Source organism: Hyperolius riggenbachi, chromosome 2, assembly GCF_040937935.1.
Source record: "Hyperolius riggenbachi isolate aHypRig1 chromosome 2, aHypRig1.pri, whole genome shotgun sequence".
NCBI lineage: Eukaryota > Metazoa > Chordata > Amphibia > Anura > Hyperoliidae > Hyperolius > Hyperolius riggenbachi.
Genome location: NC_090647.1, coordinates 212,864,228 through 212,990,784, shown reverse-complemented (window position 1 = coordinate 212,990,784; position 126,557 = coordinate 212,864,228). Strand labels below are relative to the sequence as shown.

The window sequence follows — 126,557 nt, the reverse complement described above, 5'->3', positions numbered from 1 at the left end:
AAAGGTGAATTTTGATTGGCTGCTGTAGGCTCCACCCACTTTCCTGGATATTAGTCCCAGTCACCCAGTGGCAAACTGTGTCAAGTTTGAGAACCCTGTCAATAACAGAATGGCTGAAATCAATCTAAAAAATCTGATTGGCTGTTTGTGGCTCAACCCACTTTAATGAATTTGGATCCCAGTCACCCAATAACTGACTGTATCAGGTTTGAGACCTCTGCCATTAACAGTGTAAGAATGGTAGCAATGTAAATGTATATTCCCATTGAAAAATAAAGAAATCTGATTGGCTGGTTGTGGCTCTGCCCCCTTTCTGAATTTCAACCCTAATCACCCAGTGACCAAGTGTACCAGGTTTGAGGCATCTGCAATTAACAGTATAGGAATGGTAGCAGCTTAAATATTCCCTTTGAAAATCGAAAGGTGAATTTTTATTGGCTGTTGTAGGCTTCACCTACCTTCCAAATTCTTAATCTCATTCACCCAGTGACCAACTGTGCAAAGTTTGAGAACCTTGCCATTAACAGTGTAAGAATGGCTACAGTTTATATTTTCCTAGTATAATTTGTTTTTGGCTCCACCCACTTTTTGTAACCTGGACACACAGTCACTCAATGACCAAGTTTGTGAGTTTGTGAGCTTTCAGGTTCCTGGCATCAAAAATGTGTGAATGAAAGCAGTTTATTCACCAAGGAAATCTGATTGGCTGTTTGTGGCCCCGCCCCTTTAGTGAATTTGGACCCCAGTCACCCAAAGACCGACTGTAGCAAGTTTGAAGCCTCTGCCATTAACAGTGTAAGAATGGCAGCAGTTTAAATATTCCCCTTGAAAATCAATAGGTGAATTTTGATTGGCTGTTGTAGGCTCCACCCACTTTCTTGAATCTTAATCGCATTCACCCAGTGACCAACTGTGGCAAGTTTGAGAACCCTGCGATTAACAGTCTAAGAATGGCTGCAGTTTACATTTTCCCATTTAAAATGAATGGCTGAAATTGGATTGGCTGTTTTATGCTCCGCCCACTTTTCCTGGATTTGTAACCTCGGTCACCAAGTGACCAACTGTGCCAAGTGTGGGGACTCTGGATTGATTACTGTGAGAATGGCAGCCTTTTACATTTTTTCCATTGACTTGAATGGGTGAAATCTGATTGGCTGTTTATAGCTCCGCCCATATGTGCAGGGGGGCCGCGATACCCCCAGAACATATCATCCCAGGTAGTAAGGGATCAGTATACCAAGTTTCGTTCAAATCGGACAAGGCGTTTTCGTGTGTTCGCGGCACACACACACCACACACACACACACACACACACACACACACACACACACACGATTTTATATATATAGATGGGCTTGTAATTAGGGATGGACGCAAAACTGAAACAAATGCACCTTTATTTCCAAATAAAATATTGGCGCCAAACATTGTATTAGGGACATAATTTAAACGGTGTAATAACCGGGACAAATGGGCAAATAAATTTCATGGATTTTAATTACAGCAGTATGCATTATTTAAAAAGTATAATGGCCGAAAACTGAAAAATAATGATTTTTCCCCCACATTTTTCCGATTTACCCATTAAAACACATTTAGAATAAAATAATTTTAGGCATAATGTCCCACCTAAAGAAAGCCTAATTGGTGGCAAAAAAACCAAGATATAGTTCATTTCATTGCGATAAGTAATAATAAAGTTATAGACGAATGAATGGAAGGAGCGCTGAAAGGTGAAAATTACTCTGGTGCTCAAGGGGTAAAACCCCTCAGTGGTGAAGTGGTTAACCTCCTTGCCGGTTTTCCCGACCTGAGCTCGGGGTAGAAAAAACAAGCTATTAGCGGTGATCCCGAGCTCAGGTCGGGGTAGGCATTGCAGAGCTTTACCTTTAGTTGTGGAGTCCCGCGTGCGATCTCGCTGCGCAGCGGGACTCCAGCCTCTCTCCCGGCAGTGTGGGGTCTTTCCCTGGCCGCCGGAATCCCCCATGTCCCCGCTATTCTTCCGGGGACCCGGCAGCCAGTTGGAGCAGCGCAGCCGTGGTGGTGCCAGCAGAGCGGTGGTGGCAGCGTGACGTCATCGGGGGCGGGGCTAATATTGAAAACAAACTTCTCTATATTAGAGAAATATAGAGAAGTTCGTTTATATGTATATTAGCGCCATCTTGTGGGCAAAAAGAAAACTGCAGCACAGGAGACCAGGAAGGTACATTTTTTTTTTATTTTGCTGCAGATCTCCCTGCCAGAATGATTTTTTTCAGGTTTTAGGGTCTGAAAGAGTGGAAAAAAAATTGCACCGCTTTTAGACCCTAAAATCTGGAAAGAATCAGACCGCCAAGGAGGTTAAAGGTCCTTTCAGGTGATAAACTTTTAATTGTTTAGTGTCAGAAAAGGATAGTAAGATCCATGTAATTTTCCAACTTTGCAGAAAGCAAGTACCCATGATTTGGGGCAGAGACACACTGCAGAGCGCTTTTTGATCCATTTTCATTTTTAAATACACACTCCCATTGTCTTGCATTACAATTTTAGAAAAAAAAAATTAAAACGGATCGAAAAGCACTCTGCAGTGTGTCTCTGCCCACAGAGAGAACACAATCTACAACTCTGGACAGCATAGTGAGCTTTAGGTATGTAGAAAATGGAACTGATCAAGAAGCTTTGGCTCAAGTTGGCTGTAAAAGACACCTGAACTGAGCGGGATATGGAGGCCGCCATATTTATTTCCTTTTAAACAATAACAGTTGCCTGGCAGACCTGCTAATCTTTCTGGCATTAGTAGTGTCTGAATCAACACCTGAAACAAGCATACAACTAATCCATTCATTAAGAGCACCTTATCCGCATGCTTGCTCAGGATCTATGGCTTAAAGGAGTACTGTAAGCCCAAGACCAACCCCCCCCCCCCCCTTGCCACATGCGTCCTCGCAGGACGCTCCCAGTGATGTGAGCAGAAGCGAGGATGCGCGGTGGTCTGGGACGCGCAGGCACAGTAGCCTGCGACATAAAAGTCGCCAAACCCGGAACTGAGCTTGTCCCGGAGCAGGCACAGGACATGTGCGGGGGACCGGCTGAAGCCCCAGGTAAGTTCAACTCTTTTTCGGGGGAGCTTACAGTACTCCTTTAGTGTCAAATAGTTTTATTGACAAAGTCAAATTATTATCGTACAAAAAGCCAAGACAAGCCCCGTTGGGGCATATTTTGACAGCAAATAAAATAACAGTAACAAAAACAAACAGCTTAACAACGGTTGCAAAGTCAGTGTTCAGCAACAAGGGTAGAGCATTATGCGACAGTACAAGTGGCACAGTGCAAATTAACACAATCCATTATAGTATCAGGTGGCAGCGTATGAGTGTAAAGGGAATTTTAGACTGAGAGAGCAGAGGCTCAAAGGCCTGCTTCACCAAATGTATTAAGCCAAGGCTGCCAGGTTTTAGAGAAGATATCAAAAGTATCATTAGAAATGGCTATAAGTCTTTCAGAGATTAAAATGTCCGTAATAATAACTTTAGTTGCGTTGATGGATAAGGAGGGTTGTTTCCGTTGTCCAGGTATATGTAGCCTGGCAGCCTTGGCTACGTGTTGGGCCAATCTATGTTGCGGATATTTCCAGCCAAGAAGTTTATCTCCCAGTAACAGCATGATAGGATCAGGTGAAATTGATTTGTTTAATACCTGGTTTATGAGGGCAGTAATTTTCAGCCAGAAGGGCTTGACAACGGGACAGAACCAAACAATATGGGCATAATTTCCAGGGTGTCCACAAAGCCTGAAACAGAGGTCTGAATTTGTTGTGGACATAGCATGCAAGGTCAAAGGAGTTATATGAGCTCTGTGTAGAATCTTCAAATTAGATTCGATATGCGAATAATAGCTGGAACCTTTTGTTAGTGTCAGGCAATATTTAGACCACTTTTTTCAGACATGGACAGACTAAGATCCATTTCCCAGCGTAACATAGAAGGTATTTTTGTCATAGTCAGAGGTTGGGATAATCCTGAGTAAAGATAGGATATTAGGCCACCATCTAAGGGGGTCAGGTCGAACCATGTTTCAAAATCCGATCGGATCTTACTCAGAGGTACACACTTAGCCGCTCACTCCGCTCTTCCAATGAACTTCTCCCCCCCCCCCCCCTGCGCATCACCCAGTCCCATGCACGCCTCCAGGACTTCTCAAGAGCTGCTCCTACACTATGGAACTCCCTACCTCCACCCATTAGGGCAGCCCCCTCCTTCAACATCTTCAAGAAGGCCCTCAAAACTCACCTTTTCACTCTGGCCTACCACCCCTCACAAGTGCTCTAAACCCACAGCTGAACTCTGGTCCCCTACCTTTCATGTCCTTACCTCTCTCTCTAGATTGTAAGCCTTTGGGCAGGGTCCTCCTCCTTTTGTGTCCTACCTGATCATGCACCTCCATTACTGTGAACCCATGCTATGGATCTGAGTGAATCTAACTTGCCTAATCTCCATGCTCCCCTCCAGTGACCAAGCATTACCTTGTACTCATACTGTGGTGCATGATCTGGTCTTTCTTGTATTTAGGTATTGTCATTTTGCTGTATGTCACCCCTAAATATTGTCTGTAACCTAAACTAATGTCCAGCGCTGCGTAATATGTTGGCGATTTATCAATACAATAAATAAATAATAAATAAATAAATAAATAAATAGGACCTAGGCTTAGTCTGGGGCAATGCATTTTTCAAGGACTTAATATGGAAGAGTTGCAAGGCCAAGAAATATTCTGCAGCCGTAAGAGAAGTCAGATCTTTAAACTGCTCCCATGTAGGGATGGAGTCATTATAAAGAAAGTCCTTTATGTATAGGAGACCTTTCTCGTTACATCACTTGAAGGAATTAGAATGTTGGCCAGGAAGAAAGCCGGAATTCCCAAAAATCGGGCATAGCGGGGGAACGAGAGATTGTAATTGTTTAGTTATTTTTACTCTCTTCCACAGAGATATAGGGCCATATGCAATTCACTTTTTAATCTGAGTTTTCTCCTAGGTGATATTTTCACAACTTGTACAACAAAATACTTTTTAAACCACTAGCAGGCAAACAGATACTCAAAATAATCTTGGCAGTACATTTTCACTTACTTTCACTTGCTTTTTGGTACTTTTTCCATTCCAAAGTGTTAAAAAGTTATTTTAAACTGAAGATGAAAAATTATTTCCTAGGATAAAACTTATGAGAAAAAGTGAATTGCATATGGCCCCTAGAGTGAAAAGTGAGAGGTGGTAGGTTTTTAATTCGAGTAAGGGAGTATCCCTGAGACCAGACAAGTGAATGTAGAGAAAGGGGTGAAATTAGGTTGTTTTCGATCTGAAACCACAAAGGGGGTTACATTTTGCATGGATAGGAGCAAGCTGGGCTATTTGAGCTGGTCTATAATAGTTAAAAAGGTCAGGAACGCCCAATTCCCCCCCCCCCCCCCTGACCTGTTCCAAAACATGATGCGCCTGTTAATCCTGCTTTTCTTATTTTTCCAAATAAATTTGAAGATTAAATGTTGTATGGCCTTAAGAGAGTGTTTTTTGAGAGGGATGGGTAGGGAACGAAATAAGTACAAGATACGAGGTAGTAAGGTCATTCGTATAGCTTGAATACAACCGTACCAGGACAAGGCTGGTGTCTCCCAATTAACCAGGTCCTGTTTGAGTTTAGCTAGCATGGGTTTGTAGTTCAGGTTATAAAGATCAGATAGATTAGGGGGAATTTTCAGACCTAGGTAGGTAATGTATTTTGGCTGGAGAGTAATGCCCAATTTGGTAGCAAGATTGGTAGCTGCTGACTTGTCTACAGTATTCCTTTAAAGTATTAAAGGCAGAGGATCAGTATAACAGCCAGGCAATTTGCATTGTTTGAAAGGAAACGAGATGAATACAGTATACAGTCTCAGCCTCCACATCCCTTTCTCTTTAGGTGTGCTTTGCAATAACAATCACATCCACTGGATGGCACTAGATTCCAACTACATCCACTTAACATTCAAATTGAAAATTAAAAATGTATGTACTGTTAAGACAGGACAAGTGCTGTTTTATGTCCCTGGAGCTTTTTCTTCTCTCTCTCCAACCCCCCCCCCCCCCCCTTTCTTGCTTACAGATACCTTCCTCCTTTCTTTCCAAACACCAGTAGCAGGCTTCTGTGTATACATGACCCGGGCCGCACGCTTCCTCAATCGCCAGGCTAAGGAAGCGCAATTGAGGAGGCTCGCGCCCAGGGCTGCGCATGCACAGTAGCCTGCGACTGGTCCATTTAGCGAGCTTTCAGAGGGGCACAGTGGCACAACAGAGGGGAGGGGGGAAAACAGGGGACCTGTAAGGCTATGGGGGCTGAAAGAAGCCCCAGGTAAGTGAAACAGAACTTTTTCCTCGTCTCAGATACACTTTCAGCTGCAGGCATTTATCAAAAAGTTTTCATGAACTGTCTCCACCACTTTATCTGTATGCCGCATACTGGTTGGTTCTAGACTTTTTGCCGCCTGAAGCAATGCATTGTAAGGTACCTTAAACACCCCCCCCCCTTCCCCCCACTCCTGATGTGTGTGTGCAAAGCTGGACCAGAGAGGAGAAACACATCAGGCTCTGCATTGCAGGCACTGTGCTTACCTCCCTCTGCTTTCTCCAAGACAGCATCTCCTCCCTGCTGGCCTGCAGGGACGGATCTAGGGGGGGCGAGAGGGTATCTTGCCCAAGGCGCAGTTTGTTGAATTCTTAAAAAGGCGGAAAAATGAATGGCAGTTTAGGCGCCAAACCTGGCCTTTAGGCGCCAAAACCTGACCTTGCCCCAGGCGCAACTTGGTCTTGATCCGTCCCTGCTGGCCTGCAGCATCCCGGCTCTGATCCCCAGAATGCCGAACTTGTGCTGCACCAGCACCGCATCACTCACCCGCTCTCAGCAGATTAGTGATGCTCAAAACAGTTTTGCTGAAATCTATTGACAGTGAATTTGCAATGTAAGGTGGGAACTCCAGTCAGATAGGGATAGATCGACTTGGCATACTGGGCCATAATTGACCCATGTAGGAATAGAAAGCTGCCAAACAAACATAGGAGTGAGTCAAGTAGTTTCTGTCCGTCTCTTTCCTGGTTTATTTACACATGCAATATTAATAAAGAGAGTCTTTTGACATGACCACACTAGTCTAAGACTAGATACACTCTAGATTTTCATTGCTTGAACAATCGTTCAGGAAAAGCGGAATGATAGATCATGTGAATCGCACGATGAACGATCATTCCATGATCTATCTTTAAAGATACCCACAAGATGTGATGTGAACGACATGATGTATTGAAGGGCGATATGGTAAACAATCTGATTGCTAAACAATGCAAAATGTGTGGCAAGCACAGACACATCATTTAATAACTGTTCATAGCACACTGCTGACTATGAACGATTATCTGCCAATGTGATCCGTCATGACAGTCTTTCGAAACGCACAAGAATTATCGTAGATCGTTTATCTAAAACCATTCTTTGCTAATTTTACTAAGTCGCTCCCCACACAGCATCTCTGCCCGTAGGCTGCTTGACTGCCTTCTCAGCCACCACCAACAGGGTCCAGGACTTCAGGTGGACTCCTGAATTTTTAAGGCCTCTACCAACAGCGGCCGCTATAATAATTTTTCTGGTGCGTGTACATGCCTGCCTAATTTTTCTGGCTGCAACAACAAAACAAAAGGCATGTACATGTGCCAATTCCCCTTCGTGATCATTACTTTGCCGCGGTGAAGGGGCTTGTGTATCACAATGAAGCAATGACCGACGGCTATATGAGTGTCTCGAGGAAGGGGGGGGGCACACCCACGATAATAAGGTCATTGCTTCATTGTAGACAGACCAAATTTGATCAGCTGGACAGTCACTGTTCTGTCATTCAGCTACCTCAGCCTGGCGACCATATGGGCTGGAAAGCCACCATCACCTGCACTCTCGTCATGGTGTGCACCAGTCCAGCACGGCCGTTACAACACAAACAGCTGTTTGCGGTGTGTTACACAGTGAGTTTGGTGTGTCAGTGTGAAGCAGTACTCTAATTACACTCCCTGATCGATATATACACATGCAAGATGTTTTTTGCACTTTAGGCCTGCAACTTAGCATTCAATGGGCTTGATTCACAAAGCGGTGCTAACCTACTTAGCACGTCTAAAGTCTTTAGGCGCGCTAACCAGGGTGCTAAGTAGGTTAGCAAAAGATTTCTCAATCAGATCACGCGCTAACTTTGCGCGCGCAAAGTCTTATGCATGCTAAGTCCCATAGGCTTTAATAGGCACTTCGCGTGGAGCGCCCTGCGCTCTGTGCAGTATGCGCGTAAAGTTTTATGCGCATAAAGTTTTGACGTGCTAAGGGGGTTTTCACAGGCGTGCCAACAGTTAGCACCGCTTTGTGAATCAAGCCCAATGTGATTTCTGCCCTTAAAACGGTGCTTTGCGTCAAATCCAGAATTTTCCCCGGGACTTTTGGCGTCTATCCTACTCATCCATGCAAAAACTCAGATGTTAGACCCCTTGAAACATCTTTTCCATCTCTTTTCTGGCCAGCATAAGTGTTTCTAGTTTTCAAAGTTCGCCTCCCCATTGAAGTCTATTGCGGTTCACGAAAGTTCGTGCAAACCGAACTTTTGCGGAAGTTTGCGAACCCGGTTCGCAAACCTAAAATCAGAGGTTCGGGCCATCTCTACTCTTCCTACCTCCATAGAGCAGAAGAGGCTGCCGAGCAGAACGTCTGTATTTATTTATTTATTTATTGTATTTATAAAGCGCCAACATATTACGCAGCGCTGAACATTAATTTAGGTTACAGACAATATTTAGGGGTGACATACAGCAATATGACAATACAGGAATACAAGAAAACTAGATCACACACCATAGTATGAGTACCAGGTAATGCTTAGTCAGTCACTGGATGGAGCATGGAGATTACAACGATTGTTACCAGAACAATCTTTCCAGTGACTGTTGTGAAAGTTTGTCCATTCTACAATGAAACATATCCTGTATTTCAGTTTTAAAGTGAATTCAGGGTGGGAGTTATATAAAAGCAGCCATGTTTATTTCCTTTTAAGCAATACCAGTTGCCAGGCTATCCTGCTGATCCTCTGCCTACTTTAAGTCATAGACTCTGAACAAGCAGCAGCAGATCAGGTGTTTCTGACATTATTGTCAGATCTGACAAGATTGGCTGCATGCTTCTTTCTGGTGTTATTCAGACACTACTGCAGCCACATAGATCAGCAAGGCAGCCAGGCAACTGGTATTGTTTAAAAGGAAATAAATATGAAAGCCTCTATTTCACTCTCACCTCGGGTTCATTTTAAGCTTATCTCATTATTCTTGCAATAGTGAAAGGGTCATTTTAACTCATGGACTGTGCAGCACCTTGGCAATTCAGGGCACGCTCCCTGTCATGAAGTAATAGCAGGTTCTTGTTCTTGTCCAAAATGTCAAGGAACATTTTTATAAAGCATCTCTGAAAATAAAAACAGCATTGCCCGCCACACCTCAACACTTGTTTACTGTATTTTTCAGACTATAAGACACTCCTGACCATAAGACGCACCAAGGTTTAGAGAACAAAAACCAGGAGAAAAAAATATAAACTAAACCTGGTGCATCCATGGTGAAGGGGCATCCTGTGAAATATGCCCCCTTGTACCTCTTGTGTCTCCCTGTGTCTGTCCTCCTCTGTCCCCCTTGTGTCCACCTTTGTCCTCCATGTGTCCACCTCTGTCCTTCCTGCGTCCTCCTCTAAGCTCCTTTGTGTCCATGTGTCCTCCGTTTGTCCCCTCGTGTCCTCCTCTGCATGGGTACAGTACAGGGAGTCCCCAAAACTGCAGCGGGATGGAGGTTCATATTGGCAGGCGTTCACTAGTCAGGAACTTCCTGTATTTGGACTATAAGATATGGTGACTTTTCCCCAGTCTTATAAGTCTTATAGTCCAAAAAATACAGTAGATGTCGGCATATCTGCTCCACGACTTACCAGACCGTGCTTCACTCACTGCAATCACGTAACCCACTCCCGTCACCCACATCCTCCAAGTATGCAGTGGCGTAGCTTACAAACTATGGGCCCGATGCAAGTTATACATTGGGGCCCCCACAAGCACTCTACACATAACAATTAATACGGCGCACCTAAACCTGCAAAGGACAACAATAGTGTCAAAGGTGCAAGTAGGGGATGGGAAACAGTTTGTTAATGATTACTACTATTTAACGCATCTATAGAAGTGATTATTACCAACACAGGGCCAAAAGAGAGCCAGTATTGTGCTTGAGAGCAGGCCCCATCGGGGCCCCTCTGACCCAAGGGCCCCGATGTGGTCGCTACCTCTGCAACCCCTATTGCTACGCCACTGCAAGTATGTAAATATAGGCAGAGCTGGTGACATTATAGAAGTTGACCACCACAACTCAAAGACAGTAGTTGCTGGGATCAAAGTCGCTTTAATCAATATAAAAACATACTAAAGTTAACATAGAAGAACACCAGCTCCTAGCTTGTTTTTCAAGAGCCTTCAAGCAAGTCAGAAGACTTCCAGTGACTTAGAATACAATGATCAGAAGAAGCAGCAGTCTGAGTTGGGGTCCCAGAAAAGAACCCCCCAAACTACTAGCAACATTAAGAATAAAATTAAATATTATAACAACCCTGTGTTTTATTGAGTCCAGTTTACCCCATTATGGTAAATAGGTAAGGGACCTGCTGCAAGATCCCTTTTTCCTTTTTCATTGAGTAAAGGTAGCCATATATTAGACAACTTTGTGGCCCATCGACCATCTAATTTGATCATTATAATCGAAATTGGATGAAAATCGGAGCCACGAAGTGTGCGGCGGTAACAAAAGCGATATCAGGATGAGCTACAAATGCTAAGAAAATCCCCTATGTGTGGCATCACACGCCACGCCGGCAGTGTGTATGCAGCTATGCAAGAGAGGAGGATTCAGAAGAGGGGCGGACACCACAACACGGGACAGGTAATGTATAAATGCACACATTACATACATTTAAACATTCGGGCAATATCGGTGAGGCAGCAGGCTTGGCCGATTCCCAAGAGATTTCAGCATGCAATTGATCGGGAATAGGCCTGTTGTGTATGGGCAGCCAAGTAATTGAGGTGATTAGGTAATACCATCAACCTCATCATTGTATTTCTCCCTCCTCTTCCAACAATGGAGGAACATTAGCAGAAGAGTACTTTGCAAGGAAGGGGGTCGCCAACCTACTTTGCAAGACAGACCAGAACCGCTACCTGGGCCGAGAACCATCTATAGCATGAGCACACGGCTTTTGTTAGGAAAGATAATGGAATTGTTTACAGATTAAATGTACAATGACAATGGGGAAAAGCAAGAAATAAAATTGACATATAAATGTAAGAATGCTTACACAATACACACATGAAGTAATTGCATTTAGTTGTTTGATAGCTGTCCTTTAAATAGAGTGTGAAGCCATTTAATTTACCTCTTTTTATTGCCCAGTTATCTTAAGCATTAAGATCAAAGATGATTCCCCGGCAGAACGATGTCTTTATCCCCCCAAAATCCCGGGGCAAAATTCCATGACTTTCCAGGTCGTAGATTTTGCTACCTGGGGGAGGCAGAGCTGTGTGCAGTAGCTCTGCCTCCAGTCGCTTTAATCTCATTTAAAGAAGACTGAAAGGGGCAGGGAGAGGTGGAGATCGGCGGAGATTGACTGGAGCAGAGGAAGACCTTCTGGGCACAGCTCTGCAGAATTTTGCCCCGGGAATTTCAGGGGGATAAATACCTCGATCTGACGCGGGGATGCGGTGAATCAGCTTTAGGGTGCCCATACATAGTACAATTTTTCATTTTTTTTCGATTAGATAATTTAGTTCAATTATTAGGTTAGATCGAATATAAAGATTTTTACAGCGTGCCCGATCTGATTTTTCTCGAAAAAACGGGATAATCGTTCGAATTGCTTGATCGAAAACAATTTTTTTTTCAGCTTTCATTCATTTAGAATGAAATTTAGATCGAATAAATGGGATAATGGAATGTTTTTATTGTACCATGTATGTCCACCATTAATCTTAAAGAAAACCTGAACTGAAAATTAAAAGTCAAAATAAGCGTACACAAGTCATACTGACCTTCCAAGTAGTCTACTCCTCAGTGTCTTTCTCCTGTCTCACGTCTTGTTTGTTCACTGTGATCAAGGGAATTTTCCGTCCTCCATTTTGAAAATGGCCATTACCCATAACAGCTTTCTGGTCAGCACACAGTTAAACTGTAATATCGCCCACTTGAGCCATAGGGAAACATGGACATTACCTGGTACATCAGCTTTCCTCTCAGCTATAACTGACAGCAACTGATATTTTACTGAAAGCAACTGATATATTTCAGATCTGACAAAATATTGTCAGAACTGGAAGGGATTATTGTCAGAAGAAAATGGCGAGCTTCTGAGAGGAACTGATGACAAGGTAACTATGTAATGTTCATTTGAAGTTACCTCATGTGTTTATTTTAAATTTTTTTTTACTCAGTACAGGTTCTCTTTAATGCTTACGATAACTGATCAATAAAAAGAGGTAAATTAAATGGCTTCAGACTCTCTTCAACAGTAGAAAAAAAAAAAAGTTTTGATCCTTTACCTCCAAATATCTGTGAATGAGAGGGACCAGGAGCCCAATAGTGCAGTATCATTACACAAAGGGATGTAAGCACACATGTATAAGTATTATACTGACAAGGGTTGGTTACAAAACTTGCAACCGCCGTCTGAGCCTGCGGGAATATAACTGTCCCCGCTCAGTGTCCCAGGTCTGTTGGTGCAGATGCTGGTTGGTCGCTCTCCAGGATTAGTTGTGTGAGGACTAAAGGTCCTTGTAACTAAAAAAAACCCCTATGGTGTATGGACTATACTAAAAACACTGGTGGAGGCACCCTTGATGAAATTATACTACTAGATGTTGTATATACCAGAAGCTTAATTTCTTACTTTCTCAGAAGGACAAACCATTATTTAATGGAAAAAGTAATGTTTATTCATGCACGGTAGAAAACACATTTTGTGGATCTTGGCCCATTTCCTCAGATCAATACAAGTTCCTGTAGAGCTTTTAGTCACGAATGTAACTGCATGAAAAACCATTAAATAATGGGTTGTCCTTCTGAGAAGGTAAGAAATTATGCTTCTCACATACAGTATACAACATCTAGTAGTATCATATCATCAACGGCGCCTCTGCCATTGTTTTTTACTTCAACAGTAGCAACATTTTAGTTAGTTTGAGAAACATTTTTTTTTATTTTTTTATTGTCCCTAATGCATTTAATTTAGATGTTAAATCTTTGTAACCTGGGATTTTTTTTTCCAGGCCCTTTTCAAATGATCCAAATGCAGACTACCACATTTTAAGTAAGCTTCTTAATTATATTTGAAAAGAAGGTGCCTCTCCCATAACACTTGATGACGCAGACTGGAAAGCAATGTAAAATGGCAGGTGTGTCAGCAGTGAGTCATTTGCTGTGTAGAATTGTATAACTGATGTATTATATAATCTCTTTAGAAGACCTTTCTGTAAATAGCCAGATGGAGAGTATGTACAATGGAGATGAGCAAATGTGATAGTTTCCGCTTTGTCACCAGTTTCAATAAACTGCAATAGCTCTTGCTTCTGCACTTTAGGAAAGTAAAATACTTTTCAAGTCAATAGTAAAGTTAAAATGTATAGGAAATCTAAGCTGTCAACCCTATTTTCTAAGCTGTCAACCCTATTTTCCTTTTTAAAAATAATTCCAGTTTTCTTGCTCTCATGCTGAATTTTTGGCTGCATTAGGATTTGAGTGACACACCTGCAACAAGCATGCAGTCTGTAGAGTCAGAAAACCTGATCTATAAGCATAATTTATCGATGTCATTATTAAAGGCAGAGGGATCAGCACAAGATGCCAGACAAGTGGTATTTTTTAGCGCAATTTTAAACTTGAAATGTGTTTTTGCAGTGCGATGCCCCACCCCCGCTGCTTTGCACTGCAGCGCACACAAAATCACAAACATGTGGCCCTGCGTCAGAGTGTGATGACAGGGTCATATGTGTGGCGCTGCCCCAACCCCGCCAACCTGCATGCCCCTTGCCCAGTGACGTACTCCCTGCGGGACAGGAAGTATGTCACTGGGATTCCCAGGGATCCCCGTCGTATTCCGTCATTCTGCACATGCGTGCCGCAACACCGCCGCCAACCTTTTTAAAAGGTATGCGTTATTTATTGACTTACATTACTTATTGCGCATTTCCAGCACAACGCAATGTGTTACGTGTGCTAGGCCCCATTGCCCTACATTGCCATTGCATTATCATGTGGTAAAACAGGGTAACGCAATGCAGGTTTTCAATGCGAGTGTAAAAGGGGCCTGAAGGATGTCAGCTATATGCCCTCCATATTTCTCCAACTTCTGGTTAACATTTATTTCAGGGATCTACAAATGTGTTCAGACACCAGGTGGCACCCATCAACGCTGAGCAGGTACCACAGACCTGGAAATCCATACCCTTCATCCATATCCATACCGTATTTGCTAAATTCTTGGTCTGAATTACTGTGATGCAGCTGACAGCTGTTCTAAAAATCACACACTTACCAGTAAGGGCTGGGACCCACTAAAGCACTTTTTTGAGCGTTTAGGGATAGCTTTTAATCGCTAGCAATTTCCCTAAACGCTCTGCCAATGTAAATGAATGGGACAGATTTCACTAGAGCGATTACGATTATGCAAATCACAATCGCAGAACATGCAGCATTTTGGGAGCGTTTCCACTCTAATGTATTGTATAGGGGAAATATGGAAATTGCTCCCAAAATCGCTTGCAAAGTGCTACCACAATTTAATGGTATTTGTACGAATCTTCCAGGGCAGCTACAACTTGATTTGCTTGTCAGCCTATGGAAGAATTTAAATGATCCACTCACATCTCTTGAAGAGGAGTAGAACCAAAAACAAACAGAATGGAAAAAACAAGGCGCTGCTGCATCCTAAAAAACTGGATAAAAAGTGAATGAGGGGAATATAAGTGCTCTCCTGTAAGATCCATAGAAATAAGCTTTAAATGGTGACTGAAGACTGAGCCCTGTCGAAGAATAAAGTCTATGGCGAGTTTCCTTGACTCATCTTGCAACTTAAAGAGGAACCGAGCTAAAATAAAACAGCTTTGAATATATTGCACAAACAGCATTGTAAATAGAAATTACAACAACACCACCTACTTAAACCCCACCCCCTGTATCAAATTCAGGCTATCAACATACTGAAAACGCATACAAAAAAATGAAACAGCAAAAATGCAAATGCAAAACGCATGTGATTTTTCTGCGTTTGCGATTCTGGGATCCCCCTGAAGAGGTGCTCCCAGGGGCACCGGCGATCTCGGAACCTGGAACGTCGTAGCGGTTAGAGGGGAGGGGGCTTCATTTCCTAATAAGGTAATAGGAGAGATATAAAAACATTTAGGGGTGAAAATGGACTGTACTGTATATGTCCATTAGTTTTAACCTCACATGTTATCTAGTATCCACTTTCACTTTTAAATACTTGACACTCTTTGTGTGGTCCAGCAAAAAGGATACATATAAGATCTTCTGTTGTCTATAGTAATTTAAAGGGTTAAAGAACTGCAAACCTGCAATCTGCATTCATCAGTTTCCCAGAGCAGGCTGACCAGGAGACAGAATATTTGAATTTGCCAGGTAGGCTTCCCAGTTGAATGGACCATAGGGAATCCTAAGGGCAGTTTAACACTGTGTAAGTTAAACTCTAGGGCAGGCATGGGCAAACTTGGCCCTCCAGCTGTTAAGGAACTACAAGTTTCACAATGCAATTGCCTTTATGAGGCATGACTGTGGCTGTCAGACTAGTGCAATGCATTATGGGACTTGTAGTTCCGTAACAGCTGGAGGGCCAAGTTTGCCCATGCCTGCTCTAGGGCAATTATTCAGGGTTTGTAGAGGCCCTCACAATGTTTCCTTTGGGCTTGTGGTGGTCTAGCCAGGCCACTCGTCTTGTCTGTAGATAGTAGACCGGGTGCAGGTACTTGCTGACCTCCCAGTTGCAAAGTGATGTTTCATATCTATAGCCAGTAAGACTGTCTTAAAGCGGTATCGTCACCATAAAAATCAAATTTCAACAGCAACTGGTCTAAGTGTATTAAGTGATAAAGATGCTAATCCTGCATTCAAAACTTTCAAAACTTTTTCTGCTGTTATGATTTGGAGTTATCACATACTTAAGGAACACTGGCCCTTTAGTAGTCGTGCCAAAGAATTGCATGGTGGGGGTTCTTTTTATCTATAATCTATTCCTCCTCTTCCCTTTATTTCCCTGCCAGCTGCTTATCTGAAACCTAATCCCCTAATCACTTGTGTTTACAAGCAAGGCTGTGGCGACTCAGCGATTGGAGGAGACAAGAAAAAAAGTAAAGGGCAGAAATGACATCACGAGTTAGCCTTAACTGTGGGCAAAAGACATGGCCCCCACCAGGAACAGAATTCTCGTCATTTACTACATAACATTCACTGAAATCAAAACGTGGAAAGTATAATACATGTGTTATGTAAGTAGGTAAAGTATTTATCTACTTATATATGTGTTTTTCTTCCCTGGCATAGTATGGCTGATCCTACTGCATAGCTATAAAGTGTAATTTTATTTAAATAGGGATAAAATGATTTTTTCCCCTTCGTTCCATATTTATTTAAGTTCTAAGTCAATACAAAGTGCATACAATTATAATAGAGGATGCAATAGTCAGTACAAAAAGAACACTCAGAATGCATAATATCATATGCAATCCTAATGCTGGGAATACACGGCTCCATTTTGAGCCATTAAGATGGCTTGATAGATAATTTCCGACATGTCCAATCTCTGGCCCGATCGTTTCGCCGCTTGATTCCGAATTGAAGTGAATGGAAAAAGATAAGAAAAACGAGCGGAAGATAAGAGAATTGACTGCGGAATCAAGCTGCGGAACGATCGAGCGGGAGAATTGAGCGGCAAAATCAAGCATTGTATGCCCAGCATGAGACTAAGCATCTAAATTATACAACATCGATAGATCAGAATTTAGAGTAAATATGTTGAATCACATTTTATAAACATATTCAACATAAGAGAGGATAGAACATGAAAATGAAAAAGACTCCTAACTTGGGTCCAACTATCTAACATAGACTAGTTCCCATCCATTAACTAGGCCCTCACGGCTGGATAAGAGACTAGGGCCCATATGCAATTCACTTTTTTACCACTCCTAGGTGATATTTTCACAACTTGTCATAAAATGCCTTTTAAACCACTAGCAAACAAGCAAATACTCAAAATAATTTTGACAGTACTTTTTCACCTACTTTTTGATACTTTTTCCTTTGCAGAGTGCTAAAAAGTTATTTTATATTGAAGATGAAAAATTATCTCCTAGGAGAAAACTCAGGAGAAAAAGTGACTTGCGTATGGCCCCTGGTCCCTAGATCAACAAATTAAGGAGGGAAGTTTATGGTAATGCCATACATTTATGAACTAAGACAAGGAGGGTGAGAATACAGTATAATAATACAAAAAGACAAGTCTAAGGAATATCATCAATCAAGTCCAAAGGAGAAAAAGATTGTAATAGCAAACATAAACATCAACATCTCACCAAAAAAATGAGAGCTGGTCTAAGGAAAAGGAAGTCAGGGAGGGAAATTAGGGAAGTGAGGAGGGAAAAAATAAGATAAAGGCCAGCAATATGAAACGTCTGCACAATGGGATAAATAAATTCCATGTCCAGAATCTACACTGTCACTTTAACATTGTTAAATCTACTTCATGTTTATCATATTCTGATAAATTTAATAGTAAAAAGAGTGGCACTCATAAACTGCAGGGATATGGGTGCCCAAGCCTCAATGGACCTTCACACCTTTAGATCCAATCGAAAGCACAAAGAAGCATTGGAGGCTGGCACTTCCAAAAATAGAAAAAGCTCTTTTATTGAAGCATCAAAAAAATCAGTGGCTGTATAGCCACTGATTTTATTTGATGCTTCAATAAAAGAGCTTTATCATATTCTGATGTCATTGTCAGTCACATCAATTCATCAGTACCAGGCCTATAAGAATGTAACAACAATAACAATAATATTTTTATAGTGCTTTCTTGCTGGGGACTCATCAGTCCAAATGTGCTTGCTTATAGTTTATTGTCTAATAGACCCACAAACCTCATAGAATATGTATCTTGTATCATGAATCAATGCTGTGAAGTACAGAGTGTGTCTGTGTCAGAAATGGATTCAGATTACATGGGGCCCTAGGCAAGATAGCAGTTTTTGCCCACTGCTGATGGACATCTAGTTTTTTTCAATAAGTTGTGGTGGGGGCTAGTATCCACCAGGCCCCTAGACTCTCTCCATGCCCTAGGCAACTGCTTAGAATTGCCTTGTGGATGATCCAGCTCTAGTCTGTGTGTATATTTTTCCAACAAGCGGATCTGACTGTACCTACCATGGCTGTCAGAGTAACTGTGCTCTGCTAAAATATCTGCACAGGTTAGCACCACACTTTTGTGCCTTTAAACACGCATTCCAGTATTGGTTGATTCAACACCTGAGGATAGCTGGAATATTTTTTTTAGGTTAAAATTATTACCATATAAACCATATGTTGAGTAGTTTAAGGTAAAACTGCTTCATTTAATTTATAAGATGTATTTTTTTTATAATCTTTAGCGTGTGTGTTGTACAGCTTGTAACATAACTATTTTCCATTTGACTCTTTGCCTTGAAATAACACAATAGTATCCATTTCTCACATATCTGTTTTGTTCCATCGTCATTCATGATTCTTTCAGCACTTTCCCTCTTCTTTTATTAGCTTAAAAATGCCCCTTTCTTGAATGTTACCATTAAAGTGAAAGTAATAGCTGGTACATGATAATGTTACACTTTCTTTGTGAAGACTTTATGTTGAAAAAGACAGCTTGATACCTAGCTTCCTTTCCCGACTACATATTTCTCAATCAAATGTAGGCAAACAAAATATCACTATATCAAAACAGTAAAGGCCTGTGGATCCAAGCAAGTGGTATCAGCGAACGGCGCTCAGCACCAAGCGTTAGAACTAGGCACCGCCATAGCAGTACTGTGTGGGGCGTGTGAGGGAAATTACTTCTTCCTCCAAGTTGCTACAACATGGAGCGGTATAAGTATTTAACGCTGCCGGGGATTTGAGTGTTAACAGGGAGAGCCGCCATTCAGCTTACCAGTTGTGCCCAGGATACATATACGTACGCCTGTGGATGCAGAATAAAGCCTGTGGACACTGTAAAGTGCTAATGCATAGTGTCAAAATATTTCACACTGTAAGTGAGGAGATACTGAGCCCCAGATGATTCCTCACGTACTAAAAGCTGCAGGATAACACGTAATCATGTATATTTTTAAAAGGTGCCTGTTTAAAAGGGCGCAGAATACCGTTAATAGAATAAAGTAAATTTAGTAAATTTACTGATATTGTTGTCCATTCATATAGATTAGTAAAATATCTGTAATACTTACCGATATTTTGACCTAACCTCTCCCTACTCTCACACAGAGCCCTCCAATGGGCGTGCCTAACCCTTAACACCCCTCCACCCTCCCCCCCCCCCCGCCCCGTGGTGCCTAACCCTTGAAGAGACTCTGTAACAAAATTTTGAGCCTTATTTCTTCTATCCTATATGTTCCTATAGCTGTTCTAATGTGCTCTGTCTTACTGCAGCCTTTCCTATTTGCACAGTGGCTGTATTATCTCTGTTATATGATCTAATCTTCTCTCCTCTGTCGGCTCTGTCGGGCTGAGGCAGTCAGGCTGGAATGTGCTGTGCTGCTTGTGATTGAATAGAAGCTATACACACCCTCTCCAGGCCCCCTGCACACTCTGTATGACTCACACACTGAGCTACTCTCAGCCTATCACTTGCTATGTCTTTTGTTTGTAAACACTGCATAAAACTGGCAATTACAAGCCAGGATTGCAGCAGGGAGACACCGAAACATCACAGAGGGGCCCAGGAGAACATAATGAATAGAATGGTATACTTTTTATTGTAAGAATTTTACAGTACAGATTCTCTTTAAGTTTCTCCACTGGTGGTACCTACCCCTTAAATCCCCCGCTGGTTGGTGCCTAACCTTAACCTCCCAACCACTGGGCAGCTAACCTTAACCCCTCTCACCTAACCTTAAAATAACAGTGGGTGCTAAGGCTGCCTGCTACTTGTAGCTGCAATCCGCATAGCGGCCGGCCCTGGCACCGGCCATTACAGCAGGCACTTTTTTAAACAAGGCACAAATTGCGCCCTTTTTAACTGCTCTGCACTAAATATGAACTGTCAACTCAATTCCTCCTGATGTATTTGGCAGAGAGTATTGGTTCCTAAACATTTCTGAACTGCATATTATCCAAAGGAATATGCAACCCAAGAAGCATCCATATAAACAACATACTGTGAAGTAAAACCAGCCTAAAAGAATTTCCTAGCATAAACATAAATGCATGCCAGCCATAAACTACATGTAAATAGTAATACATCAGCCATGTTAATAGCACTCTAGGTATGCACATATGATATTCACAGTATATGTTGGTGAGGCCCGTCCAAAAAAAACACATAAATGGCAAAATCAAAAGCAACATTACAACAGGACAGAAAACAATGTGAGAATTCATATTATTAATGTCCTATGGGTGCAAAATATTTCATACATGGTTCTGGCATGCCTCCCTTTGTAGTATCAGACTATTGCAATTAACTCTTCCCCCTCCAGGGTCATAACCTGATAAAGCCCCATACCATGCAATTTATGCATGTGGTGTCTCATCAGTATGAAATGCATTGGCGTGGGCTTGGTCCTATGCACCACCTTGCCATTGTGAACAGCAATAGTGATACAGCAGTATTTTATGGACCCAAGAGCCTCTGGCTCCACTGCAGGAGTATTTAGCCTCGTGTTTTATTAACAGTTTTGCAATACAAGTGATAAATAACGTCATTAATTGACAGTGATCTCGCAGGAAGTAGCCTGGGTAACCATTAGGCTCAATACCACCTTACACAAATGCATGGTATAAATTCATCAACAATTCAAGCAAAAACTAGCAAATAAATCAGTATTAGTAGGTGCACTTCCTCACCTTATTACAGTTAATATTGTAAGGTTAAACAATACTTGGGTCTGATGTGTTTAAACAGGAAACGTAACAAAGGCACATATTTAGTTGCAACAATTATTATAGACTGAAATATATGTATGTGATGAATGTCAGTTTTCATGGCTATATTGCAAGTTAAAGGTTGTTGAACTGTGTCCCATTGAGTACAAACCTTTTTCAGGTGGTCATCAAATGGACTGAGTAAAAGGTAGAAATGATGACAGGACCATGGGAGAGATTGGGATTGACAACGGTGGAAGAGAAAGAGTGAGAGTGCCGAAGACACACTTTTGTAGTTTTCCCTATTCAGTCCCTTCTGATTAACATGTTATTTTGGTCTTATACCATACTGAGCGAAGGATCGATGTAGGTTGGTGGTGTATTAGGGGGAAGAATCATCTCAAATTTGGCCAATGAAACCTCTTAAAGGGAATCTGAATTGAAAATAAATTTATAATATAATGATTTGTATGTGTAGTACAGCTAGGAAATAGAACATTAGTAGCACAGATATGAATATCGTATTGTTTCCAGTACAGGAAGAGTTAAACTTCACTTGTTATCTATGCAAAAGAGCTTTTCTGAGCTCTCTGACTAATTTAGTCAGAGAGCCATGCTCTTTTCTGAAGCACTTATCTCAACCTGACTCTCACTGTTTCCTGTTTGTTAAAGGTTTTACTGCAGAGCTAATGACCTTTTGAACTTTCCTGCTCTGTTTCATAGCGTAAATAAAGAGTATAGTTTGTAAACTGCAAATATTAGAGAATGATGCAATGTTATTTAAAAAAAAAAAAGCTATATAACTGAAAATAAAAATGAGACACTTTTTTTTCGCTAGTAATGTTCTATGAATTACCCGTATTACACATACAATTCATTATATTATGACTTTCATTTCCTTAACGACCATGACAATTCAAAGCCTATTCTTCACCTATTGTAAACAAAGTTGCAATCATGGATAAAAGTATTGTCAAGTCCTCCCATAGGGTTGTTGTAACGATTGGTGTCAGCAACACAGATTTTTCTGATTATTGGTGATCTGCAGTATCACCAATAATACAGATGCTATACCTGATTATGTGATGATCTGCAGAATCACCAATAATACTAGTATAGCTAGACACCGGACACCCAATGTAGTATAGTGTTTTGTGCAACAGTAATTAGAGAGGTTATCTCCCGAGAAGCGGGAAATACAGACACTACTGCAGCCAAGGATTCCCTGAGAGGCAGGGAATCAGACTGTACTGCAGCCAGTGGACACCTGAGGGGCAGGGACCACTGATTGGAGAGATATGGTGAGGATTGGTCTGCAGCTAGAGATTCCTTGATGAGCAAGGAATCATACTGTACTGCAGCCAAGGATTCCCTGAGAGGCAGGGAATCAGACTGTACTACAGCCAGTGGACTTATAGAGGTAGAGATCCACTGGCTATGCTGCCTGATGGCCTCCAGAGGGGCTGGTGACCACAGGACTGAGATAGCAGCAAGTAACCACCTGAAGGGCAGGTGTCACAGGTGTACAGCAAGGCTGCTCACCCAAGAGCTAGGTGACAGCCAGAAAGGTCAGACAAGCCAGGTCGGCAACACACGGACAGACAAAGTACAGAAGCGGAAGACTGATTCGGTATCCAGGTACAGGCAATGTTGGCAACAGATAATCAGATGGGCAGAAGTACCGAATCAGAAGACAGGAGGGTAGTCAGGAAAGCCAAAGGTCATAACAGGTAACAAATAATGTGTCACAGTCCTAGACTTAGGTGTGAGGTCCTTGGTCTCAACACCTGGGAACTAGTCTAACAGATAGGCAGTGACAATATAGATCTCTTCTAGTCTTGGGTGTGAGGTCCTTGATCTCAACACCCTGGAACTAGTCTAACACATAAACAGTAGCAATGCAGTAATCTCCTAGTCTTAGGTGTGAGCTCCTTGGTCTCAACACCCGGGAACTAGTCTAACACATAAACAGTAGCAATGTAGTAATCTCCTAGTCTTAGGTGTGAGGTCCTTGGTCTCAAAACGGGAACTAGTCTAACACATAAACAGTAACAAGCAATAGTACTTTAAGCTATCAATGGAATCTGACTCAGTGTGAATTCCCAGCTCCGTCTGGTTCTAACACACTGTTATCAGGCCGACTGAGGTCTGAGCGCTAACACGTAACTGTTCGCAACAGCAGACAACTTGCAAGTGACAGGCAAGTCCTATATATACTAAAAGCGCTCCACAGCGCCGCCCCAGTCACTCAGCCAATCCAGAGCATAGCTGGAGTCAGCTGATCGGCCTGATCAGCTGACTCCCCTTCTAGCAGCATAAAGGTCCTGTCGCCTGGCGCGTGCGCGTGTAGCTCTCCATCTGTGTGAACTAGAAGGACCAGGCAAAGCAATATCACGCTGCTGCGCGGTAGCAGCCGCTGGCTGAGACGCGGAAATAGCCGCCATGCCGCTTGCCCATGCGGCGGTATCTCTGCTATTCATTACAGTTGTACGCACTCCTGGGTATCTCTTCCCTTGTCAGTGATAATGCTGTTGGTAGTGTGTGGAGAGCAGTACAGGCTACTTTCACTTGTAGTGCAGATCAGAGCAGGCCTACTTCCTGCAAAACTAAGGTGAGAGGAGAGTGCTAAGTCCTGCCTGCAGAGGTATTGGAGTCACTCGGATTACAGGTGCAAGTGGCTTATTATGATTGGCTGCATTTTGAAGATGGCTTCATGGTTGACCCAAGTGTAAGCACAAGGTTTTGCAGGACACGTGCGGCAAGTTTATAATGTAATACAAAATGTTTTATTTGTAGAAAACAGAGGTTGGAATTCATCTGTTTTTTGCAATTTATTGATAAGATGTGAAAGCATCTCCTGTGAAAAAAAACAGGAGAAAAGTTAATTGAATAGGGAGCCAAGTGTGCTTATCCAAAAGAGTTAAAGGGAAGGTTCAGGGACTAGCTAAAAAAAATAAAAATCCATTTCCACTTACCTGGGGCTTCCTCCAGCCCGTGGCAGGCAGGAGGTACCCTCGGCGCCGCTCCGCAGGCTCCCGGTGGTCTCCGGTGGCCGACCCGACCTGGCCAGGCCGGCGGCCAGGTCGGGCCTCTTCTGTGCTCCATGGTGCATTCCACGCCGGCACGCTGACGTCATCGGACGTCCTCCGGGTTGTACTGCGCAGGCTCAGAACTACTGAGCCTGCGCAGTACAGCCCGGAGGACGTCCGATGACGTCAGCGCGCCGGTGTGGAACGCACCATGGAGCGCAGAAGAGGCCCGACCTGGCCGCCGGCCTGGCCAGGTCGGGTCGGCCACCGGAGACCACCGGGAGCCTGTGGAGCGGCGCCGAGGGCACCTCCTGCCTGCCACGGGCTGGAGGAAGCCCCAGGTAAGTGGAAATGGATTTTTATTTTTTTTAGCTAGTCCCTGAACCTTCCCTTTAAGTAACCAGACAAACAGATCACATTTAGGCCCCTTTTACAATTACTGTGGTAAGTCGCGTCACGATACTCTCCCCCGCCGCAGAGGCCTTTAAAGCGGACTCAAACCAAACATTTTTTTAATTCAAAATATTTAGTTGCACCACTCTGACACATACAAATATAAATAAACACTCCTTCAAGCCTATGAGCATTTCAGTGCATGCTTTTCACCCTCCTCTTTGCATAACTAGGGTTATACAGGTGGCAGCCATTAGCAATTCCTCCATTGCTGGACACCTTCTACTCCACCAGTTTGCCGGATTCTGTCCCGGCAATATGAAAGGAAGGGAGGGGTTCCTACAATAAATGTAAAATATTTTATATTTGTCATCATGCAGCTGAAAAAAGGCTGCTATTTATTATTATAATTTAGAAAATAGATTTTATTTCTGAAATCTTGTATTTTTTTAATTTGGGTCCACTTTAAATTAGAAAGAGTTTCACTGACCTAGGGATTCTACCAGCCCCGCAGCCATCCTGTCCCGCCAGTCCTCCGTTCCCCCGCCGAAGCTTAGTTTCGGTTCTAACAACTGATCAGCCGGCAGTCCATTGCGCCTGCACAGCCCTGGCCACAAGCATCCTTATACGCATTCACGTTTGTTCACAGCGGCAGAAGCCTCATGCGCAGGCGCAGTACAAGATCTTCTTTTACTGCACCTGCGCAGAATGTTCTCGCTGATGTAATGCACCTTGCAGGGCCGTGCAGGCGCAGTGGACCATCGACTGATCAGTTGGCACAACTGAAACTAAGCCATGGTGGGGGAAAGGAGGATCGATGAGGACCAGCGTGGGGCAGGACGACTGTGGGGGGCTGGTAGAAGACCCAGGTAAGTGAAACACTTTTTGTTTGTGACAGTTTAGGTTCCCTTTAAAGTCAATGAGGCATGACACACTGCCTACCGTGCTATGGACGTGCTCTGGGTACTACAGAAGTAACGCACAAGCTGTAGTGCTTTACCACGTGACTTATGCAGTAATTCAAGACTGCTCTTAAAGTTGCATGTTAATTTTTTTCTTTTTGATCTTAAGCGGTGCGCGACTATAACGTGTGGTGTGACTTTACAGCTGCGGTGCGATTGTCCCAAATCACACCGCTTCTCAACAACTGCAAAAGGGGCCTCAGAGCAGTTTGCACAAATGAAAAGTACTTGAGCATTATTTATTTCTGCAAATGTGGGCTATTTAATGTGTGCAGGTTGGGAGGAATAAGCGCATAGAACCTTAAGAACTGTCCTTAGACTTTTAAAGGACACCCTTTCTACTTATTTAATTAAGGTACACAGGAATTGAGGAACAGAGAACTACACCTGAGGAATGTGGAACTTACTAAACTCGCTGAAAGATCAGTTCATTGCTTATTTACTTATGGCAAAATTATAAGGATACCTAAAATAATTATTTGAACTATTATTAGCTGTTTGATTGTGGATAATACGGGTCATTCACATTTCTGGGGACAAGTGGTACTGAAGACTGTATTAGATTTTTACGAGGACGTGCACTTTAATTGCACAATCCAAACAGCGCCCCCCGAAGACATTGCAATCACTCACTGGCTGCCTAATCCATTCCCAATGACACGAGACGCGAGAGTGACTCTGTATAGCTTTACCCCGCCCACTGAGCGCTGTACACGCCTCCTTCCCATTCTTGGATTGCCGAATAGCTCCGCCCCGTGGTTCTTGAGTGACAGCGCGCTCGGTGTGCACTGGAGGATAGTGGGATAGCGTAGCTGCTGCTGCTGAGTGGGATTAAAGTGCAGATCTCTGGAGGTGAAATGGCCAGCGAGGCTACTTTGTCCATGTGCGAGCGCCGATAACTCCACATCTCTGAGTCTCCATCTAGGTAAGATTACCTAACCAGTCGCAAAAGGGCTACAGATAGGAAGTTCTGGGATCAGGCAGTGTGAGAGGGGACAGGTGCAGGAGTTGCTCGACTACTTGACATGCCACTAGTTAGTCCTGCTGGGAGCTGGGGACTGGGTGTGGGGACTGGCTCATCATGATGTGACTTTTATTGTGTGAAGTGCACATTCAGTGGTAGAAGCCTGTCTCATCCTTTGATGTTTATTTTTGTGTGAAAGCCAACTTTGTGTGGTGTGACACTTTGCAGCTGCCTACTTATTACTTCTGGCCAAACACATACTTTTTTTGTAATTTGCAGATTTGCCCCCCTGCACACTACAAATCTGCTACTGGTGATCAATGTGACCCATCAATCAACCTTCATTTATCTTTGGTTGATTGGTTAATTTTTGGTAATTTAGTTAATATTGACTAAAACATGTTTTGGCCCATGACATCCCCTCCGTACTGCTACTATAGCCCCTGTCCATAGCTCTGGTGGGAGTTCAGGTGTGCATGCTCTGTCCATCCATGTGTGCTCTCCCCCAACACTGTGTGTAGCAGCTGCTGCCCAAAGTGTCCTGGGCAAGCGTGGATCTGAATGTTTCGAAATCACACATGCCTGGGAGGCTCTCAGGAGAGGACTAGTATGGTTGAGGTGAGCCAGCATGAAAGTCCATAGGGAACAGTCCTCCAATCACAGCAATGCCTTCAACTTTAAAGAGAACCTGTACTGAGTAAAATTATTTAAAATAAACACTCGAGGTAACTTCAAATGAACATTACATAGTTACCTTGCCATCAGTTCCTCTCAGAAGCTCACCATTTTCTTCTGACAATAATCCCTTCCAGTTCTGACAACATTTTGTCAGAACTGAAATATACCAGTTGCTGTCAGTTATATATCAGTTGCTGTCAGTTACAGCTGAGAGGAGAACTGATGTGTCCATGTTTCCCTATGGCTCAAGTGAGCGATGTTACAGTTTAACAGTGTGCTGACCAGGAAGCTGTTATGGGGTAATGGCTATTTTCAAAATGGAGGACAGAGAATTCCCTTGATCACAGTGGCCAAACAGGATGCAGGAGAGGAGAAAGAGATTGATGAGTAGACTACACATGAGGTAAGTATGATGTGTGTATGTTTATTTAGACTTTTATTTTCAGTTCAGGTTTTCTTTAAGCATTCTAATTGGCTGAATAGTGTGAACATATTATTACTACAGCCTATCTGGAACCCAATAGTTCAAAAGGGTTCTGTACACCCAATCACGGTAGCGGAATTTCCCTATGGACTTTGTTGCTGGCCCACCTCAACCATACAGCACCTTCAACTGCCCTGCACTGCCGTTCAGGAGCACAGAATAAATAGCGCATGCACCCTATGAACGGGGAAATGGAGGGGGGCTGGGCATAATCCCACAGTATCTGGAGACCTTATAGGTTATGCTGGTATGTATTATTTACACACACACTCTCTCTCTCACTCTCTCTCTCTCCTTTAGAAATTGGGCGGTACTTTAGTTTAGGTGAACCTGCAGGAAACCTCATAGGAAAATTCAGCTAACAAGTTTGGGTGAACAGCACCCTCTCAAACTTCTAGGTTTCTGATAGGTTGTAGTAAATTACGCCCACATTATTCGGCCAATCACAATGCTTCATGCTGTAGAAGGTGGTGCGATTGAAGAACTGTTCCCTGTGAGGTTTCCTTCCGGGGCCCTTAAATTAGTCTAGCGCCCAAAATTGGCCTTAAAGGATACCTGAACTGACATGTGACATGATGAGATAGACATGTGTATGTACAGTGCCTAGCACACAAATACCTATGCTGTGTTCCTTTTATTTCTTTCTCTGCCTGAAAGAGTTAAATATCAGGTATGTAAGTGGCTGTCTCAGTCCTGACTCAGACAGGAAGTAACTACAGTGTGACCCTCACTGATAAGAAATTCCCCTTTTTATCTCTTGCTCTCAGAAGCCATTTTCTGCTAGGAAAGTGTTTTATAGTTGGAATTTCTTATCAGTAAGGGTCACACTGTAGTCACTTCCTGCCTGAGTCAGGACTGAGTCAGACACTTACATACCTGATATTTAACTCTTTCAGGCAGAGAAAGAAAAAAAGGAACACAGCATAGTTATTTGTGTGCTAGGCACTGTACATACACTTCTATCTCATCATGTCACGTCAGTTCGAGTATCCTTTAAAGGGAACCTAAACTGAGTAAAATTATTTAAAATAAACACATGATGTAGCAGCAAATTAATATTACGTACTTACTTCACCGTCGGTTCCTCTCAGAAGCTCACCATTTTCTTCTTACAGTGATAACTTTCAGTTCTGACAATATTTTGTCAGAACTGAAATGTACCAGTTTCTGTCAGTTATATATCATCTGCTGTCAGTTACAACTGAATGTGCAAGGTAATGTCCATGTTTCCCTATGGCTCAAGTGGACGATATTACAGTTTTAACGTTGTGCTGACCAGGATGCAGTTATGGAGTAATGGCCATTTTCAAAATGGAGGATAGAGAATTCCATTGATCACAATAGCAGTGTTCTCCCTAGAATTTTTTTCCAGCCGGGTGGCATGAAAAGGTAGCCGGGTGGGGTGAGATGAAAATGCAGGGCAACTCTGCTTACAGCATAGGAGGAGGTGAAAAGGTGAGCCGATGGCAGCCGGGTGGTCACCAAATCTAGCCGGGTGGAGCACTCGGCTAAAAGAGCCTGGGGAGAACACTGCAATAGACAAACAGGACACAGGAGAGGAGAAAGAGATTGATGAGTAGACTACACAGGAGGTAAGTATGACGTATTTATCAGGGCTGTGGAGTCGGAGTCGGGGCAATTTTGGGTGCCTGAAGTCGGGAAAAAATGCTCCGACTCCTAATGAATTTGTAAATGTAATTAAAATAGAAAATATTATAAAATGTTCTATTTCTCAGATAATAGTCATTAAAAATAATGTATATATACACAGTAATAGCTGTGCTTAGTCCACAAAAATGAAATAAACCAATCAAACTACTTGTGCTGCTTTAATAAAGCAGTCCCCGTATTTAAGGTCAGATATACATATCTGATTGTGACCATATATGTGATGTGTACACAGGAATCTCTTATATATACTAAATAACATCTATGCTGTAAGAATAAAGCCTGATATGTAGCTGTGGTACTAATAGAGATGGTCAATGAGATGGAAATAATTCTGCGTTGATGCTGATTTATGCAAATGTATGCACTCCCTTTGCTCATGAAATCAAATAATTTGATATGTTGTTAAAATTTGGTTTGGTGACTACAAATTAAAGGGTACCTGAGACGGATGAAAAGTAAAGTTTTATACATACCTGGGGCTTCCTCCAGCCCCCTTCAGGCCAATCAGTCCCTCGCTGTCCTCCACCACCTGGATCTTCTGCTATGAGTCCTGGTAATTAAGCCAGTCAGCGCAGTCCAGCCACGTGCCGCTCCCACAGCCAGGAACGTTCTCACCTGCGCAATAGTGCTGCACAGGTGTAGTACGCTCCTGGCGGCGGAGTGTGTGCATGCACACTACACCTGACTGGCTCAAGTACCTGGACTCCTAGCAGAAGATCCAGGTGGTGGAGGAGGACAGCGAGGGACTGATTATCCTGAAGGCAGCTGGAAGAAGCCCCAGGTATGTATAAAACTTTAATTTCATCTGTCTCACGTTTAATTTGTTACACAGTAGTACTATACTCTACATATGCACTCCACACAGAGCTGCAGGGAATCCACTGAAAATGTTGTGCACATTGAACACAGAGGTGTTGTCTGTCGCCCATAAACCTGGTTCAGATTGTGCATGAAGAATGTGTAATAGAGGAAGAATCTCCTCATTCTCCTGCAGAGTACCTGCACATCATTCTTACATGTACCCACAGTTACATTGCCTAGGGCCTGATAGATGTTCTTTGTTCCGGTTTGTACCTTTTACAAGTACTCTTACCAAGGACTAGTTTTAGTCTAAAGGGAATCAATATAGTAGTCTACAAATCCTTCTCACTTCAGTTGTCTTGTAAAATTCCTAAGCGTTGGCAGTTAGAGACGAATTTCACGTTACATACTTTTAATCAACAAAATTGTAATATGCAAATTAGAGGAGTCAGAGTCGAGGAGTCGGTGGAATCCTAAACTGAGGAGTCGGTGGATTTTTGGACCGACTCCACAGCCCTGGTATTTGTTTATTTTGACTTTTAATTTTCAGTTCAGGTTCTCTTTAAAGGGAACCTAAACTGAGAAGGATATGGATTTTTCCTTTTAAAATATTACCAATTGCCTGACTCTCCTACTTATCCTGTGTCTCTAATACTTTCAGCCACAGCCCCTGAACAAGCATACATATCAGGTGCTCTGACTGAAGTCAGACTGGATTAGCTGCATGCTTGTTTCAGGTGTGTGATTCAGCCACCACTGCAGCCAAAGAGATAATCAGGACTGCCAGGCAACTCGTATTGTTTAAAAGGAAACATCCATATCCCTCTCAGTTTAGGTTCCCTTTAAGGTTCATTGACACACTAGATGGAACTCCACTAAGAATCGAGTGTGCGAATAGGTGTCGCCTGAGCTTATTTAAAGATCCAGAATTCTGCACCTTGTTCTTGTCATTCTGTTATAGCAGAGCAACAGGTCTGTACAGGACTTGATCCCCAAACTATCACATGAGGGAACAGGGTGACAATTGTTGCCTGTGTGCAGCTTTAGACTATGGTAGGGACATCAGACAATAACTACTAACAGGGATTAGATTTTGAGCTCCTCTGAAGAACACTGAAGCCTTATGCAGGGCATACACGGGTCGATCCGGCGGCCGATTAGCCGCCGGATTGACTCCCGCTCGTCCCCGCCGGGGATCGAGCGGGGAATCTATCCGGCAGGTCATCGGACCTGTTGGATATTATCAATCGAGCCATCAGTGGCTCTATTGATAAGCCTGCAGTCGAGCCGTGTATGCCAGGCATTATACATAGATGGCTCTTGGCCGAGGCAGTAGATCGGAGCCACCTCTGCTAAGAATCTAGCGTGCGTAAAGCAACCATGGAGCAATATGCTGGCCGATTATCTCAGCTAAGTGCAGGCCGAAGGCATATTCTTTTATTTACCCCACCCACTCCATTGTGCGCCATGCCTATCGGGCCTCCCCTTCATAGCAAAAGAACATGGCATTAGCCTGCTTGTTGTCCCCAAACTGTCACCCAATGGATTGAATCCTGATCTCCGCCGGGGACAGTCCTCCTACAAGGCATAACATGAATCATATGGGGTACACTGTGAAGTGCAGCAGAGAATTTTAACGCCATATAAATGGATCGTAATAATCATTTCTAGGAAATGTAATTTGGCATTATAATAAATATGAAGTGTTCATGTTTGCAGTCCACAAATATTGTAAAGCTGTTATATGAAAGATTAAAGGTTGCTATGTCATTGAAGCTAAGAAACTCATTTATAATTCTGAAGAATTTTCTTTAATTAATACGAAGGTGTTGTATCCTGCAGGTTTCTGGTCCTGTATATGCTTTTCCAATTTATATTAAGCACCAATGGAAACAGATAATCAGACTGCAAAGGACAGAGTACCCAGGTAATGGCAATTCTTTCTCAGTAACTGAATCTAGTGAGAGATGCTGGTGTGGTACTGCTGATGCATGTTGCTCTTTTGTACAGTGTTTCAGAGTACGTCAGCAGTGAACCTGAAAAGCTGCTATGCTTGCTCTCCACATGAGACTTCTGTGCTGCTTTCTTTGTTTGCTGCTTTTTCAGTTTTGTGCTTAGGCAGTGGCTAAAGATAAAGCAGGTTGTTTGTCGCTCAGCACATCCATAAGCAGGTAAATATGTACAGTATTTCCTGGTTTGCTTCTCAGCAGCAGCCTTGTCACACCCCTATATGGCTGTCATTGCACAACCTGTCATGTACCTGTGAGTACATTCACAGTGCACTTGTACTTTCACTATGTGAGGGCTGGGTTTTCAGACAGTGCAAGGAAAATATAAACAAAAGAGAATAACTTGCCCAATGCTACCAATCACATATTTTAGGTTTTTTTTTTTTTTTGCTTTTTTATTTTTTTTTTTTTTTTTTTTATTTTTTTTTTTTTAGCCAAAGATTCTGACTGGTTTCTCTGATTATGCTTAACAAATGTATGTAAGGTGTAAGCTACAATTCATTTCACAACCTCTTGGTCTCTCTGATCAACTGCTTCATTGTAGCTGTGGTATTCTATGCACCTGTGCTAGTCTATGCGATTTGAAGAGCAACATTGTATCCGGTTTGTTACTTAAAGGGGCACTACAGCGAAAAACTGTAACATTTAAAATATGTGCAAACATATACAAATAAGTACATTTTTTCCAGAGTAAAATGAGTCATCAATTACTTTTCTCGGTACTTATCCGTTAGCCGGGCGCATCCGGCAGGTGGCGCTGTTGTAGCGAATTTCGATGCGCTGGGTTGTATCTAATTCCATTCATACTTCAACGTAGTACTGTGTGAATGGAAGCGCCGCAGGTGGCGCTAATTACATTGATACGTTGATAACAATACAGTGTTAATGGCAAGGAATACATTGTATTTGAAGTGGCTGGCACTTTTACATGGAATTCAAATGAAGGCGGCGGCAATGTAACAGATGAAGCCGCCGCCTTCGTCTGTTCTTCTTCTTCTTCCCCTTTGCCCTCCTCTCGCTTCTACAATGCTGGCAGCCTGCGGGGACATGCGTCTCCCCCCAGAGTCGTTCGTCGCGGCAGGGAATCCTGCTTGTTTCCTTGCGACGAACGACTGTGGGGGGGACAGGCGTGCCCCCCCCCCCCAGCTGGCAGGGTTGTATAGTTGAGAGAGGGCAAAGGGGGAGAAGAAGAACAGACGAAGGCGGCGGCTTCATCTGTTACATTGCCGCCGCCTTCATTTGAATTCCATTAAGTGCCAGTGCCGGCCACTTCAAATACAATGTATTCCTTGCCATTAACACTGTATTGTTATCAACGTATCAATGTAATTAGCGCCACCTGCAGCGCTTCCATTCACACAGTACTACATTAACTAAGTATGAATGGAATTAGATACAACCCAGCGCATTGAAATTCGATACAACAGCGCCACCTGCCGGATGCGCCCGGCTAACGGATAAGTACCCTTTTCTCTTATGTTGCTGTCACTTAGGGCCCGTTCTCACCTGAGCAGGAATCGTGTGATTCCCGCTCACGGCAAACTGCTAGCGGTTCTGCAAAAAACGCTACACAATGTAGCGAGTGGCAGTGTTCTCACTGCCGCGGTTTCGGTTAGCGTTAACCGCTATCCGCGCTGCATGCATCGGTTTGCCGCCGACGAGCGTTCCGCGATTAGCAAAGTACGCTAATCGCAATCGCTCCAAAACCGCCGCAGTGACCAGTGATTTTTCTGCGCTAATCGCGGGAAAATCACTCCCGCAAAATGCGATTATAAGTGTGAATCTTCTACAGTAAGTAGAAGAAATCTGACAGACGTGACAGGTTTTGGACTAGTCCAACTCTTTATAGGGGATTCTCAGGGATATATTTCTTTTCAAAAGCACTTAGTGCAGGGGTCTCAAACTCAATTTACCTGGGGGCCGCAGGAGGCAAAGTCAGGATGAGGCTGGGCCGCATAAGGAATTTCACAATCGCTGCGCATCGCCGCCTCTGCCCGCCCCTCTCACTCTTCCTTCACAGAGAGGGGCGGGGAGAGGCGGCGATCCGTGCGGCGATTGACGTCAGGAGGGGCAGAGCTGAAGCTGAAAGCTCTGCCCCTTCCAGGAAATGCCGTCAGATTGCCCCCCAGGCGATTTGGGGGCTCTGCAGCCCTCGTTTAGCGGCGGGGGTGCGGCGGATTACTTGATAGCACTGAAGCGAACCTTTTGCCGGCGAGGGCCACAAAATATTGTATTGAAGGCCGCAAATAGCCCGCGGGCCGCGAGTTTGACACCCCTGACTTAGTGAATGGCAGTTGCTCTGTCCAAAAAACTGTGTAGGGAGCAGGAAGCTGGCCAGCATCGTTGTTTAAATCCTTTTTCAGGAATATCTTTATAAAGAATAAAAGCCTTGCTGAGAATCCCCTTTGGAGAGATGGACTAGTCCAAAACCTGTCACTTCTGTCAGATTTCTACTACCTACTGTAAGTGACAGCAACATAGGAGAAAACCAAAATTAACTTACCTGGTAATGCTGTTTTTAATAACCCTCCAGGACAGGTGCTACATATGAGATTTGGGCCCGCCCCCAACAGGAAACACAAAGAACTAGCTCTCTATAAGTTCCACCTCTAATCTCTACCAGCCAGTACGTCCCAATTAACTGTTCCGATAGAATACCTTACATATTACATAAATACATGCTTACAACTTACATAAACACATGTTTACAACATACCGTTATTTACATGAACGTATAAGTCTTAGGGTGGGTCACCTGTCCTAGAGGGTTATTAAAAACAGCATTACCAGGTAAGCTAATTTTGTTTTTTTCCAATAACCCTCCAGGACAGGTGCTACATATGAGATGATATGCAATGAACAACACTAACCTTAGGGAGGGATCACAGCTTGAAGAACTTTCCTTCCAAAAGTCTGTTCTTCCGCCGATAGTAGATCCAACCTGTAGTGCCTGATGAAGGTGTTCACCGTCTTCCAGGTTGCCGCCTTGCAGATGTCGGTTGCCGTAGCTCCAGCTCTGTAAGCCCAGGAAGTTGCAACTGACCTAGCTGAATGTGCTGTTATATCCTTTGGACATGGAACTCCCTTAAGTCTATATGCTTCATTAATGCAGATCTTGATCCATCTTGCTATAGATGCTTTGGACATGCCTTTCCCTTTTGTTGCTCCAGAAAAATTAATAAATAATGCTGTAGATTTCCTGAATTCCTTTGTTCTGTCCAGGTAATACAGTAAACATCTTCTGACGTCTAAGTTATGCCATCTTATCTCTCTGGGATCAGTGGCGTTTTTGCAAAAGGATGGCAATACAATCTCTTGCATCCTATTGGATATAGTAGCTACCTTTGGCAAGAATTCACTTGTCGTCTTCAGGACTACTCTATCATGAAAAACTACACAAAACGGTTCAACCGAACTCAGGGCTTCCAGTTCACTTATCCTCCTTGCTGAGGTCATAGCTACCAGGAAAATTGTTTTAATGGTCAACAACCGTAACGAAATACTGCTCAATGGTTCAAACTCCTCACTCATTAGAGCGTTTAAAACTAAGGTTAAGTCCCATCTAGGATATGAACGTTTTATTACTGGTCTGGATCGTTCAACTGACTTCAGAAATCTAATAACTAAAGGCTCTAAGGCTAACCGCCTATTAAGAAAAACTGAAAGGGCTGCAACTTGCACTTTTAATGTACTTAATGCCAGCTTCTTGTCAATTCCCTCTTGCAAGAATTCTAATACTGTCGCCAGTCTATTGGATCTCAGACCTACTTCTTTTTTCCAGTAACAAAAAGTCTTCCAATTTTTTAAGTAAATAGTTCTTGTAACCTTCTTTCTACTGTTTAGTATTGTTTTTGTCACTCTGTCAGATAAACCCCTTCTTTTTAGTATTTGCCCTTCAGAAACCACGCTGTCAGCTGAAGATTGGGAATCTGAGTCTACTCGCCTTCTTTTCTGAGTACATTGTGCCCGTCTCTCAACTGGATCGGTTTGTCCATCAACATTGATTTTAGTATTGGGAACCAGAGTCGTTTTGGCCAATTGGGCGCAATCAATATCAGATACATTGCTGTTGATCTTGGTTTCTGCAATACCATTGACAATAGAGGGATTGGAGGAAATGCATAAGCGATCTGAAAGTCCCATGTCTGGGCCAATGCATCTACTCCTAAAGCTCCTCTTGGGTCTAGCGAGAAGAACCGGGTGCAGTGCGTATTTTCCCAGTTGGCAAACAGATCTACTTGGGGATGTCCCCATTTCTGTGTCAATTCTCTGAATATTTTTGGATTTAGACTTAATTCCGAATTTGACAGTTTCTTTCTGCTCAATAGATCTGCCATGGTGTTTAGTGACCCCTTGAGATGCACTGCTGAGATTGACTGAAGATTCTGCTCTGCCCAGTCTAATATCTGCAGCACCAGCCCTAGAAGCTGTTCTGATCTCGTTCCTCCCTGTTTGTTCAAGTACATTACTACTGTAATGTTGTCCGAGCGGACTTGGAGATGATGGCCGTTTAATCTGTGTGTCGCTTGTATCAGTGCTTCCTTCACTGCTAGCAGTTCCCGGAAATTTGATGATTGCAACATTACTTCCTTTGACCAAGTGCCCTGTAAATAGATGCCTTCTATGTGGGCCCCCCAACCTGTAAGACTGCATCTGTCGTCAGAACCTTTGTTACTGGACACCTCCACAATCGACCCTGTGTAAGATTGGTTTCCTGAGTCCACCAATCTAAGGTCTGCTTTAACTCTATTGGTATGCAAAGAGTTTGGTCTAGAGCTGAATGAGCTCCCTTCCAGTTGTGTAGAAGCCATTGCTGAAGAGGTCTTATATGCTTCAGTGCCCAATACACTGAAGGTGCTGTGGAGGTTAAAAAACCGATCAGTCTCATTACCTGTCTTACTGTTGTAATAACTTCCTGACATTGCTGTATCATTTTCTGAAGTTTTATTATCTTGTCCTGAGGGAGATACAATCTTTGTGAAACGGAATCTATCCTGAACCCCAGAAACTGAATATCTTGTGTTGGGACTAGGTAAGACTTTTGATGATTCACTAACCACCCTGTTTGCTCCAACAGTCCTATCACCGTATCCTTGTGGCTCTCCAGACTCTGTATGCTGTCGGCTACCACCAACAAGTCGTCCAAATACGGAATTATTAGAATGCCCTTCAGATGTAGAGCTCCCACAATTTCTGCCATGACCTTTGTAAAAATTCTGGGTGCCGAAGAGATTCCGAATGGGAGACAGCAAAATTGAAAATGCTCCAGACCTAAACTCGTCTTTACACTGAAACGAAGGAAAACTTGAGATTCTTTTCTTATTGGGATATGCCAATAGGCATCTGTTAGATCGATATTGATCCTAAAACAATTTGGGGATAGAAGGTTCCTCATTGTGAAAACTGTCTCCATTCGGAATCGCTCGTACCTTATGTAAGGATTCAAGGGTTTGAGGTTTAGTATCAATCGATACTTCCCCGTGGGCTTTTTTACCAGAAACACTCTGGAATAAAATCCTTGTTCCTCCTGATCGGGAGGAACTGTGCAAACCACATCTCTTTCGAGCATATCTTTCACAATTTGTCGCATGGCTCTCCTTTCTTCTGGTACTTTTGGAGCCTGAGTGACAATAAATCGTTTGGGAGGAGGACTTGAAAACTGAATCTTGTATCCATTCTCTACTAGATCTAAAATAAATGTGTTTCTTGTTATTTCTTTCCAACCTAATAGGAATGCTTTTAACCTTCCTTCCACCTTGTTGGCGTCATGGCTTATCCTTATTTTCCGCTGCTCTAAAGAGCGGATTTTTCTTGGTAAATGCCTTATTACCCATCCAGGGCTTACGCCTCTGTTGTTCTCTGCCCTGTGTCTGATTCCTCCGAAAAAACGATCTCTTTTTCGGCTGAAATTTCCTCTTTTTAGGAAATGTAGTCTTTTTGCTGGCTGTACGCTCCAATACTTCTTGGAGTTGAGGGCCAAACAATACATTTCCTTGGAAGGGAAGGCTACAAGCCCTAGCCTTCGAAGCTTGACTACCCTCCCATGTTTTTAACCATAAATTCCGACGTGCATTGTTTATCAATGCTGTAGACTTAGCTGTGACCCTTAAAGATTCCGAGGCTGCATCTATGACATAGTCATTGCCTCCTTCCACAACCTCAATTGCTTCTAAAATATCTTTTTTAGGGGCATCCTGCTCTACCAACTTCTTTATTCTCTCTAACCATACTGACATGGTGCGAGACACACAAGTTGTCGCCGCAGCTGGTTTAAAGTTAGTCGCAGAAGCTGACCAAGCCTTTTTAAGAGAGAATTCAATTCTCTTATAACCTGGGTCTTTTAATCGACCTAAATCCTCAAAGACTAACTCATTATCCTTCTTGACTAAAAGCTGCATCCAGCTTGGGACATGATTCCCATAACCTAGCATCCTCTTCTGAGAAAGGAAAACGCCCTTTGAATCCCTTTGAAATAAACAATTTCTTATCGGGTTCCTTCCACTGTAATGTGATTAAATTTTTCATTGAATTGTGGACCGGGAAACAAAGTTGCTCAGAGGGCTCCATACCCATATACAACTTATCATGTAAAGATTTCTCAGAGATCTTCTTCTGGGGTATATCAAGGGTTGAGTAAATTGCCTTCAGCAATTCCTCCGTCTCTTCAGAAGCAAACTTAAACCTAGAAGACTTAAATGCATCCTCAGTGTCTTCATGTTCTGACAATTCTTCAGAAGATTTAGATTCTGGTTCACCAGTGTCATGGTGACTATCCTGCTCTTCCTCTGAAGAATAAATTATCCTAGGAGATTTACTCGTAGCCTTCTTGGGTTTAACTGAGCGTACTGACTGTTGATCCTGTGCTGAGGTAGTCGGTAGACTCTCTCTAAATGCCTTAAAGGACTTGCGAGGCCAAAATCCGGCCCCCAAATGTAAAAAAAGTTATCTACCTGTATGACTTTCTAAGGCACGGAGGACGCCGTCCGCGCCCTCCGTGCCGTTCCGCCGGGTCCCCGCCTCTCAATACGACCCCGAATGGCTCCCGACCCCACGGCCAGGGTTGGGCTCTGCTGCCTGTATAAAGATGGCCGCCGACCCTGGCCGCGGCTGCGCACTCCGCATGGCCGCTACTGCGGCTGCGCAGCACTAGGGCCAACCCCCCGATCCACGCAACAGGCTGTTTCCTGTAGCGTGGATCGGGGGGTTGGCCCTAGTGCTGCGCAGCCGCAGTAGCGGCCATGCGGAGTGCGCAGCCGCGGCCAGGGTCGGCGGCCATCTTTATACAGGCAGCAGAGCCCGACCCTGGCCGTGGGGTCGGGAGCCATTCGGGGTCGTATTGAGAGGCGGGGACCCGGCGGAACGGCACGGAGGGCGCGGACGGCGTCCTCCGTGCCTTAGAAAGTCATACAGGTAGATAACTTTTTTTACATTTGGGGGCCGGATTTTGGCCTCGGAAGTCCTTTAAAGGTTTCCACCATCTCTTGCCGCATGGTGAACATGAAGTCTTTACATGAGGCTGTATTATCCTCATTAATGATACTAGATATACATTTCTGACATGATGCTTTTGGCCAGTGTTGTTGTAAAGGTTTATTACACAGAATGCAACTCCTGGGCCTATCAGAGTTATCAGACTCCATAGCATCCTAGAAAAACATACAAATAACATAATCAATATGTTTATCTTTTCCGAAAACAATCAGCCTAGCTTATTCTCATGATCAGGCCATAATATAATGTTAATCATCATATATATCATATAGGCAAATTCTATGCTTAGCCTGTATTATAATATTAATCATACTATATATCATATGTGGATTTCATGAACCTGCTACAGTATGATTTTAATCATCACATATACTATATAAGTAAATCAGGTCCAGTATAGTATTAACCACCATATATATCCCATATCAGCAGATTTTATGATCAATTTACCGTATAACATTAACCATATATATCCGTAAACTTTCTATGAACAGCGGAGTGCCATGTATAAGTGAATCACATAACCAAGCTGCCTTATAACATTACTCATAATGTATCCTTAAAAGCAGACCCCTATGACAATATGTGGCTTAACCCACAAGCTGTTCTTATAATAGATCGACAGGGATGGAACCCCACATATAGATATACCATGCAGACCTCCACTGATCAGACTGCGGCATGTACAACATCAGACCTCGCAGATCAGACGGGCGTCTTGTCCTCCGACACTGCCTACTTACCTGATCTGCTGTCTTCTGTTTCGCGTCCATCTCCTCCAACACTCCAGCCGCGTGTGAGGATGGACGCCGCGGCTTTTAGACAGACGCGTGATCCGGAAGCGGAAGTGACGTCACCGGACGTGACGTTTCCGTAAGGGCGGAAGTGCAAGGCTGACAGCCGGCTTGCCCATGCTCCGTTTGGACACCCTGCTCAGCACACTCCCGCCTAGCAGCTACCTTTCTGCCTCCGCCAGGTTCAGCCACCTTCCGACACGCGGATAGCCTCCGCCAAGACTGCCTCCAAAGCCGCCTTCAGCCTCCACCAAGCGGACGCTGGATACCAAGTAGCCACCACATCCACCAGGACAGGGCTACATCATAGTAGTTCTCATGGCCTCAGCACTGCCTGGCTGCTGACCACAACTCGCTAAGAGAGCTAGGTGTTCCCCGGAACAGGAAACACAAAGAACTGGCAGGTAGAGATTAGAGGTGGAACTTATAGAGAGCTAGTTCTTTGTGCTTCCTGTTGGGGGCGGGCCCAAATCTCATATGTAGCACCTGTCCTGGAGGGTTATTGGAAAAAAGTAATTTTATGGCTCATTTTACTCTGGGAAAAAATGTACTTCTTATTTGTATATGTTTGCACATATTTTAAATTTTACAGTTTTTTTGCTGTAGTGCCCCCTTTAAGCCTTGTACATATGCTTGATGGTTCATGGCCAAAGGGGCTGGTCAGGCCATCTCTGCCAAGAATCTAGCATGTGAACAGTGGCCCCCAATGTGTTGGCAAGAGGTCTGAGCTGGTAGATGATTTCAGGTGAGCACAGGCTTAGCCTATTCTACTTATCCCACCAGCTCTATGCTGTGCTGTTGGCCCCTCCCTCTTCATAGCAGCAGAAAGCACTGCTGACCTTTAGGTTAGCAACACATCTGTACAGAACTTGGCCCCAAATGTCACCTGAGGGGCCGAGTCCTAATACTTGCGAGTGACAGTAATTGTGCATATACAGTATAATCTCGATAGAGTAAAACTTCAGGTACGTCCAGGTCCCAGCCGATCACCACTATAGGTATATGGGCATAACACCTGGTATACTAAACCCAATAGAACTTGTGTTAAAGTAAACCTTTTTTTTTTTTTTTTTTTTTGTCCCTGCTGTATTCTGTATCCGTCTATAGTGAAAAGTGGGCGGGCGCATGCGTCACACGTCAGTAAAGGGGCCCATACACCTAACGATTTTCCTGCCGATATACAGCTGATTCGGTCACTGTGATTGAATCTGCTGTGAAATCGTTGCACAAACGCTGACAGAACAATTTCTGTACGAAATCAATCGTTCCCGTCGATCCATCCGTGCGGAAGATTTTGCTTGATCACCGGCGGGTCGGGAGTGTGTCAATAGCAGCGTTCGAATGCCCGACGACCGACGCTAGCTGTAATACATTACCTGTTCCGTCGGCGCATGTCCCTGCTCTCTCCGCTTTCTTCTTCCCCGCGCTGGGCTCCGAGTCCGGCTGGCTTCACTTAACTTACTGTTCCGGCAGGAAGTTTAAACAGTAGAGCGCCCTCTACTGTTCCCCGGACAGGAAGTTCAGTGAAGCCAGCCGGACTCGGAGCCCAGCGCGGAGAAGAAGACAGTGAAGACAGGGGGACTCGCGCCGGCGGAGCAGGCAATGTATAGCTGGCGGGGGGGCAGGGGTTGGGGGCGGCAGCGGCAGCTTCACATATGGTGAATCGATTTCATGCTGAAATCGATTCACAATCTGTTTGCAGTAAAGGCAGCCATACGATCCCTCTCTGATCAGATTCGATCAGAGAGTGATCTATCTGTTGGTCGATCTAATGGCAAATCGACCAGTGTATGGCTACCTTAAAGAGGAACTCCAGTGAAAATAATGTAATAAAAAAAGTGCTTCATTTTTACCATAATTATGTATAAATGATTTAGGCAGTGTTTGCTCATTGTAAAATCTTTCCTCTCCCAGATTCACATTCTGACATGTATTACATGGTGACATTTTTTACTGTGGGCAGGTTATGTAGTTGTTCCTAGCTGTTCTGGCCTTGCAGACAGCTCTAAACAGCCATTTCCTGTCTGTGAACATTGTTACATTGTGGCAGTTTGCCCAGAGTACCGTAAGGTACCAGAGCCTCTTGTGGGAGGGGTTTCAGCACAAAATCAGTCATACAGCGCCCCCTAATGGTCTGTTTGTGAAAATCATTATACTTCTCATGTAAAAGGGGGTATCAGCTACTGATTGGGATAAAGTTAAATTCTTGGTCGGAGTTTCTCTTTAAGAGACTCCTAACCCGAGGGCGGGCAGGCTGTCAGCCACTTGTAGCCTGCTCGCGATCTGCACAATACTCTGGCCCTGCGTGGATTCCTGAAGGAATTGCCTAACTTCTGTGACTTGCTTGCGCATGACTGCAACCCTACTGTATCATCCAGCAGAGGAGCACACTATAAGTACTATACCTGCATTATCTGGTGAGACCTATGCTTACTGTGCAAGCTGTTGCGTGATTATTGCCTGCAAATTGAGCACTGTGCATTCTAATCTAATTTGGACACCCTGTGCTTGCTTGCTGAAGCATTAAAAAGAAAAAATGACTCCCAATTATTGATTAAATTAAGATACAGTGCTATAGTATTCTTTATGTACTTGAGTATGATTTCTGATGTAGTAGACTTCTGATACAGTAAACTACTTTGCCCGGTCTCTTGGAGTCTATTATAAAGGGATTCAACTGTAAATGTACTGTTACAGTTTAAACACAGTTACAGTATTAAAGAGGAACTCCAGTGAAAATAATGTAATAAAAAAGTGCTTCATTTTTTACAATAATTATGTATAAATTATTTAGTCAGTGTTTGCCCATTGTAAAATCTTTTAAATCCCTGATTTACATTCTGATATTTATTACATGGTGACATTTTTACTGTTGGCAGGTGATGTAGCTGCTGCATGCTTTTTTAGCAGTTGAAAACAGCTGTAAACAGCCATTTCCCACAATGCAACAAGGTTCACAGACAGGAAACTGCCAGGAGTACCACGGTCCTCAGGGTTTCTTGTGGGAGGGGTTTCACCACAATATCAGTCATACAGAGCCCCCTGATCTGTTTGTGAAAAGGAATAGATTTCTCATGTAAAAGGGGAAATCGGCTACTGATTGGGATAAAGTTCAATTCTTGGTTGGAGTTTCTCTTTAAAGGACCACAATCGCAAAAAAGTAGGCAGTTAAAATCTGACAGAAAAGACAGGTTTTGGGCCAGTCCATCTCCTCATGGGTCATTCTCAGGGTTTTGTTTGGTTTCAACAGCATTTCCTGAACAGCAGTTGCAAAGTCTACTGACAAAATAATGTGCATGTGATTAAGGGGCTGGCTGGTATCTTACTATTTGGCAGTTAAACTGCTGTTCAGAAAATTCTGTAAAACACAAAGAAAACCCTGAGAATCCCCCCATGAAGAGATGTATCTGTCGGTTCTGTCAGATTTTAACTGCCTACTTTTTTTCACGATAGTGGTCCTTTAAGAAACTGTCATTTTATCACAAGGTAAATGAGTGCAATATTTGTGCGCTTGATAGCAGCATTTGTTCTGTGTCACATTTATTGTGCAATAAAAAAAAAAAAACAGAAGTTGGCAAATGTTTTCTAAACACATATGGTGTGTGTGCAGCAGTTACCTGCTTCTATCATTTGTTTCTGCATTGTACTTGCAGCTGGCCAAATGCTGGGGCTGAAGCAGCATTTGTGATGTGGTACGCCGGAGCTGTGCTTTGTCTGTTTTGCTTTGATGCAGACCCAGAAATGAGTTGCTCTGAGCTTCGTTATAGTGTTCTGCTTACTCCAGTTGTAGATGTATAACCAGTATGTAACTCAGCATCTAGTCAAGCAAACCAATCAAAATGACAGCAAGGAAAATGGCATAATAGTCTTTACTCTTATTTAATCTTTGTCTGTAGACTCGTAAAAATGTTCTTTATTAAAGCATTCATCTTTCATGCCGGAAATGCAGAGCACATAACTGCCAACAATTGCATGGCGGACTACAAGGATAAGGGTTGGTTCACACTGGGGGCGATTGCACTTCGTTTGCCAGCGATAATTTGACATTTTGCTGCGGTACACTATGTAGCCAATTCCGTGTTCTGCATACACATTTTAAAGCAAACCTGTGATGCTGTGTCGGGATCTTCTGGAAGTTTGGGTGGATTACATGAAAACAATTCATCAAAATCCTAAATACGCTTGATAGTAATTGCAAAATTTGACACAAAATTTTCTATAAGTGAAATTAGCACATTACTATATTCACTAAAACAGAAAGAGGCAGAGGTGACATAGTGGGGGCAGGGGTGGTACAAAGGGGGACGCTGAAGGCAGAGGTGACACAGAGGGGGGGGGGACAATGGAGGCACAGAGGAGGTATGAGAACACAGATGACAGTGTTCCGGCATAAAGTGGACCTGAACTCTTGCTCAGGACAGAAGGTTAGCGTAGAGAAATGAACCCTGTATGCATTTAGAGAGTTTAGCCTTTTTAATTCCTCCTCATTTGTGTCTAATCACACGTTGTAATTTGATCCCTCCCCTGTGTTACATGACTGCCTATGGCAGATAAGCCCATTTGAAAGCACAGGCTGTAAACAATATGTCTGCTTCCATGAATCAGGAAGTAGACACTGTGCAAATTTATTTTAGGGTTTGTATCAGCTCAGCTGTAACAAATACATGTTTTTTGCATAAAGGGTATTATGATGTTGTGTATCTTTTAGAGCAGAGAGGAGTTCTGAGTTCAGGTCCACTTTAAGAATGGATTCAGGTTGAGAACGAACCTACAGTCCCTATCCCTTTGTTAGCTGGGGACTACCTTTGCATCCTTGGAAGTGTGGTGAGGGTGTGAATGAAGGTGAGGCAGGGGCGTGTCTTAAAGATGTCCGCGTTTCTTGTCTCAAAGTTATGAGGTATGAAGGTATCACCTTAGTAACCCTTAGGGCCTGTACACACTGCTGCGCTTTTAAAATCGCATGCGATTTTTAAATCGCAAGCCTTCATGAGAATAGGAAAAGCGCATCGCACCAGTGTGTGCAGGTCTCCACGATTTTCATTATTTTTCAAAAGACCTTGCGATTAAAAAGCGCATACGATTTGAAAAGCGCAGCGCAAGCGCAGCAGTGTGTACAGGCCCTAAGTCTGCCAGACATTTTTCAAAAAAAACTACACACCAGTGCTGGTTTGTTTATTAATTGTGATTATTAAATGTCTAAACACGTCTTGCCCAAATCTTCATGTACCAAAGTCCTCATTAGTCAGTAGGTGCAAATAATTTATTGAGAATTATGATACAGACTTATGCTAATTATAGTGCAAATCTAAAATATAAATGGACTAATCAAAACTTGTAGTGGAAGATTTTGATTGGTCCATTTTCAAGCTGCATAGCTGTGCAGTAACCTTTACATAAAGGGAACCCGAGGTGAGAGGGATATGGAGGCCGTCATTTATTTCCTTGTAACAATGCCAGTTGCCTCGCAGTCCTGTTAGTCTTCTGGCATATGTAGGGTGACTCAAAACCCTGGCACAAGCATATGGCTAATCCAGTAAAACCTGAGTCAGCCGAGTCCGAGCACCTGATCTGCTGCATGCTTGTTCAGGGTCTATCGCTAAAAGTGTAAGGGCTCTTTCACATTAGACAACGCGTGCAGGAGCCGTTCTCCTGCACGCGTTGTCTGCCTGCGGCGTGTCATCGGGTATCTGCGGTGCGACACAATCAGCGGCGGTAGCTGGTAATTAAACCCGGCGGAAAACGCCGTCTCGCGGGTGCGTTGGACGAAATACTGCGCCCAGGTGCGTCGGAACCGCAACGCATCGAAACGCAGCGTCGGGTGTGAAAGGTAAAATGAAAGTCTATGGACTTTCATTTTACATTGGTTAACGCAAACGTTAGCCATTTGCGTTAACGCACAAAATCTGCCCTAATGTGAAAGAGCCCTTAGAGACACAGGGTCAGGAGGACTGCCAGGTAACTGGTATTGCTTAAAAGGAAATAAATATGGTAGCCTCCATATACCCCTTATCTCGGGTTCCCTTTAATTCTGCAGCACAGGAATATGGGGAAACGTAACCGCCTAAGTAGTTTTGTATTAAAATGCCTTTAGCCGTCTGTGGCATATGGATGCGGGAACACAAACTCCTATAGATGTCTGCTGCAGTTAGGGGCCTTTTAGAGCTCGTTTACAGTAGGGGCGTTTTTCAAGCGCAGGCGATCTTTAAAATTGCCCACAAAAGCTTGTTCAATGAATCTCTATGGGAAGGTTCATATCAGCGCAGTTCGTGTGCTGTGCGTTGAGCAAAGCGGTGCCTGTACCATTTTATTTTTTATTTTATTTTTTTTGTGGCGTTTTTGCTATAATGGAAGGTATAGGAAGAGCGCTAAACGCTCACAAAACCGCTTCATGCAGCGATTGCATTTGCGTTTTTTAGAATAAATACATTCTTTTCCGGGTCAAAGAGTTCACTTCCTGACTTGCATCAGGGAGTGAATTACAAAACCGCTCTGCAAAAGCGCTTTAACCAGATACGCAGCGCGCAGTGGAGCGCCAGGAGGGGGGGAGAGGGTAAGACGCACCAAAATGTTTGCATTTTCGATTTTAGGTGTGAATGAGGCTTTACACTACATCAGTTTCTGGCAGTTATAACTGAAAAAACTGATGTGCAAGGTAATATCCATGTTTCTCTATGGCTCAGTTCATGTCATGTGTTTTTACTGAAAGTTTCTTTCACAATGCATTGCTATGGAATGGTAAAACGCAACATGTTTTTCAGCGTATAGTGTTAGGCTGTATTCCCACTTGAGCTGAGAACTGACCTTGTTTTGTCTGTTCTCCACTCATTGCTAAACTGACAGTAAACGGATCCTATTTTATAATAAGAGTCGGTCCCATTTGTCATGCAACGGATCCGTGAATTGCAATCTGCGAAAAATCAATGGGCTGTCCACAGTGTCCCCGTTGCGTTACACAGTAACGCTTCACGTCAAGACAACGTACTGCATGCAGTACTTTATACGCGGCTAAGCCGCGTTAGACTGTTTGCACATGCTCAGTACGGTGTTTTTTTTATTTTAGGGGCGGAGAGGAGGCAGGGAGAGAACTTGGCATTCACTGCACTTGCAGTGTTTACTCTTTGGAGCGGCCGCTGATTGGCTGGCGGAACCACGTGATGCGGAGAGCTCCGCTCACGTGTTCTCCGCAGCGCCTCCGACAGAGCAGGCGCACCAAGAGCTGCTTGTAATGCGGCTCTTGGTAGCGTCCTCCTCCAACACCACCAGGCGTTGCGTTAGGGGCACGTTATGTGCCCTATAACGTCCCCTAAACGCAACGTCCTGGTGTCTAAGTAGCCTAAATGTTGTTCTTAAGTGTGTTAACTGCACTATTACCCTTGCCATGTGTACCATAAATAATTTTGGGCGTGACTTCGGTCGCACTAGTCGAATACATTTTGATTCTTACCATTTGTGTGCTATCTGGGACAAAAACTTAGAACTTTTATTACTACTAATAAGAAGTGAATAAGAACAAGTTTATTAGTATAAATAATAATAATAATTTATTATTATTATTATTATTATTATTATTATTATTATTATTATTATTATTATTATTATGAAGAAGAAGAAGAATACGTTTAAGAAGTTTTACTGATTTTTGCAACTTTTTTAGGATTGATTTTTATGGATTTGAGAGGCCTGAAGAATTTGATTACACATCCTATGAAGACTTTCATTCCAGATACCTGGTAGTACTCACCCGGAGGGCTATAAAATGGTCAAAACTCATGCAAAAGTCCACAGCGGTGGAGAAAAGCCTTAAAGGTATGTAGTCATTTTTATTTATTAACTATACAAATAAGGTGTGCAAAAGTTTATGAAGTATAAACGGACACCAATAACTCTAAAATAAAAGGTATACGCATATATATGATGTAAATTTGTTTCAGAATAAAATGCAATGTAAATGACTTTGGGTTTTATGGCATGAAGCTGCATCTAAACTATTGTTCCTACTCGAAGCAGGTTACCGTAAGTTGCACCATTAGCGTAATTGGCAATACTCGCACTTTGAGCGTTGATATGGTAACTGTTACCTGCGACCACGACATTCGCGCAATCGGCGTTAAACGCATCCAAATGAATTCCTCTCAAGGACAGATGGCGTCAACCGTCCATCTGAACCAGCTCTTAGTAATGTTTAGTCACAAGTCTGTTCAAACAAGCTTGTATCTGATGCTGCAGGTAGCACAGTTGAGTTAATCAAATGCCCATTTTACACTTGTGGGTGAATTCTGCCTTGTTACCCTTTTTTAACGCAAGGGGCCACAAAAGCAATGCAAGTCTACGGAGCCTTGCTCACTATCTATGGTGCGCCTGAAGTATGCGATCTGATGCAAGGGCTGCAGGGTGTTGCTGCAGACACTGCACTGAACGCACTGAGCCTGCTGTAATGGAAGTCTATGGGCGCCGCACGTCATGTATGCGATGGAGTTCAGTGATGCACATGCACAGACCGACGGGAATCCCAGTGACATACTTCATGCCCAGAAGGGACTACTTCACTGAACAGGGAGCATATTGCCCTGTCACCACATTCTGCGACTCGGTCATTTGACATTTTTTGCGATGTAATGCGGCAGGACCATGGCAACGCAAAAAATAAGTGTAACACGGGCCTTTAATATTTTGCGGTTTAGAAGTAATCATTTTTAAAGTCATAACAATGTGTGCAGATAATTAGTTATCACTGAACTGAATGCATAGATTTTATACAGTAGAAAATTGATGCGTAAATTTCCGAGCTACACTTTTTCTAAAATGGCTTATTGGTTTCCTGGGAAAATAAGAGCTCTGCAGACATTCTTACAGAAGCAGAAGATAAGCAGGGGTTAGAAATACCTTACCCTTCTTGCTGTTTTTGTTCCAGTAAAGAGATATATTAGGAAAGGCATTCCTAATGAACATCGCTGTCAGGTATGGATGATAGTAAGTGGAGCGCAGGCTCAGATGGAGAGGAATCCCGGATACTTCCACAGTGCATTAGCAGAGGGAAAGAAGAATGCAAAGCTTGTGGATCTTGTTGTCACAGGTAAGACCAGGATGGTGCACCGCCTCTTTCCTGCTTTTCTGTTGCTTTCACATGGCAACCACATATGGCATTTTTTTAGTTTGATTGTTTTACTTACTGAAAGGGACTGGCAGTGTTACATTTAGTTGTTATAAACTATCCTAGATCTATTCTAATGAAACAAAGGTTGCTAAAATTCTTCTAAAAATACCCATTTCGGTGATCTGCTTGAGGAGTTTCAATTGTTTCAAAATGTTTCAATTCAGTAATCTGCCAGAGGAGTTGGCAGATTGACACACTGATTACATTCTGTGAAAAAATATTGAATCTATTAGGTTGAATCATTGAGTCTATCGAGTCCAACCATTTGTGCCTCACTGTACCCTAAAGGTGGCCATACACTGGTCGATGTGCCATTAGATCGACCAGCTGACAGATCCCTATCTGATCGAATCTGATCAGAGAGGGATCGTATGGCTGCCTTTACTGCAAACAGATTGTGAATCGATTTCAGCCTGAAACCGATCACAATCTGTTCAGCTGCTCCTGCCGCCTGTCCCCCCCCCCCCCCCCCCCCCCCGTATACATTACCTGAGGCTGGCTCCCGGGCGTCTTCTCCGCACTGCACCGCACCGCTGTTCTTGCTCCATCCCGGCGCTTCCTGTGTTACTCCGTGACCAGGAAGTTCAAATAGAGCGCCCTCTATTTCAACTTCCTGGTCACCGGAGTGACACAGGAAGTATAAGCGTACACTGGGACATGCGGAAATGCGGTGCAGCGAGGAGAAGAGGACCCCGGAGCCAGCTTCAGGTAATGTATACATGCTCGGATCGGGCCCGAATCGTACGCCGCAAGCGACGCGCTCCTACCGCCGGGCGATCGAGGGTAATTTCCCGCACGGCGCGATCGACGGACCGATCCGATTTCGGGAGGAAATCTGATCGGCGGGTGCGTTTAGCGCAAGCGATTGGCAGCAGATTCGATCCCAGGATCGGATCTGCTGTCGAAACGGCCGTGAATCGAGCCAGTGTATGGCCTGCTTTACCTAGAGTAAAGCTACGTACACACGCTAGATTAACTGGCTTGAGCGAGAATCTAGTGTGAACCTAAAGGTGGCCATACACTGGTCGATGTGCCATTAGATCGACCAGCTGACAGATCCCTATCTGATCGAATCTGATCAGAGAGGGATCGTATGGCTGCCTTTACTGCAAACAGATTGTGAATCGATTTCAGCCTGAAACCGATTCACCATCTGCTGAGCTGCTCCTGCCGCCTGTCCCCCCCCCCCCCCCCCCCGTATACATTACCTGATGCTGGCTCCGGGTCCTCTTCTCCGCATTGCACGGCTCTGTTCCGGCTCCATTACGGCGCTTCCTGTGTTACTCCGTGACCAGGAAGTTCAAATAGAGCGCCCTCTATTTGAACTTCCTGGTCACTGCAGTGACACAGGAAGCGCCGGGACGGATGGAGCCGGAACAGAGCCGTGCAATGCAGAGAAGACGCCCGGGAGCCAGCCTCAGGTAATGTATACTTGATCGGATCGGCCGCCGCTAGCGACGCGCACTTTACCCGCGGGCGATCGAAGGTAATTTCCCGCACGGCGCGATCGACGGACCGATCAGATTTTGGGAGGAAATCGGATCGGCGGCTGCGTTTACCGCGAACGATTGGCAGCAGATTCGATCCCAGAATCGAATCAGCTGTCGAAACGGCCGGGAATCGAGCCAGTGTATGGCCTGCTTTAGTGTGTGTGTGTCCGTCCGTCCGTCCGTCCGTCCGTCCCTCCGTCCCTTGCCTCAACCTAAAGATCCAGCATGGTGCAGCTTTACCAATATCTGACACTCGAGTGATGCCCCTCCCCCAGCATCACATCTGAGCAGCGTAACAACGTCCTGTGGTAAGATATTTCACATGTTAACCTCCCTGAGGTTATGATTATTTACGGATTTTAGTGTCTGAAAGCGGTGCAATTTCTTTCACATGGTTTTAGACCCTAAAAATCCTACTGCTAGATAGATCTGGAACAGCCCTGCACATTTCACACCTTCCATGGATCCAGCTCGGGGTTACCACTCTTAGCTGCAGATTTCTGTCCCGAGCAGGACTCAGGATTACCGCTAAGGAGGTTAAACACTTTAAATGCGAAGAACCCCTTTCTAACAGGTGGTAAAATCTTATTTTCCCTTTACTTTCCAATGATCAGTGGAAGAATCCAATCATCGGGCAATCTCATTATTTTTATTTGATCGTTAGTTAATAGGGAGTGAATGTTGTATTGAGTTTCAGCTTTTAAGGTACCAATTAACGGTACAATATTTTCATCAGATTTTTCAAGTATATATTTCTGATCGAATTGTACATAAAACAGCGCAGTATTTGGTAAAAATCGATGTGGAGCGATTCTTTGGTTGATTAGAACTGAAAATTCTGTCGATCCGCAAATTGGATTTTACGATCGTATCTGAAAATGGAAAATGCCCTAATTGACCTGTTTGTGGGAACAATGGAGCATTACCTTTCGATTACTTTGGGTTGTAAAAAGTGCATAGAAAGATCACATCTGATGAAAAAATGATACCGTTAATGAGCACCTGTCGACAAAATAATCAATCGGATCTTAAGTGGTAACTTCTCCCCCCCCCCCGAATTGTGAATTGCTGTTCTATAATGCTGCAGTCTAGCAGGAGGAGCGGTAAGGATACAAGGCCCGTGGGGGGGGGGGGATATGGAGGCTGCCATATTTATTTTCTTTTAAGCAATACCAGTTACCTGGCTGCCTTGCTAATACTCTACCTCTAATACTTTTAGCCATAAACCCTAAACAAGCATGCAGCAGATCAGGTTTAGCTTAGCTGAGCTGCATGCTTGTTTCTGGTGTGATTCAGAAACTACTGCATCCTAATAGGCCAGCGGGACTGCCAGGCAACTGGTATTGTATAAAAGGAAATAAATATGGCAGCCTGCATTAACTTCTCACTACAGTTGTCCTTTAAAGCGTGGTGCGTGCAAATGTAGAGGCGCATGAAAAGAGTTGAGTATAAAGCTGTTATGGGAGCCCGCCTAAGAGAATTTCACAGAGTCTGTATAACCTTCAAGTAGTAAATCCTCACTTCTTCATTTGTTCCTATAGATCTCAACAGAACATTTCCCGACAATGTGAAGTTTAAAAAAGATGCAAGTCCATCTTTACAGGCGACGCTACACAATGTTTTAGTGGCCTATGGCTATCATAATAAAAGTGTTGGATATTGCCAGGTAGGTCTGACTTCATTGTTTGTTTATTTTGTGTTGCCATGTGTTCCATGATACAGCAGACATACAGGTTTGTCATTCTGTACATTTTGTAGTGATGTATATCGCTTTATGCTATCAATCATCTGGTTGTTATGGCTGCAGTTTTATGATAGAAACTAGCATTCCGCTGAGTATGCCCACTATACACTGCTCTGGAAACCATCGCCTAAGGGTTGCAATAAAAATCACCAGCAAATACAAATAAAGGGGATCTCTGGGTTGCTCCCAGAGCAGAGAGGGATAGAGGTGAAGAGCGGTACAGAGAGGTGTGGAGAGGGCAGTGGTGACGAGTGGAATGGAGGGGACACAGAGAAATACAGAGGTGAAGAGCGGTACAGAGAGGTGTGGAGAGGACAGTAGTGACGAGTGGCATGGAGGGGACACGGAGAGATGCAGAGGGGTAGAGGTGAAGATCGATACAGAGGGATGCAGAGAGGACAGTGGTGATGAGTGGCATAGAGAGGACACAGATGCAGAGGGGTAAAAGTGAAGATCGATACAGAGGGATGCAGAGAGGAGAGTGGTGATGAGTGGCATGGAGGGGACACGGAGAGATGCAGTGGGGATAGAGGTGAAGATCGATACAGAAAGGTGAAGAGAAGACAGTGCGGAGTGGCATGGAGGGGACACGGAGAGATGCAGTGGGGATAGAGGTGAAGATCGATACAGAAAGGTGAAGAGAAGACAGTGCGGAGTGGCATGGAGGGGACACGGAGAGATGCAGTGGGGATAGAGGTGAAGATCGATACAGAAAGGTGAAGAGAGGACAGTGCAGAGTGGCATGGTGGGGACACGGAGAGATGCAGAGGGGGACAGAGGTGAAGATCGATACAGAGAGGTGCGGAGAGGACAGTGGTGATGAGTGGCATGGAGGGGAGGGGACATAGACAGATGTGGAGGGGGACAGACTCTGCTCTGCCCTCACTCGCTACAATATATTGCAAGTCGGATCTTGCCCACTTTGGAAATTAGCCAGCCAAGTCAGGTAATGGCCAGGCGTTGGGTTCTGGCCTTACATATACTCTATAATATGGTATATAAATACCATGGTACATAATGTAGTTCATAGACTCATTTGGATCAGGATGAAAGTACTGAACAAGAGCTACGAGACTGTCCTAATAATTGAATCGCTGAATATTTTAGTACTTCCTTCTATTCTCCATATAGTCCGTGTGTTGGGCAGCTTCCCCCTTTCTACTGCAGGTACTATTCATCATCGCTGGCAGCCAAGGTTAATACAATGAGAAGCCAGTGTTGGTCAGGCGTGTGCACAATGACAAAACCAACACTGATAAGCAAGGCACGTGTCTCTTGCCATTTACCTAAAGCCAGCCTTGCACTATTAACATCGACGTACACTGTTATATTTTTAAAGCCTCTTCATTCAGGGCTTTGCTAAGAGGGATACTTGGTTTTGTGCATTGAATTGCTCTGTAATTGGGGCACATGTAATGGCTTTTGTATAACCCTAGTGCCACCTCGTCTCTATAAAACCACCTGATGTGCTCAAATGTAATACCTATGGCACTATTGTTTTTTACTAGCAATAATAATACTTCACAAGGGAAAAATGTAATTTACTTACCCACTTGCTGTAAAACCCTAAATATATCTGACATCCCACCCCTCCCACACAAAGATACCAGTGGTGGTAATGCAAGGTAGAACACCATGGAAGCAATCAGCGGTCGATATTCAATGTCACTGTGATCTGCTATGACACATCGTGTAAAGCCTGGTACACGCATCCAATTTTGATTGGCCAATCTTACCACATCCATGCAGTATGAGAGCTCACAGACATAATATGTTTATAGTATTCAAAGTTGGCTCTCCTACTACATGGAGGCGAAAAAAGTGGTCAGTGATTGGCCAATCAAAATTGGAATGTGTGTATGCACCTTAAACACATTTGATTCAATAAAAGCATCAAACTGAAAATCAATTAAAATGTGGGCCTCAGTCAATCTATTTCAATCAAATTAACGATTGAATCTTGAGCAGGAAAGGTAATTTGTTTTTATTGACTGGGTTGATTAAATGCAAGTGTTTTTTTTTTTTTTTTTTTTTTTTTCTTTTGTTTTTTTTCTTTTTGATGGCCACATAACTTTGTACTGCAGCAATCCTTTAAAAGCTAGTAGTAGATACATTTCCATTGATATTTGAACACATTTCTGCTGAAATCAGATTGAAATCCCCCCCCCCCCCCTTTTTTTTCTTCATAGCAGAGCCTTGAAAACCATTCCATTTATGCGTTTTTAATGTGTGTTGCTTTGAGTGAAGTAAGTGTTGATGTAAGGCTGTACCACAACGCAACATTTTTATTAACGCGACTTTAACGTCGCACTGTGAACAGCCCATAGGATTAGCATTGCAGTACGGTAAGCTGCGTTTATAAAGGTGCATACACACATCAGACTATAGTCTTTGGAAAATGAAAGATCACAGACCAATCTTACCACCCTTCATGTAGTATGAGAGCCATACTCTACACAGTCTTTTCTATGGAGCTGAACTCCACATCAGAAAAAACTCTTTGCAAGATGCTGCACACACGGATGCTGTACAGACACAAAAGATCAGTATCTGCAAAAGATCTGTCCCTGCCAAAAATCCATTCCTGCAAATTGCAATGATAGTCTATGAGATCTGCAGATCATCATACACACATGATTTAACTGACATTCATCTGCAGATCAAGCAATCATCTGCAGAGCTGAAAATCCATCCTGGTGGATCTGATCTGCAGATGAATGTCAGTTAAATCATGTGTGTATGGTGATCTGCAGATCTCATAGATTATCATTGCAATTTGCAGGAATGGATTTTTGGCAGGAACAGATCTTTTGCAGATACTGATCTTTTGTGTCTGTACAGTATATGTGTGTGCAGCATCTTGCAAAGAGTTTTTTCTGATGTGGAGTTCAGCTCCATTGAAAAGACTGTGTAGAGTATGGCTCTCATACTACATGAAGGGTGGTAAGATTGGTCTGTGATCTTTCATTTTCCAAAGACTATAGTCTGATGTGTGTATGCACCTTAAGACTTTATGACATGAGGCCATAACGTCCCACTGTGAATGCGACCTTACTTAATGTTCTGTGTATATGACTTAGAAACCAGCCTGTAGCTTTTAGGCCAGTCCAGGACTCTGGCTGAGTGACTAGAGGCTGTGAGGCCTCTGAATGTTCTGCTTCCCCTGCCTGGGAACTGGGCAACGCTCTGTCTCTATGGCTGCAGCTGTAAAGTTGCCAAGTGTTCCTAGCTTGCATTCTTTTCTACACCAGGAGCCAGAGCGTGCAGAGTATCCCAAAGAAGTCTCCTGAAAAGGAAAGCAGCTTGTAATGTGAATGCCATTAGATTTTATTGCACTTCTATAATATAGCCTAGGTACAAGATCGGTAAAAGGGTGTTTAATGAACTGCAAATTCTATAACTTCAACTCAAGAAGGAAGACTTTGTTTGGGACACTTTCCCCAGATTTCTAATGCTGCAGAATGGCATTGATGATGACCAGAGTCTAGCACAGTATCGGCCTGGCAAGCATTGCTGCTACGTTTATTTATGAAGTACTTGGGTACATTTCAGTGATGTTTAGAATTGTGCAGTGACACAGTAACAAGGTGCTCCTTTTTATAAGTCAGCCAAATGAATTGGAAGAATTTTTTAGTTTCCAAGATCATTTGTCTGTCTGCTTCCTTTCCTCTGCCAAATGCAAGAGGTGATTTATTTTTTCTTTTGCACCCATTTATGAAGTTCAGATACCACTTAATAAATTAGGCAGCACGTGATATGTGACCAGCTTTTGAAAACCTGTCAGAGCTGATGCTACGCGAGTGTCCACATTGTAGTGGCACACAGAGGACTTTGCTGTGTGCAATAAAGACTCCTTACAGCTGCCGTTTCTGTCTGTCTCTGTAGGACTGGGGGTGTGAATGTAAGTTATCATTATATTAAAATTTATATAGTGCTGACATCTTCTGCAGCATTTTAGAGAGTATATACTTGTGTCACTAACTGTCCTCAGAGGGGCTCACAGTCTAATCCTTACCATAGTCCTATGTCCATCTTAGTTAAGGGCCAATTTAGGGGGACGTACTTTAAGTTATCTGTATATTCTTGGGATATGGGAGGAAGCTAACATAGACACAGGGAGAACATATAGACTCCATGCAGATAGTGTCCTGGCTCGGATGCGAATCGGGAACATATCACTGCATGGCGAGAGTGCTGTATACAATCTATTTACAGAGGGACCCCCCCTCCCCAACCCAAAATTAGAAAATGGCATTCTATAAAACTGAAGTGGGACAGCTTACCTGACTTGTTAAATAAAAGTTATAAAACAAGGTCCAGCTGTGTTGGATCGCTAAGCAAGTAATGTATGCGCACTTTTTTCCTTGCAATGCAGGAGGATGCTTGCTGCTCGTCTTCCCATCTCCTTTCTCCACTGAACCGCACGCACTGCTCGGCTGTCGCTGAATAGAAAGTCTATACAGCACCCATAGCCCAAAAATGGCACCCTAATGTTAAAGCAATGATTGTTGGGGCATTACTTATTTCACTTGTGTTCGAGGCTTAAGGTTAATATTGCCAGGTCTTGACCTTTATACTGTGCAAATAGCCATTGCCAGCCAGCTTTGATGTGCTTTTAAAGAGAATCTGTACTCTAAAATTCTTACAATAAAAAGCATACCATTCTATACATTATGTTCTCCTGGGCCCCTCTTTGCTGTTTCTGCCGCTCCCTGCTGCAATCCTGGCTTGTAATTGCCAGTTTTAGGCAGTGTTTACAAACAAGACATGGCTACTAAAAGCTTGTGGTAGGCTGAGAGAAGCTCAGTCTGTGACTCGTACAGAGCCTGGAGGGGGTGTGGAGAGGGTGTGTATAGCTTCTACCTATCACAGCAGAGCAGCACATTCCTGCCTGAGCCGAGAAAACTGACAAAAGAAAGATTAGATTATATAACAGAGATTATACAGCCACTGTGCAACTAGGAAATGCTGCAGTAAGACAGACCACATTAGAACAGGTATAGGAACTTATAGGATAGAAGAAATAAGGCTGAACATTTTGTTACAGAGTCTCTTTAAGGTGCTCCTTAATGGTACATTCCCCCAAACCATGGATTGTCTGATTCAATCGTTGTGATTGATCGTTTGGGCTACCAACAGATAGGAACATTTAATAATCTGAGCAGACTAAAAAAATCATTTGGAACAATCAATGTAATGATTGATCGTTGGGCAGATTGTACCATTAATGAGCACTTTTAGATGTGATCGGCAGGAAACGGTCTGACAGGCAGTTCATTATCTGCTTATTGAAAATCAGTTGAATTGCTGAATGCGCTACTCCATATGAACCAGATTTGCATGCGCAGAAAATCGTACATTGCACCACTTGCGATACACCTTACTTATTCTGTATAGAAGGTTCACACTTCTCTGCTGCTTAATGCACACAAGTATGTTTGGCCGGTCACGGTTTAGACAGAGTAAATATACTTAGGCTACGTTCAAACAGATTTTGTTAAACAGGCATATAATGTTTCTGTAGGACTGCTTTAAAGCCTGTTTGGACACTTGAGCACCGGCGTTCCCCCACGCTTGGCTGCTGTGCACATGTTTTGTTTTGACTTATTTATTTATTTACGGTATACAGCTTTTGCCATGTTTACTTTACTTCCCTGCCTTGCTGCGCTCTTGTGTCTACTGCTGCATTGCCACAGATCGGGATTTCACAGGCAGCGGGTTTTTAATGTGTGGCATTAATGCCAGGGAAGCACAGTGTGAACTTCCCACTAGTGTTATCAGTCTTTGGTTATCACATTCAGTCAGAGTCTCTTAAATAATGAAATGAAGGATAATTGTGCTTGTTGGCAGTAACATTTCACTTCTTCCACCAGGTAGTGTCCTTAGGACACAGTACTCCTCTTCCCCTTGTAACCTGAGTGACATAAACAAGAGTACTACAGATAGTTCACACATAGGGCCCTTCCACACTGATTCCGTTGCGTTGCATCACAGTATCACTGTGTTGCAACACAATGCAGTAATATCCCTATGGGGCGTTCCACTTAGGCCCCGTTCACACTGCACGCGTTTCCAGGCGCGTTTTGGAAACGCGTGCAGGTGGACGACACGCAGGACATCAGACATTGCATAGAGTGCACTGTCTGATGTTCACACTGCATGCGTTCTGGACCTGTGCGGTCCGGGAACGCATGCTGCACGCATTTTTTGCCAAAACGCGTGGCTGTCCCATTCACTTTTCAGTGATGGGATCAGCCACGCAACGCATAGAAACGCGGATGGCGTGCGTTCGCATGCGTTGCGTTCTGCACGCATGGCCATCCGCGTTTGTGATGTGAACGGGGCCTTAGAGTGCGGTGGGTTCCAACACAGTAACACGGTATGCGGTGCATTAACTGAGTAACCTGTGCATTTACAGTGGCAGTGAGGCATGTATTACTTTTATTGTACTGTATGCCTCACTGTATGGCTTTAACGGGCAGTGCGTCTTTTCTATGTGAAGTGGCACTTGCACAGCATACATGATAAGAGATATATTGCAGGAAAAGCCAGGCAATATACAGCAGTACCATGACACATTTAGAGGTAGTACCGGTAATATTGCTGTGCTCTGTCTCTACATGGAATTACTGCTAGTTAGTGCTTCAGGCCCAATATGACTTGTCAGACTTTCTACACCATGTGTCTGATCATAGGTGATTCCGCAGATCTGCCCTGAATCTTTTAAAAGTTGCCTATGTGGTGGTAAAAGTGTTCCCCCTCCCCAATTCACACTAGAACTCACTGGGTGGTTGCTGAGAGGTTAGTACATCAGCATTGGGTGATTGCAATCACATACAGGAGCCCACAGTTTTCTTTTGTTCTTTAAAGAACCAGGTTATCCTAGATTTATTAAAAAATAAATAAATAAAAAAAAAAGCCTTGCTGTGATTGCTTCATGCAGCTGTAGTAACACGACCATCAATTACCACGCCTCTTTGCAACCCTCAATTGCCTTAATGTGTTAAATCTTTTATATTCAGAACTAACTTCAGCACAGAAGCAAAAAAATACTGTTCATGCTGCTATACCTGTCAGCAGTGCAAGGACACCAGAAAACGCTGATCTTAAAGAGAACCTGAACTGAAAATAAAAAGTCAAAATAAACATACACAGGTCATACTTACCTCCCATGTAGTCTGCTCATCAATCTTTCTCCTCTCCTGTGTCCTGTTTGTCCACTGTGATTGATGGAATTCTCTGTCCTCCATTTTGAAAATGGCCATTACCCCATAACGGCTTCCTGGTCAGCATACTGTTAAACTGTTATATACCCACTTGAGCCATAGGGAGACATGGACATTACCTTGCACATTCAGTTGTAACTGACTGCAGCTGATATATAACTGACAGCAACTCCGGACTCCGCACTCTCCTTCACTCCCCACATCCAAAACCTCACAAAGTCCTGCAACTTCCACCATCGTAACATCTGTAAGATTCGCCCTTTCCTGACCTCTGCCACCACCAAACTCCTCATCTATGCCCTCATAATTTCCCTCCTTGACTACTGCAATGCCCTGCTGTCTGGTCTCCCTATGACCCGAACAGCCCCACTGCAGTCCATCATGAATGCGGCAGCCAGAATTATCCACTGCTCCCATCGCTCCACCACGGCGGATCCCCTCCTTGAATCCCTCCACTGGCTTCCTATCCAGTCCAGAATCAGATTCAAGATACTGTGTCTGACCTAAAAATCTGTCCATAAAACCTGTCCAACCTACATTTCCGATCTTACTCAGAGGTACACACCTAGCCGCTCACTCCGCTCTTCCAATGAACTTCACCTAGCCGCCCACCGCATCACCCAGTCCCATGCACACCTCCAGGACTTCTCAAGAGCTGCTCCAACACTATGGAACTCCCTACCTACACCCATTAGGGCAGCCCCCGCCTTCAACAGCTTCAAGAAAGCCCTCTAAGCTCACCTTTTCACTCTGGCCTACTACCCCTCACAAGTGCTCTAAACCCACAGCTGAACTCTGGTCCCCTACCTTCCGTGTCTTTACCTCTCCCTCTAGATTGTAAGCCTTTGGGCAGGGTCCTCCTCCTTTCGTGTCCTACCTGATCATGCACCTCCATTACTGCAAACCCATGCTATGCATCTGAGGGAACCTAACTTGCCTAATCTCCATGCTCCCCTCCAGTGACTAACCATTACTTTGTACTCCTACTGTGCTGCATGATCTGGTCTTTCTTGTATTCAGGTATTGTCATTTTGCTGTATGTCCCTCCTAAATATTGTATGTATCCCTATTTATTGTCCAGCGCTGCGTAATATGTTGGCGCTTTATAAATGCAATAAATAATAATAATAATAACTGGTATATTTCAGTTCTGACAAAATCTTGTCAGAACTGGAAGGGATCACTGTAAGAAGAAAATGGTGAGCTTCTGAGAGGAACTGATGGTGAGGTAAGTATGTAATATTCATTTGCAGCTACATCATGTGTTTTGTTATGTTTTTTTTTTTGTAAACAATTTTACTCCGTTCAGGTTCCCTTTAAGGCTGTTGCACATAAACAGCTGTCCACTAACTGCCAGTGAGCCGCTGCTATTTCCTGGACGCTTGTAGAAGAAATGCTCTCGTTCAGTTACATTATTTTGCAACCCAATGACTCTTGGGCAGCTAAATGGTTTAAAGGAATGCTCTCGTTCAGTTACATTATTTTGCAACCCAATGACCCTTGGGCAGCTATTCTGGGGTGCACCTACCTAATCTAACCTATATTGGGGGGCACCTACCTAATCTAACCTATACTGGGGGGCAGCTACCTAATCTAACCTATACGGGGGGGCAGCTACCTAATCTAACCTATACTGGGGGGAACCTACCTATCTAACCTATACTGGGGGGCACCTACCTATCTAACCTATACTGGGGGGCACCTACCTATCTAACCTATACTGGGGGGCAGCTACCTATCTAACCTATACTGGGGGGCAGCTACCTATCTAACCTATACTGGGGGCACCTACCTAACCTATACGGGGGGCAGCTACCTATCTTACCTGGGGGGCAGCTACCTAATCTAACCTATACTGAGGGGGCACCTACCTATCTAACCTATACTGGGGGCACCTTCCTAACCTATACTGGGGGGCACCTTCCTATCTAACCTATAGTGGGAGCATTAACTTATCTAACCTGTATTGGGGGCACCTACCTACCTAGCTAGTCTATACAGGTGACAACTATATTGGCTACCTATATTGGAGGCACTTACCTAACTAACCTATACTGGGGGCATCTACCTATCTAACCTATGCGGGGGGCAACTATTCTGGCTACCTATATTAGAGGCACCCATCTAGCTAACCTGTACTGGGGGCACCTGCCTATCTAACCTATACTGTGGGCAATTATACTGGCTACCTATACCGGGGGCACCTACCTGGCTAACCCATACCGGAGGCAACTATACTGGCTCACCTATGCCTGGCTACCTATACTGGGGGGACCTATAGCTGGCTACCTATACTGGGGTACCTATTCTGGGGGAATCTATACTGAATGCAACTAGACCTGGCTAACCTACACTGCGGGCACCCATACCTTGCTTCGGGGGGGGGGGGGAGGGGCGCAATTTTTACACCCTCGCCCTGGGTGCATTTTAGCCTAGAAACTGCACTGGCAGCTAAATGGTTTAAAGAAATACGATCGATTCACATATTTTTTTCAATTGACACAGGAATTGTTTGGGAAGTGCTGCTAAGTACTGGTGTATACATTTTAGTAGCAACTTCTTTGTTTACTGTTATCAAAATACATTCAAACTTTACTGATGCCAAAACTGAGCCATGAGGAGAGGGGAAATTCCCCTCACACTTGATCAGTTAACTCTATGTGTAGCTCTGTGTGTGACAGAGAGAGACAGGACACAGGAGCTGCAGCTGTTGGGAGCTCTGTTTCTGACTGACGTGTCTGAAGAGAGCAGGGGAAATGTAACTAATTCTCACAGCTTTTTCATACTGTTTTTGCTTTCAGAGTTTGATATGTTTGATATTTGCTTTCTGTAGTCTGATATTCAACTCTGGCTGTGCATTGAAGCAGACACCCCTTCTGCAATTGATTTGTCCCAATATAGCTAAATCCTACCCTCAATAAATTACAGCTTTTGCCTCTGATATTTAACATGAAAAGTAGGAAAATGTTTACACAGCTACTTAGACATTATTTGCACACTGTCATTTTAGAACACTTGGGTATCGATAGTATTCCTTTAACACACAGTTTGTTTAAAAGTGCCTTTAGTGTTTATCATGGTATGTTTCCTAATACTGTATATTAAGGAATGCCTAAATGACCAGTTATGTAGGGCTTGCCAGCATTGGGGTTGGTACAGTTTTTCTTGCACATTTTTGTATGGAATGGAGCAGAGGGCTTGTTAGCTGCTGCACTAGGTCCTTGGAATTAGGATTAAAGTGAATGGGAGTGTTTCCGCAGTAGCGGCCCTATCTTTATAAAACATCAGTTTTTCCAGGCCGTTTGCCATTATCAGCTGAATTCTTGAAATCCAAATGCAGGGATGAATTACTAATTATATCCTGTTTTTCCATGCCCGTTTTACTAGAACTGAAAGTTCAACTGTCAATTTTAAAGCAAACCTATGAGGTTTGCAACCTAACATTTTGGATCCCTCTCTAGAGGCTTTCCCGTTGTCCCTGAGAAGACCTAATATTGCGGCCACATTGCACCTGCATGGTAGCACAGACCTGCTCGGGTTTTGGTGGTAAAAACAGAGGCAATTTGGGTCCATGCTACTGCGCAGGTGCAGATGGCTCGCACATGTGCAGTATGACAGACCTGATCAGGTTTGTTTGTTTTCCGCTGAAGCCTGAAAGCCTTGTTTTCCCTGGAACCCTTCGTGCTACTGAGGTGGTCATTCAGGGGACACAGAGCTTGAACAGCCCAGTGGAGGAGGACGGGGGGGGGGGGGGGGGGGGGAGCCTCTGGAGGACCCAGAGGCTTCCCAGTGGCAAGGGGAGTACTCATTCGGTGCATTTGTCACCCTACAGGTAACCTTTAACAAATGTGTTACAATTTACAGGATACTGTACTGCATTTAGAAAAAGTGTGAGATGAGGGTAATGTGATTTTCTCAATTAGCAGAAAGCAAGTCCGTTCATTCTGTACCTCTGACCTGAAAGCTTAGATGAGGTTAGTAAAATATTTACGTATGTAGAGATGGCAGAGAGGAGATTGAGCAAAATAAGCTTCAGCATGAAGATAGAAGTTAAGGGACAACTGAAGAGAGAAGAATATGGAGGCTGCTGTATTTCCTTTTTAACAATACCAGTTGCCTGGCAGCCCTGCTGATCTAATTGGCCGCAGTAGTGTCTGAATCACACCAGACACAAGCATTCCGGTAATATTGTCAGATCTGACAATGTCAGAAACACCTGATATGCTGCATGCTTGTTAAGGGTCTATGGCTAAATGTATTAGAGGCAGAGAATCAGCAGAACAGCCAGGCAACTGGTATTGCTTAAAATAAATAAATATGGCAGCCTCCATATCACTCACTTCAGTTGTCCTTTAAAGTACAAGTACATGGATGTGAAAGAGCTCTTCTAGAGGATAAGGCCACTTGAAACTTGGGAAAAACATTGAAGGTAGATGAAGATTGAACACACTATGCATGTAAATATCCTTATGTATCAATATATTTGTATTACTTCTGTTGTATAATGCACAAATGGCAGCTTTGATGTTATTATTTGCCTGCCATGCCCAATTGATGCCAATAAAATCTTATGATGGGGAAAAAAAATATTTAATATAGATGTTCTGCTCTCATCTGGTGACAGGGTATGAATTTTATCACGGGATACCTCATTCTGGTTACTAAAGATGAAGAGAAGGCCTTCTGGTTGTTAGATGCTCTTGTTGGACGTATCTTACCCGGTAAGTCAAATGATTCTCGCAAGTCATTCTTCAGGGTGGCTACACAGGAGCGTTCCTGAAGGATTCTTACAAATAATGTATACTGGTAAGTCTAATCTGGATTGTATTCTATGTGGTGTCTCCTGTAGTGAACATTTTATGACTCTCTCATCATAGTCAAAATAAAACCTGTTCTTATAACCTTCAGCAGTCAGTCAGATTCTGTCCTGCAAAATTGGTGTTCCTTTTCATAAATGTGGAGGCCAATAGAAGTTGCTGATGTTAACATAATATTGCAGATCTCATCTTTATGCAACAACATGCTACACTATGTCCCAACCTTGCGAGTTAATACAGTATATCTTGTTCTTCTTGTTTGTGTTAAGAGCCTTATTTATTATGTTTCATCCAGTAAATAGGATGATTAACAGGTTCACTCGTCTATGAGCCAGTCATGGCTCTCAAAGGCAGCAGTTAAGGTGAGCTAATGATCCCTGCATAAGGCAAATACTTATACCACTGAACTGAGAGTGATCTGGACATATTTCTTGGCTGCTGTGCAGATTTCATGGCTGCTGTGCTGAGCCTCTGTCTCGAATACCCCATAGCCATAGACCCTGAACAAGCATGCAGATCAGGGGCTCTGACTGAAATCTGACTGGATTAGTATGTGCTTTGTTCAGGTGTGTGATTCAGACTCCATTGATGCCAGAATGATCAGCAGGACTGCCAAGCAACTGGAAATAAATATGGCAGCCTCTATATCCCTCTCAGTTCAGGTGTCCTTTAAAGCTAAACTCAAAGCTTAAAAGGGGAATGTAGTTGTATAACCTAAATTGCTTTACTGTATAGCAGGGGAGCTAAACAGAATGACAAATGGGAAACTCTTATTATTTATCCATTTTAACTGTGACCTAAAAGCCAACATGACCCAAGGCAAGGCAACCTTGATACGATCAAACAAGGTATTTCATATTCTTTTCTGCCTGTCATGACAGAGGAGGGAGCTGGAGCATGTAGCCAACCCTGCCCATCTCCCATTACCATCTCCACCAGGGAGAGTTAAAACTGCTGGACACAGGCTGGCATAGAGTCCCAGCTAGGGATGATCAATGAGATGCAAATTATTCTGAAATTATGCAAATTTTTATACAAATGTATGCAGTTTGAAAACCTAGGTTTAAATTAATTGGTCCATTTTCAAGCTGCATAGATTTGCATAGCAATTTGCATCAACTTGGGATAATTTTCATATCGGTGATCATCCCTAGTCCCAGCCAGTATCCATATTACCTTAAGGATCTAGGCTTTTCATCCTTGGACTATTCACAACTTTGTATCTTCTGTTTGGACTTACCATTGCAAAGGGCATGGTAATTTGATACACAACTCGGACATTATACTATATTATTTTCACTTTTATTCCTTTTATTTTTGATGTATCAATCAGTTCCATTTCTGCATTTAGTTTTTTATGCATTATTTTCCTTAAAATAAACAATTAAAAATCGTTTGTCTAAGTGCTTGTTCTAAAAGCTCTGCAAAGTTGATGGTGATATGAGGAGAGGTATGGACAACACACAAAGGTATGTGAATCCAGCATGAACATACCTCTGTGTTTTCCTTGGGTAGCTTTGCCTCAGGTCGGGTGTGCTTTAAGCTGTACTTCTCACTTCCACCCCCATATCCACTGTACTGTGTAGCAGCAGGCATTAAAATTGACCAAACATTCTAAACGCCTGGCTGACCTATGCTCTATGGACCCCAGTCAGCCAGGCCAAGGTTCTGGACATGACACCTCCTATAAGGCTCTACAGAGCAGAGTGTCATTGGATGCAGTGCCGATCTTCTCCTGCACTGGACATGGGTTGGCGAATATCAGTCATGTGACCATGTGACCTGGGTTTAACCATTCTCTTGTTCTGTGATTACTTTTCAATGTTGGGTTCATAGCACTAGATGGCTAGTGGAAAGGACACCCTAGAAATAAATAGTAAAATTAAGGTATATATGGAAATATGCTAATGCACAGCTCTTGTGAAAATTCTCATTGTCTTGTTTCTTCCCTGACTTCAGTATTTTCTAAACACTTGGAACAAGTATACAGCTTTCCCCGACTTCAGTAAATGCATAATTCCAGGTCATTAACCTATACAGCATTTAATGCAGTGACCGTACGCAACTAGTTTTTTCAGAAGGTTGTCAGCAATGCCTTCCTATACACGGTCAGTAAAGGTTCCTGTTAAATAACTGGATATGCTAGCTCATGGCTGGCTACATTCTTCTATGAACATATTGTACCATCTGTCACCTTGTACCTCATATTTTGTTATTGAAGCAGTGATTGCATTACACTGTCCCATTGTGCAAGTGACTGCCTTAAGGCTGAAATCTCTCAATTTGAGCCAGCATGCTCTGTAAAGACACGTACGTGTGTGTGTCTCTGTGTGTGTCTCTGTGTGTGTCTCTGTGTGTGTCTCTGTGTGTGTGTCTCTGTGTGTGTGTGTGTGTCTCTGTGTGTGTGTGTGTGTGTCTCTGTGTGTGTGTGTGTCTCTGTGTGTGTGTGTGTGTCTATTTGTGTGTGCGTCTCTGTCAGTGAGGCCTGGTGCACACCAGAGGAGTTTTTCTGAGCGTTTTGAGTTTTTAAATCTGCTGCTAATGTTATCCTATGTGTCTGTGCACACTGGAGCAATGAGGTTTTGTAAAAAAAACCCACAGCATTACATTGGGAAGAGCTTTTAGAGGTTTCAAAAGCTCTTCACAATGTAATGCTATGGGTTTTTTTTACAAAACCTCATTGTTCCAGTGTGCACAGACACATAGGATAACATTAGCAGCAGATTTAAAAACTCAAAACGCTCAGAAAAACTCCTCTGGTGTGCACCAGGCCTAATGCTGGGAATACACGGTTCGTTTTTGCCTTCGTTTAAACCTTCGTTTCGATTGTGCCTTTTGTCCTTTTCGATCCCGAAATAATCAGTCATACGGTTAATATCACCACCCACGGTTTAGTTTTTTTTTCCGATTCTGATGGTTTCGTTTTTCCAATGATCGAAGGCTGCAAAGAAACGAAACGAAAATCCCTTTTTACAGGGACGGACTAGCATAAACGAATGTATAATCGATCTGAACAGCCATCAAGCCTACCAATGGCTCGATTAGATGGATAAAGAGAGATAATATCAAACATGTTCGATCACTAGTCGTTCGTTTTTGGGGTCTATTAATCGAAACTATAATGAGATTATGACTATTTTCACATACGTTTTCAACACTCGATTCGTTTACCGAACGAATCGAAGGTTTAAACGAAGGCAAAAACGAACCGTGTATTCCCAGCATAAGTCTCTCACAATCGCTCACTGATTCACAACCGCAATGCATGAAAAGAATGGGGAAATGGGTTCTGTGTAAAGGCTGAGTCCTCAAGTGGTCAAAGTGGATCTGAGAAACTTTTTTACTCATTGCATAATTGTGTTGCTTTCATATAGTTTATAGGGCATTCCTCAAGCCAAATACTTTTTTGTTTTAATACTCTAATTTCCTATAAACTAAACAAGCATCGCCCACGGCTTTTCAGAGTGCCTTGGCATTTTCGGACAGTAGCAAGGGCTTATGGGAGCTCAGTCTGGGCCGGAGGAGGGGGGAGGCGTTACTAGCCAGAGATTTCAGAGGCAGAGGGGAGGAGGGGGAATTTAGGTTTTCACAGGCTGAGGGCTGGCGATGCAGATCAGCTTGCCTGTGTGTAATGTTTACAAACAGAACATGTCTGCTGTGGTATCACAGGAAGAAATAATCATATTCTGTTGAAGCTGTTTGCAGCTAGATTTGCTGCGTAAACTATCTAAACTTTATATAAGATATATATGTGTGTGTGTATGTATATGTATGTGTATGTGTATATATATATATATATATATATATATATATATATATATATATATATATATATATATATATATATATATATATATATATATATATATATATATATATATATATATATATATATATATATATATATATATATATATATATATATGTATGTGTATATGTATATATGTGTATATATATATATATATATATATATATATATATATATATATATATATATATATATATATATATATATATATATGTATGTTACTTGTTAGATTTTCATCTCGGATCTGCTTTAAGGACCTTAATGACTGAAATATACGCCCTGTTTTGATGGCTACCTGGCTGCCAGGGTGTAGAGTTCAATCCACAGACGCCACGCATTCTCAACGCTCAACGCATGCTCCCGACGATCTCCCCACCGCAGCTCACTCACTTTGCCTTCTTTATAATGGCAGAGCCCTGCAAACAGGTCAGGAGTCTATTTCATTGGCTCCTGACCCTGTCTATCAACGTAAGTGGCTCCCATTGGCTTACATTGATGGACAGGGTCAGGAGCCAATGAAAGCGGCTCCTGACCAGCTCACAGGAACTCTGCTGTCATAGAGACAGCAGAGCGGGTGGCCCAGGTTCCCGACATGCTGCGGTGATGGCAATTGCGGTAGGTATGTTTGGCGATTCGCCGTTATTCATCACTATTCCGCCGTTTCTTGTACCATCAGTCTCTGGTCCTTAATGGAGCAGAGACTGCTGGTACTTAAGTGGTTAATCTCTGTTCTGTAATAGATTCAGTTTCATTGACCATCATTACCAGAAAGCAATCTGCTAATTTTAGCTTGCATGCAGTTTAATGCAAATTTTGTGCAGCTTGGGCTGATTCCCTTCCTGCCATTCCCTGCCAGTGTCTCTTTAACATCTTTGCAATCTTCACAGATTGTGATCGGTTTCATGCTGAGATCGAATTACAATCGGTTTGCAGTACAGGCAGCCATACGATCCCTCTCTGATCAGATTCGATCAGAGAGGGATGTATCTGTTGGTCGATCTGATGGCAAATCGACCAGTGTATGGCCCACCTTAAGAGTGGTAGTCCTTTAAAGAACAAGCGACACCCATGCTAACCTAGTAATAAAAAACACATATATAAGTAGATAAATACTACTTCTACTTAAATAACAGATGTATTGTGCTATCCACGTAATGATTCCTGTGAATTTTATAAAGGAAAAGCAGAACATCCTATTGCAGGCAGTGGCCATTTTGCCAAGCTAATGCTGACATCATATCCTACCTGACTCTTGTTTTCCCCCCTCCCTTCTCTTGTTCATTGTGTATTCATTAGCTGCCCTCCTCCCAGAGTCTTTTTTTTTTTTATTTACACATCCAATCACTGAGTCACCTCAGCCTTGCTTGTAAACACAAGTGATCAGCTAGGCAGGGAAATAAATGGAAGAGGAGGAATATATTATAGATAAAAAGAACTCCCAGCATGCAAAATAACTCCCAGCATTCAACTTTTTGGCACTAGGGCCAGTGCTCCTAAAGTATGTGATAACTCCAAACCATAACAGCAGAAAAAGGTTTGAATGAAGGATTAGCATCTTTATCACTTAATACACTCAGACCAGTTGCTGTTGAAATTTGATTTTTATGGTGACAATACCGCTTTAAGGGGTTGAATAATTGTATCAATGAAGAAATCACAAAAAAAAAAAACATTTAATATTGTATTACAAAAACAATTGATGTCATTTTAGTTGCATTTGGTTCTTTAAAAAGTCCTTGTAAGATTTCATTCTGAACACAATTACAAATGTACACTAAATTCCCTAAAACCCTTTACAGCATTGGGGGTTGAATAATTTTGAACACAACTGTACTTTCCATGCGTTCTTCCAACAAGCTGAAGTCTTGGATGAAGTCCAGCAGACATCCAAGGTTTTTCTTCAAATGGTTGTGCATATTTGTTGTATGGGTGAGGCTGTGTAGCAGGACGTGCCGATCATCTGCCTGAGTCCCCTGGTCACAGTGCAGATACAGTATGTACTCCTGGAGCTCATATGGTTGTCACCCAGAATTGATTTCCAGGCTATGGGGACTCATTCTGTAGAAAGTGAAGACTTGCCTTTTTTTTTTTTTTTTTTTCTTTTCCCCTTTTTTCCTGACTTCTGCAGTGCACATGGGTTTTCTTGATCTTCATTATGCAGCAGAGCTTTATGGTGAGATGAGATCGGGCTGCTCTCCTGTTTTCTCTCTTTCCCCCATGAGCTGTGCACAGTGATGCACATGTTCAGTAAAACCTAGCAGTGAATAAGTGCCTAATGTTTGCCACCATCTCAGTGAGCAGAGAAGCTGTGTAACAGAACCCGAGAGGCAGAAAACTGCTCCCTGGCTAATTAAAAAGTTTGACATCATTGTTAACTATTTAAACATAGCCTTAAGGTGACCATACACTGGTCGATGTGCCATTAGATCGACCAGCTGACAGATCCCTATCTAAACGAATCTGATCAGAGAGGGATCGTATGGCCACCTTTACTGCAAACAGATTGTGAATCGATTTCAGCCTGAAACCGATTCACCATCTGCTGAGCTGTTCTGCCGCCTGTCTCCCAACCCCCGTATACATTACCTGAGGCTGGCTCCCGGGCGTCTTCTCCGCGCTTCACCGCACCGCTGTTCTTGCTCCATCCCGGCGCTTCCTGTGTTAATCCGTGACCAGGAAGTTCAAATAGAGCGCCCTCTATTTCAACTTCCTGGTCACCGGAGTGACACAGGAAGTATAGCGTACACTGGGACATGCGGAAATGCGGTGCAGCGAGGAGAAGAGGACCCCGGAGCCAGCTTCAGGTAATGTATACATGCGTCGCATCGGGCCCGAATCGTACGCCGCAAGCGACGCGCTCCTACCGCCGGGCGATCGAGGGTAATTTCCCGCACGGCGCGATCGACGGACCGATCCGATTTCGGGAGGAAATCGGATCGGCGGGTGCGTTTAGCGCAAGCGATTGGCAGCAGATTCGATCACAGGATCGAATCTGCTGTCGAAACGGACGGGAATCGGCCCAGTGTATGGGGGCCTTTAGTTTTCCTGAGAGCGTCTAGACTGTGTGCTTGTGGCTTTGTGTCCTGAATACCAGCAAAATGACTGGAGCAGAATCTCTGATTAGCAGCCAGCTTATGTCACTACAGCTGTGAAATTCCTTGGCCTGTGATTGATGGGCAATACCCAGCTGCACAGATGGAGCTAGTAGCAGATTGGAAATTCGCCTTCAGTCACTGCCGATATTTAGAAATCCGCAAATGCCAAGTGCCCTAGTGGTGAGTACAGCTACAGGTTTACACAGAAAACAGGCCCTTCACTACCCTGGGTACCATTATTATTATTATTTAGTATTTATATAGCGTCAACATATTACGCAGCGCTGTACAGTGTATATATATATTTAGATCTCGTCACTAACTGTCCCTCAAAGGAGCTCACAATCTAATCCCTACCTTTGCCATATGTCTATATTATGTAGTGTAAGTACTGTAGTCTAGGGCCAATTTTAGGGGGAGCCAATTAACTTATCCGTATGTTTTTGGAGTGTGGGAGGAAACTGGAGTGCCCGGAGGAAACCCACGCAGACACGGAGAGAACATACAAACTCTTTGCAGATAGTGCCCTGGCTGGGATTCGAACCAGGGACCCAGCGCTGCAAGGCGAGAGCGCTAACCACTACGCCACCGTGCTGCTACCATGCATCTACTGCAATTTTTAGTCCTTGTTGCTATTTACATTGTCCAATTAAATGTGCAGTACCTGCGTAGTAAAATTTAACAGTTAAATGAAAATTACAAATAAAACTTTGCTATCTTCAGAATAATGTATAACTACATATTGTGTTATGATTTCCAGGAGAAAAATGGCCTGCGTTGAAAATGGAAATCTATAACGAAATAACCTTACCTGCTGTGAAAACTGATTCTGAAACTTGCATCACACTGTATTAATGATATCTCCAAATTAAATATAGACCTCACCATTTATAAAAAATGCCAAATGGCTAGCATGTTCCAGGCCAATGCCCTTTCTCCAGTGAAATACCATCCTTGTTCCTGTGCTCATATATGGGCGGGAGCACGGCCGCGGCTTCATATTCGGCAAGCTCGTGGGACATGGTCACAGGGTCCCAGCACTGGAATGGTGGGGTGTAGAAGGATGGGGGAAGCTTCTCTCTACTAAGGTAGGTACCCTTTGCAAAAAATAAAAATTCTCACAGCTACACTTTAAAAAAAAAAAGTAGTAATTATGATTTTATATAGCCAATAATATACCTTTAGTGCCCTTTCACACTACGGTGTTTTCATTGCATTACCCTTTTTTACCTTAGGGTAACGCTAAAGCAATGAAAACCTATAGGACATTTCATACCTGGTGCGATGTGGCGGAAGCGTTGCATTTGACGCGAAAGCAACAGCGCGTTAGCGTTCAATATCTGCTGAGACATGCGGCAACTGGAAGTCATGTAAGTCAATCGCGACGCACATATTTTAAAAATGTTTGCGGTGCGTATGTACAGAGTATTTTTTTTCAGTACACTTTAGTGCAATTTTTATGTCGGCCGCAGGAAGTGAGCACTAGAGAAGCCTCACTTATTGTTTGCCTTGCAGCCAATAGTGAGATTACCGCACATTGCCGACCGATCTATTACATCATTGAGTTTTGCATGGCTGTGGAGAATCTTTGAGGCCAGTTGCACACCTATTTGCAGTGCAAGAAATGAGCCTTCATATGACCCTGCTTCACGTCGCTGAACAGGGTCATATGCATAGGCCCGGCCCCTGGTTAGTGACGTACTCCCTGCTGGGAGGGAAGTACCTCAATGAGATTCCCGTCGGTCCGCGCATGTGCACCACATTGCACCATGCTCCCAGTTGTGCTCACTTGCTGTGTTGCCCATTGACTTGCAATAATACAAAATCCGTGTGTTAGGCACAGATCATGCGGAAAGGCGCTGAAGCCTTGCAGTTTGGATGTTTCCAGGACACCGTGACGCATCACATGAACCTTGCAACGTCAGGAAAGTGTACAGAGTAGCGACGCAGTGTGCACAGGGCCTCAAAGGAACAGTTTAGTTAATGCATATTTTTTCCCATTTGCAATCTTTGACATTTGTATTTGTGATATTAAATTCTCTCTCTACTTGTGTATTAATGTGAGAAGGGTGGGGTTATTAATAAGAGGTGATGAATATGCTCTTCCTCCTGCCTTTTAACATCATTAGTGAGAATGGTAACATGTTGAATTATAAAACAATTGTTAGGAGGACTACACAACTTGCCTATGGACTTTCAGTTTACCTAGAAAATTGCAAACTATTGACTTTCCGTCAAATCAGAAATCAGCTCTAGTGTGATAGAGCCCTCAATAAAAAGCCAAAAAATGAAATTACACAGAGGTGGACTTGAAATTATTAAGGTTATATAGTGTGTACATGTAAGTATAATCAGTGGTTTTGCTGTAGACTAACTATGCTGCTCATCTCCTTTCAGCGTTGGTGTACACTTACCGGTACTTTAATGTTTAATTGATTAGGTGAGGCCAAGTAAAGGGCAAGGCAGTGTGGCGCATGCAAATGTTTTATAAATAGGTGTAGCATGTTCATATTTTTTCTCATTGTGAATGGTTGTTAGAGGTTACAGCAGTAAGGTAGAGGACATTTAGGGCCGATTCACAGTAGAAATCGCTAAACGCAATCTTAAATGCTGAATGATTTTCTGAAGTTCTCCAGCATTTTTCCTAGAGATTTTCTAGCAATTTTTCACTGTACAGAATGCGTTTTTTCGGGGATTAGCGTTATGCAATTTCTAGTTCAACAAGCTGTGTCTGTCTTCCATAAACATGAAATGACATCTGCACAGGAAAAAGAGGTGTTTTGTAGGTAAACTGCAAGGTTTGATGGGTAAAATCGCTGGAAAAACTCTGTTGCTTGTGAACAGGCCAGCGCTTCCAGAGCGATTTGCCAGCGCTCCTATACTTAACATTGAAATGCTAATCGCTCAGAAAATGCTGCAGGTAACGCGTTTCAGCAAATCGCTTAGATGAGAACACTTCCATACACTCTTCATTGTACAAGCGTATTTTTCAGCGATGCTGACGTGTGAATGGGCCCTTTGTGTTCAGCTTAAACAGATCTTCAGTGATTCACACATGGGACTTTTTGAGAATGTTCTTCTGTCCTTGAACCTGCTATAGTTAGAACAACTTGGTCATCTTATCAAACTATTTGGTGTTGGAACAACAACACTTAAATTGTGCTGTAATTCTCAAGGCTTATTTAGAAATGTTGTGCAATCTTTAGCAAGGCATGTTTAGAACAAAGTTGAAAATACATTTCTTTGCATCCTGTTTAGATTTCGGGGAAATGCAAAGGGCTGTGTACACTACTACACGGGATTTGCTGCATTTTGTGATCGGTCTCCGATTTGTATATAAAGTGCAAGGACGGAAAAATACAGAGTGCCTATCATACAAAGACCTGCCAATATGAATAGCCCGCCATTCCAGTTGTGGTGACTTTGCCTCCCGGTGCACGCCCCCCTCCTGTCCCCAATCCCCCCTCCCCTCGAAACTCAGTCTATAATGCAGTAAAATAATTGGCAATGATCATGTAGGCCTTGTACACACATACAAGGTATGTGACCTGTCAGATCCTGATCGCTTCAGTGGCATGGCTGGGCTGAGGCTGACATAAACATTGTTGTCCTGCAGGCTAATGACGTGTTAAGAGATATATATATATATATATATATAGATAGATAGATAGAGAGATAGATAGATAGATAGATAGATAGATAGATAGATAGATAGATAGATAGATAGATAGATAGATAGATAGATAGATAGATAGATAGATAGATAGATAGATAGATAGATAGAGAGAGAGAGATATATATATATATATATATAGATATATATATAGATATATATATATGCCGCTTTGGCTGAGTTGTGTGTACAGGGCTTTAGATTACTCCAGCTTGTTTACTCCCAAATGAATTTGGACTAGACTGGGGATAGATGGCTTGTGAGTTCTCTGTGAGACAATATGTGGCATTAATCGCTCACTTCACGAGTACAGGAATTTGGCTTTGGCTGGTGGTCAACTTAGAATAATGTATTCAGTATGTAATGAGAGGTGTTTATACAGCAAGAGAGTTCATTATACTGAAAGGTTGGTCTTACTTTGACTGTTAGAAATGAAAACATCACTTTGCCCATTACTCTGCAGCTAGCTGTGATTTTCTAAACTCCTGCAATGTTTGTGTTTGGCATGCTTCCAGCCACGATGATGGTACACTATTAAGGTACTGGAGCTCCCAGAATACCCATAATATTTCCAATATTTCCAGTTTGTACAGAGATTAAAAAAGAAACTCTGTTTGATCTAAAAATGTTAAACCTTTATACACTATGTAGTAAATGGGATGTTTGTGAGACCTGTGTGGTTCCAAAGTTATTCAGCCATGCCCTCCACTATGTCATACCAGCTCATGCAGCAATGCATAGGCCAGGGTGTGATCATGTTAGACAAGTGCCACCAGCATGATCTGTGATGTGAACTCAAATTTGCTGTCTGGATACAATGTCCTCATAGCCAGTCTCTGCTCTAGTTAGGAACATTTTCATCAGAAGCATTGATGCAAAGAAAGCAGAGGAAGCCATGTAATTGGAGGTGGCTATAGCCTGAGTCTGAAGTGACCCCCATATCCAGTCACACTACAACAGCCTATATGATGCCTGGGCCTGTATCTGGCAAATCAGCCACTGCCTTGCTGCTGATCATTTTTCAGGCCACCTTGAAGCAGGCATCCTGGTATTGAACTGAAGGGCATAATGCCTGATTAATTGTGGATTTATTTGGGAGCATTAAATGCAGTATATGAACCTCACCCCAAACACCCTGATAGGCTTATTGCCTTTCTGTAAGTAGATCGGTAGGCATTCGATTGTAACCCCCACTGAGATACAATTGATGGGGAGTGTAAAGAGTTACACTTAAGCTATGTTCGCATTATAAATCGCAAGTGCTGAGCACTTTTGTGCGTGATTTTTTTTTCAAGCGATTCCCGGCGTTTTCTGGGCGTTGAGCGATTTTGTGTAAGCGCTTTTTGTTTTTTCACTTCCTGATGTCAATCAGGAAGTGAACTCTTTCACCTGGAAATGAATAAATACAATGCATTTATTCATAAAAGCGCTAGGTAAATCGCTATACTAAGCGCTTTTTCAAGAGCTTCGCGATTTTCCCTATACCTTCCATTGAACCGAAGCACTCACAAAATGGTACAGGCAGCGCTTTTGGCAAACTGCTCATATGTGAACACTCTCATAGGGAATCATTGCAAAAGCACTTTTAGGGAATTTTCTAAAATCGCCAGCGCTTAAAAAAAAAAATGCAAAGGTTCATAGTGTGAACAAGCCCTTAAAGTGTCAGTGCTCTATAATGTGTAAACCTTTAATGCCATGCAGACTTGCCGAAGCTGGATGGTGCGATGTGGTTGTAGCGCTGTGAAGCAGAGAGATTATAGCATGCTAGCGGACAGCCGAGGTGAGAAGCTATAGTAATGTTCTACTCTTGACCCTTAGGTGCTTGTCATCAACAAGAAGGGAGTGAACACCAGGAACAGAGGCATTTAAAGATTAGCATTGTATTTCTGGCTACTACTGATCTGGAGCTTGCAATAAGTAGATTACAAGTATTAGTATTGCTGTACTGGAGGCCTTATTCTTGGCAGCACGTTTTCAAGCCACTTGTAACACAGAGCAAGGTCGCATGTTAAGCGCATCCCTGCAAAAGCCGGTTTTATTGCAGCCTGTTGTTGCAGAGATCATATCACTTGCTAATGGGAGTTTTGTTCAAAACTCTATTATCATGAATGGTTCCATTTGAGGTTTAACCACTTCCCTACCACAGATTCCCCCCCCCCCCCCGTTAAAATCAGAGCAACCCTCACATTTCACGCTCTTCCCATTCATTCACCTAGAACTTTATTACTACTTATCACACTTAAATGATCTATATCTTGGTTTGTTTGTTTTTCACCAGAAATTAGGCTTTTAGAGTTTTTTTTTTTTAAGTAATGATATTCTCTATGCAGTTTTTAGGGGGAAAAATACACCATTTCTTCATTTCCATCCCACTATTTCCTCCCACATCCCAAAAACATAGATAAGTTAATTTTCTTCCCTCTAAAATCAGCCCTAAACTATAATAGACCTATAACTGTGTCAGCGCTATATAAATACTACCTTGGGAAATGGGGACACAAAATACATTTCAGTGTAATTTGCCTTCAGAAACTACAGAAGGTATTTGCAATAATTCAGCTTTAAGTGTGCAACTGTGGTTACCCACAATGCACCGCTACTGAAAATGAAAATTATCTCTTTATGCCCCTGAAGTCAGGCTTACATCCACAACTGCTGGTGTTTAGCAAGCCTAAAGCTAGATACACATTATGTAAGTAGCACATTACGTGTTTAAAGTGAACCAGAGAGAAAACATATTAAAAGATTTATACATACCTGGGGCTTCCTCCAGCCCCATCCGCACAGACCGCTCCCATGTCGCTGTCCTCAGTTTTCTCTATCTTCTTTACTGGGTCCCGTAACTTCGGCCAGTCTGCGCAAGCGCAGTGCGCTCTGTCCAGCGGAGAATAGTACTGCGTAGGTGCAATACTATTCTCCGCTGGACAGAGCACACTGCGCTTGCGCAGACTGGCCAAAGTTACGGGACCCAGTACAGCAGATAGAAAACTGAGGACGACGGCATGGGAGCGGTCTGTGCGGATGGGGCTGGAGGAAGCCCCAGGTATGTATAAATCTTTTAATATGTTTTCTCTCTGGTTCACTTTAACCACTTAAGGACCACAGGCTTAAACCTCCCTAGTAACCAGGCCATTTTTCACTAATTGGTCCACTGCAGCTTTAAAGCCTCGCTGCAGGGCCATACAGCTCAAGTGATTCCACCCCCCCTTTCTGCCCACCAACAGAGCTTTCTGTTGGTGGGCGAGGATCGCTCCCAGGATGTTTATTATTATTATTATTATTATTAATAATTATTTATTTTATTTTTTTTTATATTTCCTGTTTTTAATAATAAATATTACTATTTATTTTTTCCCTACCCTCCCAGTGATCGGCTGTCATAGGCTTCAATTTTCTGACAGATTTACTGTCAGGTTGACTGACTATTTCTAACAGGTCCGATTTGATTTCTGATCGATTTGGTTTAGAAGTGAATGGAAAATCGATCAGAAATCAGATTGGATCTGTTGGAAATAGTCGATCTGGCAGTAAATATATCAGAAAATTGTATGGTGTGTACATAGCATACCTAAGGAAGGTAATGCATATTTTGCCTGCTCTTCAGTTTATTTAATTAAAAAGATGCATTGTTATAAGTAACCTGCATCTACAAGCCAGATGTGTTTACTGTAATTAAAACGCATAAGGAATAAAGATGAGATGCATTAACAATCTATGTTCCATATCTGGAATTTGATTGGTCCAATTCCAAGCTGTTTACAGTTTATATTAAATCTGCATGCAAACCAGAATTATTTGCATCTCATAGACACTGGCTAATTAAGACATGTGTTTCAGTTAATTCAATTAAAATTTCATTTTTGCTGATGCCTCACTGAATAAACTTGGCAATGTGCATTCCCCTTTACTTATAACCTGTAATAAACAATGCATTCCGGAACCATGTCAGTATATTAGTAATCAGTGCATATTGACCGCTATGTCCTAGCTGACTTGACTATATGCAGAAGATTCCAGTGAACATGCACTTGCCTAATGTGGACTGAGCAAAATGTCCTGCTTACTGGTAACAAATAATGAACCATCTGGCAGCAGGCATTGTAAGCTAGTTAGGTAAGATTAGCTACCGAGTCTATTAGCCTTCGGGGTTTTAGCTGTTGTCGGAAATAATAGTTCATGGTTGTGATCTTGTCCTTGCACACCTGTAAATAAACAACAAGGTCAGCCATACCTCTGCTAATAATAATAAATCTTAAACTAGTTTGCTACGTTATCTCTGGTGTATTTTTTGCCCAACAGCACAAAACCTTTGTCCTGAACGTTGGAGGAAATGTAATGCGCTGGTCACATTCTGCTTTATCTATGCTGTGCTGTCATAAGACAATGGTGACAGGATGAAGGCTTTCCCTGCACATCTTCTAATCTGATTTGGTTTACTAGAAGATAAAAATGAAATGCCTAAGGTCCGGTGAGGACGCTGGAAATACTCTTTGAACCCTGACATGCTGCATATGGTTTTATTATCAAATGTATAAAAAAAGGGACAATAGTAGTTTATGTACAAATGTCCGCAGTACGCTATAGTATTATTTAAGTGACCCTGAACAGAGTAAATAATCAGTGGGTTATTTCCTGTCATCTTTCAAGGGAATGCAAAGTGTGTTACCTGTGGCAATGCTGCCTGTTTTGTATTGCGCACCCATACGCATGTACCAGTGTCATGTATGAAGGGATATAGAGCTATGGAATCTCCTAATGGATCAGTTAGCAGAATGTTTCTCCTGAAGCTTTTCTTCAAAACCACCCCTCCTGTCTCATTGTTCAGCATAAATGCCCCTACTCTCCATATACAGTGGAGGAAATAATTATTTGACCCCTCACTGATTTTGTAAGTTTGTCCAATGACAAAGAAATGAAAAGTCTCAGAACAGTATCATTTCAATGGTAGGTTTATTTTAACAGTGGCAGATAGCACATCAAAAGGAAAATCGAAAAAATTACCTTAAATAAAAGATAGCAACTGATTTGCATTTCATTGAGTGAAATAAGTTTTTGAACCCTCTAACAAAAGACTTAATACTTAGTGGAAAAACCCTTGTTTGCCAGCACAGAGGTCAAACGTTTCTTGTAATTGATGACCAAGTTTGCACACATTTTAGGAGGAATGTTGGTCCACTCCTCTTTGCACATCATCTCTAAATCCCTAAGTTTTCGAGGCTGTCTCTGTGCAACTCTGAGCTTGAGCTCCCTCCATAGGTTTTCTATTGGATTAAGGTCCGGAGACTGACTAGGCCACTCCATGACCTTAATGTGCTTCTTCTTGAGCCACTCCTTTGTTGCCTTTGCTGTATGTTTTGGGTCATTGTCGTGCTGGAACACCCATCCACGACCCATTTTCAGTTTCCTGGCAGAGGGAAGCAGGATTTCACGATACATGGCTCCGTCCATTTTCCCGTTAATGCGATTAAGTTGTCCTGTGCCCTTAGCAGAAAAACACCCCCAAAGCAAAGCAAAATGTTTCCACCCCCATGCTTGACGGTGGTGACGGTGTTTTGGGGGTCATAGGCAGCATTTTTCTTCCTCCAAACACAGCGAGTTGAGTTAATGCCAAAGAGCTCTATTTTGGTCTCATCAGACCACAGCACCTTCTCCCAGTCACTCACAGAATCATTCAGGTGTTCATTGGCACACTTCAGACGGGCCTGCACATGTGCCTTCTTGAGCAGGGGGACCTTGCGAGTCCTGCAGGATTTTAATCCATTGCGGTTTAATGTGTTTCCAATGGTTTTCTTGGTGACTGTGGTCCCTGCTAATTTGAGGTCATTCACTAACTCCTCCCGTGTAGTTCTAGGATGCTTTTTCACCTTTCTCAGAACCATTGACACCCCACGAGGTGAGATCTTGCGTGGAGCCCCAGAGCGAGGTTGATTGATGGTCATTTTGTGCTCCTTCCATTTTTGAACAATCGCACCAACAGTTGTCACCTTCTCTCCCCGCTTCTTGCTAATGGTTTTGTAGCCCATTCCAGCCTTGTGCAGGTCTACAATTTTGTCTCTGACATCCTTGGACAGCTCTTTGGTCTTTCCCATGTTGGAGAGTTTGGAGTCTGCTTGATTGATTGATTCTGTGGACAGGTGTCTTTTATACAGGTGACTAGTTAAGACAGGTGTCCTTAATGAGGGTGACTGACTAAGTAGAAGTGTCTAACCACTCTGTGGGAGCCAGAACTCTTAATGGTTGGTAGGGGTTCAAAAACGTATTTCACTCAATGAAATGCAAATCAGTTGCTATCTTTTATTTAAGGTTATTTTTTCGATTTTTCCTTTTTATGTGCTATCTGCCACTGTTAAAATAAACCTACCATTGAAATGATACTGTTCTAAAAACTTTTCATTTCTTTGTCATTGGACAAACTTACAAAATCAGTGAGGGGTCAAATAATTATTTCCTCCACTGTATAGTAGAAGAAAGCATTTGTAATTTACCGTAACTTATTTCTCTTTTTTTTTTTTTTCTTTTCTCCAGTTAGACTACGCTGGCAGGTTTTATGTTTGGTTTCAGTATTACTTTGAAGCCAGACTCCTGTTTGGGGATGGTCAATGAGATCAGCTTGGGATGGTCAATAAGATCAGCTGATGCAGAATTATGCAAATCTCTTCTGTGTTGGTTCATTTTCAAGCTGCATCTGTTCCTCCAGCACTCTACAGATGTCCCCCCACCTCTTGGATCACTTCTCCAGAGCAGCCCCTACTTTATGGAACTCCTTCATTCCCCACTCAGGCCAGCCCCCACCTTCAAGTCATTCAAGCAGGTTTTAAAGTTCCATTTGTCCACCAATGCTTAGCTGCCATCTTCATATCTCCAGCCCTAACTGTTTTACAGCACTGCGTAATATGTAAGCACTTTATAAATGAAGTTAAAGTGGATCCGAGATGAACTTTTACACATTGCATAATTGTGGTTCTTTCCTATAGTTTATAGGGCATTCCTCAAGCCAAATACTTTTTTGTTTTAATACTCTAATTCCCTATAAAGTAAATAAGCCCCACCCACAGTTTTCAGAGAGCCTTGGCAGTAGCAAGCGCTCATGGGAGCTCAGTCTAAGCAGGAGGAGGGGGAGGTATTACTAGCCAGAAATTTCAGAGGCAGAGGGGAGGAGGAAGCAGGAATTAGGTTTTGTTCAGTCTGAGTGCTGATGGTGCAGATAAGCCTGCCTCTGTGTAATGTTTACAAACAACATGGCTGCCCTCATTGTATCAATAATCGTATTCTATTAAAGCCGTATGCAGACAGATTTGCTTTTTAAACCATCTAAACTGTACATAAGATATATAGACAAGTTACTTGTTATAGTTAGTTTTTCATCTCGGATCCGCTTTAACTTTGAATTATTTGCATTGGATTGACCATTTACTCCTGGCACACAGCTACACATACAGTTGGTATACAGTATGGGTAAAATGTCTTGCCTGACAAAAGATTTGGATGTGCTGTGATAAACATTAATTCCTATTAAATCTTTCCCACAACAGACTATTACAGCCCAGCAATGACTGGTCTTAAGGTAGATCAAGAGGTATTGGGAGACCTTGTAAAAATGAAGATTCCAGCGGTAGCGGAGTTGATGGAAAAACACGGGGTGATGTGGACACTTGTGGTCTCGCGTTGGTTTATTTGCTTGTTCATAGACATCCTCCCGGTAGAGGTAAGTCCACCTGCATAGAGCATTGCTATTTGAGTATGTGAAAGTTGAAATGCTCTACTAAAACCAGCAATCCGTATCTACTAGAGTGGACATTTCCATAACTGGAGATAAAACAATAGAGTTTTAGATGTGCTGCTCCTCAGATATTGCTTCTCAAAAACATAAAACATTATACTTCATTCACAGTAAGGCAGAATAGAGCATTGAGTGAAAACAGCATTGTGATCTACAGGGCCATGGAGTTGGTACAAAATTCATCCAAGTACTCAGTTTATGAAACCACCAACTCCAGGTACCCAAAATTGCTCCGCCTCCTCGACTCTTACTCCACCGTGCTTGCAGAGCTATGAAATGTGTACAAAAACCATCCGACCTAAACTCCTCAGTTTATGAAACAACCAACTCCAGGTATAATAAAAATAGCCCCGACTCCTGGACTTCAACTCCACAGCCCTCGTGATTTAACAGATGGGGGGCAGCAGCTGTTACTGGCTTGGGACATATACACGGAAGGTACCTATCATAAATCACAGTGCCAGGATAGGGATGCCTTGCAAGTTCCTTTTTGCTCTGAGAATGGCTAAAAACATTGGTTTAGTAGATTGATTACTTTAAAGTTTCAGTAAATTCAAGTCATTCTCCCTAAACTGCATACTATACACCAAAAAAAGGTACAAAATCTAGCTGTGGAGTCATTTGCACTCATTTCATAATACAATGTGCCAATGTCTGCTAAAGCTATCCATGAAACTAGAGATTATTTGTATTTTAGTAATAATGCAGAAGTTTTCTTCATTGTTAATTAGCATTTATATAGCTCAAGCATATTCTGCAGCACTTCAGAGTCCAGGTTTCTATTACATACACTATAAGTGTACAATTGAGCACAGCTAATGCATTTAATAATTGTAAGAGCCCAACTTGGTTAATATGTACTACTTGGGTAATCATCAGCCAGTTCTAAGGATATCAGTGCTTTATTTTAGTGTGGAAAGTCCATGAGGCATGGATGACTGTCATATGGTTACCTTTGGAACTACAGGGAAAAAAAAGTTGATCGTTTGAGGCCATATTTTCATTGTTTTCAGATAAAAGTTCAGCACGCTAGTTAGATTGTAAAGAGTATGAATTTTGTATTAACCCTTACAAACACCTCATTCTCATGTGATGATTTATTAATATTTGGATGTTACTGTATTTTTTATGTAGCAATTGTTCAGCTTTGTATTTAACAAGAGATGGGCAGGGTCTGCTAATGGCAGCCTCCTGTAACAAATGTACACCTTTCTTCAGGAATGTACAGTGGCTTTCTGAGGAAACTTTGCATCTCAGTCCTAGGTGTCTATGGGTGCATACATGCATCCAATTTGGATTGGCCAGTTTTACCACCTCCATGTAGTATGAGGGGAAATAAATTGTAGATACTATGAACAGATTGTACCACTTCCATATAGTAGAAGAGCGTACCTACAAAACTGGCCAGTCATTCGCATTACCATTTGAAGGAGGTCTAACATTTAGGTTTGAGCTAGACAGTGTTACCAAGGTCAGCAGAAAAGGATTGCAAATTCCCACTGAAAGGGGAGGAACAAAAGTTTTGTTCAGAAGAAGGTTGGGAAAGAGCCGAGTAGAAGCTCTGAATTTCAGAAGTGCTTCCCCAAAAGCAGAGGCCGGGGAGGCTTTGTCACATACAATTATTTTTCAGCTGGAATGGTAGAGCATTCATCCTGATATTTTTGTGTTACATATTATTATAACAGAAGACTACCCAGGTTAAAATGCACTATAAATGATCTTTCTCCTAAGTTGCTATCACTTGTAGTGGGTAGTAAAAATCTGGAAGATCTGATGGGTTTTTGACTTCTCTATCTATTCATGGGGGATTCTTGGGGCTTTCATTATTTTCAAATACACTTTCAGAATGGCAGTTGCTCTGTTTACCTGCCAGAATAGTGTGCAAATCAGCAGGGAGTGCTTTTGTAAAGAATAAATGCTGAGAATCCACCATGAAGAGATGGACTAGTCCATAACCTGTCAGCTCTGTCATATTTATACTGCCCACTGTAAGCGACAGCAACATAGGAGAAAAGTCATTTGTAGTGCGTTTTTACTCTGGGGGAAGTGTGCTTCATCTAAGTATGTGCATTTTCAATAATTTGCAATAGAGATACTTTGAACAGCTTATTTTGAACAGTATAATGAATAATCTTTGTCCTTGTACTTTACAGACTGTGTTACGAATATGGGACTGTTTGTTCTATGAGGAATCAAAAATCATTTTTCGTGTTGCCTTAACATTAATAAAACAATACCAAGCTTTCATATTGGAAGCTTCAAATTTCCCAGATGTGTGTGACAAGTTCAAGGCGATAACAAAAGGACAGTTTGTGACTGAATGTCACCTCTTCATGCAGGTACTGGTATATTTCCATCGCTGCTCTAAGCTTTAGGGCAGAACTCTTTTCAGGGCCAGTGCACACCAAAAAGCGCTAGCGTAATCACAAACGCTCAGCACTTTTTGAAGTGATGTTTCTTGGCATGTGCCTAGTGATTTGTTGAGCGTTTTGGTGTAGCTGTTTTTTTTTTTTGGTTACAGTAGAGCTAGAACTGAACAGCTTCTGTAACAAACGCTTGGAAAATCGCTCCGTTTTAGAGCTTTTCAGAGCGATTTTCCACTTTCCTATACTTAACATTGAGGCTGAATTGAAAAGCGCAGACCCGCGTTTGGAAGAAAATCACATTGCTCTGGGGTGATCCATCCCAGTCAAATACATTAGCCAAATGCTTTTCAATGCGCTGGCGTTTTTAAAAACACTCAGAAGCGCTCTTGGGTGTGCAGCCTTAAGGCCTCTTTCACAGTGCGGCGTTAAAAACAACATTTAACGCAGAATAACTCACTGCAATGAAAAATCAATGCCCTATTCACAGTGCACACGTTGCGTTGGTGACTTACGCTGCGCATTAAGTGAAAGTACTGCATGCAGTGTGTTATACACGTTATTAGCTGCATTGGACTGTTTGCACATGCTCAGTAATGACTTGGAAACATACATTTCATTGCCTGTATGCAACTGTAACGGGGCATTAAGTTGCGTTGCGACTTTTTGGGGCATTGCTTTTTAATTTGCATTGTGACTGTAACGTTGCATCAAACCGCCACGTCCTACTGTGAAAGAGGCTTGAGGCCTCTTGCACACTGCAAGCAAATCAGATTCAGATTTTTAATCTGTTTTTACATCCGATTCCGATTCAGATTTTTAATCTTAACTGCATGCTGCGTTTTTTGATCCGTTTTTCTGTTGAATGTATTCAAGGAAAATCGGAAACGGAATCGGAATCAGAAACGGAATCGGAATCTGAATCGGAAAACGGATTTGCAGTGTGCAGGGAGCCTAAGTCAGGTTTTTTTTTTTTGGGGGGGGGGGGGGGGAAGTTACCACATGCTTATACACCGTTTAATATTTTGTGTGGCTTTGGATCAAAAAGTGTTCTGTGTAGCTTACCAGTCAGATCAAACCCCATCGTTTTTTTTTGTTTTTTTTATTGACCAACATGATCTCTAGTGATCACCCCTACTGAGCTCTGATAGTAGATAAGCACTATACAAAGGTTAGCATTTAATTATTTTTCAGTTGGAGGTACTGATGACATGTAGTCTATGGAAAGGGAAAGAAATGTAGTATCTGGAAGCATTACACTATGGAGTATCTAAAAACATCTGGCCATATAAATGAAATACAGTTGATTGTTGATGAAGCATCACCAGAGAACAGCAGAGGCAGGAAGACTGTCACCTGAAGATATCCCAAATAATACCTGGATTTCTCTGGTGTCACCATTCACAGGAAGGGCAAGGAGCTAAGCTCTCTACAGTCTAATTGTACAATGTTTGTAGGCAGGCCCTGAGAGTTAGTTCACACTGGGAGCGCAGAGCACCAGTTGCAATCCTAATTTGCATTTGCGATTTACAATTCCCATTGAATAGAACGAGAATCCAACACAATTGCCCCCAAAATGCTGCATTCAGACTGTTTGCAATTTATGCAAATCACAAACGCTGCAGTGAGAATGATCCTATAGGGATTAGTCACAACACTTTGCTGATTGCCGGACGATCAAAAAAAGCGTGTGAATCAGCCCTTACAATATGCTCATGTGGCAAAACTAAATCGTTTATTCATGTTATACTAGGGCTGTGAACACTAACACTACATACTTATGGGTACATTTGCACACACTGTAATATGTATAGCCAGCTTACAGAGGGACCTTACTGGAAAATAATAATGGGGGGGGGGGGGGGATTGGTGGCCTCAATTCACTAAGCATTACAGGTAATGCAGAAAACAGCTGATTTTATCAGTCACCTTCCCAAATCGTAATTCACTAAACCTATTGCCACACTGAATAGTAAAATTACCGATTAGTGAGGTAAATTACAGATTTGTGCGGTAAATTATTAAGATTAAAGCATTAGACAAAAATCAAGCAGAAGTGTTCGATATTCTTCTCCAGCTCTTACCAGCTGATAACTCACTCTCTCCATGCTCTCTCTGTGCGGTGGATTTGACAGGCAACAGGGAGAGCTAGGCAGCCAATAAAGAAATCCACACAGCCCTGCTCCTTAAAGGGGAACTGAAGAGAGAGGTATATGGAGGCTGCCATGTTTATTTCCTTTTAAGCAATACCATTTGCCTGGCTGTCCTGCTGATCCTCTGCCTATAATACTATTAGCCATAGCCCCCGAACAAGCATGCAGCAGATCAGGCGTTTCTGTCATTAATGTCAGATCTGACAAGACTAGCTGCATGCTTGTTTCTGGTGTTATTCAGATACTACTGCAGAGAAATAGACCAGCAGGGCTGCCAGGCAACTGGTATTGCTTAACCGCTTGCCAACCGCGTCACGCCGATGTGTGTGGCCGCGGCGGCAGCCCCAGGACCAGCTAACGCCGAATGGCATAAAGTCCTCGGGGCTCGCAGTGCAGGAGATCGTGCGCACGCTGCACGCGCATCTCCTGTTAGTGGGCGGAGCTCCACCTTCAGTCTCCGAGCGGCCGTTGCCGCTCGGGAGACTGTTAGACGGCGGAATCGCCGTTTAATTACATTGTACAGCGCTGCGATCAGCAGCAGCGCTGTACTAGGGACAGCCGTGCGACACGGCTGTCCCCATGGGACACTAGAGAGCGATCGGCTCTAATAGGCAGAAGCCTATGACAGCCGATCGCCATTATTGGCTGGCTGTGGGGTTGGTGGGAGGGAGGAAAAAGAAAGCGAAAAAAATTCACATTTATTTTTTCTAAAAACCACAATGTTTACAACAAACACGTGGGGGGGGGGGGGGCGTCGATCAGACCCCACCAACAGAAAGCTCTGTTGGTGGGGAGAAAAGGGGGGAGAAATCACTGGTGTGCGGTGTTGTGCGGCCCTGCAGTTTGGCCTTAAAGCTGCAGTGGCCTTTTTTGACCAAAATAGCCTGGTCTTTGGGGGGGGGGGGGGGGGGTAAAGCCCATGGTCCTCAAGAGGTTAAAAGGAAATAAACATGGCAGCCTCCATATACCTCTCTCTTCAGTTCCCCTTTAAGCTGATTTGATCTGACATGGTGGAAGGTGGGTCTATTCTGTAGCAGAGCAGGGGAAAATGACATTTTGAGGCTTTTCTGCATCCCTTTAGATGTGAAAATCTGTATACTATTATAGATAAGAACTTCCCTTGGTGGCTGCAGCAGATCTGATGCTGGGGATACACGGGTCGACCGGCGGCTCGATTAGCCGCCGGATCGACCCCCGCCGCGTCCCCGCGGATCGATTGCCGCTCGCCCCCGCCGGCGCTTCCTTATCATCGCTCGATTCCCTGCCATTGTCCGCGGGTGGGAGTTGAGCGGCTTGATCGGGCCAGCTGAATATTATCAGCTGGCCGATACACGGTACAGAAACGTACCGCGTATCCCCAGCATTCGATACACAGTACAGAAACGCACCGTGTATCCCCAGCATAAAGTGGTGGCTGGATAGTGTATGGGTTCAGCCTCTGACACAGGAGCTGGGTTCGATTCTCAGCTCTGCCTGTTCAGTAAGCCAGCACCTATTCAGTAGGAGACCTTGGGCAAGTCTTCCTAACACTGCTACTGCCTATAGAGAGCGCTCTAGTGGCTGCAGATCTGGTGCTTTGAGTCTGCCAGGAGAAAGGCGCAATATAAATGTTCTGTGTTTGTTTATTTGTTTGTAAAGGGATGTGGGGGATGCACTGGACAGAAAACCCCCGACTCATACACACAGCTCCCTGCCTCACCGCTGACCTGCTCCCAGATGGTAAGTGACACTTACCTAGCAGGGCTTAGTGAAGTGGAGACAGCAAACATTGATTCCGGCGATACCTTCAATTACTAACTGTACATGGTTTATTGCAAGCTTTCGAAACGTTAAATTTCTTCTTCAGGCATTATAGAGATCTGTATCAGAACAGTACAATACAGTTCAGATCCAGTTCTGTATAATGCTTGAAGAAACTTAAGGTTTCGAAAGCTTGCAATAAACCATGTACAGTTAGGCATTGAAGAGACACTGAAGCCAGTTTAAAAACAGCTTTTTACCTTTTATTTATGTAAGGCATGTTTGCCCCTGCTAAAACGCCGCTATCCCGCGGCAGAACGAGGGGTCTTTACCCCCCAAATCCCCTAGGGCACACTGCAGGGAGCGCTTCCGTGAGAGGCAGAGCTTTCAGCTGCAGCTCTGCCTCTCCACGCATCTATCAGCTTGTATCTCCGCCTGCCCCTCTGTCTTGTTTCACTGAGAGGGGCAGGGGGGAGAGGCGGAGATCCGTGGCTGATTGACGCGCATGGAGGCAGAGCTGCAGCCGAAAGCTCTGCCTCCATGAGCAGCAAAATCCAAGACCAAGAAAGTAGTGGATTTTGCAGGGGGGATTTGGGGGGGTAAAGACCCCTCGTTCTGCCGTGGGATAGCAGCGGTTTAGCAGTTTTTTTTAGCAGGGTTTTAGCAGCGGTTTAGCAGTAACATGCCTCACATAAATAAAAGGTAAAAAGCCGTTTTTAAACTGGCTTCAGTGTTTCTTTAAAGGTATCACTGGAATCAACGTTTGTTGGTTTGATGTCTGCATTTCTGCTCCTCGACTGACACTGGACCACACTTCACTTGCTTGAACTGAAGCCATAGCTCCCAACTTTTGGGGGGACAGTCCCTCTTAGGGAACCCTGTCCCTCTTTCTTCCTCATATGTCCCCCTTTCAGGACTGATGTACAGAACTGTGAAAATATATGTATTTTATTTACTGAAAAATGTGTTTAACCGCCCAACATTGATCAGCGGCCGCAAGGTGGCTCCCCCAGGGTCGCGTAGATTGGTGTCAAGTCCTGGGGTGTGTTTTTTGCAGGGGATTGCGCATGCATCCCCGCTTGAGTAACAGAGCTGAGCTCCATTAAGTCTGCCGGCGGTGATCGTTGCCGGCAGACTGTTTGATGGCGAAACCGTCGTTTGTTTTACAGTGCTGTGATCTCCTGCAGCGCTGTTTGGGGACAGCTCTGGCACTGAGCAGTCCCCTCTATTGGCTCCAAAGAGGATCGCCTCTCGTAGGCTGATTCCTATGAAGCCGATAACACTGATTGGCGGGGAAAAGAGACAATTTTAGTAACCATTTATTCCACCTGGACGTGATGCTCACGTCCAGGCAGCTGCTGCGCCCTCCCACGCACGGGCACATGGTGCCCCCTTTAGCCCAGAGATCAATGAATGGGAATATAATTCCCATTCATTGATCTAAGTCCCCGCTAGAAAGACAGACTGCTTCTTTTCGGAAGCTGCCTTCTTTCTGGGAAAAAAAACCGGTTTCCCGTCCTAGTACATCCTGGAAGCAAGATCTCGCTTCCAGAATTAAAAAAGAGAAAATGCTCACCGTGGCCAAATAGTAATACTACATCTACAAACACTTTTTAAAGAAATAAACCCATATTACATTTAAAATTAACGGTTTGCCTCCCACACCAAAAATTACCCAAATAAAATGTTTAATGGAAAAAAAATTACAATTAAAAAAACAAAACAAATAGTTACCTAAGGGTCTGAACGTTTTATGCTTGTGAAGAGGGAATATTGCAAACATTTTTTCAAATTATAAGCTTGTAAATAGCGATGGATGCAAATCTGAAAAAATGCACCTTTATTTTTCAAATAAAATATTGGCGCCATACATTGTGATATGGACATAATTTAAATGATGTAATAATTCCATTATTTTCTTAATATACCTGTTAAAATGCATTTATAAAAAATAATTCTTAGCAAAATGTACCACCCAAAGAAAGCCTAATTGGTGCCGGAAAAAAAATATAGATCAATTAATTGTGATAGTTATTGGCGAATGTATGGGAGGTGAAAATTGTTCTGATGCATAAGGTGAAAAATACCCGCGGGCTAAAATGGTTAAAAAAAAAAAAAGCATTTATATTAATAAAAAAAAGTTTCAGCAGCAATCAGATGATGCCAACAGAAAGCTCTCTATTAACTATAGTAAATAGCTTGGCGGTTTTCTCCAGGGAGAGAGAAGAGGTGGGGCCAGGCGCCGGAAGTTGGGTAATGAAGGGACTTCGGGACGGCATCGCGGGAAAAGGCTTTTTGGGTAAATATAACTTTTTCTTTCTTCTTACAGGCTGTCAGATTTTTGTATTTTAGCATGGAGGTCCTCTTTAAGGGCTCAGACACACTATAGGGCTAGTTCACACTGGGCAATTTGCTAGCGCTTTGTTGATCAACGGAAATCAGCAAAAAGCCGTTTCTTCACTGTATAGGAAAGCAATTTAGGAGTGATTCTATAACATTGAAATGCAATTGCTCCAAAAATGCTACATGCACCATCAGAAAATTGCTAATCACTGGTGATTGCTACAGTGTGAACACTACCATTGACTTGCATTAGCAGCAGCATTTTGCTGATCGCCAGTGATCAGCAAATTGCTGAAAAAGTGCCCAGTGTGAACTAGCCCTAAGTGCTTTTCTGAGTGCTTTTTGGCCTCCAGAGCTTTGAGAACTTTTTAAAAAATGCTCCCATTGACTTGCAGTAAAATTGTGGCATTTTATTGCGACTGTGATTTTCCCACGATTTTAATGGAAGTCAATGGGAGCGTTTTTTACAAAGCTCTTAGAAAGTTCAGAAAAGAGCTTCTAGTGCGGCTGAGCCCTGACTGAGAGGGATATGGATGTTTGGCAGTCCTGCTGATCACGTTGGCTGCAATCAGGGGCGTTGCTAGCCCCAAAGATCAGTGGCATGTCAGAGCTGTGGAGTTGTGAGGCCTCTATGGGAGCATGCTGGGATCTGTAGTGCCTCAATGGCGTGCAGGCTGGGAGCTGTGATGCATCAATGGGGGCATGTTCGGTGCTGTGCTGCCATGGTGGGTGCTGTGGTTATTCTATTGGGACATGCTGGGAGTTGTGGTGCCTCAATGGAAGGCCTGTGGGATCATGGGAGGGGGTTTACTAGAAGCTCAGGGAATGCTAGAGGGGTACTGCCAGATAACCTGGCAGCAGGCCTGCCCGCCCGCCCAGCAGAAAGCCAGTACTGCAAGCACAGAAGCCAGGTAACACTGCCTATTTATTGCATTAATGTAGAGGGGGCTTTATCCAACATTTTGCTGGGCAGGCCTACTTAGGCCACTGTTGAAGAGAAACCGTAACCAAGAATGGAACTTCAGCCCAATCAGTAGCTGATACTCCCTTTCCCATGAGAAATATTTTCCTTTTTACAAACTGATCATCAGGGGGCTCTGTATGGCCGATATTGTGGTGAAACCTCTTTTTTGCTGGAGTGCCCAAAAGTGCCCCGGATCTCTTAGGATCCTAGCAACCCCCCTGGCTGCAGTAGTGGCTGAATGACACACCTGAAACAAGCATGCAGCTAATCCAGTCTGACTTCAGTCAGAGCACTTGATCTGCACACTTGTTCAGGGGCTGTGGCTGAAAGCATTAGAGACACAGGATCAGCTGGAGAGTCAGGCAACGGGCATTATTTTAAAAGGAAAAATCCATATCCTCATTTAATCTATTCAGGAACATAAAAGGTAATACTTTTTTTCTCTTTCACATGTTGTAAAACATAAATCCACATTGTTTGTGTAGTAATTAAAAATGGTTAATAAGATAGTAATGGTTTTGAGCTGATACAAATTTGATAATCTTATGCAGCTTGGACTGGCTCTTCTCTGTATAATAATGCTATCTGTATAACATCTTTCATCCATTTTCTATGTGCTGCAATAATCCTTAAAATACAGAATGTAATGCAACATGAGGTAAAAATCTTAGTGAATGGATATGAAGTGTTTAGGTAACTTCCTGAACTATTACCATTTGAGTGAACATATTAGCAAATACCGTCTGCGGTTATTTACCTCACTTTAAAGGGCAACGGAAGTAAGGGGGTTGTGGAGGCTGCCATATTTATTTCCTTTTAAAGGGGAACTGAAGTAAGAGCTATACGGAGGCTGCCATATTTGTTTCCGTTTAATCAATACCAGTTGCCTGGCAGCCCTGCTGGTCTATTTCTCTGCAGTAGTATCTGAATAACACCAGAAACAAGCATGCAGCTAGTCTTGTCAGATCTGACTTTAAAGTCTGAAACACCTGATCTGCTGCATGCTTGTTCAGGGGCTATGGCTAATAGTATTAGAGGCAGAGGATCAGCAGGACAACCAGGCAACTGGTATGGCTTAAAAGGAAATAAACATGGCATCCTCCATATACCTCTCTCTTCAGTTCCCCTTTAAACAATGCACATTACCTGGTTGTCCTGCTGATCTGTTTGGCTGCTGTAGGGTTTGAAAAATGCCAGAAACAATCATGCAGCTAATGTTGTCAGATCTGACTGTCAGGAACACCTGATCTGCTGCATGCTTGTTCAGGGTCAATGGCTAAAAGTATTAGAGGCAGAGGATCAGCAGGACAGCTAGGCAACTGGTATTGCTTAAAAGGAAATAAATATGGCAGCCTGCATATAACTCCTTTCAGTTGCTTTTTAAATTTTTACCGATCTGGTCTTAATGAATTCACGGCCCAGGCATTGGTAATTTGGTAGCAGCTGGGATGTAGCCAAACTCTGTAGTAGCGGTAGAACTGTGGGGGGAAATGGCAGTTTGGTTGTTTAGCCAAAGTTAATGGATACCCAAAGTGACATGATGCATTGGCGTAGCTAATAAGCTGTGGGCCCCGATGTAAGTTTTACAATGCCCCCCCCCCCCCACTCTATACATAACCATTGATACGGCGCACCAAAATCTGCCAAGGACAACCACAGTGTCAGAGGAGCAAGAAGGGGATGGGGAACAGTTTGTTAGTGATCACTACTATTCAAAGTATCTATAGAAGTGATTACGAGCACAGGTACAATAAAGAGCTAACACTGTAGTTGAGGGAGGGCCCTTCGTGGCCCCGCTGCGGTGGCTACCTCTGCACCCCCTATTGCTACGCCCTTGACATGATAGACATATGTATGTACAGTGCCTAGCACACAATTAACTATGCTGTGTTCCTTTTTTCTTTCTCTGCCTGAAAGAGTTAAATATGAGGTATGTAAATGGCTGACTCCGTCCTGACTCAGACAGGAAGTGACTACAGTGTGACCCTCACTGATAAGAAATTCCAACTATAAAACACTTTCCTAGCAGAAAGTGGCTTCTGAGAGCAAGAAAGAGGTAAACAGGGAAATTTCTTATCAGTGAGGGTCACACTGTAGTCACTTCCTGTCTGAGTCAGGATGGAGTCAGCCACTTACATACCTGATATTTAACTACAAGTAGAGAAAGAAAAAAAATAACAGACTAGTTATTTGTGTGCTAGGCACTGTCCATACACATGTCTATCTCATGTCACTAGAATTAGGGGTAGGGTGTAGGTTAGGCATAGCTTGGGGGGAGGTCAGTGTGAGGAAAGAATAAGTTAGGTGGATAGTGATATCCTATCGATACCAGGTGATAGAATATCAGATAAACTAGATATTCTATGAATCCAGGGTACCTTTTTTTTTTTTTTTTTTTTTTATTTAGATGTAAGTTAAAAAAAAAAATGTTTAGAAGAGGAAGTACTGTGTGTTGATCTACCTATTTTGTTTTGCAGAAAATCTTTACTGAGCCTGGAAGTTTATCAAGGACTACAATAAACAAGCTGCGAGAGAAACACCGCTCACAGCTACTCACTCAGTAATAATGGAAGCCTGACTGTTATAACCAATGCATTCCTCCAATGTCATTTTTGCACTGAATAACCCTCATAGCTGAATTACAGCATGCTGTGATATAGCAGGAAGTTGTGGTACTGAGGGGTGAACAGAGACTGACCGAGACACTGACTATTAGTAGCACAGGCTGTAGACCTGTCAAAGTGCTTTAAACACTTGTTTTGTACTGTATTGTGTTACTGGTACTTGACCAATTATGTGATATTTTCTGAATGTAAAACTGATAAAATGAAATCATTGCATATTACCGTAAATACACACTACCAGTTAAATCCTTGTAATAAAATATTTATTATGTTTACAAAATACAGTAGTACATTTTATTCTTGAGATGTGAGATAGTGGTTCTTTTGTCTGCTAGATTTGCGGTTTCACATTGTAGAGGATCCTTCTCATTTCTATACATGACTCCAACTGCAGAAAATTCAGTAGGGAAAACTGGTGGGGAGTGTACGTGTTATGTAAAAATAAAAAAAAATCACTTTTACTGTAACAAGTCATTAAAAGAGAAGTGTACATCACCACATACAAAGGCCCCACACAATCTGGTATCAAGTGTAATGCTGGGGATACACGGTACGTTTTATGTACCGTGTATCGGCCAGCTAGCGGGGATGCGCCGGCATCGAGCCGCTGGCTCAATCCGGCGCATAAAACGAGCAGTGTATGCACGGCATAAGGCCTGGAACCTGCTTTCAGTGCTTTGCTGAATCACGGAAGTGGCACAATTTCACAGGGAGCCACTGATAAGATTGCTCCCGAAATGCTGCAAGCAGCTATTTACAATCACAAGGGTCCATGGCAACACTGAGCACACAGAATAATGTGTATACTATTGGTGACATTCCCATTTGCAGCAATTTACCCTGTGGTAAGTGACACTTTCTTAATAAAGGAAATGCCAAGAAAGCACAGGTCTGAAGGTCACTGGCCACAGTTAAGGAAAGGGGCAGGGGGAAAAGCCAATAATTACACTTACCGGTAATTGCATTTCTGCGTTGCCTCCACGATGGGTGAACAATGAGATAGCCCCGCCTGCCTAGGGGACAGGAAGCACAAGATACAATTTAAATAGTCACAGGCTCCTACCTAGCCTCAGTGCATAGACTATTACCTTAACTCAGTAGGAGACCTACTGTTAGATTTGGGTGGGTATGTCCACCGGCTGTGGAGGCTACGCAGAAATCCAATTACCGGTAAGTGTAATTATTGGCTTCTTCTTGCCTCCATGCTGGATGAACAATGAGAGTTAGAATATTACCTCTCTCAGGGCAGGACCACCGCAGCTAATACTTTGCAACCAAACCGCAAGTCTTGGTGACTTTGTAAATCCAAATGGTAGAGCTTTATGCTGGGCATACATGGTAAGTTTGTTTCCTTATCAATCAAGCCGCTGATGGCTCGATTGAGAATATCCGACAGGTCCAATGACCCGCCGGATAGATTCCCCACTCGATCCCCGCAGGCGGACAATAGCGGGGAATCGAGCGGCTGATAAGGCATGCCCGCGGGGACGAGCGGGAATCAATCCACGTGGATGAGCGGTGACGCGCTGGTTCGATACCGGCATATAAACTTACCGTGTATGCCCAGCATAATGGAGTCATAAGAGGACCATGTGGCAGCCTTACAAATTTGGAGTACTGAGGCAGAATTCCTTTCTGCTCAGGAAGAGGAGACAGCCCTAGTAGAGTGTGCTTTGACATTCACAGGAGCTGGCTTACCTGCTATTTCATAAGCTTTGCTTATATATAACTTTAACCAGTTACTGAGAGTACTTTTAGATGCTCTTAAAGCTTTACGAGCAGAAACTGAACAAATAAATGATCCTCATTTCTCCACTCAGCAGTTTTATCTAAATAAAACAAAAATTTTTTCCTGACATCCAGGAAACTAAACTTTTCCTATTTGCGGTTTGAAGGATTCGGACAAAAAGAAGGGCTAAAGACTTCCTGTTCTCTATGGAAATCTGTGACAACTTTTGGAGGTAACTTAAAAGCCATTCTATCCGGTTGGATAGTCATAAATGGTGGCTTTTATGTTTAAAGGAACACTATCGATTGAAACGACTTTTTCTTTTAATACTATATATAATATATTAGTGTACACATTACCACTAGTGCTAGGGGCACTTTATGTATCCACCCAGGTCTCTCTCTCACTATCCGTTTAAAAATTCATTTCTCACACAGCTCATAGTAGTTTGGGTCACCCTGAGCTGCTTGGGTACTCTGTCACACAGCTCACAAATATATTTCACTGTGTCACTCACAGCATGCAGCAGACATGAGGAGAAATAGGCTGATCTGAGGTGGTAACAGGTAACTAAATGAGCTGTAATATTGCTGGAATATAACAAGCTATAACACTTTACAAGCTGCTGAGAGGGGCAGACCACTGTCTACAATTAGCATTATTAGTATCTTTATCAGTCAAGAGAAGCAAAGATAATAAACACACATTGCTAGAATCTTTAACCCCTTACCACCATATCAACAAGATTCTTTCAGCAAGTTGATAATTAAACGAAACTGAGGAGTTGATAGCAACTCCCCTTTGCAGAGACATGGGCGTCAATTCACCAGAGAGGATTTACTAAGAGAAAAAAGGTAGGTAGTTTATCTCATGAGGTATTTTAACACTCTGGAGTCAATTCACCAGTGTGAGAGGACAGAGAGAAAAATGTTCGATAGCAGGGGATAATGGAGAGATATGCATGAGGAAAGTGTGAGAAAGCAGAGAGTTAGGTAATTGGTATTAATGATTTACATGGGATACTTTTCCTCTCTGTAAGCTTGAAAGTGAAGCATTGTGGGTAGGAGGCGGAGTTTTACCACTACCTGACCAGAGTATTCCCGCCTTTTACTGCCAGATCATATAAATCATATCATTCACGAGTGAGTCTGAACTTCTTCACCACCTCTGTCTCAGTAAAATTATCAAGAACTGTTCTCTCACGAAAAATACAAGGGGCGATTAAACAGACCCTCCTCCTGCGCCTTAGTCTCATAATAGAAGCAAGCTCTAAGGCCTAGTGCACACCAGAGCGGTTCAGCTGCGTTTTGTGATCCGCTTGCGGCTGCGGGTACGCTTGGGTAATGTATTTCAATGGGCTGGTGCACACCAGAGCGGGAGGCGTTTTGCAGAAACGTATACTCCCGGGCTGCTGCAGATTTTGGATTGCGGAGGCGTTTCTGCCTCAATGTTAAGTATAGGAAAAACGCAAACCGCTCTGAAAAACGGCACTTCAGAGCGGTTTGCCAGGCGGTTTTCGTTACAGTAGCTGTTCAGTAACAGCTTTACTGTAACAATACATGAAATCTACTACACCAAAAACGCTTCACAAAACCGCAAAATGCTCGGAGAAACGCTACAGAAAAATAAGAAAAAGCGTTTCAAAATCTGCTAGCATTTTGCGGATCTGCTAGCGGTTTTTGATGTGCACCAGGCCTAACAGAGTAAGCTCAAAAGGCTCCATCTTCCACAGCAGCAGCTGCTGTGTGAAAACCACGATATCTCCAGGTTCATTCAGGGGATAAAGAGATGAAAAAATAACAAATGGCCACACCCCTTTTCTTCCCTGGTGAATTGTGATTTGGAGAAAAACTAACTACTAACTATCACTTATTTATCTCATACTTATCTCACATTTATCTCTTGCATTTCTCTCTGTCGATATTTTCTCCTATACTTCTGGAGAATTGCTATTTGGAGATATCACAGGAGGTAAATTACTTCCCAAGAGATAAATAGGTTGGTAACCTCTGGTGAATTGACGCCAATGTATCTAATACTGAGCTCCCAGAGGGCTAGACCATGGCGTCAATTCACCAGAGGTTACCAACCTATTTATCTCTTGGGAAGTAATTTACCTCCCGTGATATCTCCAAATAGCAATTCTCCAGAAGTATAGGAGAAAATATCGACAGAGAGAAATGCAAGAGATAAATGTGAGATAAGTATGAGATAAATAAGTGATAGTTAGTAGTTAGTTTTTCTCCAAATCACAATTCACCAGGGAAGAAAAGGGGTGTGGCCATTTGTTATTTTTTCATCTCTTTATCCCCTGAATGAACCTGGAGATATCGTGGTTTTCACACAGCAGCTGCTGCTGTGGAAGATGGAGCCTTTTGAGCTTACTCTGTTAGGTGCACATCAAAAACCGCTAGCAGATCCGCAAAATGCTAGCAGATTTTGAAACGCTTTTTCTTATTTTTCTGTAGCGTTTCTCCGAGCATTTTGCGGTTTTGTGAAGCGTTTTTGGTGTAGTAGATTTCATGTATTGTTACAGTAAAGCTGTTACTGAACAGCTACTGTAACGAAAACCGCCTGGCAAACCGCTCTGAAGTGCCGTTTTTCAGAGCGGTTTGCGTTTTTCCTATACTTAACATTGAGGCAGAAACGCCTCCGCAATCCAAAATCTGCAGCAGCCCGGGAGTATACGTTTCTGCAAAACGCCTCCCGCTCTGGTGTGCACCAGCCCATTGAAATACATTACCCAAGCGTACCCGCAGCCGCAAGCGGATCACAAAACGCAGCTGAACCGCTCTGGTGTGCACTAGGCCTTAGAGCTTGCTTCTATTATGAGACTAAGGCCTCAATTCACTAAGCTTTAGCAAACACTTTATCAGACGTTTGATAATTTACCTCATGGGTAAAATCTAATTTTTAATTCACTAAGGTGTTATAGATATATTGAACGTTTTATCGATAAAACATTTGATAAATATATAACACCTTAGTGAATTCAAAATTAGATTTTACCCATGAGGTAAATTATCAAACGTTTGATAAAGTGTTTGATAAAGCTTAGTGAATTGAGGCCATAGGCGCAGGAGGAGGGTCTGTTTAATCGCCCCTTGTATTTTTCGTGAGAGAACAGTTCTTGATAATTTTACTGAGACAGAGGTGGTGAAGAAGTTCAGACTCACTCGTGAATGATATGATTTATATGATCTGGCAGTAAAAGGCGGGAATACTCTGGTCAGGTAGTGGTAAAACTCCGCCTCCTACCCACAATGCTTCACTTTCAAGCTTACAGAGAGGAAAAGTATCCCATGTAAATCATTAATACCAATTACCTAACTCTCTGCTTTCTCACACTTTCCTCATGCATATCTCTCCATTATCCCCTGCTATCGAACATTTTTCTCTCTGTCCTCTCACACTGGTGAATTGACTCCAGAGTGTTAAAATACCTCATGAGATAAACTACCTACCTTTTTTCTCTTAGTAAATCCTCTCTGGTGAATTGACGCCATTATGTATCCAACACTGACGCCAAAACTGACGGAGGATTTTACAGCTGAGGAACAGCTGTGTGAGGAATCAAATTGCTCCTAGTACTTGCCCTAATGTGTGCTACAACATACAGCATTTAAAAATAAATGCATACATCGATAGTATTCCTTTAAGGCTTGTATTTCCCCAATACATTCACCAAACAGATATATGAAGATCCGGCACTGCTTCTAGCTTAACCACTTCCCGACCGCCTAACGCACAGCGGCGGCCGGGAAGTGTACCCTGCAAGGACCAGCTCACCCACAGAGGCGGTGGTCCTTGTAAGGGCATGGGCGGAGCGATCGCGTCATCCGTGACGCGATCCTCCGCCGGCTCCTGACGCCGCTCACCCGCCGCAACATCCTGCCGGCTATACGGAAGCGCCGGCGGGATGTTAAACCGACTATCGCCGCATACAAAGTGTATAATACACTTTGTAATGTTTACAAAGTGTATTATACAGGCTGCCTCCTGCCCTGGTGGTCCCAGTGTCCGAGGGACCACCAGGGCAGGCTGCAGCCACCCTAGTCTGCACCAAGCACACTGATTCCCCCCCCCCCCCCGATCGCCCACAGCACCCCTCAGACCCCCCCCAGACCCATGTTTACACCCAATCACCCCCCCTAATCACCCATCAATCACTCCCTGTCACTATCTGTCAACGCTATTTTTTTTTATCCCCCCCCCCCCTGCTCCCTCCTGATCACACCCCCACCCCTCAGATTCTCCCCAGACACCCCCCCCCCCATGTACTGTATGCATCTATCCCCCCTGATCACCTGTCAATCACCCCCTGTCACTGCCACCCATCAATCAGCCCCTAACCTGCCCCTTGCGGGCAATCTGATCGCCCACCCACACCAATAAATCGCCTGCAGATCCGACATCAGATCACCACCCAAGCACAGTGTTTACATCTATTCTCTCCTCTAAACACCCACTAATTACCCATCAATCACCCCCTATTACCACCTGTCACTGTTACACATCAGATCAGACCCTAATCTGCCCCTTGCGGGCACCCAATCACCCGCCTACACGCTCAGATTGCCCTCAGACCCCCCTTATCAATTCGCCAGGGCATTATTTACATCTGTCCTTCCCTGTAATAACCCACTGATCACCTGTCAATCACCCATCAATCACCCCCTGTCACTGCCACCCATCAATCACCCCCTGTCACTGCCACCCATCAATCAGCCCCTAACCTGCCCCTTGCGGGCAATCTGATCACCCACCCACACCAATAGATCGCCCGCAGATCCGACATCAGATCACCTCCCAAGTGCAGTGTTTACATCTGTTCTCTCCTCCAAACACCCACTAATTACCCATCAATCACCCCCTGTCACTGCTACCCATCAGATTAGACCCCTATCTGCCCCTAGGGCACTCAATCACCCGCCCATGCCCTCAGACCCCAGCCCTGATCACCTCGCCAGTGCATTGCTTGCATCTATTCCCCCCTCTAATCACACCTTGAGATACCCATCAATCACCTCCTGTCACCCCCTAGCACACCTACCCATCAGATCAGGCCCAATACAACCTGTCATCTAAAAGGCCACCCTGCTTATGACCGGTTCCACAAAATTCGCCCCCTCATAGACCACCTGTCATCAAAATTTTCAGATGCTTATACCCCTGAACAGTCATTTTGAGACATCTGGTTTCCAGACTACTCACGGTTTTGGGCCCGTAAAATGCCAGGGCGGTATAGGAACCCCACAAGTGACCCTATTTTAGAAAAAAAGACACCCCAAGGTATTCTGTTAGGTGTATGACTAGTTCATAGAAGATTTTATTTTTTGTCAAAAGTTAGCGGAAATTGATTTTTATTGTTTTTTTTCACAAAGTGTCATTTTTCACTAATTTGTGACAAAAAATAAAATCTTCTATGAACTCACCATAGTCCTAACAGAATACCTTGGGGTGTCTTCTTTCTAAAATGGGGTCACTTGTGGGATTCCTATACTACCCTGGCATTTTAGGGGCCCTAAACCGTAAGGAGTAGTCTACAAAACAAATGCCTCGAAATGACCTGTGAATAGGACGTTGGGCCCCTTAGCGCACCTAGGCTGCAAAAAAGTGTCACACATGTGGTATCGCCGTACTCAGGACAAGTAGTATAATGTGTTTTGGGGTGTATTTTTACACATACCCATGCTGGGTGGGAGAAATCTCTATGTAAATGGGCAATTGTGTGTAAAAAAAAAATCAAAAGATTGTCATTTACAGAGATATTTCTCCCACCCAGCATGGGTATGTGTAAAAATACACCCCAAAACACATTATACTACTTCTCCTGAGTACGGCGGTACCACATGTGTGGCACTTTTTTTTACACCCTAAGTGCGCTAAGGGGCCCAAAGTCCAATGAGTACCTTTAGGATTTCACAGGTCATTTTGCGACATTGTTGGTTTTAAGACTACTCCTCACGGTTCAGGGCCCCTAAAATGCCAGGGCAGTATAGGAACCCCACAAATGACCCCATTCTAGAAAGAAGACACCCCAAGGTATTCCTTTAGGAGTATGGTGATTTCATAGAAGATTTTTTTTTGTCACAAGTTAGCGGAAAATGACACTTTGTGAAAAAAACCCAATTAAAATCAATTTCCGCTAACTTGTGACAAAAATAAAATCTTCTATGAACTCACCATACTCCTAACGGAATACCTTGGGGTGTCTTCTTTCTAAAATGGGGTCATTAGTGGGGTTCCTATACTGCCCTGGCATTTCAGGGGCCCTAAACCGTGAGGAGTAGTCTTGAAACAAAAATGACCTGTGAAATCCTAAAGGTACTCATTGGACTTTGGGCCCCTTAGCGCAGTTAGGGTGCAAAAAAGTGCCACACATGTGGTATCACTGTACTCGGGAGGAGTAGTACAATGTGTTTTGGGGTGTGTATTTTTACACATACCCATGCTGGGTGGGAGAAATATCTCCTGTAAATGGACAATTGTGTGTAAAAAAAATCAAAAGATTGTCATTTACAGAGATATTTCTCCCACCCAGCATGGGTATGTGTAAAAATACACCCCAAAACACATTATACTACTTCTCCTGAGTACGGCGATACCACATGTGTGGCACTTTTTTGCACCCTAACTGTGCTAAGGGGCCCAAAGTCCAATGAGTACCTTTAGGATTTCACAGGTCATTTTGCGGCATTTGATTTCCAGACTACTCCTCATGGTTTAGGGCCCCTAAAATGCCAGGGCAGTATAGGAACCCCACAAATGACCCCATTTTAGAAAGAAGACACCCCAAGGTATTCTGTTAGGACTATGGTGAGTTCATAGAAGATTTTATTTTTTGTCACAAGTTAGCGGAAAGTGACACTTTGTGAAAAAAAACAATACCAAATCAATTTCCGCTAACTTGTGACAAAAAATTAAATCTTCTATGAACTCACCATACTCCTGACGGAATACCTTGGGGTGTCTTTTTTCTAAAATGGGGTCATTTGCAGGGTTCCTATACTGCCCTGGCATTTTAGGGGCCCTAAACCGTGAGGAGTAGTCTGGAAATCAAATTCCGCAAAATGACCTGTGAAATCCTAAAGGTACTCATTGGACTTTGGGCCCCTTAGCACAGTTAGGGTGCAAAAAAGTGTCACATGTGGTATCGCCGTACTCGGGAGTAGTACAATGTGTTTTGGGGTGTATTTTTACACATACCCGTGCTGGGTGGGAGAAATCTCTCTGTAAATGGACAATTGTGTGTAAAAAAAATCAAAAAATTGTCATTTACAGAGATATTTCTCCCACCCAGCATGGGTATGTGTAAAAATACACCTCAAAACACATTGTACTACTTCTCCTGAGTACGGCAAAACCACATGTGTGGCACTTTTTTGCAGCCTTACTGGGCTAAGGGGTCCAAAGTCCAATGAGCACCTTTAGGCTTTACAAGGGTGCTTACAATTAGGCACCCCCCAAAATGCCAGGACAATAAACACACCCCACAAATGACCCCATTTTGGAAAGTAGACACTTCAAGGTATTCAGAGAGGGGCATGGTGAGTCCGTGGCAGATTTTATTTTTTTTGTCGCAGGTTAGAAGAAATGGAAACTTTTTTTTTTTGTCACAAAGTGTCATTTTCCGCTTACTTGTGACAAAAATTAATATCTTCTATGAACTCACTATGCCTCTCAGTGAATACTTTGGGATGTCTTCTTTCCAAAATGGGGTCATTTGGGGGGTATTTATACTATCCTGGAATTCTAGCCCCTCATGAAACATGATAGGGGGTCAGAAAAGTCATAGATGCTTGAAAATGGGAAAATTCACTTTTTGCACCATAGTTTGTAAACGCTATAAATTTTACCCAAACCAACAAATATACACTGAATGGGTTTTTTTTATCAAAAACATGTTTGTCCACATTTTTCGCGCTGCATGTATACAGAAATTTTACTTTATTTGAAAAATGTCAGCACAGAAAGTTAAAAAAATCATTTTTTGCCAAAATGCATGTCTTTTTTCATGAATATAATAAAAAGTAAAAATCGCATCAGCAATCAAATAGCACCAAAAGAAAGCTTTATTAGTGACAAGAAAAGGAGCCAAAATTCATTTAGGTGGTAGGTTGTATGAGCGAGCAATAAACCGTGAAAGCTGCAGTGGTCTGAATGGAAAAAAAGTGGCCGGTCCTTAAAGGGGAACTTCAGCCTAAACAAACATACTATCATCAAGTTACATTAGTTATGTTAATTAGAATATTTAGGTAATATAAATCTCTAACCCACCCTGTTTTAAAAGAACAGGCAAATGTTTGTAATTCATGGGGGCTGCCATCTTTGTCATGGGGGCAGCCATCTTTTTGGTTGAAAGGAGGTGACAAGGAGCAGCAGACACAGTTCCTACTGTCCTGTGTCCTGATGACCCCTCCCAGCTGCACAAGCTATGCTTCAAATGTCAAATTCAAAATGTAAAAAAAAAAACTGCACCAAAACAGTAGAATGAGAACAACAACATCAGAAATCCCATCATGCTTTGCACAGCATCAGGGGAAAAAAGCCCGGGCAGTTTTCTTCTGTGCCGCTAAAAATGAGTCTTGTATAAGAGAAACAAAGTTCGGATGCTGTGAAACTGTTAAAGAAACACCAAGCCTTTTCAGTGCTGCTAAGTCGATTTTTAGTCCGGAGGTTCACTTTAAGGGGGGTAAAGCCCACGGTCCTCAAGTGGTTAAAAAGAACTTTATTGCCAGCGGCTCTTTCAATATGCAAAAGTATTCCTGCAGTACATACATGTAGAGTGCACATACCCGTTGTGGTTAGTTTAGGTTGTGGGGCATGGTGGTAAGAACGGCCCGCCTAACGTCCATTTCGCTTCAGTAGCATCTTCAGAGGCAGTGTGGCAATTCACGACTGTCCTTTTTCGGGTTTTTTGCTCAATTACAATAATCAAACTGAATCAGAGATATACGTCCCAACCAGCTCCATTATAGCATTCCCGATATACAAAAATCGCCCTTATCTCTAAAAACAGCAACATCTTGCAGTAAACACATATAAACAAGGAACTACTCTATACTTTCAAAATTTTTAAGGCTATGCTGTACTCTAAGGGTCCAGGAAGCACGCCATTTCTATACTTTCATTCAGGCCTAGAGGGCCCATCGCATCTGTTTTTATGATCCAGGCTGACTCCTTCCTTAAGAGTAGTCTTTCTCTATCGCCTCCTCTATGTGGCACTGGCATGTGATCCAAACCAGCAAAGGTTAGGCAGTTCGCATTGCTTCCATGAGCCATTCTAACATGTTCTATAAGTCTCGGGCATCCTTTCCCTGAATCCACAGATCTGAAGTGCTCCAGTACTCTAGTTTTCATTTCTCTAGTTGTCATGCCTATATAAAACCGGTGACATGGGCACCATATAATATAGACCACGAACTTTGTTTGGCATGTGAAGAAGTGTCGTACTTTCGTGTCCACAGGGCCCACTCGTATACCTCTTCCTCTGCCTAATTGTGAACAAATCGTGCAGTGTCCACATCTATGGTTACCTTTGGTCTGCCTCCTTTCTAACCAGTTAAGTTCCCTTGGCATTGTAAATTCACTGGAGGTGACTTTATCGCCTATAGTCGGGGCGCGTCTAAAAGTTATCAGGGGCGGCTCTTTGTAAACATCTTTCAGGGATGGATCTTGCTTTATTATATTCCATTTCTCTAAAATATTGCGCCTTATTGCATCTGCCATTGGATTGAAGTCAAATGAGAACACTAATCTCTCTCCTACACCTTTATTGGTCTCTTCCCTCTTTTTCTTTTTCACTATATCCTTCCTATCTATCAAACTGGCTTTCTGTATTGCTTGGTCTAGTTCCATCTGGGTGTAACCCCTATCCAACAACTTCGTTCTAAGGTCCATTGCTTGTTCAAAAAAATCTTCAAGTGTGGTATTGTTTCTTCGTAGGCGTAAAAATTGGCCATACGGTAGTGATTTGAAGACATGAGATGGATGATAACTGGTCCGATGCAGAAATGTATTTCCTGAAATTGGTTTCCTGTAACCTTTTGCTACTAGTTGATTCTCTACTATGCATAGTTCCAGATCTAAGAAGGCTACTTTGTCTTCACTGAATTCATGCGTAAATTGCATATTTTCTTTACCGTCATTCAAGTAGCCCATAAATTGCATAAACGTCTCATAAGTCCCGGACCAACAAGTCATCCACGTATCTGGACCATCTCCTGAGGCCTCCCCCATGGGGAACGTCAGTACCATACACATACTTCTCCTCCCACCATGCCAAAAAAAGATTGGCGTATGTGCATGATACCGAGGTCCCCATAGCTGTGCCGGACAGCTGCCAGTACCACCTACCATCAAACAAAAACGCATTATGCGTAAGTACAAAGTAGAGGCATTCACATATATAATCAACAAAGTTTTCATCCCTGTCATTCTGAGACAAGAACTTCTTAACAGCGAGAACTCCGATATCATGCGGTATACGATTGTATAAATTCACCACGTCTATGGTTGCCAAGGCATCCCCTTCTCTCCAGACCACATTTTCTATGCTTTCGAGCACATCTAATGTGTCCCTGAGGTGGGACTGCACCCGTCCTAGCAAGGGCCTCAGGAGATGGTCTAACCACCTAGACAATCTTTCGGTGAGGGAACCAATTCCCGATACAATGGGACGTCCCGGCGGATTGGTCCGGGACTTATGGATCTTCGGTAGGTGGTACCAGATAGGATTTTTAGGAAATTCTGGCAAAAGATCCTCTGCTAGCTTTTTGGACAGAAAGCCCCCCTCTACTCCCCTTCTTAATAGTGATCTCATAGCATTCTGAAACCTAAAGGTTGGATCCCCTGCTAATCTTTTATAGGTTGTTGGGTCATTTAGCTGGCGTAATGCTTCCCTATTATACTGCTCTGCTGTGAGTACCACTATTGCTCCCCCTTTGTCAGCTTTCCTAATTATCAGCTCTGGTCTCTCCTGGAACCACTGCAGAGCTTTCATTTCATCCTGATTTAGATTTGGGTCAGCTTGGGGGTATGTGAGGGCCTTAATGCCCTTCTCCACTTGGCTTTGAAAGATATCGAGTGCTGATCCTTGGGTTACCGGAAATGGTTTGATTGATTTGCAAGGTATGAATTTTTGTTGGCTTTCTGGGTGATTCTCCATTTGGGGTGCTTGTTCACTATACTCTTCGTTTTCTATTAGGAGTTCTTCCAAGATCTTTAAATTTCCCAAGTCCTTATCTGTCCAAGGTACATTTGGTGTGAACCCCAAAGGGCCCACAGAAACTTCCTCAGCTTTAGTTTGTATAAAGGTCTCTCTTTTTAGAAAAAACTGTTTTATATTCATTTTTCTCACTCCCTTATAAAGATCCACCTTAAAGCGGCAAAAATCGAATTTTTGTGTAATCGAAAAATTGAGTCCTTTTTTCAATACTAGTTCACATGGTGCTGGTAATGGCGTCTCGCTTAAGTTGACTACTTCTATTTGTTGTTCCCTCTGTAATACTTCCTTTTCTGTGATTTCTGTTGGACTGGATTGCTCTGGCTGTCCTCCCAGGTTAGCTGCCTCCCTCCTTTTCCCTTTGGTACGGTCCCTTCCTCGGCGTATTTTCTCTAGAAAGGGGCATTTTTTGGATTGGATGCACATTCTGATTGGTTATTTTCAAGATTACTCTTTTTATTTTTTGGTATTGCTTTTCCAGCCTCCTCCTCACTAGTTTCTGTGTCAGTCGTCCAATAACCTTTCTTCGGGCGTTGCGGTCTCGGACCTCCAGGTCTGCCAAACCGTGGTCTAATGAATCCCCAATTGAACTCTTTTCCGGCCTTAAAGTCGTCAATGTCTCTGGGGTATTTTTGTAGTTTCCTTTTCTTGATTTCCTCCTGAATTGAGGCTAATCTTTTATCAATTTTCTTTAAGGTTCCGCTATAACGTTCCTGGTCCACGAGACCTTTATATTGCTCTTTCAGGTCTTTTATTTCTTTCTTGATCCCTGTGTGCTCCTCTTCAGTCCTTTCTAGGACTATATTTTGTAGAGTTGTTACATACGTTAGATGTGCTTCACGCCATCTTTCCATGAACTTGGTGTCATTTTGATATTCTGCTGGTTCTTGATACTTTCTGAACCCTCTTGCCACAATTTTCTTACTTTTATACTTTTTAAGAGTAGTTACTGGGAAACGATTCCCCACATAGTATATAACCCGGAAACGGACAGTCGTGAATTGCCACACTGCCTCTGAAGACACTACTGAAGCGAAACGGACGTTAGGCGGGCCACCATGCCCCACAACCTAAACTAACCACAACGGGTATGTGCACTCTACATGTATGTACTGCATGAATACTTTTGCATATTGAAAGAGCCGCTGGCAATAAAGCTCTTTTTAAAGCTAGAAGCAGTGCCAGATCTTCATATATCTGTTTGGTGAATGAGTTTGATAGCTGTGTTTCTGGATCCTGAGCACGCTGTGCTTTGTATGTGTTACTACCTGGTGGAATCGATGCATCTTTAGATTGCAAGTAGTGATTTGTTTTGAGTGCCGCCGTAGTGCCAGTTGCTGTATCCTTTATTGTGCACCAGTTGTATTTCCCCAATACGCCTGGCTGTAGTCACTGTTACTAACAAACACGTCTTTATCGTTAAGTCCTTAACCTATTTTGGTTCCTGGACGTAGTTTCTACGTCCAGGAACCATGCGCGCTCCCGCGGCCGATCGTGCACGCGCACTCCCGGCCGCGGATTCGGTAGCCAAGGAATCAATGTATCGGGCTATGGAGCCCGATCACTGATTCCTCTCCCCCGCTGAAAAAGCGACAGCTTCTCTCGGAAGCTGTGCTTTTTCTGGCTGTCTCCTTCCCGATGCGTCACTCTAAGCGTGTGCTACGCTTAGAGTGACGCCATGTAAACAAACTCATGGCCGCCATCTTGTGGCCAAAAAGTAATACTACACCTGAAAAAAAAAAAAAAAAAAAAAAAGAATTAACACACATTTACCTCCCACCCTCCCAAAAGTACCCAAATAAAATGTTTACTATATAAAAAAAAAACCATTACAATAAAAAAAAACAACATGTAAATATTTACCTAAGGGTCTAAACTTTTTAAATATCAATGTAAAGATGAAATATTTCTATATTTTTTTTATTTTAAACTTGTAAATAGTGATAGATGCAAAATGGAAAAAATGCACCTTTATTTCCAAATAAAATATTTTCGCCATACATTGTGATAGGGACATAATTTTAACGGTGTAATAACCGGGACATATGGGCAAATACAATACGTGAGTTTAAATTATGGAGGCATGTATTATTTTAAAACTATAATGGCTGAAAACTGAGAAATAATGAATTTTTCCATTTTTTCTAATTCTTCCTGTTAAAATGCATTTACAGTAAAGTGGCTCTTAGCAAAATGTACCCCCCAAAGAAAGCCTAATTGGTGGCGGAAAAAACAAGATATAGATCAGTGCATTGTGATAAGTAGTGATAAAGTTATAGGCTAATGAATGGGAGGTGAACATTTCTCACGTGAAAACGACGGAACCTGAATGGGTTAAAGAGGTAAAATGTTAAAATTTAAAACACAAATAAGTACATTTCTTCCAGAGTAAAATGAGTCTTACATTACTTTTCTCTTATGTTGCTGTTACTTAAAGTAGGTAGTAGAAATCCATTATCAACAGGTTTTGGGTTAGTCCATCTTCACGGGGAATTCTCAGCATGGCCTTTATTCTTTATAAAGACATTCCTTTAAAAAAGATTTATACAAACATGCTGCTGCACACTTTTTTGGCAGTTGGACGGAACAACTGCCATTCACTAAGTTCTTTTAAAAATAAAGAAAACCATGAGAATCCCCCATGAAGACAAAGACTAACCCAGAATCTGTCTGTAATGTCAGATTTCTACTACCTACTGTAAGTGACAGCAACATAGGAGAAAAGTAATGTATGGCTCATTTTACTCTGGAAGAAATGTACTTCTTATTTGTATATGTTTACATGTATTTTAAATTTTAAGATTTTCGCGACAGAAGTCCTTTAAAGCAGTAGGATCAGCCATGCTATGCCAGGGAAAAAAAACACATATATAAGTAGATACATACTTGATCTACTTACATAACACATGTATTATATTGTCCACGTTTTGATTTCAGTGAATGCTCTATAGTAAACTACGAGAATTCGGTTCCTGGTGGGGGCCATGTCTTTTGCCCACAGTTAAGGTTAACTCGTGATGTCATTTCTGCCCTTTACTTTTTTTCTTGTCTCCTCCAATCGCTGAGTCGCCTCAGCCTTACTTGTAAACACAAGTGAGTAGGGGATTCGGTTTCAGATAAGAAGCTGGCAGGGAAATAAAGGGAAGAGGAGGAATAGATTATAGATAAAAAGAACCCCCAGCATGCAATTCGTTGGCACGACTACTAAAGGGACAGTGTTCCTTAAGTATGTGATAACTCCAAATCATAAAAGCAGAAAAAGTTTTGAATGCAGGATTAGCATCTTTATCACTTAATACACTCAGACCAGTTGCTGTTGAAATTTGATTTTTATGGTGACAATACCGCTTTAATGGAAATTTGATCCATGTGCTCAAAGGGGAATGCTATAAGAGAATTTTTGACTAAATTCAAGTCCCATATCGGAACAGTTGGTTTCTTCACCACTGTTTTTCTTTTAACCGCCTTAACCACCCTGGCGTTCTATTAAGATCGCCAGGGCAGCTGCATGAGGGTTTTTTTTAAATAAAAAAAAAAATATTTCATGCAGCCAACTGAAAGTTGGCTGCATGAAAGCCCACTAGATGGCGCTCCGGAGGCGTTCTTCTGATCGCCTCCGGCGCCCGGAATAAACAAGGAAGGCCGCAATGAGCGGCCTTCCTTGTTTTGCTTAGATCGTCGCCATAGCGACGAGCGGAGTGACGTCATGGACGTCAGCCGACGTCCTGACGTCTGCCGCCTCCGATCCAGCCCTTAGCGCTGGCCGGAACTATTTGTTCCGGCTGCGCAGGGCTCAGGCGGCTGGGGGGACCCTCTTTCGCCGCTGCTCGCGGCGGATCGCCGCAGAGCGGCGGCGATCGGGCAGCACACGCGGCTGGCAAAGTGCCGGCTGCGTGTGCTGCTCTTTATTTCATGTAAATCGGCCCAGCAGGGCCTGAGCGGCACCCTCTGGCGGTAATGGACGAGCTGAGCTCGTCCATACCGCTAAGGTGGTTAATAAACCTTTTAATGAAAGAATTTGAGGTAAAAGGAAAATCAAAGTGTACACCCAGGGCTGCTAACTGCACCTTAGGGGTGTTCAATTTTAGACCCATATGTAGCCCTTTCTGTAGGAAATCTAGAATATTTGGGATGGAAAACTTTACAAGATTTCCTGGAGTGTCTGTAAAAATTACAAAACACTTTCCAAATTCTGAGATATAGTGGAAGCGACAGGCTTCCTTGCTTGTAGCAAGGTAGAAACCACTTTCTCAGATAGCCATTGATTCAGTAATAAGCGCCGCTCAAAAGCCACGCCTTCAGGTTCAGACTGGCCACTGAGGAATGGTATACTTGTCCCTGATACAGCAGATCTTCCCTGGTCGGCAGGACCATGGGTTCCTCCACTGCTAGGGAGAGTAACAAAGGATACCAAGGCCTTCTTGGCCAGTCTGGGGCGATAAGAATTACCGTGGCCTGGTCTTTGATTACTTTCTGTAGTACCCTCCCGATCATTTTCAAGGATGGGTGTACAAACACTCTCTCCAGACCCCATTGACGAAGGAATGCATCTAGACAAACCAGAGAGCCTTTGGGATTGAGGGAGCAGAATCTGGGAAGAAGTGCATTGTTCCAGGCAGCAAACAGGTCTATGGATGGAAGACCCCACTTGCTGCAAATCATTAGAAAGACCTCTTTGTTCAGACACCAGTTGCTCTGATTTAGCTCCTGGCGGCTTAACCAATCCACTAGAATATTGTCCTTTCCCTTTAGGTGAACCAACTTTAACCACTTCATGACCCAGCCTCCCCCCCCCCCCCCCCCCCCCTTAAGGACCAGCGCTGTTTTTTGTGATCTGTGCTGGGTGGGCTCTGCAGCCCCCAGCACAGATCAGGGTGCATGCAGAGCGATCAGATCGCCCCCTTTCCCCCCCCCCTATGGGGATGATGTGCAGGGGGGGTCTGATCGCTCCTACCTGCCTGAGGTTTGCAGGGGGGCACCTCAAAGCCCCCCTCCGCAGTGAAATTCCCCCCCTCCCTCTCCTACCTGTCCCCCCTGGTGATCAGGGCTGCACAGGATGCTATCCGTCCTGTGCAGCCTGTGACAGGATGTCATCTTTCACATGGCGGCGATCCCCGGCCGCTGATTGGCCGGGGATCGCAGATCTGCCTTACGGCGCTGCTGCGCAGCAGCGCCGTTCAATGTAAACAAAGGAGACAAATGTCTCCTGCGTTTACATTTAGTCTGCGAGCCGCACTCAGCGGCTCGCAGGCTATTCACGGAGACCCGCTCCGTGATCTAACAGGAAACGGCCGCTCGCGCGAGCAGCCTTTCCTGATTGACCACTTCCCGACCGCCGTATATACAATTGGCGGCCTGGGAAGTGGACCCCGCAAGGACCGCCGTATTGACAAATGGCGGCGGTCCTTGTAGGGGCATGGGCGGAGCGATCGCGTCATCAGATGACGCGATCCTCCGCCTCCGCCTGGCGCCGCTTACCCGCTGCAACATCCCGCCGGCCATACGGAAGCGCCGGCGGGATGTTAACCCGACGATCGCCGCATACAAAGTGTATAATACACTTTGTAATGTTTACAAAGTGTATTATACAGGCTGCCTCCTGCCCTGGTGGTCCCAGTGTCCGAGGGACCACCAGGGCAGGCTGCAGCCATCCTAGTCTGCACCAAGCACACTGATTTCACCCCTCCCCCCTGCCCCAGATCGCCCACAGCACCCATCAGACCCCCCCCCGCCCACCCCCCAGACCCGTTTGCACCCAATCATCCCCCTAATCACCCATCAATCACTCCCTGTCACTATCTGTCAACGCTATTTTTTTTATCCCCCCCCCCTGCCCCCTCCTGATCACCCCCCCCCACCCCTCAGATTCTCCCCAGACCTCCCCCCCCCCCCATGTACTGTATGCATCTATCCCCCCTGATCACCTGTCAATCACCCATCAATCACCCCCTGTCACTGCCACCCATCAATCACCCCCTGTCACTGCCACCCATCAATCAGCCCCTAACCTGCCCCTTGCGGGCAAACTGATCACCCACCCACACCAATAGATCGCCCGCAGATCCGACATCAGATCACCACCCAAGCGCAGTGTTTACATCTATTCTCTCCTCTAAACACCCACTAATCACCCATCAATCACCCATCAATCACCCCCTATCACCACCTGTCACTGTTACCCATCAGATCAGACCCTAATCTGCCCCTTGCGGGCACCCAATCACCCACCTACACGCTCAGATTGCCCTCAGACCCCCCCTTATCAATTCGCCAGGGCATTATTTACATCTGTCCTTCCCTGTAATAACCCACTGATCACCTGTCAATCACCCATCAATCACCCCCTGTCACTGCCACCCATCAATCAGCCCCTAACCTGCCCCTTGCGGGCAAACTGATCACCCACCCACAGCAATAGATCGCCCACAGATCCGACATCAGATCACCACCCAAGCGCAGTGTTTACATCTATTCTCTCCTCTAAACACCCACTAATTACCCATCAATCACCCCCTATCACCACCTGTCACTGTTACCCATCAGATCAGACCCTAATCTGCCCCTTGCGGGCACCCAATCACCCGCCTACACGCTCAGATTGCCCTCAGACCCCCCCCCCCCCCCCTTATCAATTCGCCAGGGCATTATTTACATCTGTCCTTCCCTGTAATAACCCACTGATCACCTGTCAATCACCTGTCAATCACCCATCAATCACCCCCTGTCTCTGCCACCCATCAATCACCCCGTCACTGCCACCCATCAATCAGCCCCTAACCTGCCCCTTGCGGGCAAACTGATCACCCACCCACACCAATAGATCGCCCGCAGATCCGACATCAGATCACCACCCAAGCGCAGTGTTTACATCTATTCTCTCCTCTAAACACCCACTAATTACCCATCAATCACCCATCAATCACCCCCTATCACCACCTGTCACTGCCACCCATCAATCACCCCCTGTCACTGCCACCCATCAATCACCCCCTGTCACTGCCACCCATCAATCAGCCCCTAACCTGCCCCTTGCGGGCAAACTGATCACCCACCCACACCAATAGATCGCCCGCAGATCCGACATCAGATCACCACCCAAGCGCAGTGTTTACATCTATTCTCTCCTCTAAACACCCACTAATTACCCATTAATCACCCCCTATCACCACCTGTCACTGTTACCCATCAGATCAGACCCTAATCTGCCCCTTGCGTGCACCCAATCACCCGCCTACACGCTCAGATTGCCCTCAGACTCCCCCTTATCAATTCGCCAGGGCATTATTTACATCTGTCCTTCCCTGTAATAACCCACTGATCACCTGTCAATCACCCATCAATCACCCCCTGTCACTGCCACCCATCAATCAGCCCCTAACCTGCCCCTTGCGGGCAAACTGATCACCCACCCACACCAATAGATCGCCCGCAGATCCGACGTCCGATCACCTCCCAAGTGCAGTGTTTACATCTGTTCTCTACCCTAAACACCCACTAATTACCCATCAATCACCCCCTGTCACTGCTACCTATCAGATTAGACCCCTATCTGCCCCTAGGGCACTCAATCACCCGCCCACACCCTCAGAATGCCCTCAGACCCCAGCCCTGATCACCTCGCCAGTGCATTGCTTGCATCTATTCCCCCCTCTAATCACACCTTGAGACACCCATCAATCACCTCCTGTCACCCCCTAGCACACCTATCCATCAGATCAGGCCCAATACAACCTGTCATCTAAAAGGCCACCCTGCTTATGACCGGTTCCACAAAATTCGCCCCCTCATAGACCACCTGTCATCAAAAATCGGCAGATGCTTATACCCCTGAACAGTCATTTTGAGACATTTGGTTTCCAGACTACTCACGGTTTGGGGCCCGTAAAATGCCAGGCCGGTATAGGAACCCCACAAGTTACCCCATTTTAGAAAAAAAGACACCCCAAGGTATTCTGTTAGGTGTATGACGAGTTCATAGAAGATTTTATTTTTTGTCAAAAGTTAGCGGAAATTGATTTTTATTGGGTTTTTTTTCACAAAGTGTCATCTTTCACTAACTTGTGACAAAAAAATAAAAGCTTCTATGAACTCACCATACTCCTAACGGAATACCTTGGGGTGTCTTCTTTCTAAAATGGGGTCACTTGTGGGTTCCTATACTGCCCTGGCATTTTAGGGGCCCTAAAACCGCGAGGAGTAGTCTCGAAAACAAATGCCTCAAAATGACCTGTGAATAGGACGTTGGGCCCCTTAGCGCACCTAGGCTGCAAAAAACTGTCACACATGTGGTACCGCCGTACTCAGGAAAAGTAGTATAATGTGTTTTGGGGTGTATTTTTACACATACCCATGCTGGGTGGGAGAAATTTCTATGTAAATGGACAATTGTGTGTAAAAAAAAAAATCAAACAATTGTCATTTACAGAGATATTTCTCCCACTTAGCATGGGTATGTGTAAAAATACACCCCAAAACACATTATACTACTTCTCCTGAGTACGGCAGTACCACATGTGTGGCACTTTTTTACACCCTAAGTACGCTAAGGGGCCCAAAGTCCAATGAGTACCTTTAGGATTTCACAGGTCATTTTGCGACATTTGGTTTCAAGACTACTCCTCACGGTTTAGGGCCCCTAAAATGCCAGGGCAGTATAGGAACCCCACAAATGACCCCATTCTAGAAAGAAGACACCCCAAGGTATTCCGTTAGGAGTATGGTGAGTTCATAGAAGATTTTATTTTTTGTCACAAGTTAGCGGAAAATGACACTTTGTGAAAAAAAACAATTAAAATCAATTTCCGCTAACTTGTGACAAAAAAATAACAACTTCTATGAACTCACCATACTCCTAACGGAATACCTTGGGGTGTCTTCTTTCTAAAATGGGGTCATTAGTGGGGTTCCTATACTGCCCTGGCATTTTAGGGCCCCAAAACTGTGAGTAGTCTTGAAACAAAAATGACCTGTGAAATCCTAAAGGTACTCATTGGACTTTGGGCCCCTTAGTGCAGTTAGGGTGCAAAAAAGTGCCACACGTGGTATCGCCGTACTCAGGAGAAGTAGTATAATGTGTTTTGGGGTGTATTTGTACACATACCCATGCTGAGTGGGAGAAAGATCTCTGTAAATGGACAATTGTGTGTAAAAAAAATCAAAAAATTGTCATTTACAGAGATATTTCTCCCACCCAGCATCGGTATGTGTAAAAATACACCCCAAAACACATTATACTACTTCTCCTGAGTACGGCAATACCACATGTGTGGCACTTTTTTGCAGCCTAACTGTGCTAAGGGGCCCAAAGTCCAATGAGCACCTTTAGGCTTTACAGGGGTGCTTACAAATTAGCACCCCCCAAAATGCGAGGACAGTAAACACACCCCACAAATGACCCCATTTTGGAAAGTAGACACTTCAAGGTATTCAGAGAGGGGCATGGTGAGTCCGTGGCAGGATTTCACAGGTCATTTTGCGGCATTTGATTTCCAGACTACACCTCATGGTTTAGGGCCCCTAAAATGCCAGGGCAGTATAGGAACCCCACAAATGACCCCATTTTAGAAAGAAGACACCCCAAGGTATTCTGTTAGGACTATGGTGAGTTCATAGAAGATTTTATTTTTTGTCACAAGTTAGCGGAAAGTGACACTTTGTGAAAAAAAACAATACCAAATCAATTTCCGCTAACTTGTGACAAAAAATTAAATCTTCTATGAACTCACCATACTCCTGACGGAATACCTTGGGGTGTCTTCTTTCTAAAATGGAACAAATGAACAATTAGAAAAAATTTATTGAATTATACTTTTAAATTTATTTCTTTGGTTCTCTCTTTTATTCTCACCCAATCTTTGTGATCCTGTTTTTATTTTTTATTTTTGTTGCATACATTTTTATGTTTATAATTTTTATATGCGGCTAATAACTATTGGTTCGGTATTGAATTTTGTGGCTCATACAATTTTATGCAATTTGACATAGTTTTGCATTTATACAAAAATTGAAAACATCTTATTGTTTTCTTCCACCTCCAAGCTATATATCGACTCCGAGTGAGTGCTGACACAAGCATTTTTAACCTCACTTCATGCACAGTTTGATACGAACCAATTTTTAACCCCTTTTATCATATGCTGTTTTTATGCTTTGTTGCTATATTTTATGCGCTTTGTTATATATTTATAACTTGTCTGCTTTCTTCAGCTCCCTCGTGCCCCGGGTTGTTCCAGATAAATACATACTGTAACCAATAACCCCCCCCCCCCCCCATGTCCGTATTAGAACGGATTATTCCTCTGATTTCACCACATTCATTCCTATGCAGATTCTTTCTCCCACGTCCTGTTTAACATGCACACAACACACACTTTATCCTCCCCTACACCGCCCACACCTGGCTGACCACAGACCAATAAGGACTTCCACTCCTGCCCTCAATTGATATATAAATGAGAGTCAGAGCATCCCCAACCCCACAGAGGCGCTATATCTGGCTCTTGACCCGACTTTGGTAAGTCTAATGTTTTTATAAGTACATTTTTATACATCTCCTCACCTCTTCCAATGATAGCTAATTTGTCAGAACGGTTTATCACATTGCTAATGTGCATATATAATTGTTTTAGTATATTCATTTATTTTGATGCATAGTACCATTATGTTTTGTATATTCTATACTACATTGCACTTGTCCATATTATATGCAACTCATTAAGATCAGTGGCTTTTATGCACACAAAATCCTAGAGTTTAACTGCAGCGCTATGCTACTTTACATGCTACCTCACATATGCATTTCGAATAACACCACTTCAATCGCACTGTCACTTTACATATGCATTTTGAATAATGCTTCAATCCATTCTATATGCATAACACCCTCATTCATACTCATTGACCATATTATTGGCGGTTTGTTTTATGATGCACCCCCATGTACCTGATACAATTGCACAGTCATTTTATATATGTGCTATGGACTCTGCTGTTATTATGTAAGTTACTATGCAATTTATAATTTATGCATAGTCCTTCCACTGTTGTATAAGCACATTTTTATACATCTCCTCCCCTCCTCCACTGATAGCTAATTTGTCAGAACGGTGTATCACATCGCCAATGTACATGTACATGTACATATATAATTGTTTTAGTATATTCATTTATTTTGATGCATAGTACCATTATGTTTTGTATATTCTACACTACTTTGCACTTGTCCATATTATATGCAACTCATTAAGATCAGTGGCTTTTATGCACACAAAATCCTAGAGTTTAACTGCAGCGATATGCTACTTTACATGCTACCTCACATATGCATTTCGAATAACACCATTACAATCGCACCGATTTTGAATAATCGCACCATTTTGAATAATGCTTCAATCCATTCTATATGCATAACAACACCTTCATTCATACCCACTGACTATATTATTGCCGTTTGTTTTTATGATGCACCCCCATGTACCTGTTACAATTGCACAGTCATTTTATTTATGTGTTATGGATTCTGCTGTAATTTATTATGTAAGTTATTATGCAATTTATGATTTATGCATAGCCTTACCGCTGTTTGTAAGTCTTTCATGACATTTTTGTAGTTTTGGTGCATCTTCGGGTGCTTGTATCTAGCGTTCCTCTGGCATTCCCCTTTTCTCTGTTGTTTCCCTTCCCCAGCTCCCTCCAAAAATTGTTTGCCTGAAGAAGCGGGACTGTTACCCGTGAAACGCGTTGCACTTTTGGAGCTCATAATAAATGTTACTTTAAACTTGAAGTAACCTGCCCGTTGTCTGGCCATTTTTTCAGAAGGGAGGTGAGTCCACCCACTTCCCCCTTTTTAACAATTTTAACTAATTTTACTCTACTTGGCGCCTCTGTTGTTATACCACATAAATCTTTCTAAAATGGGGTCATTTGCAGGGTTCCTATACTGCCCTGGCATTTTAGGGGCCCTAAACCGTGAGGAGTAGTCTGGAAATCAAATTCCGCAAAATGACCTGTGAAATCCTAAAGGTACTCATTGGACTTTGGGCCCCTTAGCACAGTTAGGGTGCAAAAAAGTGTCACACATGTGGTATCGCCGTACTCGGGAGAAGTAGTTCAATGTGTTTTGGGGTGTATTTTTACACATACCCATGCTGGGTGGGAGAAATCTCTCTGTAAATGGACAATTGTGTGTAAAAAAAAAAATCAAAAAATTATTTACAGAGATAATTCTCCCACCCAGCATGGGTATGTGTAAAAATACACCTCAAAACACATTGTACTACTTCTCCTGAGTACGGCAATACCACATGTGTGGCACTTTTTTGCAGCCTAACTGCGCTAAGGGGTCCAAAGTCCAATGAGCACCTTTAGGCTTTACAGGGGTGCTTACAATTAGGCACCCCCCAAAATGCCAGGACAGTAAACACACCCCACAAATGACCCCATTTTGGAAAGTAGACACTTCAAGGTATTCAGAGAGGGGCATGGTGAGTCCGTGGCAGATTTTAATTTTTTTTGTCGCAAGTTAGAAGAAATGGAAACTTTTTTTTTTTTTCTTTTTGTCACAAAGTGTCATTTTCCGCTTACTTCTGACAAAAATTAATATCTTCTATGAACTCACTATGCCTCTCAGTGAATACTTTGGGATGTCTTCTTTCCAAAATGGGGTCATTTGGGGGGTATTTATACTATCCTGGAATTCTAGCCCCTCATGAAACATGTCAGGTGGTCAGAAAAGTCATAGATGCTTGAAAATGGGAAAATTCACTTTTTGCACCATAGTTTGTAAACGCTATAACTTTTACCCAAACCAATAAATATACACTGAATGGTTTTTTTTTAATCAAAAACATGTTTGTCCACATTTTTCGCGCTGCATGTATACAGAAATTTTACTTTATTTGAAAAATGTCAGCACAGAAAGTTAAAAAAAATCATTTTTTTGCCAAAATTCATGTCTTTTTTGATGAATATAATAAAAAGTAAAAATCGCAGGAGCAATCAAATGGCACCAAAAGAAAGCTTTATTAGTGACAAGAAAAGGAGCCAAAATTCATTTAGGTGGTAGGTTGTATGAGCGAGCAATAAACCGTGAAAGCTGCAGTGGTCTGAATGGAAAAAAAGTGGCCGGTCCTTAAGGGGGGTAAAGCCCTAGGTCCTCAAGTGGTTAATTAGGGAGGCGCCTGGCGACGCAGATGTGCGTCGCTGGTCCTCCAGCTACCACTTTGCCGCCACACGGTAGGAGTGTGCGGTCGGCAAGTGGTTAAGAGCTTTGTTCTCTGCCCAGCGGAAAATCTGCAGAGATAGAGATTAGCAGAGGGCCGTTTATGTGAGTCACTGACGTCTGGTTGTCTGAGTGAACAATCACATTTTTGTTTACAAGCAGACTTTCCCATCTCTGTAGAGACTTCCAGATCACCAATAAGGCCCGGTTCACAATATCGTTTTTTGCGGAGCCGATCGTGCGGATCCGGCCATCAGGATCAGGAAAAACTGTCAGTTTTTACAGCCAGTGTGCTGGAAAAATGTCAATTTTCTATTTACTATGTAGCTGCAATACCTTCTGTTTCGGTGAGCAAAACAGTCCGGAAAATTAGGTCCTGCAGCATTTTGTCCGTTCAGAGGAATGGACCACGGAACCGTACGACCGGTTCCGTTGGCAAACGCAGATGTGAATCCTGATTGTATGAGGTCTTTTCTATTGGAGACCACATGCCTTGGAAGTATTCTTGACCCAGATGAGCTCCCCATCCCCAGAGGCTCGCATTTGTCCTAATAATCACTGGATTTTGAGAGATCAAACTTGTACCTTTCTGCAGGTTTTGCATGGAAGTCCACCCGTTCAGAGAATGGATCAGACAAATCAATCTTTTGATCTAGATCCTCCTGTCTGCCCGACCACTGACACAGTATTGTCAGTTGGAAGATTCTGAAGTTTGCCTGAGCCCAGGCCACAGCTGGAATACATGCTGAGTATTTGCCTGGGAGAGACATACAGTAGCTTGTCTTACTGTGACAGACTTCACTTGTACTCAGGAACTTCTGAGAGTAATCACTTGATCCACTTTCCTTTGTGGCAGGCAGAAGATCTGGTTCACCGTGTCCAGTGACACCCCAAGAAATGATTTTCTCTTATCTGGTGTAAAGTCGGATTTCTTTAGATTCAAAATCCATCCCAGGTCCTTCAGAACTGTCAGAATCATCTGAATATGCTCTTGGAGAGTTTCTTTGTATTTTGCAGCTATCAGCAGATCATCTAGGTAAGGTACTAGAATGATCTTCTGCATTCTCAGATGTGCTGCGACTTCTATCATGATCTTTAAGATCCTGGGAGCACTTGAAATCCCAAAGGGGAGTGCCTTGAACTGCATGTGAAGGACCTGGGATCGAATGCAAACTGCTGCTCTCAAATATTTCCAGTGAGCCAGCAGAATGGGTACATGGTAATATGCGTCCATAAGATCTGTGAACGCAATGAAGTAATCCTTCCCCAGAAGCTGAATTGTAGAAGAAATTTATTCCATGCAAAAAACTTTTTGTATTTTACAAAACAGTTCAAAAAACGAAGATTTATAATCAGGCGAAAATAGCCATTTAGCTTTGGAACCAGGAAGAGAGTGGAGTAGAAACCCCTTCCTCTCTCCTGAACTGGAACCTCTTCCACAACTCCATTCTGGAAAAGATTCTCCACCGCTTTTTCCATAGCAGACTGCTTCACTAGGGACTGCAAAAAAACTTGTCACTCTGAAATGTTTTGGAGGTTTTCTGGAAAATTGAATTTGTACCCTTCCCTGATTGTCTGGCAAATATTTGTTTTTTGAAATTTTTTACCAAGCCGGGAAATATGCTTTCAACCTTCCCCCCACCTGAACATAGTCATTGTTCAGCATTGAATTGTTTTGGGGCATTTGAGGATTGTGGATTGAAGAGGAAGCCTTTGGCTTTAAGGCCTTTCTTCATGTGCCATTTTTATTCGGTTCCTTACCTCTATAATTTTTTCTAGGGCCCTGAAATCTTTTCCTGGGAGCCTGTTTTTTCTTTAGAGGAGGTTTAAAAGTCTTGCTTTTCAGCTGCCCTTTCTAGAGCTTGCTCAAGGGCTGAAGCAAACAACAGGTCTCCTTTAAATGGGAGGCCAAAAAGTTTAACTTTAGTTGCCAGATCACCTTCCCAATTTTTTAGCCATAAAAGTCTGCAAACAGAATTGATTAAAGCTAGACTCCTAGAAGAAACTCTGACAGCCTCACTAGAAGCATCCGCAAGGAACTTAGTGGCTAGTTTTAAGGTTTAAGGTGGCAACCGATAGGGAAATGTTTTCAAGTGGAGCACCCTCTTTCAAACGAGCCTGCATCTCCTGCTGCCACAGAATTTTAACAACGAGCAGTGCTAAATTAGGAGATCTGAAATATCTTTGAATAATCCTGTATCCTCAAAGGGGATAGCTGAGTCTTTGGATAATTTTGAAATGCCAGCATCAATTTTAGGACATTTTGACCATTTGACTACCTCTTCCTCATTAAAAGGATATCGCCTTTTAAATGATTTTGTAATAAACAGCCTCTTATCAGGTTGTTACCACAATTAAATCCACCATTGTTTTGTGCACACTGGAAAAACCACCTGTTTCTGAACAAGCTGTTCTGAATACATATCATCCTCAATAGAAGCAGGTTTAGGCTTATCAATAGGAATATTCAAAGCCATACAAATGTACTCTAACAATTCACTAAACTGATCAGGTAGCAGTTTAAATTTTTCCCTATTAGAGCTTCTGGGTTTCTCCTATTCCGGAGCGGAAGATTCCCCAACATGCTCTATTTCCTACGAGGAGAAATCCACAACCCTTTGTGCCCCAAATATACTAGGTAGGTCCGAATCCAATCTTGGTGGGAATACCTGAGTAGTAGATGGTAAAGTGGGAGCTTCCTTTGCAGCCAAAAACCTTTCTGCCAATTCCTCCTGAAATTTAGATTACCTATCATTTAACATGTCACCACTCATGTTTTACCAATTGCAGTATGCAGGCATTGCACAGGGGTTTGGGATAGAAAGGAGCAAGCTTTTTCTGGCATATGCCACATTCTCTTGTGGCTTCTGAAACACACAAGCAGAGAGAAAAAGCCCAAAGAGTTAGAGTACAATCACAGTTAGGAAAAGCTTTTCCCCATAAAACTGATCAAAATACCTTACCTGTTCGCTATCAGTGTGTGCGCAGTAGTGTCCCTGCCCTGAGAGGTAAAGTCTATGATGATCAGCACAATAGAGTTTCCAATCTGTTCACAACAATTTATGATGTTCTCAATCCACTACCACACCGCTTGTGAGATCACTCACCAGCTCTTTGGATCATATTAAATGATCATATGCGTGTAGTCAAAAACACCAGCCCGTCTGGTCATACATGGGCTCTTCTCAAACGCCTCCACAAATCCTCATGTATATAAAAAAAACATAAAACACGCTCCACATAGCGTAATCCAGTTCACTTCTTAAAATGTATTGCATTAAAAACACAGTTTGTTACACTCACGTGTTACACATGTATGTCTATTACAGGCATACAAGTAAGCGCAGGTTTGGAAAGGTAGCGGGCAGCGTCCGGCCGTTCACTCCACGCAGCCACCGCCGTCCGACTGACATCCGCGCACTTCCGCAATCCTCCACGTGACCTGTAGCTCCTCCCCAACCGGTTTCGTCCACGTGACTTTCTCTTTTCTGTTCTTTTTGCCCTGAGAGGTAGTTTCCTCCATTGCGGGCGGCAGAAGAAAGCACTGTAACCAGCCACTATGCACCGCAGCATCTTCTGATAAAGCCCGCGGCGCTCCCACAAGGCTTGAGGTCAGCCTCCCCGCCAGTTCCGGGAGAGCCACCAAGTGAATACTTCCGCTGGAGCCTCAAGCGGAAGCGCAACGCATCGCTCAGAGCCATCATCTGATAGCGGGACACGACATGCTGCGGAACCTGCAGAGGTGCATCAGTGACTTGCAAGGCCTGCTTTACCAGCCCTTCTCCTGCCCGGACCCCACGCGGAGTCCCCATCTGAAGACTCCCGCAGGAAGGCTGAGGCGGGCTGGCCTTACCCTTGGGCCCCCCAGCTGGTCCAGAGATTGTATCTTGTCTGTCCAGGGGACAGGAAAGCACTGAGGTTAGGTAGGAGGATGTGGCTACTTAAAGTAGATCCGAGATTAACTTTTACTCATTGCATAGTTGGGTTCCTTTCATATAGTTTATAGGGCATTCCTCAAGCTTTTTTTTGTTTTTGTTTTAATACTCTAATTCCCTATAAACTAAACAAACCTCGCCCACAGCTCCTTTTGTGCCTTGGCACTCTTAGAGCCATTTAGCAAGGGCTTATGGGAGCTCAGTCTGGGCATGAGGAGGATACTAGCCAGAGATTTCAGTGGCAGAGGGGAGGCGGTAGAAGGAAGGGGAGTGAATTTGTCACAGGCTGAGGCTTGGAGATGCTATCAGCTTTCCTGTGTAATGTGACAAGCAAAACATGGCTGCTCTCATTGTATCACAGGAAGAAATAATCATAAACTGTTGAAGCGGTTTGCAGCTAGATTTGCTGTGCAAACTATCTAAATTTTAGAATAAGATATATAAACAAGTTACTTGTTATAGTTATTTTTTCATTTCAGATCCGCCTTAAATTGTATCTTGTGCTTCCTGTCCCCTAGTCAGGCGGGGCTATCTCATTGTTCACGCAGCGTGGAGGCAAGCAGAATACCAGGATGCAGGAGGTGGAGTAAATAATTGCTGCACTTGGGGGCCTGGAGGAGTGATTGGCTGCACTCAAGGGACAGGAGGGGTTAGTGGCTGCAATACTGTATGCAGTGCAGTCATTAACCCCTCCTGGGCCCCAAGTGGCACTGTTAATTCTTCCTGATCCTTCAGTGCAGCCATTAACTTTGCTGAGTAGACTTAATCTGGATTCTTTATTGACTCTAGTATAAGAGGGTTGAATATTGGAGTCTACTTACACAACGAGGTAGACTTATATTCGACTATATACGGTTGCTTCCATATCCCTTTCAGTTCAGGTGTCCTTTAACCTCCCTAGCGTTCAATTTACTCAGGATTTCTGTGATCCAATTAATTTTCATAACCGTTTTTCCCCT

General features: G+C 43.3%; 1 protein-coding gene across 1 annotated transcript; it reads left to right on the top strand.

The window, feature by feature from the left end:
- Positions 1-26,383: 26,383 nt before the first annotated feature.
- Positions 26,384-95,768, top strand: GRTP1 (growth hormone regulated TBC protein 1). Its single transcript, XM_068265263.1, has 9 exons — positions 26,384-26,547; positions 32,063-32,147; positions 48,169-48,320; positions 49,426-49,587; positions 52,700-52,824; positions 64,753-64,849; positions 83,054-83,226; positions 85,455-85,640; positions 95,342-95,768. Exons 2-9 carry the CDS (start codon positions 32,107-32,109, stop codon positions 95,426-95,428), a joined length of 1,023 nt encoding a protein of 340 aa, XP_068121364.1. The 5' UTR covers positions 26,384-26,547; positions 32,063-32,106; the 3' UTR covers positions 95,429-95,768.
- The last annotated feature ends 30,789 nt before the right edge of the window (positions 95,769-126,557 follow it).

Bases quoted from the DNA above. Each gene is read 5' to 3' on its own strand.
- GRTP1 (XM_068265263.1), top strand. From the start codon at position 32,107: ATGGAAACAGATAATCAGACTGCAAAGGACAGAGTACCCAG. The intron at 49,588-52,699 runs GTAAGACCAGGA...TTGTTCCTATAG, and splicing joins TGTGGATCTTGTTGTCACAG to ATCTCAACAGAACATTTCCC. The intron at 85,641-95,341 runs GTACTGGTATAT...TTTGTTTTGCAG, and splicing joins AATGTCACCTCTTCATGCAG to AAAATCTTTACTGAGCCTGG.